The sequence below is a fragment of the Strongylocentrotus purpuratus genome, unplaced genomic scaffold (genome assembly GCF_000002235.5).
Source record: "Strongylocentrotus purpuratus isolate Spur 01 unplaced genomic scaffold, Spur_5.0 spur5_contig_866, whole genome shotgun sequence".
NCBI classification, from domain to species: Eukaryota; Metazoa; Echinodermata; class Echinoidea; order Camarodonta; family Strongylocentrotidae; genus Strongylocentrotus; species Strongylocentrotus purpuratus.
Genome location: NW_022145575.1, coordinates 3032323 through 3167879, shown reverse-complemented (window position 1 = coordinate 3167879; position 135557 = coordinate 3032323). Strand labels below are relative to the sequence as shown.

Sequence of the window (135557 nt, the reverse complement as noted above, 5' to 3'; positions counted from 1 at the left end):
TGAATTCTTTGGAATAGTTTACAACTGTAGTCCCACCTGCATAAATTAATGTGTGGATTTGATGCATGCTGTAAACCCGAATTTCCGAAGTAACAATTTTGGGCATTGATCTTGGCCTTGCATGGCCATCTGTTTTTGTTTTTGTTTGTGAAGCAAACGGTAATGATGGTGATGATGATGATGATGATGATGTCTGATGCTGTCTGATGCTGTATGATGATGTATGGAGGAGGAGGAGGAGGAGGAGGAGGAGGAATGATGATGATGACGAATTAGAAGAAGGATCTAGAAGTAGAAGAGGAGGAAGGTGAAGTGGACACAGAAGGCAAAGAAGAAGAAAAAGATGAAAGGGGGAGGAGCTAGAAGAAACAGATGATGGATTTTTTAGAAATAAATTAAGGAGAGAAAAAAAATGCTCTGTAAGAAGTTAAAGGGCAAGTCCACTCCAAACAATTAACTTACTTTCAATAGAAGCTGAAAAATCAGACGAACCAACAACAAAAAAGGTTTAAGCAAAATCTGATAACATTAAACTAATTAAAAAGTTATAAGTTTTTGATAACATGAAAAACTTTGAAAATCACAAGACAAATTGGCAATTCACTCATGAGTCTGTGACGTCATTGCCTCACTATCCACTACCGGGTAATTATTTTCTTTATATAGACTCTATAGCTAATATAAATTTCCTATTCCCCCCCCCCCCCCTAAGAATCTTATTTCTTCACATCAGCATCCAAGTTAGATTGATAGTAATGTTTTTGTGTGGATGCATTAAATATAAAGAAATTTGTTTCAGTTAAATCATGAAAACTATTTTTTTTTAGTGCCCACTATCACCCCTGTAAATATTGAGGACATACTGTAACGTCACAAACTGATAACCAAATTGGTAATTTGTGTAGTGATTTCCATTTTCCATGGTTTTACATACTTCAAAAATTCATAACGTTCTTTTTAGTTATCTTTTTGATTGGTTTGTCTGTCTGATTTTACTGCTTCTATTGTAAGTACAATGTAAGTTATTTTTGGAGTAGACTGGCCCTTTAAGAAGTGACTCTGACACTGACTAGAAGAAATACACGTACACATATGTACATGTATTGTTCTTTGTTATAACTTGTTATTATGTATGACTATGATAACAATAAACAAACTTTAATAACACACACAATTTGTATTTTTGTGAAATATTGTGTTTCAAAACTAACCTGATATAAACATGATTATTTTTTAGATTGAATAATGACAATCCTGTTCTCCAATTCAATTTACTTGTATGTAGCTGCCAATGCAGTCTTGGACTACCTGAATCGCCTGAACAGACCATACAGTGCTAATGATATTTTCATGAACCTCCACAAGGAGTTTGGCAAAACTGTGAGTATGCAAAAACAATTTCATTTTTATCACATAAAAACTTCTGATGTACATGTTGGAGGAAGGAGTTCTTTGTTTGTTTTTGAGGAATTATATAGTAACATGTTCATTGGATATTAAAGCAGGTGAATTAGATTTTGAAATTACATATGAATTTACAAAGAAGGACATTTCGAAAGAACTACAAAGGATCTATCTTTTCAAATTCAAACTTAAATTTAGATAGTTAATGTTAAAGATTAAAGAATAAACAGTTATGTAGTGAAGAATAAAGAATATTGACATCAATTAAATGTTGTACATGATACATGTACAGTGTGTCTCTAAAAAAAGTAAACCCAACTTCAACGGCAAATTTTCAGAAAACTATAAAATATTTACACATTATTTTTTCATGGTTAGATAGTCCAATAAGTCCTCTGTCCAATTATATCACTTAGGTTATCTGACGCTCATGCATGACTGAGCATGATTCAACTTAGTGAACTGGTGTCAAATCATCACTGTGGCAAGTTATTTCTTGCTATTGTCATGCATTCAGGGCCTATTTGAAGTTAAATCTTTGTCACATGTTAGGCCTATGATTACATAACAACTTCAGCAAAGGTTGTTCCTAACACAGGCACACTTCACATGCTTTCCAAACATGGTACAGTTGACAATTGAGCAGAGAGTATTCCTGGTAACTCGATACCAGGAAACAAGAAGTTTCGTGGAAGTTCAAGATGCTTTTCGGGTGCAGTTCCCCGAGAGGCAGCCTCCAACAAAAGGAGCCATCTGGTACAATGTGAGAAAGTATGCTGATCACGGAACCAGTTTGAACAGGAATAAAGGACACTCTGGCCACAGACGAACTGGGAGGTCTGCTGAAAACATCCAAGTGGTAAGAGAGGCCATCCAAGCCAACCCACGCATAAGCACCAGGAGAAATGATACTGGAATACCACGCGCAACTTTTAACAGAATAGCAAGACTGGATTTGCATCTCCATCCATATCATGTTCATGTTCAGCACCAACTTCTACCAGCTGATTTTCCCAGACGACTTCAATTTTCACAATGGTTTGTGAACCGGTGCAACCGAGATCGACAGTTCCTCCAGTTTTTTACCATCGGGGATGAAGCAACGTTTTCCATGGATGGAATGTAGGGCTGTGCACAACAGTGTAATGAGGTACCCGAGTACACTCCCAGGCTCACAGGCGAATACTCCAGTATTCGGACGCCATGTTTTTTTATAATTTTTTTGAATTTTTTTGAATTTTTTTGAATTTTTTTGAATTTTTTTGATTTTTTTTGAATTTTTGGATTTTTGGATTTTTTTCCTTTTTTTTCTTTTTTGCCACTACCATACCACTCGGCAGTTTCTCAGGTCCCTCGCGCAGCTCGCTGAAAACGCATGCAACTTTACTTTGAGTTGCAGTTGAAGGCGCCGATTTAATAAGAATAATAACAGTAAACAATGCTGTTTTAAAAACCAAAGATGGCAGAATAATCCATTTTCCTCCAAGTCCAAACAGAAATCTGGACATTTGGTCCCAGTTTCTGAAAGGTGAGTTTGACAGTGCTTGAGTTTGGAAACATTTTTACTGACGGTACCATGCCAGCGGATGCTGCTCTCCCTGGCACGGGTAAGCGTGGGCCTGGACATTTTTTTTTTTTTTTTTTTTTTTTTTTTAAATTTTTTTTTTTTTTTGCGGCCGAATATTCGGGTACAAGAAATCGTACCCGAGTAGTTGTCAACCGTGCGGGTACTCGAGCATTCGACTACCCGTCGCAGCCTTAATGGAATGGTAAACACCCACAATGAGCACGAGTATGCTGAACTCCATCATCCACCGGGATATGCTTTTAATAAGAACATGAGCAGGGAGAAAGTGAGTGTCTGGATTGGTCTTTGTGGCAATGGTTCATTGGTGGGACCTTACTTTTTTGAAGGCAACATCAATGGCAGGGCGTACCTTGACATGCTGAACAATTTTATTGTGCCTGAGATGGAACAGATCTTCCCCCGACAACGACGTGGAGCATTCCGCAGGGCCTGGTGGGCTCAGGATGGGGCCCCAGCCCACAGACTTATTGCTGTGAGGAATCGTTTGACTGAACTCTTTGGCAATCGCATCATTGCTCTTCATTTCCCAGTTGAGTGGCCGGCACGTTCACCAGATCTGACACCATGCGATTTCTTTCTTTGGGGGTATCTTAAAGGAAAAGTGTTCCAAACCCCACCGGCCACAATTCAGGAGCTGAGGCAACAGATAACAGGTGAAGTGAACCGATTACGACAAGATCAGGGAATGATCAGGCGTGCTGTCAGGGACATGAGGAGGCGTTGCGAGCTTTGCATGGAAAGGAATGGCGGTCATGTCGAGGGTACACATCCCTAAGCTATGCTTTTAAGAAATCAGACATTTCCTATGTCATTTGATTGATGAACTTCCAGTGCAATTCTAACTTGCCACAGTGATGATTTCACACCCATTCACTAAGTTGAATCATGCTCAGTCATGCATGAGAGTTACATAACCTACGTGGTATCATTGGACAGAGGACTTATTGGACTATCTAACCATAAAAAATAATGTGTAAATATTTTATAGTTTTCTGAAAATTTGCCGTTGAAGTTGGGTTTACTTTTTTTAGAGACACACTGTACATTAAATAATTATATTGTATTTATAGCACAGGTACATTGCAGATTGTTATAAATTATGTGTTCTCAAATCTTATTTGTTTGAAATGTGCATTCAAGTTAATTTCACATTCATTTTTCATTTTTATATATTTGTTTTCATATTCATTTTCCCAATGCTTCAATTTGAGCAAATTGATTACCGTATTTGGAATTCTATTTGTATGAATATTAACCTACATGTAGCTCTATATTCCAAGACATCTAGTCTACTGCTTTTATATCTGTTTTCATCTGGGAGCTTTGCTGAAGTCTTCCCAATGTTGAACTGACTAATATTTGATTGCTGCCCTCACTGCTGTGAAGTTCACAACATGTTGAAAAGCATTGCTTAATTTACCTAATTTGGAATTATTACTGTTGAATATGATTCTCCAAATAATACTCTAGAACACATGTTAATAATTGCCTTTCATTTTTTGTGGTTGTTGTTTATGTTTGTTCAGAAATCATAGTGTATAGTATTCAAGTTGTAAATTGAGGATTTTTTTGTATAAATCATCTCTTTTAGGGTATACACTGTATATATACTGGACATAAACTTTGTAAACTTTCTGTACATCTGAATTCTGAATGAACTGAAATATGAATGATTTATGGATTGTTTATTTAAAATATCCAATTGCACTGTTAAGTGCAATTTTTAATGGAAAATGGACCCTTCTGAAGTAATTCACTTTTGTGAATTGTTAAGTTAAGGATTCTTTTGTAGTATGCACATGGTATGAGTAAGCATCAGCCATTCTCAAGAAGTATGCATACATGTTCATGAACATGTACATGTATGTAACATCTAATATTAGATTAATGATCTGTATTCTGTTGTTACATATTACATTATCAGATTAATTGTAATAATGCATCAGATTGCAATTGGTATTGAATCATGTATCTGGAGACTCTAGTATTAAATCAACATTGTTGCAGTATAGTGAGCTGTATATATGTCCAAATTATACCAGGATGAAGTTTTAAAATCTTCCTAAATATTCCTTGATAACGGGAATGACAATTTTCAAACAAACTTGAAATAAGGAATTTTAAAAAGGTATGCGTTTGTTAGTGTTTTTTCCTAGAATTGCCATTTTTGGAGACCCCTTTGACCTCCTTACAGACAAATTAACACAATTTTAAACAAACGAATCCCTAAACCAATTATATTCCAATCTATTTAGATGTACAGAGAAAACTAAATTTGTGATAAGTACAAAAGTAACACAGTACCAAAAAAGGGCTAATTTGTAGAGGAAATTCCCCCAATTTGTAAATGAGGGCAGGAGGTAGCTCAACCACATGTTAGTTGTAAATTTCAAAGCTTAATTTCCATGAACTAAATATTTTTGCCCTCAGAATTCAATTCAATCAAATTACACTGATATGAAACATCCTGCCCCTGCCCCATTGATACGAAAATAGTCAAATAATTGATTGTATATCTGTCATTTACCCTGATTTATAACACAAAGTGCAATCCTAAAGCCGCGGTCACAAATGCCATTACGAACTGCTACAAACACCGTACAAACGATTTCCAGACAATGGAAATTTGGGAAGACAATGGAATATATGGAAAAACAGGGAGATTCGTACGAACCTTTGTCACTGTAGCTTAAAATACAGGTATATGTCAAACTTTATCAAGAGAGAAATTTTGTAATTCGCTTTCTATTTCTGGTTTAATTTTTTAAATAAATTATTAGTAGGAGTTTTCTTTGAGAAGATGTGAGATTTTGTTGGGGAATTTAACAGAATGCCTGTTTCTATTTCAGAGCTCTATCTTTTTGTAGCTACCGCCTACTTTTGATTGTTGATTTTTTTTTCTCTTCGCAATTATTTTTTACCATATTAAGCAGTTACCGGAGAAATTTATCCGATTGGATAATTTTATATTTTTCATAATGATATTCCCAAAAATTCAAATAAACCCAGCTCTACTTTAATATCATGGTAGTTTTGATCAGGTTAAAGATATGATGAGGCATCAGGATACAAGCATTGCAGTTCTACCTTTGTAAAATACTAACACTGCAGTGACAACACTTGTACTGCTCTCTCATACACCTACACTCATCATTGTAGTTGCATTTATGACATATAGGGTGATAAAGGGGGATCAATTTGTATGAGGTCATCCAGTTGGATCAATGCTATATCAAAGAGATTTTCTCTTGAAATTTCATTCATGTACTGTAACCATCTCCTGTCACTCAATTACAGGATGAAAGAAAAGATTGTTATATATTTTAATTTGAGGCCCCTTCGCTTCTATTTTTTATTCTTGAAGGGAAGTGCATGTCCTTTATAATTCATTTGCGCTTCCGAAAATATACAACACAGTAGCTCTTAATCATCCTCATTATCTTAGTATTGTTTCACGTACAAATGACGTCATTGAGGTGATCGAGGTCATATATCGGTATTATCCCTAATCTGATGGGATGAAAATGCCAGTTTTGACAGATTTTGTCCTGACATTTCTATCGTTTTCTCACGTCACTCAATTATCGGAAGACAAATGATGGTCAAGTTTGAGGTCTTGTCAATTCTTTTTTTTGTGACCTTCATGTTCAACGAGGGAAGGGCATGTCCAGCGTTATTTGTAGTTCTGCTTCTGAAAAACAAATGAACAAAACACAACAGCTCTCAATCATTTTCTTTGTAATATTGGTGTTGTACAGTACTTACAAATAACCTCAATAGTGTGATCAATTAAGTATGAGGTCATTTATTATCCTTTAATCATGATTGATGAGGATTTATTTATATTTAACAGCTTTTTCTTTTTCTTCTGAATTTCTCTCATATTTTTCCAGTCATTCATTTTACTGGAAGCTAGACAAAGGATGGGGGCATTTGAGTTCATGTCATTTTTGTTTTGTTTAGGGGAGGGGATGGAGATCACTTGAAAAGGAAAGTGTATGTTCTATGTTTTTTTAGTTAAGCTTTTGAAAAACAAATGAACATAACACAACAGCTCTCAATCCTTGTTGTATTGACGTACATGCAGTTATGAAGGATGTCACCAGGAGTGACGAGTGAATGAGGTCATCTGTCATGCTTAATCCAATGAGATACGAGGATACTATATTTACCAGATTTCTCTGAAGTTGCTGAACTGTCTCCCGGCACTCATCGTTACTGAAAAAAACAAAGGATGTCTTTGTTTTTAATAGCCTTGGGGTCCTCTCCCTTCTTTTCTTAGACTGCTCTTGAACTTCAGCTTTGAGAGAGGAAGTGCATTGTCCCTTGTAATTCAGTTCCACTTTGAAAATGAATTACGACACCTTTTGATTTTGCTCATCACCGTTTTATCGTCACAGTTACCAATGACGTCATTGAGGGAGATCTATTTACATGTATGTGGTGAAGTCATGTATCATCCTTGATCCCGAGGGTGGAGATTCTATATTTAACCGTTTGACTCCTGAATTGTTTGATAATGTAATTCACATAGGCTTAATACAGAAGCCAATGGGTTAACAGAATAGAAAAGAATTTTAAAAAACCCAACTTTCTCCTGTCGTGCAATTATGGGACAACAAAGGATGTTTAAATTTTGGGTCTTGTCAAGTCTCTTGTTATACGATTTTTGTGATTTTCCTTTTCTAACAGGGGAAGATCATATTCAGATCCATTGACTTAAACAAAATACAATAATACTACAACACTAGTAGTACACGGTCATCTTAAATTGTACTCGTCTATCATCATTGTATTCTTTTAGTTATATAAACTGAATTTCCATTTCTTTCCTGACATTTTTCTCTCCTTCTGCTGGCCTTTAGTTTACTTGAGAGTTGAGAACGAGGGATGGTTACGTTAGAGGTCATGTCTAAGTTTTTGTTCTAGATCTCCATTTTTTGAGAAGGGAATTAAGACACATTTCATTCATAATTCAGTTCTGCCTCTGATATTGTTTGCTATTTACATGCATAGAGGGCTATAAGTAGTGCAGTGGGGCTTTAAGTTATGATTATTAATAATTTATTCAATTAATTTTTAAATCTCAGAAGGGACTTAGTTTCCTTATTTTTAGAATTTCATGTTATTTAACCTTTTCAAAAATCTTGACAGGACCTAGCTATTCCTGATTTCGTGCAGGAGTCAGGAGTCACAGATTTCCTTGCCTTCCAGGTTGACGTATTTAGAATCTTGATTTCTTCCTATATGCCCCAGAGTCATTATCCTTGTGCTGTTATTTTATAATCCCAAGTTTACGGGACCTTGTGAATCTCCTGTAATTGAAGTACTTCCCCCGTTAAAGACAGCCGACACTCTGAGCAAACAGTTTTGCCGGGAGGGGTGAAGTCCAAATTTGTTGCGCAATTGATGATTGAAGCCATCCTCCTTCTCCCAATATACCTTGTAATAGGTCAGGAGTCGGATTCAGTGAAACCTGTCTATAAAGACCACTCAAGGGAAACATGAAAAGTGGTCTATACAGGCAGGTGGTCTTTATGTACAGTGGACAGGTTGTCAGGTTCCTTTAGTACAAGTTCCAATGAGAAACCATATTCAAGGAAACAAAAGAAATGTGGTCTTTATAAACAGGTGGTTGCTAAAGCAGGTTTGACTGCTATATCACTTTTTAAATGAATGCCTTTGTAATGTATTCATTTCATAATTCATATCTTGTCTTAGGAAATTGTTAAAAGCCAAGTGGTGTTTGGGGGGGGGGGGGGTCTAAAAATGTATGTTAGAAATGGAGAGAGGAAAAGTGAAACAGGACTTTTATATCGAAAATAATATCGCTAGTGATATTCGTTTGTCTCGCAATGTGGTCAATAAGGAATCTAAAAGATCACGACGTTTCGTGCGCTATCTGCAACACTTCGTCAGGTGATAAGAACTAATGTAAAGCAAGGGTCTTTTATACTTTATGGAAGGACCGGCGGAGCGGTCTATAATTCGATCGATAATTGGAACAATAACGCACAATGCCTATAGGTCGAAGCACACGGTGATCGACCAATCACCAGGCCGCTGGTTCGGCCGCTGGTTCGGCTAATGCACCAGGCCTATTGACCGACGCATACGGTGCTCAACCATTCAGGACTTTTATAGTTTCTGTTCAGGTATTGAGGCCAAAATAATTAACCCTTTACATGTGCATCGATGGTTATATCATAATTAAAACCATTTCCCCCCACACAAATACATAATATTGCAGACAAGAATGCAGACATTAGAAAGTGGCTGAATATTAACTTTGCAATTGCACAATCAATGCCAGGTGCTGGAATGGAAAAACATGCTTAGCGAATTTCCAAAACAATCTTGATTTTAAATAGTATGGTGTGTTGACTTTTAATCCAGCCTTTATTCATTTCTATTTTGGGTGTAGCCTATTAAGAATTAAGTCACTTATTTAAGGGACGAACATGTTCTGAATTTAGCCTTTCCTGTTGGATAGTCTTTTGTCTTGTGCTGGGCACTGTATCTGATTGTTTTTCTCCTATTACCAATGTCATCATCTTGCAGTTCACAGTCATACAATATTTGAATAAAAACAGTAAATATACATGTTTTTGGATTAGAAGATCATGCAGAGATATTGTTATTGTTCTTTCAACCAAATTCTAAGATTTATTTTAATTAATTTATTTTATTTATTTAATGATAAGTGTGCATTACCCCATAGTAGTTAGGTGTAGGTGTCACTTGTTGATTTTGTTTTTCATTAAATCAATTTTATAAAACTTGATATTTTTATAAAGTGTGAAAGAGTGGAAGATTCTTGTGCCAATTTGAGGAGGAATAATATAGCTGCTATAACTAGACCTTCAGCAAACTCTGAACTGCTATTGGCTAAACACTTTTTTGCTGCCGAAAAAAATTCAAAGTCGGTGCGTCTTATACACGGTACAAAAAATAAAAAATAAAATAAAGTTTAGATTTATGCCTGGCAATGTCTCCCAGCTCAGTAATCGGTGTGTTGACTCACCGCTCGGAAACTAGAACAACACTCAAATTTGTCTGTCATCTTGGTTTGAAAGTAATCTTTCTGATAGATCTCAATATGTAGTTTATAATAATAATTCCTCCAATTTTTCTTCTATTACACAGCGTACCACAAGGTTCTATCCTACATGTAGGTCCTCGTTTTTTAAGGGCGAAAAAGAGGGGTGCGGTTAATACACAAGGGTGGTTTATACACCGTTAATTATGGTATTTGTTTGTGGAAAATGGGATCATGTAATGATCCTTTGATTCCAAAGCTGAAACAAATAAGGAACTGAAATAGTCTCTCCTTTATCTTGACCGATGGAATACTGTTATCTTAGTTAGATGTTGAATTGTACAGACCTGTTACACAAGAAAAAAGACTGGGTTCAAATGCTACAAGTGAAACTGCATGTGTGTGGATATGTGTGAGATGGGGGGGGGGGGGGGGGGGGGTTTCGTGCATGGGTCTAATGAATGCCTAATGAAATGGCCTAGATCAGAAGTCAACATTGGGCTCTCATGGGCACCATTTTGGTGTTAATTTACTCAATAATAGGTGTTGTCAATCACCTATTATCACCTGGATTAACCTTACATGTATGTAATGCTTTGCATCCCCCCCCCTCACCCCCTCTCTGAGAGACTGGGGGTATTTCTTGATTGGACTATGGATTTGCTGTGTGTGAGACTTGTACACCCATCAATGGCATTTCCACCAAGTCTGGTGTTGACCAGCGAATTATGACCTTCTGCAAATGGAAACTGATGACTATATCTCCTTTTAAAGCCCCACTGTCCTACTTGTAGCTACTTGCTCCCTCTACATAGAAAACTTCCCCAATCGGTGCCTGTTGGTCCCCCATGATCCTCTATTTCTTATGTTATTTGAGAGCTGAGTTGATGAGATAGCCACCTGTCAGTGACCTCGCTGTGTGGTCTAATCCCTCCTAGCCATACTAGTGTTGATAAGCTTTAAGATAGATCAACATCAAGTGTATGATTCAACCAACTCTGTTCTGTTACACCTGCCACTTGTAGAAAGTGTAAAGACATTCCATGACCTGTCTATTGGTGTCATGGGGCAATAGGCCTGTCATCATCAGCTCTAGTTTGCCAAATAACCCGCTATCTTAACTACCCCGATTGCAAATTATCCAGCTAATTTGCGTCTTCATTAGCCTGCAGTTGCAATTAGCGGGGTATTTGATTGAGATAAAATCCAGAGAAATCTTGGTCTTATTTCCAAAATATCCCGCAATTTGGGGGAAAAGGGGGCCGTCCGAGCTAGTTTGTGATGAGCATATTGGTCTCGTGAAGGCGCAATTTCGAGCTTCGGGTAATATCCATAGTCTGAAAATAGTGGGTTATTTGGCAAACTCAAGCTGATGAAAACAGGCCTACATGCACTGACACATTGTTTTTAAAGATGAGAAATTTCTCAACTCAGTCTGCCATTCCTAGCACGGTCGACTCGTGTGCTTTTACCAGGCCAGGATGTATCAATTTAGGTATGGTGCTGCAAGTTCACAGCAGCTTTCAACGCGAGAAGAAAGTGTGAAGAGTTGGGAGGGAGGTGGGAGTTATGTGTTTGAAGTTGTGAAGAATAAAGATGATTAGATATTTTTTTGTAGTGTGCTAAAAACTGTTTTGGGGGCTGGGACATCACAACTAGTGGAACAGATTTGTCACTTGTCACCTTTGATATATATCGGTATACCGTGTGAGTCTAAAAAAAGTTTACACTCAGAAAACTGTCATTTATTTTAAAAGTCAGCTATGCATTAAAGGTTATCATACATGTTTTGAAAGAGTGTTATATCCCGAATCGTTTATCATAATTTCTGTGTGGTACATGTATGTGTTCATGCTTGGATGAACAGGAGGCATTGTTTGCAGAGTGCAGAAAATTGACTTGCGCAAAAGTATTAAAGCGAGAGAGTGAATTTAATGTATCAAATGAGAATGCATTGCAGAAGTCGAACTATACCTTGTTTGGTATCCCGTATAGTGTGAACACATCTGTTTATTTCTCATTCTCGATATATGTAATTTAGAATTGGCAAGCAGCTATGACTGTGTACTTTTTCCTTTTTTCGCGAGAGGTATTATCAATTAGCGTTTCCCTGCTCCACATAAAGTACTCCCGCTGAATTTGTCCAGATGGTGGATAAATTGAGTTATTTTTCTGGAACTGTTGGAAATGATTTGCAGAACTAAAAATGGGTTGTACGGTGCTTAAATTGTCCATTTGTCCTGGTTGACCAATGTATTGTCTCCCGAGGATCATGAGGGCAATAACTCATATCCCCAACGTTGAGTCGACGCCCTTCTGTTTCCCAGCTGATGATAGCGGATATGGCAATATATAGGCTTTTAAGCGTATGGTTACAACAAATACAGGCTCCCAAAACATTACAGTCTGACCAGTAACTGCTTTTCTTTTGAAATTCAACGTAAAAAATTCAGATTCCCAAAAGACCGAAATGTAATTGGGACTTGAAGATTGACTTGAATGCCTAGTCACCAAATCCAACTTATGATTTTTTTTGTAACACCCTGTAGGAATTGTCAATATTTATTCTGCCATATATGACAAGTAAAATTGGCATACAACCAAGGAAAGTTTTAGTCTGATGGTATTTTTGAAGCATTTTGAAAATGATGTCATAGTTTCTTGACACAGATTTTTAATGAGAGAATATATACAACATGTACTGTAATATTGCATGTGCAAAATATGCACTGATACATTATGAAACATCTACAATTCCCCTTACATCACTCAGGCTCACTCACTTACACTTTACCAGTGTAGGAGAAATAAAGTTGCTGGAGTGAACTTCAGTGAAGGGTTGAAGAGGTACATGTACGTTAAATCTTTACCTAGAGGAAATGTTTTTGAACCTCAAGTTAGATACTTCAATTTCATACAATTTATTACAAGTTCTTCCACTTTTCTACGTTTAGTTCTCTCTTTTCATAGAGAGAAAAGATTATCTGATGTACAATGTTCACATGTTCAGTTAACAACTAAATTATTCATACCCTTACCTCATTTTCTGATTTTTAATGTACCGGTATGTCAAAAATTGATTTGTCTCGATTTTTGTTTCTAAATATATTCAACAAAGGAACTAATCCTTCTAGTCCACCATGCATTGTTCAGGTAAGAAAAACACAAAAACTTTAGATTTACAAGGGCTATAAATTATGTAGTTATTACTGTACATATTCAATGTATGTAGAATGTTGATGTATAATATGACTCATTAAAATGGTGTGATGTAATAGAGTAAGTAATCTCCTTAACAATTTGAATGTCAATGCCTTTTATATCTTATGGAAGAAAAAAAAGAATGATGTGTTATTACTCATATCCTTCAATCTTGGGTGTCAGAAGAGATGCTTACACACATATGGGCTCCTGAACTATTGCTCTATCATTCTTGCTATTCCCAAAACTTGGTAACATTCTTTAAAAGTTGGGACATGTTTCAGTTAACCATCACAAGATAATTCTCATGAGTACCATTGTTATTGATTCTGGAGTAGTTTTTTTTAAAGAGTTTGCTTACATACTTTTATACATGTAGTCGATCGTAATGAAATCCTGAAACAGTCAACCTGAACCCTGATGAAATAGTGTTTGTATACTGTACATTCTTTATTCACAATTATAACCAATAAACTCTTTGAAAAGTAAATAAATATTGATTAAAACGGTTAGAAAGGAAATAGACAGGATTGTACTCTTTACTGCTCCTACATGTACAATGGTATCATTCTTGTTAAGAGAACAAGATCAAGAATTATTCTCGATCTGAACAAGATCAAGAATTATTCTTGATTCTGACCAAGATCAAGAATTATTCTTGATTCTGACCAAGATCAAGAATTATTCTCGATTCTGAACAAGATCAAGAATTATTCTCGATTCCGAACAAGATCAAGAATTATTCTCGATTCTGAACAAGATCAAGAATTATTCTCGATTCTGAACAAGATCAAGAATTATTCTTGATTCTGACCAAGATCAAGAATTATTCTCGATTCTGAACAAGATCAAGAATGCTGCAAAACAATTCAATAAAACCTGAAAATAAAAAGCCACGAATAGTTGATTAGAGATTACCTCTACTCTTAGTCTTGGGATACAGCACTGCTCTGAACCCACCCACAGCCATGATGGACTAGCATGTGGTTGAAACCACCAGAAATGATGATTTGTCATTCTGTAAAATATAAAAAGAAATCTGCAGCCTACAGACAACAGCTGCACATGAAGACTCAACCATCAACGGCAAAGAATTAAAAAAGTGAACCAACTTTTTGTTTAGTTTTAGGGTCATTTAGGCAGGGATGACGACGACTTCACACAGTTATACATGATTAAATTAGATCCCAGAGTCTGACATGTTTTATATATTACTTTATTCACACTTATTGTATAACCAATAAACTCTTTGAAAAGTACATAAATATACAAATTACAGTGGGAATACATGAGAAAAATTGTAATCATTGATAATCATGGTATGGTCTGATTATTAATCGTTAAAATTTAGCAATAAGAAATAAAGAAAATATGCATTGAGCTGCAATTATCTACTGATTGCCCTTTTGGATACACCAAACCGACATCCCTTTGTATGAGAGGCATGCATGTGGTTGAAACCACTAGGAATTATGGTTTGTCATTCTACAAATACATTTCTTTAAAAGTCTGTCTGCACTAGTTTGGCCAGGAGGGATTAGACCTCCCTGTATGGTTACTGAACAGGTGGTTATATCATCAAATCAACTCTTAATTAACATAACAAAAGGGGACCATGGGAGACCAATAGTCACTGTTAGGCATTAATTGTTTGCTATATAGAGGGCGCAAGTAGCTACATTGTATATGTAGTGCAGTGGGGCTTTAAAATTTTGCAATATTCCTGCACCAAAATAACACAAAACATGAAATAAAAAACTGCTCTGGGCTGCAATTATTTACCAATTGCCCTTTTGGATACACCAAACCGACATTCATGATGAGAGGCATGTGGTTGAAACCACTAGGAATGATGATTTGTCATTCTACAAATACATTTTTAAAAAAAATCTCTGCAACCCCCAGACAACAGGTGCAGATGAAGACTTTTAAAACCAAGTACTATCTGGAACATTAAAAATGATATGATTCCAATTTCAGCCTAAGTTTTAAGCAAGATGACTTTGAAAACATCTGACCCGGCCCCCGCAACTTCAAACTTCAAAGGCATGCATGGCAAGAGATCGTAACAAATCATTGCTACATGTTGTTAAGATGGTGTGCAAAGGAGCAAGAGGAATAGAGAGGAAAGTGGAACTTATGGAAGGAAAAAAGAAAACACATGCAGACTTGTAAAAGTCAGCATCATCACAGCAACGCATCAACCAACAAAGCCGTCTTACATATTTGCTTTTAAACAATAATGTGTAAATATCCAACCTAGATGATACCGTATTAATAATGCCAGGAAAAGTATACTGTAATACATGTAGATATGAAATCTACATCATACTTGATTTCTCGACCTTTCTCATTTCATGATAAATATATCAATTACGAGGCATATTGTCTGGGATATTACTCCCAAGTGCAACCTTTACAAAAGATGAACATACATGTAGCTCTTTTCCTTCATTTATATGACAATACAATTTTTTGAATTCACCCATTGGATTTGATTTGATTTGATTTCTATTTATATCACACAAATAATACATGTTTTTTGCTCGTGCATTAGTGATGCACTGCACTTGGTTAAGTCACAATGAGACGGACAATGAACTCGACAAGATTTGTTCATTATCCTACTGTGATGTAAACTGCAAGCAGTGCATATTCACTATTACATGCACTCGCAAACATGTATTATTTTTATACTAACGCACATTGTATGACAAGTAGGATATTAGTGCTAAGTCAGAGGATCAAATGTTCTTGGAAGTTATTCCTCTAAAAGCCCTCATATGTTACATTACTTGGAATTACATTTGGAAATCCCAATTCCCCTTGAAAAATATTTTGCCTGTGTGCCTCCGATTGTAGGACATTATGAAATCATTTATAAATTATAACCTTCACCTTGTCACATAAAGTCAGGCAAGGGGAGAAAATAAAGATGACTCATAACCTTGAAAAAAAGGGAAAACTTAACTTCTAAATAATTTTCATTGTATATCCATGTATGTAACACCATATAATAGTAATAAAAATAAAGCAGAGCGTATAAAGCGCTTTCCACTGAAGTCTGTAAGCGCTAGAACAAACAAAATAGAAAGATAAACAATTACATTTTAAACAAAACAAAAAATTACAAATGAGTATCATTTTACCTGATTGTTCACAAATGTTCATAATCTTATCCAGAAACTAAAATGATCAGGTTTGGGATTTTATTAATTATAAAATGCACATTACCTTAGAATTGCCTAGTAGTAGGTTGACAAAATTGGTGGTTTATAAGTTCACCAAAAAAAAGCATATTCCTTATAATCTGAAGGAGTTTATAGAAGTGTCATACATGTATTTTTGAATGTAGTCGAAAGCTCACCACAACAGATAAATTTGAAAGCTCATGGGTTTCACTCGTATTTCAAAGTATCAACAACAACAAGTTTCAGTCCATCATACTGAAAACGTACATGTAATGATATACTGCACTTGCTTCTCTCCACCCAGGTGTTAAATGGGTACCTGGTAGGATGTGACCGTCATTGTTGTTCAAACAGTTTTTGAGCGTCGAGTAACGCCTGGCTGGAATGCTCCCCAGGGAGTGGAGGTTGTGCACACAGCGTGTGCGGGCAAGCACTGAATCCAATGACCGGGGTAATAGTATATTTGTAAAGCGCTTAGAGACATTGTATTAAGCGTTATATATAAAAGCTAAATATTAAATATTACTGAACCTAATGGTCAATGATTGTTTAATCAAGTATTTTAGGATCATATTAATGATGAAAAATGCAAGCCTTCCACAATTTGCTAGACTGCCACCTATTTGCAAGCAAATTGTCCTCTTCTGGTTAAATTACCCGATGCAAGAACAGACAAGTTGAAAGACAGAGTAGAGTACTCGAACAGAAAATGCAACTTGATACAAATATTATATACATCATGTCTCAAATCAAGATTCACACCACATTGACAAGTTCAGAGTCAATCCATTGCTCCTTCTTTCCAGAAAGTTTCTTGTCAGTAAATTTCTTGTCAGTAAGAAGGTTTCCTTGGAGGTGGACTAGGTGGTTTCATGGCCTTTTTTGATCTGTCGATCACGGCATGAGGCATCGTCGATGTCGTTGATGTTGTCGTTGGCACATGGTAATGCTGCGTGTCTCGAAACTCCTGACTGATCAAGGATGGGTACCCTAGTTGTTCCCTGGTGGCATAGGGATTCCCATTGGCCAGGGGTTTGTAGGGTTGGTGATTGATCTGTGGCTGATGATTGCTGTACTGTTGTTGGTAATGCTCATCGTTCGCTGCATGACTGTTGATATTCGATGAGATCTTACAACCATTCAGAGCTGGCATACTACAGCTGAGACTGTTGGGCATTTCAATTTTCACCCGGACATTTGCCTCCATCGGTTGATTGTTTTCATCTTGGAAGGATGTTGTCCCACCAAGGAACTGTCCCTTCTTGGCCATGTATGCCTCAATGTTCTCATATTCACAGTCCCTGCTGAATCGGTAGGTGAAGGAATCTGAGAAGCGCCTGGATGATCGGCTGTTCCTGTTTGAAGGCCTACTGACAGATCTCATAGTAACTGATTTCTGAGGATCCATGGAAGGAGATATTTGGTGAGTCAGTCTGAACTGATGCTTTGCAGAAGATGTCTTACGTTTCGTGACGCAGAGCGCAAATATGACTGCAAGGAGAAACAGAATAATTACACCAAGGGCAGGCCCAATCAAGATACTTATATTCTTTAGGGCTGGATTGCTAGATTTTGATGGGCTGAGCGATTCATCTGGTGACACAGGTTGTGGCTGTATCACATTTGGCTTCTCGCCTATCTCGCCTATCTCGCCTATCTCGCCTGTCTCAACTTTCTCACCTTTTGCAATGGCATTCACGACAGGCGTTGTGATCATCTTATGCAAAAAGGCTATAGTAGCTGTTGCATTGGCTGTTACATTCCATTCTGTCGTAACCTGGCAAACAATATTCAGCATTTCGCCCCAATTTCCTTTGATACCCTTCAGAATAATAGTTCTTCCATTCCTCACAAATTGGATACCCGCAACCTCAAGCTCTACAGGGATATCCCAAGTGTAATCAATGGCAACAGCAATATCTTCATGACTGCAAGTGAAGTTAACAGTGTCTCCATTGGAGACGTCGATGATGGGCGGTGTTATGGTGGCTTTCGTTGATGTAGCACGTGGGATCAGTGCGCATCTGTTGGGAAATTGTTGAAGCATTGAACTGTTTACAGCACAGTAAACGGTTTCTTGGTTCTCCATTGTCGATGATTCAGACAAGAGTGTTGTCTTGTTCTGCAGGAAGAACGCGTGGAGGACGTGTCTGCTTGCTGTCCAGCTGTGGTAAACAGTTTCATTGGTGGCAACGTTGGAACTGACACTTCTCCAGAAGGAATCTGTTGACTTGGGACACCTGAGAGCTCTGTCCCCTTGAGGACTAAGAATGATGTTGGATTGGGTGAACATGGTGCAAGGCTTGTACCCATGTGTCGGAGGAGTTAGGACAGTCAAGCTGGCGTTGTCTGATGCTTCCTGTGGGCCATTCCTAGACTGCTTCAAGAGACACTGATACAGGCCTCCATCACCTTCCGAAACATTCCTGATCACAAGTGAATATACTCCCCTGTACTTGTCCAGAAGTACACTATAGCGATCGCTTTCAGGATCAGGAGCAGTGATCATCAGGTTCTTGCTGAGGACCACGTTCCTGTCCACCCTGTACCACCAGAACTTGTGTTCTCCAGGATTGCTGATGTTACGTCCATTCACAAAACAGTTCAGCATTACAAGGTTACCTCGAAGGGCAATAATTTCACCCGGTTTCATACGCCACATCAACTTTCCAGATGCATTCTGACAGAAGTATACCAGAACAAGGAGCAAGAGAGATGTCAATAGCTTCATCTTGATTTGTGGGGTCAAAAATGTTATTGTAAAAACTCTTCAGGCTCCTAAAAATGTTAAAGTCATCAGTAAACAGCTTCACAATCTGAATTCGGTGATGGTGAAGCGAGGTTTTTAATCAAAAGTAGAATAACAAACTGTTGCACAAGTTTACAACCACCGCTTCGTGAAGTTCAACATGAACTTTGTAAAATCAACACGTGGATTCATATGTCTTTATGAGAAAAAGTTTCAAAACAGCCAGTCACTGTTCATTAAATAAGAAGTAATCCTGAATAAGATTGGCAGTAGTCATCATCACATTCAGGTGATCCAAAGTTCAAACATCCCATTCAAATGCTTGCACTGAAGTAAACTTCTGTGATATCTTCTTTTACAATATGCTTCAGGAGTGTTTCCACAAATCTATTATCGTCAGCTGAGGCCTAGTTGCATTTCCTGACGCAATGTAGACCCCCTTGCGAGAATACCAGACTGTAACTAAAAGAGCAGACGTTTCTCTCTGGGTAGCGTGTCCCAGTCGCTTGTAGCTCTTCCTGTACTTCTGATCAAGTCTACAACTTGTCAAAGGGCAGGGTTTGTGCCGAGCGAGCTCATTCATTTGTCGGTGAAGTTGGAAAGGGGGCTGGCCGAGCTATCAGGGGGAGGGGTCTGTGTGATCAACAAACTGAGCTTGAGTGAGTAGGCCAACAGACAGTTTTTCACTGGCCAGTCATAGATGGATGGATATTACAATTGATATTGGGTCAATTGGACATAAGCTCCTTGCTTCGTTTCATGGTCTTTTTTAACCCTTCGGATACTATCATTACAATTTATATTACAAAGTCTCATAGAGAGATATATACATGTATGTTGTATTGAATTAATTCAACTACTGTAGTTTATTATAAATCATTTTTTATAAGTTAACTTTCAAGTGTCCTTAAAGTTACCTTCTTGAAATATAGCATTTTTTAATGATAGTGATTTAAGTTTTCTTTTTCTTGTCTAGTTATTTATGTTATACATGTATGTGTTTATCAACAGAACTATGATGTACATTTGTATTGTTTTTTTTAAATAATTCTAGTCAGAATTTTACTTCTACTTTTCTACAATTCTACTATTTATTTCCATATAAATTTGTAGTCATTTGTCAATTTCTTGTCCATCTCGCTCATTTGGAATTACATCTTTCGTGGATATAATACTTTCCCATTGAACATAAGTTATGATCCATTTGATTCTCATAATCTCATTGTAGTTTTGTGCAATGCCAATTATGGAAACTACATTAATAACTGCATGAGCAGGTTCAATATTAAAATTGCATATATTCTGCTAAGAGCAAAAAAGACATTAACATATGTATTTATACATAGAGCTGACACCCTTCTGGGTCTCAACAGACGATATGTTGACTATGAACCCATTGCCTACAGGAACCGGGCGGTCCCTGTATTAAGCCTATGGGAACTAGAAAATTCAGCAGTCAACAGGTTAACAGTAGATATACTAAAGTGCAAACTTGTCCTTGATGATGAAGCATCCCAGCTTCCCAGGAAACGCAACAAGCAATGGAAGTGGCCTCACCATGCTTGGGGGACCGGCTGAGAGTTTGCTGGTGTGTCATGCACGTCGCAACCGAAGTGCAATGAACAATGCTGTCGTGATTAGAAAAGGAAGCGTCCAATTACAACCGATCGCTGATCACCCTAGACCTACTCTGCAAGTTTACAATTGCTTTTATTGGTTGTGGGCTTCCTCGCCAGAAGGTGTTGAATTATTGCCATGGCCAAAAATCCAGGAAAACTTAGCAAAGACAATTAAGGATAATTTTCTCACTAAATTGGGCACAGACCAAGCTTGTTAAGTGGTTAATTCCCCTAAACACACGGCTATTGGCATATTAACCCTAATGAAATTAGTTACGTCAAAACTTTTCTTTAGTTCAGGAAGTCCAACCCTCTGGGTTCTTTTACTTCTTTCATTCATTATTTTTTAGTGATTTATAACCAATTAACCAGTGTCAAACACTTTTTGTTTTTGAGAATTGCCTCGTTCTCAGAGGTGATTTACCTTTTTTTTTTTTACGACTGATTCTATATCATGTCTAAAGTAAAATTGCATGTGAACTAAATGTAGTAGATGAGAGTGTGCGTGAGTGTTCATTTATAATCAAAGTACAAGACTAAGAAAGATGGATCATGGTCATATGGAAGAAATAAAGAATTTAACATAGAATGACAAAAAGACAATGTTTTTAAATGATAAATGATACACAAGCATGAGTTGCTTTTTTATTATGCCCTTGAAACTACTTTTTCAGGACATTCTGAGATTCCTTTGAATTTTACGACTTATTGTGTGGCAGGATGTGAGAGCATTTCTGGGAATGAGTCGGCATGAAACGGTCAGGAGTAAAATGAGTTTGTAGGGTATGATTGTAGTCACTTTAGGTTCATGTGGCAGTCTGTAAACTTAAAGTTAAGTCATGCATGGTTTTAAACTTTGAGGTTATCGTCTTGTTATGGACCATGTACACTGTAGACGCACTCTTGGTTAGGAATCTCAAAGTTTACTTGAAGTTGAAATGTACGAGCGATCTTTAGGCTAGCGTGATGGAAAGTACGTGCAGACGCACTCAACTTAGAGATAATATCAGCTTGTAGTTCAAATGACCACTTGACCAGCTTTTAGTTTAGTTGATCACTTTGAATACTTGTTTTTGATCCTGTTTGAATTCTTGTAGTTGTTAATGGAGCTTAGTTTATTTATAATAACTTTGAGGTTTCACAAACTTTGAAAGTTTAAAAACTATGATGGTCCCGTTTGAACATATACCTAATTGTGTCTCTATAAATGTAGGTGGATCATATGAATGGCCTGCAGACATTAGCTGGATGTTTGATACATGTGTGATAGATGAAATGCTTCCTTTAATGATGCCATGGCTTGGGATTCAGAGCCATATGACTGAGCTGTGAATTTCATTTATACATGTACATGTTTCTAACTTTCTAATCTTAACCTCAGGCTCCACACTAACTTTGTTTTGGAAGGGGGTCCAGATATATCTTATTAGAGAATGCATGCACTTGGCCTATTGTACAGTATGTAAATTATTTGAAATTTGGGGGGGGGGGGTGGCGGATTTAGATTGTGGGTGCCCATACATGTATGTCCAAGGTGCCTGTTTAGTGTAGAGCCCTGCAGGGCTAATCCCTGGTTACCAGCCATTATTTGAACCTGCTATGAATAATTTGTTGATCAGATTTTTCATATTGACTTATCTTTGTTGATATGTGATCATGAATTAATATCACTAATGGTATTACAAATTCAAAATGTAAAGGTCACCCTTAAAATATCTCAAGGCGTGAATTACCAGAATGACCCAAATTTGGTCAGTTCTAAATGTGTCATCATTGTATAGACAATTAATCTGTCATTGTTAACCCCTTTTTGACAATGATAGTATGACAGATGTAGCACTTGACTATATATTCTCTATGAGGCTGTTCACACCGCAATGAGATAGCGCGGTCTATCGTAGCACCCCCTTTTTTCTAGCGCGCGCTAGCCCGCGCTATCTCTCGTGGACCACCCCCAAGAGGTGCTCCAGTGTTGGCTCGCCGTGGCTCGCTGTTGGGCGGACCGAAACGACGTTGTACCTTCCAAACCGCAGAGATAGCGCGGTCTAGCGCGCGCTATCTCTGCCGGTGTGAACAGCCTCTATGATTCAGTTGTAAGGGAGCCAGAATTACTCATCCTTCTCTATATGACATTGGCAAATTCAGGGGGTTAATGATCTTAATCTGGGCACAATTAAGGGCGATGTTGTACCCTCTCGTTGTAAAGTTCCTAACATTTAATGATAACCAATTATTCTCCAGTGAAAATGTTATACTCAATTATATACCTGACCGTGCCTACCACATGTACTTAAAGAGTCTGGCAGGGCTGGGGCAAGATTTTCAAATATTTTGTTGTGGTGCCCCTACCCCCCCCCCCTCTCAAACCAAGGAATTACTAGCACTTGCTCAAACTCAAACTAAAAAATAGTCTAAATCTGCCACTGGCTGGTCGATACCCCGGGAGAGATACTGTCTCCTGACAGTCACACGTTACTGAAATTGACCTAAAACAACAACAACAACGACAAAATTGAGATTATGATCTAAAAAGTAAAAACTGACTGCTTAATAGTACCTCCAAAACAGTGCCATGTGGAGTACAGCTGATACTTTCATTCGTCTATAGACTTCCTTCCCTTTGAACTCTGTGGCAGCACTGAATCTGATGAAATCCTTTAGATTTGGAGCTGATGTCGGATGTGATTTACCATTACGCATGAAAGTATCTTGAGGTGGTTGATGATGTCACTTTGTTTTGATGAGAAGTCTTATGATGGGCTTCTCATTAGGGTAGAGATGTAGAATCCCATGGTTTGTTGTAAGGTCCCTTCTATGGAAGTACAGTCTACGTAGCAAAATGAGTATTGGTTAGAGTTAAATACAAGAACATTGCTCATGGACATTGGCCAGCTGTGTGAAATTAATTCTTTTGCCATTTCCCTGCCATATGAAAAGAGAAATTCATACTAAAATAACTACCTACCATAATGATGACTTGTAAAATTAATTATTTTGCTATCTTTCTGCTATATCAAAAAAAGAAATTCATCCTAAATAAATTATTTCTATTATGATGACTAGTAATAAATCTGAACTAAATGGAAAATAGATTAAAAACACTTCTAACTTGTAAACTAGTAAAAGTAGCTATCGCTGTCTTTCTCTCTATCTTTTCACTCTATAATATAATGACCATACAATTAATTTTCATCAATCAATTGTAGCCTAGAAAACATGTGCTACATGTAGTATCCTTATTGCTAGAAATTGAGTGTTAATATGATGAAAATCTGATTTAAGGCTTTATTCCTTTAATTGATTTATCTTAGATGAACTTGCTAGTGATTGTTACCTTAAACCGACTGCTAGAACCTGCAAAACAGTGTCATGTGGAGTATAGCTGATACTTTCATTCGTCTGTAGACTTCCTTCCCTTTGAACCCTGTGGCAGCACTGAATCTGATGAAATCCTTTAGATTTGGAGCTGATGTCGGATGTGATTTACCATTACGCATGAAGTTATCTTGAGGTGGTGGATGATGTCACTTTGGTTTGAAGAGAGGTCTTATGATGGGCTTCTCATTAGGGTAGAGATATAGAATTCCATGGCTTGTATAAGGTCCTTTTTTTTTAAATGTAAGTATAGTATTGGAGGAGCATTGGTTAAATTCTTTCTCCATTTTCCTGCCATAGGATATAGAGAAATTCATCCTAAAATAACTTATTACAATTATGATGTTTTACATCAAGATTGCTAAATATAGAACTTCATTTGCTATTTGCCAGTGTGTTTTAAAACCAACCTATAACTTTGATACTTTCTACTTTTAGACATGAGAGGGTCAAATTGATTTATGAGTGATAACATCATGTTAAAGATAATTGAAAAAAGGTACAAGCTATTGAACAAGTGCAGTGGCTGTACTTGTTTACCAAATTGAGTTATTTTGTTTTTCTCTGAAAATCTATTTTGCACATTTCCATCTGGAACTGATTTGAAAAAAAAATCTAGCAAAGAACTTGGTGCTTTAATTAATATATGCTTTCTAAACTACATCGAGTACAAACTAAATATAGTTTTCTCAGTTTGTCCATGTTTGTATCTACACAGGTTTTAATTTCATGAAGTACACATTTTTGGGGTCAGGTTGTTCTTTGTCACAGAATTATATAGCTATTAACAAAATGCTATATTGATTTAATTCCTTTGTGTTTTTGTATGATATACAAGTGTGATCACTTCATGTAGGCTAAGACTCAATGAAAAATCTTCATTTATCGAGTACTATTTTTGTAATCTCATGATTTATATTAAAAAAAAAGTTTTTGATAGATTTATTACATGTACAGACAAAAATCATATTCAGGGCAATTAAATTGTTGATTAAAAAAATGAAATAAAATACCTCACACCCTTGATAGATTATTATATTAATGAACATATCGTATGTTTGGCGCTAGAAGGGCATTAAGACATATCATTTCACACAGAGTTCTTGCCCTTCTTTCTCTAAACAGACGTTTATTTTTACAGATCCATTTTCCGAAATAGACCTTTTCCGTCATCAACCATACACCTCCCCTTTAAAGTGCATTGTCCCTTAGAGTGGCCATTAATAGCAATTAACACTCTATTTCTGTTTGCTCACTCACATTGAATTCCTGCTTGTATTAATTAGACATGTAATTGATTGGTCATGGGATCAATGTAGCTTATGATGATCACCATGCGTGAGGATTAGAGGATATTTGAGGATATTTGAGGATGAAGTGACAATTCTAATGGTTGTGATTATAGCAACTGGACTGAATTGTTGTCTTAACTCTTTCCAAAGATGTATTTTCCCTTTTCCCCTTATTTTGACTTATACTCTGTCTCTACAATTATATCTGTGAATCTTGATATTTTTACAGTCAAACTTTAGCTTTAAATTATTTTGATGCGACCACATTGTTCCGTATTAGATGTGTAATGCTTGTTGGCAGAATTTCTTGAGAAACACTTACCGGTACCACTTGGAAAGTACTGCATTATAAAATATTTCCCAAAGCTCAAGATCTCTTGAGCATTTGATTTTGTTGTTATGAAAAGTGACTGTACTCTCTACTTTGGGACGCTAACAGGTTGTTCCATCCCTAGATACAAAGACAATGGAATATTAATCACCGATCTACCGCTTAGTGGTTGCCATGGTGACAGGATCTTCAGAGATCACGCAAGATTAAAACAGTTGTTCATGACTCTTGTTGTAAGAGGGTGATTCATTTTGAAAGAAAAACAGAAATGGATGATGAGGCTGTAAATATTACAAGAGAGGTCGAGTAAGGTGTTCACATAATTGTTGCCTGTGAGATATTTTAAATCACCATTTCGGAGCCAGAAGAGCATTAACTCTGTGCTAAAGTATATTATATACCTCACTTAAGAAATCCAGCCATCTGATTGGTCGAATTGCATTCATAAACTTCAACTGTTCCTGTAAAATTCCCGGTAACCATGCTTAAAACATTTCAATATTTTTAATAACCATGGTTATTAAAAAAATAGGTCAGTCTCCATGGTTACCCCATAGGTTTACATGTTAAAAAATGGTTTGAGCGATGGAGGATACCATACGTGTGCGAAAAATTGGTCGGCAATTTCAATACAATTGAATCTCGATCGATCTTACCGACAATTTTATCTTGTATTGTTGACATGAAGACGAAAATTAACTCTCAAAAACAAAAAAACAACATCTGCCGATAGATCTTGATCTAAGTTCGTGCCAATATGCATTGCAAAAGTAAAAGAAGGGTCCGTTTCATGGAGCTTTTGCGAAGCATCCCTCATGCGGAGCCGTTTTCAATCCATTTTAATGTATATATTGGAGAAAACTGCCAAGCATGTTAACGGCGCTCGATAGCCGAGTGGTCTAAGCGTTGTTTTTCGATACACCTCTTGTTGTACGCAAGAGTTCGAATCCCGTCTTCGACAAAAATGTAAATTATTTTTTATTTTTTATTTTTTAGTCTATTTTTTTTCGGCATATAAAAGTATTAATGACTGCTTTAATATTTGAGAAATAGTTGTTTTCATACGCTCTCGGGAAGGTTACAATTGGGCTATTCCCCTCGGCAAGCCTCGGGGAATAGCACAATTCTAACCTTCCCTTGAGCGTAATAAAACAACTATTTCTCTCAAAGCAGTCATTAATACTATACTAATGCCCTTCTAGCTCAAAACAGATGAAATGTATACTTTATTTTCATGATATTTTAAATGGTAACTTTAAAAAAAGTCTTTAATAATTACCATTCTTTGAAAGTCAATTCACCATGAAAGCAATAATGATAAGAAGGATTCTGCATTAATTCTCGCTACCCTAAATAGGTACGAAAATCTCGAAATTCGCGAGACGAGGTAATTTTCACTCTCTCGGGTCGTCACTACAACTTCCGGTATAGAGTCCCATCCCGCTGGCGCTAGCGCCTGTGTTCGCTGTGCAGAGTTTTCACGCACGCTAAAATCGATGCCAATCAGTGTAATTTGTACAGATTATAATATGCAATGGAAAGCTTCGGGCAGAATTAGTGACTTTAGCACAAAAGGCCGTTAAACTCTACCGTGAAAGAGAGGGTTGTGATCACGAACGCCTGCACAGGAAGCTGTAATGTCGAAAAGCTATCCCATAATGCAATGCACGTTTTCAGGATTTTCCCCGGATCTCGGCAGAATCGCTATTTGGGGTAGCGAGAATTAGGAAAGATTGACATTTTGGAAAGCTACTTGTAATGTATGTTCCTGCCTATATTAAAGAGGATAATCATTTCAAAGTAAAATGTACTATCAGAATGCCATACAAGTCACTTTGACAGTTTGAGTAACTTGTCTTTTGGTGAAGAAATAAATGGAAATTAGAGTCATATGTTCTCTTTTTCCTACATACAACATAACAATTTTCTAATTATATCATTTTCAAATTGAAAAGCTCTAATCTCATTGGCATCTGACTACAGTTTCTTTCCGGCATCACCATGTAATTAACACAAATTAATGTTTCCTCAGTCGCCTGTTTAGTTAATTAAGTACCTTTTAATTTGTGTACAGTTTGAGAACCTTTGTTAAATATACACCATGTACATATAATTGTGTGTTTTATAGCAGTATGAATTTATTAAATCTGGATCGAATTTGCTGCATTCTCTGGAAATGAACCTAAATACAAGTAATTTGCTTCCTGAGATCAAGAAGGGCATTAAATCAGTGTTATGTTATTTGTATAAATGTCCTTCTGGCCCTCACTGTCTCAAAAGATGAATTTAATTGTTACATAATATACAGACGCATGGTGACCATATGTCTGACCTTCATGAAGCAAACCCGCCCATATCCTTCCATTTTATTATTTATTGTAAAGTCTTTATTACATGCATCTTTGTCTAGGGCTTGATTGCGAAATATTAGGATAGGTTATGATTGGCATTGTCTGAGAACTATTAACAGAGTAATTGGCCTGTAATGATACAATGACGGTGACAGTGTGATGTTTATAATGCCTAACTGACCGTGGTACATGTACATGTAAACAAACTTTTAATGGTTAATTCTTTGAAATATCAGGATCTATAGGGTATGTTAGGTATTGTCTGAAAATTATCCAAGGGGTCCAAGTAATTGACTTATGATTACATTTATTAGAATGGTGACAGTCTGAAAATAAGATTATTCTGAATGACCTTCTTGTGTCTGTAAATGAGCTTCCCCCTTTCCCTTCCCTTTACAATATAATTTTACCTGTAAAAAACATTAGGTACCATTTTTCTCTAAAGGTTTGTTCAGATATGTCGCGGTAGACAGCCACAGAAAAGCCACTGCATTTCCTAAACATGTAAATTTGCATCATAAAATTGCACTGCATTTGATGTATGAAATATTGTTGATTAAAACTAAGTTGGACTATGAAGAATCTATAAATCTATGTCACTGTTCAGTACACATGTACACACAATATTTACCAATTTTTTTCCCCTCAGTTTGTATGTCAGAGTTCAAGTTCAAATTCCATCAATCAAGCTGGACACATTTCCCTTCAAATCCTCGTCAATTATTTGACATTCTCTCTGTCACCATCACTATTCTCCACTTCCTGTTCGAAAAAATACAATTCAGGAAATAAAGAGTGTGAAATTCTCGTGGCCCCCAGGACTGCGAATTTGATGGCATTTATGGGATTATGATTTTCTCCTATTTTTACAAAGTGCTAACAAATTGTTATCGGATCCACAAAGTTTGTTTCCTTCCCGTGCAAACCCTCTGATTTTGATGCTGGTATATCGTGTGTCAGTGTTGATAGAGTTAATATTTTTGCCAGAGGTTGACAGAGAAAGGGACAGAAAAGGCAAATAGAGGCAGGTTTCCACTAGAGGAATGAGATTTTGGAAGTCTGTTTGAAGAGCTATTTTAAATGTTGATTTAATTATTGCTGTAAGTTGGGACATTGTCATTGGAAGCATTATTCTTTTCAAAGCTATGTATGACCAGAAATGAAAATAAAGGAAAACAATTTTATTTATTTGAGTACTCAAACATGATTCTTTTTCCCCTTCACATTATCAGTACAGCATCAACTATTTGATATTCATAGAGTATACTTTCAAGATGAAATATTCAATGAATTTGAACTTTAAATCTTTAATGATCTCATAACGTAACTTCATATACTACAAACACACATAGAAAGCAAAACAGAAAATATAACTGTCAAAATTTTCCTTTTTAACACTTTTTAACAAATATTGTCTGCAATTCTGCAAATGAATTTTCCCAAAACATATTTTGTAAAGCAGTTTAAGATAAACTAACTCTATCGTTGAATTATTCAGCTAATTGTAATAAACCGGCCCATCCTTAAATGTATAGTTATTATTATTAATTTTGGTGAGGTTGGAGTGGGCCTTCATTGATGCTGTCCTAAAGGAACAACAGCAATAATCATCAAATTTAGACCACGCCTGGTTATTGATACCGTACGTACGTTGGGGAGGGGCAAAAAATAGTGTTAGGGTCAAGGATACTAATTGTCAGACAAAACAGGTGAGAAAGGACTTGAATTGCTGTAGTCAAATTAGAACAGAGGTCTTTGCCCTTAATTTATTTCTGTCTGACTAATTGTCTCTCTGTCTGTCTCATTCTCTTTTGCTTTGTCTATCTGTCTCTTACCATTACATTCTCTTTTGGTTGTGCAAAGCTGCAAAAGTATGTGAGTGTGGGTGTGAGTGTGTGCCTCTTTCATTCTATCTTTGTTGTGCGAAGGCATGTCATGTGTGGGTGTGTGTTATATTTGTGTGTGTCTCTTTCAGTCTCTCTTTTGGTTGTAAAGGTGTGGGTGGGTGGGTGGGTGTGAGTGTGTTATATTTGTGTGTACCTCTTTACAGTCTCTCTTATGGTTGTAAAGGTGTGGGTGGGTGGGTGGGTGTGAGTGTGTTATATTTGTGCGTGTCTCTCTCAGTCTCCCTTTTGGTTGTAAAGGTGTGGGTGGGTGGGTGGGTGTGAGTGTGTTATATTTGTGTGTGTCTCTTTACAGTCTCTCTTATGGTTGTAAAGGTGTGGGTGGGTGGGTGGGTGTGAGTGTGTTATATTTGTGCGTGTCTCTCTCAGTCTCCCTTTTGGTTGTAAAGGTGTGGGTGGGTGGGTGGGTGTGAGTGTGTTATATTTGTGCGTGTCTCTCTCAGTCTCTCTTTTGGTTGTAAAGGTGTGGGTGGGTGGGTGGGTGTGAGTGTGTTATATTTGTGCGTGTCTCTCTCAGTCTCTCTTTTGGTTGTAAAGGTGTGGGTGGGTGGGTGGGTGGGTGTGAGTGTGTTATATTTGTGCGTGTCTCTCTCAGTCTCCCTTTTGGTTGTAAAGGTGTGGGTGGGTGGGTGTGAGTGTACTATATTTGTGTGTACCTCTTTCATTCTCTCTTATGGTTTTAAAGGTGTGGGTGGGTGGGTGAGAGTGTGTTATATTTGTGTATGTCTCTTTCAGTCTCTCTTTTGGTTGTAAAGGTGTAGGTGGGTGGGTGGATGTGAGTGTGTTATATGTGTGTGTGTCTCTTTCAGTCTCCCTTAGGTGTGGGTGGGTGGGTGGGTGTGAATGTACTATATTTGTGTGTACCTCTTTCATTCTCTCTTATGGTTGTAAAGATGTGGGTGGGTGGGTGTGAGTGTGTTATATTTGTGTGTGTCTCTTTCAGTCTCTCTTTTGGTTGTATAGGTGTGGGTGGGTGGGTGGGTGTGAATGTACTATATTTGTGTGTACCTCTTTCATTCTCTCTTATGGTTTTAAAGGTGTGGGTGGGTGGGTGTGAGTGTGTTATATTTGTGTGTGTCTCTTTCAGTCTCTCTTTTGGTTGTATAGGTGTGGGTGGGTGGGTGGGTGTGAATGTACTATATTTGTGTGTACCTCTTTCATTCTCTCTTATGGTTGTAAAGGTGTGGGTGGGTGGGTGTGAGTGTGTTATATTTGTGTGTGCTAAGCCGTGTGCCTTTTTCATTCTCTCTTATGGTTGTAAAGGTGTGGGTGGGTGGGTGTGAGTGTGTTATATTTGTGTGTGCCTTTTTCATTCTCTCTTATGGTAGTAAAGGTGTGGGTGGGTGGGTATGAGTGTGTTATATTTGTGTGTGCCTTTTTCATTCTCTCTTATGGTTGTAAAGGTGTGAGTGGGTGGGTGTGAGTGTGTTATAATTATTTTAATTTAAAGTGTATTTTCCTGTCCTATATTCAAGTAAAGGCTCGTCTGGCTGAAAATATAAATGATTATGCTAATATTTTTGTTCCCACTTGGACTAAAGAGTGGCCCTGCTTTTAGCAAACCAACAAAATTTGACAAGAATTATCTTGTTCTTTAATAATTGGGAATCTAAATGGTCTCGGCACCTGCTGCCTCACCACTTATTACTACAGTCCATTTATGAAAGACACGTTGTGGTCTGTGATTGTATATCCTCAATAGTTTGCACATTAATGTCCTTTGACTGAACTGACATGTGATCAGTGCCTGTGACGTTAACTGTCGTTTAATGTTCGTACCCAGGAGGAATATAGAGAACATGACTAGCACATTCTGCGAAACACGAATGTCCTTAATTAGATGAACTTGCAACATTTCAGAACAATTTTCGTGCAATACCTGTGGTTTTATAATGAATTCTAGTAGGAATTCAGGTCCTGTGATCTTTGTGAACGTATTTGCATGACAATTAGAGCATATCCTGCACATCGTGTCCTTGGAATGAACTTACATTACATGTAGGTCAATACTTGATATAGTGACGTACCTGTGGGTTTATGTTCAAACCCAGGAGGAATTTATATTGCAACGCATGATGAGCATATTCTGCACATATGTCCTTTAAATGAACTTGCAATTAGAATAATGCAGTGCTTTATGTGTTTTTTAAAAGCATTATTATAAAGAGCATCATACATAAAGAATAAGTTTAAATTTACTATATGATATCATCCAACACACTATTTAATATATGCATAATTATTAGTGGGTATTTAAAGAAATGGATGATCTTTTTGTTTAAAGATCACAGCTACTTTGTGAAAAGTTATAACAATAAATAATTTGTCTGTTTGGAGCCAGAAGTACATTAACTCTTATACTGTAGCACAGAATTAGAGCCCTTTCTGGCTCTGACCAGCTGATTTGCTAACTTATATTTCTGAAAGTCTCTTTGCACAACATCTTTAAGAGTTCCTATAGAGGTTTGGATAGTTATGAATAAGAAACAGAGACATCTGTAACCAAACGTGATAGAAAAAAACCTGAAAAGAATACCATTGCAAATGTCATTTCCTTGAAAGATGGTGATCAATGTGATGACATCTTTTATTTTTTAATTTTTTAATTTTTTAAAGTGGTTTAATAAAGTGAGGGAGAAAGACCTTGGACTTGCCTAGATGTGCATTTAAAATGAATGAATGCATCTATCGATCATGGAACACTTCATAAATTACATGTAAACGTAAACCTGGTATCACGCCTCACAGGTTTCAGGGCCTACTCTTATAATATCATTACAAGTTGTACAACTAAGGGCGGAACGAAAAACCAGCTCTACATGACAAGGCAGAATATATACTCCCAGTCAGAACTTCTCATCTGCTTGGACTGTCGCCATTGATCAGACCAAAATACTTCCATGCTTTTGTAGCTGACGGCTTTCCATCAGGTTGCGGCTGTATTTGGGTGCTGATTCATGTGGACTAGCTTACAGCTGAAGTCGGCTGTGCCAGAAACTGAGCGTCACAGAGACATGATTGGCGTTTGTTTTCGCTTTGAAATTGATCGTGACATGGTGTTTTTTCAAGAGGAAGTTTTAATATAAAGAACAGCACACTGTACTAACAGATGATTTTATTGTATTTCATTTTGTTGTATGACGTAGGGTACTTAACTACTTTTTATACTGAATTATTACCTTTTTTAACAAAGCCATATCAGCTGTTTGTTTCCCTCTCTCTCATTCCCCCTTTTGTTATCCCTGTCCTCACTCTGTCTCTCTTTTACTCCTCTTTCTTCATCCCCTTACATTGTAATTCTAAATGTCTTTACTCTCTCTCTCTCTCCCTCACTCTCTCTCTCTCTCTCTCTCTCTCTCTCTCTCTCTCTCTCTCTCTATCTCTCTCTCTCTATCTATCTCTCACTCTCACTCTCTCTTACAAATTTAGGTCTATTATTTACTTTAACCTCGTATATCCTTACTTTAAACCAAATGAGTGATATCGCTAAAATTCTATTCATGTCCTCTAGAAATCTTGGATTGAATGTCCTTTGTCCTATTTTAACGTTTGGACTGTTGCCATATCCCATCAAAATATTGTAAGCCACAAGCACAAGCCATAAGCCTACAAGTCAAGATGCCCTTCAACTTCTGAAATGACAGAACTCCCACATACTGCAATACTGCATCATATTGTTCATCAAGGGAATGTCTATGAGTTCCTTTCGTGGTGTAGCCATCTGAGCTAGGGAGGATGTCAAGATGATGGAGAGAGAGAGAGAGAGAGAGAGAAAGAGAGAGAAAGAGAGAAGGAGGGAGAGAGAGAGAGAGAGATAGAGAAAGAAGGAAAGAAAACAAGAAAAGAGAAGGGGAATGGGAATGTGAAAAGATGATGATATGACCCTTTTATAAAAAAGCTCTTTATTTAATAGAATTGGCTCCCCAAATGATGCCTGGTGCCCCATCATTATCCGAACCCATGCGACACCAATGAGGCTAGCCCTACAATTCTGCAGTGAAACATGGACCTGCTGGTATCATCATTAAAGCAGGGCTCCCACTTAGCCGAGGTGGAGCCTAGTGTTGTGGTGAGCTTATGGCAAGCCGTTTTATCATTAATACATATTTCTTGATATCAAGGATTCAATTCTTGATATCACGAAATCAAATTCTTGATATCACCAATTCAATTCTTGATATCAAGAATTACCATTGCTTTACAAAGTAAAATTATTTCTTGATATCAACAATTGATTTCTAGATATCAAGAAAAATGTATTAATAATAACACGGCTTGCCATAAGCTCGCGCCAGCTCGCCATAACTCGAGGCTCCAACTCGGCTAAGTGGGAGCCCTGGTTTAGATGGAGAGCAGTTGGTTAAGAGCAAAGCTCTCAAACAAATCAAGAAAAAGATATGATAATCTAGAAATTCAAAATACTAAACAATATGGATCTTGCATTTAGATAACATTTGAATTAAAATGAATCCCAATGTGTCTAAACATTTTTCTTTGACTAGAGCATTTAAAACAAAATGTTTATTTTTAGGACAATATTCACTAATATGAAGCTTGTCTTCTCTCTTATCAAACAAGTTCATAAAACTAAAAATACCAGAGGTGCTTAATATATAATCAGCTAAATATACTTTCAAGGAAGTCCTCTATCTACAGCCTATTAAATGAATAGGCTCCTCAGGGATGTCAAAGCCAATGTAATGTTGTAGCATGCCCTTCCTAAATAATTACAAGCTTGTGGATGCACATTAGTTCAAAAAGTTCACGTCTTGAAGCAGTGCTTTCATTTCTTTAAAGATAAAGTTGAGTACTGGTCATGCGATTGCATTGTGAAAGAAACGGTGTGGAATTGATCAGAAAAGGTTGATCATTTAGCATATAAGTATTGGTGTGTACTGCAAGGTTCTGGAATCATCAAAATGATAAGAAATGTGGCCCAGTCTTGGTAAAGTTGCAAACACTATACACAGAAAGATGTATATGGGACTACACAAATGGTGTCGGGTTAGTACACCTTGATTTCCTTTTCTTTCTATGCTCATTACTCAGCCAGTATACATTTTCTACCAAAATTGTTTGGCAAATGACATTTATTTGTAATCTTGAACTTTCAGTGTAAGTTTTGTTTGATTATGTGAGAATTCATTTTCTTTTTGTTACCAGAACTCAATTTTATCTTTAATATTCCACACGAGGAGGATAAAACTTCATAGTTTCTTAGAATTCCTAGTGTCTTGCTATTATTAAAAAGTGAAGATTTTTTTTTGGAGGTCTTACCAAAACTATACATGACCTTTAAGCAGGCCTCCATGTGCTATTCTAGGTGTATTTAGATCCTTGTTGCTAATTGTAATTAGTTAATTTCCTGATCAGGCGATTGCCTGGTGATCAAGTTCAATCACATGGGAAACCGTCATTGAGGAAAGGTGTTGCTTTGTGGTCAGTTCCTGTAAGTAGGGGAGGAGTTCTGGCTTATTTTTGATATCTTATTGGGGGTTGCTATGTAAACATAGTCATAATAAATAAAGATTTTTCTATTTATATGAAACTGAACCATACTGCTTTTCTTTTCATGTTTATCTACAGTTCATATGATATAGCTCTTTATGACCTCCTTCCCAAGACATTATCTTTGTCCATGTCATGTTTTTTTCTTTTAATGATAATTACAATAATAATAATAATAATAATGATAATAAAAATGATAATAAAAACAATAATAATTTTTAAAAAAACAATAATGGTAATATTAATAATAATAATAATTATAATGATGATAAATAATGAATAATAATAATGATCAAAATTTTGCTTTCTTGTTTAGTGCATATCACATTATAATGTCCCTGTGCGCTTCCAAAAAGTTTTGAAAATTATAACTTTGGCTTTAGCTTCAGAAGCCGTTATTAGCACACAGTACATTTTAAGGAATAATCCTGCCAGGTACCCATTTACCTCACATGGGTGGAGTGTGGCAAATGTAAATTAATGCCTTGCCAAAGGACGTTAGTTGTTGTGGCAGGGATTCGAACCCTGTACCTTGTTGTTCACAGTCCAGACTCCAGAGACTTGTCCATTGGACCACAACACATTTACATTTCTATCTGTAAGGATGTAAAAACTTCTATCTATGCCGAAAGCAGAATTTCTATGTAGCTGTTCAGGTCTTCATATCCTAAACCCAGAGCTTATTTAATAACCCCCTTTCTCACTTCCATCCCTTCTTTCTCCTACCAGCTCATTGTAAGATGCCTTGAAGACCTAGCCAAAGATGGCAAGATTATAGAGAAGGTGTATGGAAAGCAAAAGATTTATTTTGCTGATCAGGTAAATTATCTGACTATAATCTTGAGTTGAGAATTGTTTCATACAATGTTGCTATTCTATGTAAATTTATTGGAGATAGAAACACCCCTGCTCAATATTTTGCTTTTTTTTTAAATAGAAAAGTTGCATTGCTTCAAGTATACAAAAAACTATTGAATGGGTGAATATTTAGAGTTAGAATTATATGAACAGACTACTTGATCCTTATTGGTCAATGAAGTTGCAATATTAGGGACTTTTAGATTTGCTTGGACTGATACATGTGACGTCCATTCAAGACAGTGCATTAAAAGGACGTTGATCGTAGCAATCCACATTGTCTTCGTGCAAATCTAAAAGTCCCTATTTTAGAAAGTTGGCTTCTGATTGGTTGGTTTGAGAAGAGTTGATAGCTAAGTTAAAGCAGAAAGCTCCGTCCTTATTGGCTAAACTTATAAAGATGGCAAGTATACATGGTTCTGAAATGATATTTAGTTATAAAACCTCCAAAAAGGCTCTCAATTTAAATTAATTGAATACGGACATTTATTGCAGCCAGATGACTAAAATTTGCTGAGTGGCCCACAGCTGTTCAGAATCATGAATATTGAATAACAAATTGTTGCTTGCCTGCAAGTGGGATTAATATCTGATTTTTGCAAGTAATATAGAGATGTTTTGTTGTTGAGGCCTCTGATAAATTTGGATGTATTTGCATATTTCATTTTTGTGTTCTTGATTAGAGCCAATTTCCAAGTGTAGATGAGAAAGAATTGAAAGACATGGACACCAAGATCACTGGGTTGACAGCAAGTTTAGAGACTTCCAGGACAAAATGCAAACAAATGGAGAAAGGTAATAACAATACAGGCATGATGGCTCAGTGGTAGAGCAGTGGTCTCTTAACCGGGAGGTCCCGGGTTCAAAACCAAGTCAATTATAACGTCTATTCATATGATTATGACTTCTTAAGAGAAGGAATTAATTTTAGACAGGGATTAAATTTAATTAATTAATTAAACTACAAAGGTCACAAGGGATACAGTGAGGATCAGCTAGATTGCTGTGATGATCATGTTAAAAAAAACTGTGATGGTCATTATTTGGAATCTAGCTTGAATGTGTAATTATGTGAAATCATTGAATGGTCTAATACCTTAGTCACACCACTGAACTAACTCCACACCGAATTAAAACCGACAAATTTTAGACTGTTTGTGGTAATGTTATTGTTTGTTGGGCCTGCTGTTGGTCTGGTGTTGGTTTTGTTGGTATGACTGAGGTGTAATCGTCTTTACCATAATTTTTTTTCTGTTTCTCTTCCGTTCAGAAATCGCAATGTTGAATAGTTCCTTGACCAATGATGAAGCCAAGCAGAGGATACAAGAACTCACAGCTATGGTAGGTTTCTATACATTCAGTGGCGTAGCTGCAAGGAGGAGGGTCAGGGAGGGGGGGGGGGGGGGGGGGGGGTTGCTGAAAATGTGTGTTTCTGGAAGCTTCAGAGCACTAGTGTACTCTAGTGGGAATCAAACCTAATCTTACACTTGCAATGTAGTGGTAACAGAGAGAGTGAAAATCAAACCCTGTGTTTCATTTGCTGGGAAAAGGTTATCCCATTCTCTATCTTGGTCACATTATTTTCTTTTCTATATAATTATATCTCTGTCTCTGTCTGTACGTCAACCTGCCTCTCTCTCTCTCTCTCTTTCTCTCTCTCTCTCTCTCTTCTCTCTCTCTCTCTCTCTGTCTCTCTCTCTCTCTCTCTCTCTCTCTCTCTCTCTCTCTCTATATATATATATATATCCATCTCTCACTCTATATTTTTGTATCACTTAACGTAGTTCTTCCTTTACCCATTTACCTTTGGGGTTTGTGTTTTACCATCTAGGCTCAGTCTCCTTTGCTCCTTTTAGAAACCCTCATTTGTCATTTAATAATCACTTCTCTTTAAGCATCTAAAGTTAGACGTTTCTTTATTCATAGTTAATGCTCCAGGGCTGTATTATTAAAGAATCATGTCTATTTTGGTCATAATCTTATGAACATCTAGCAGAAAGAAACCCAATGACCTTTGCAATGTTTATTTATGTATTGCAGTTTGATAAAGCTGTGATTCATGTGTTTCAGATGTCTAATATCAGACACGCATCGATACCAAGGCTTTGTTCCCACTTGAAGATCCTTTGTGATTAACTATCTCCTAGGGAAAATATTTAAATGGGTAAACCTCGTGTACATCATAGAGATTTCCAAGATTATTCTGTTCGTGAAGATGTACAGGCTGCCTGAAGGCATTCTGTTTTTTTATATTGTACATATTGAATTAATGAAATTTTGTGAGAAACAGAAACAGTTTTAAGAATGTTGAATGCTGTGTTTAAGAAAACAAGTGCGGAACGTATTTGTGTTGTTTGTGGAAAGTGTGAGAATAATGAAATTGTGCAGAAGATTGGTTATTCCTATTGTGCTTTGGCATTTTCGACAATCATTTATGCTCAAATGGGACAAACCCTTCTTGATAAGAGATCAATGATTTCTAAATTGATTACCAAATTTGGTTTTAAAATGTTATTTGCAGCATCAAAATCAGTCAGTTTTTCCCCATTGAAGTCCCAAAATGTAATAAGTTGCAGTCATAATATTGTACATTATCTCAAAGTCAAATTAAGTTCAAAGTTGCAATGCCTCTGTAAATTATATTTGCAAAGCAAAACTGTAAGTCAGGGCCCCGTCTTTTGAAGAGTTGCAATTGATCGGAATCAATCAAACGTCCTCTAATCAATAGCAAGTTTGCAGTCTCTTATTTCTTATGTTCATTCTTGCGATTAATATCAACTCTTTATAAGGCATGGCCCAGGTCTGCAGATATAACATTCTAGTATTAAATGCATCCCAAATTGAATGATACCTGAAAAGTGGGATTTAAAAAAAAAAAATATTTATTTATTTATTTATTTATTTATTTATTTATTTATTTATTTATTTATTTATTTATTTATTTATTTTTTATTTTTTTTATTTATTTATTTATTTATTATTTTTTTTTTTGGGGGGGGGTTGGGTTCGTTTCCTGGCAGAATTGTGAGTTGAACTATGCTCTGCACCCTAAAAGTCTCAACTTGATTTCAGAGGTAACAGGAAATTATCTATCTAATGGCCTCGTGGGGCAACTAAGAAGCAAAAGAGTCATGTGAATGTTGGTATAAGATTGCTAACAGTGGCATATCCAGTACTCTTTGACCCAGGGGGATGAGGTTAATGACATTTTGTAATTTTTTGCAACTTTGTATTGTTGATTTTCATTATTAAAATTCATGGTACATTTTATAAGGTGAGCTCATAGGACACATGGTTATGAGATTACTGACAGTGGCAGATCCAGGACTGTCTGTCCAGAGCTGGAGGGGTTGGGGGGGGGGGGGGGGGACACACAAGCAACAACAAAAAGGGGGAGGGGGCATAGTACTTACTAAAGGGGGCACATGTATTTCATTTAAACATAAAGGAAAAAGGAAAATTTTTACATTTTACTCTTGGTGTGTATCAAAGGTGTATGAAAAAAAAAGTTATATCTTTGTTTACCTTTCTGTTGGAAATGAAAAAAAAATATGAATATGAAAAAGGTACATGTATGGCAGATGGGGAGGGGGGGGAGGGGGGACACAACCATTAATAAAAAGATTTTACATATTTAGTGGATATTGTGCGACTTGTACATTTCGAAATACAGTATTATAAATTAGCGCAGATTGAGGAGGCACAAAGGGCACATCCCCGCCCCCATGGATATGCCATTGCCTGATTGATTAGCTGAGGTTAGGATTCAAGTGCAGAAAATAGCATGTGGATAATTGCATGACTGAATGGAAGCTGAAGGTGGCTGTACTCTAGGGACTGAGTTGCAGACAGCGGTAAATGAGATGAAATGATAGATCCCATATGATCTTCAAGCTAGCTACAGGAATGTTATGGTTTCTTCTTCTTCCATCCTGTGATGAAGATTGATGCTTCAATATAATGGAGGGCCATTCAGAAAACACAATCTTGCTTCTCCCATGCTCCCTATCTCCCTCTCTCTCTCTCTCTCTCTCTCTCTCTCTATTTCTCTGTCTCTCTCTCTCTCTCTGTATATGCTTCCTTCTTTCCCCTGTGTGTGTTATTGTCTGTCTCTTTCTCTCTCTGTCTCTCATCCTCTACATTTATGCCCTGTCTCTGTCCTCTTTCCTCTGTCTCTGACTCTGCCTTCCATTCTCCCTCTCTCCATCTCTCTTTCTCTCTCTCTCTCTCTCTCTCTCTCCCCCTCTCTCTCCCTCTCTCTCTCTCTCCCCCTCTCCCCCTCTCTCTCTCTCCTCCCCTCCCTACCACTCTTCATTTCCCTTCCTCTCCATCTAACACTTTATGCCTCACGTTCCCTCTACACCTCTCCTTTCTCTCTGTGTCCCTCTTCCCCCTCTCTCTGTCTTTGTTTCTCTCTGTCTCCGTCTACACGTATCTCTTCTGTCCCTCTACACCTCTCTGTCGTTCTCCTATCTGTATGTCTCTCCCTCTCATCCCTTTCTACTCTTCCACCTTCCCCCTCCCCTCTCTCTCTCTCTCTTTGCTGTTTCTCTCCTAATTCGTTACTTTGAATTTTCACACAGTACTTAATATGAAGAGGATATCTACTGATCTTTTGTTTTTCATTTATTTATTCCCGTTTATCCATATTTTTTTCTCTCTCTCCTTTCCCCTGCCCTCCACCCCTCTCTCTCCATCCCCCCTCCCCCTCCCCCCTCCCCCAAAATAAAGAATTTTTCTCTCCCTCTACCTGGTGCTCTGTCTGGATGGCAAAAATGAGTACGATGAGGGGTGTACGTAGGTAGGGATTCTAGGGAAGGTGTAAAACACACCCCTCTCTGTTCAGGTCAAGCCCTTGCAGACTAAGCTTCAAGCTCTAGAGCAGGAAATCAGTCTTGATAGGTCGATGATTTGGAGTGAATCATTGGGGATTGGGAGGAGGGAGGGGTGAAGGGGCGGAGTCCATAACATGTGATTGTGGTCATCGCTTTTAATCTTGATCGACAGATTAGGTTCATGTTATGGTTCATTCTAAATGATCAAAAACACAGCGGCAGTAAAAAGCCAGTTGCAAGATATCGTCGTCGATGTGCATAGGTTATAGTGAATTTATGGGGAAATTACAATGCACTTTTTGTAATTCAAACATCAAGTTCTGTGTTGAAATAGTAAAAACCACACCTTAAACTTGATATTTTGTAAATACTTATGAGCAATCCTTTATTTATTCAAGGGCAGAAAAAATCATGGCACTATATATGAGAAGTATATCCGAAAGCTCTTGGAGACAGCTTCAATGTATTGAGTGCTATATAAATGCAAACTATTATTATTATTATTCAATTTGTTTCTGTTATATATAAGCAACAAACACAAATTAAGCTCCAGGCACCTTCAGACTTAATTGTCTTATCCATGTAAGACCAATATATCTGAGGATTATTTATTTCTCATCCAAGGTTTATTTAATCAATGAAAATATCAGAAGGATAAATAAAGCATTGCCCAATAAAGGGGCATTATTAAATTCAACATATGAACCCCTCTCTCTCTCCACACACAAAAAAAAGAAATAAATAAAAAAAAAAAAGTTATGACTCACACACATATCCATCTACTGTCTATTCTTTTTCAAGTGTATTCATTTACAAATCATTAATATTCATTAGCATTTATCATCAATTATCATCCCAATTTAGAAACAATTCTTTTTTCCAAATGTATTACAACATAACCTTAATGTAAGCTCTGTAATATTCCTCTTAAGTAGCTTAATTTGTATTTCACAGTAATGGCCCTTTTAAGGAGAAATTATCGAGGGAACACTTATTGTTGCAAAGACTTGTCATTCATTGTCAATGAAGGCAAGAGGAAGCTAGCTCATCGTTTCTCCGTCTTATTCTCGGCAAGAAATTCTCATCAGCTGTTACGGAATGACATTGTCGGGACGTGACAGCCCTCTAGGGTTACATCTCATCCGTCGGCAGGGGGTATAGAGAATCATTAACCCCGACAATACCAAGCCCTTAATCCCTGTACACAAATATACTGTGCTCTCTCAAACCTGGGCTGTGAAGGCTTAAGCTTGCTCCTGTTTATGGCTTTCTAGAGTTTCAAGCCGGCTAAATCAACCGATAACTTTATACCGAAATTGTAAGAAATATCTTCCAGATTTACAATGTAGGTCGCTGAAATGGAGATTATCTCAATTTAGGTCAGGTGGGATATATTTTCAACAGAATCAAGGGTTGTACTAGTAACTTCCTTATGCTTTTATTTAGCTATACCTAATGTTTTATTGTTCAAGTTTTATCTTGTGAGCTACTTAAAGTCAGAAATATAGAATTTCTTTGATCAGATTTACATACCTTAAATTATTGGTAACAAACTAGGATCTAAAATGCAAAAAAACAAATAAATATGCTAAGAAGGGTAATACCAAACAGATGTAAATACCTTTGAATATGCTGAAGCATGGTACTTCTTTTTACCATTTTTAGGCTTCTTCTTCCCCCTTTGTATGCACCTGTTCTACATATGCATACATGTGTCATTCAAAGAGAGCCTGAAGGGTAATAACTTTGTATGCAAACTTGTGATTTAAGTTCCTCCTGGACTTTGTTGTTTAATTCATCAAAAAAAGATTCATTTTGCTTAACATTCTAGCTTTATAGTACATACCTGGAGCTTCTTTTTCTATTCATTCGTATGGTCTAGCTGTACACTACCACCTTTTCAATGAATAATTTTTGTAAAATGAATATTTGTTTTAATACCTGTTTCTACCAATTTTGTTTAAAGGTTGTATTAAACAGTATTACTCTTTAAAACATGGAATGAAGAGAGACTTATGTAAAGACCACCTGCCTAAAAAGACCACTTTATTGTCACGTCTTCTTTGATTTGGAAGTCTATCTATAAAAACAGGTTGCATTAATTGTAGTTTTGTTTTGTTTATAGTGTGCCAAAAAGCAAAGCAGAGTCACTCAGGTTAAATCCGCAGGTAGCCATGTTAGTGTGGAGCAGAAGAAAGCCATCTATGAAAACCACCAGACTAACATCAAGGCTTGGAAGAAACGGAAGAGAATGGTAAGCATTTATCAGGATATTGATAAAGATAGTTTAGTTTGGATGCTGGTGGGAGTGATGGAAATAGAGGAGGGGGGGGGGTAGTTTCTCAGGTCAATTCAACTGGTAGCCATGTTAGTGTGGTGCTTAAGAAAGCCATCTATGAAAACCACCAGACTAACATCAAGGCGTGGAAGAAACGAAAGAGAATGGTAAGCATTCATCAGGATATTGATAAAGATAGTCCAGTTTGGATGCTTCTGGGTTAAGGGTAGGTGGGAGTGATGGAAAAGGAAAGTGATAATATAGCAAGAAAGGGAGAGAGAGAGAGAGAGAGAGAGGGGGGGGGGGGGGGGGGGAGAAATAGAGATGAATAAGAAAGTTTGTCACATGGGTGATTATGTGATGGAGCGAAATTCCATTTTTTATTGGACACATGATGGCGCTGTTGCAAGTTAATGTATTCTTTTTGCTGACATTTTCTGTCCCGGTCTCTGCAGCTAATTTGGAAAGCTGATGTTTATATGCATATTGCTTGATAATGGGTGTAGTTTACAAACTAAAAGAATGAAGATGAATGAGTTTCGATATCTTTTTTCTTTTTTTTTTTTTTTTTTTTTTACTTGTCATCTCTTTCTTTAGAAGTGATTTGAAATCAACTACACTTCTAAATAAGTTACAAAGAAAATATGTGGAAAAATTTGGAATAAAAATGTTATCAAACTGGGAGTAAATAGGTATGATTTTATTAAGTGCAGTGTGATTTTTGTAAATTTTGTTGGATAGAGATGAATTGATGTTGGTGTATATATTGATTTAAAACTAATTTATTTGTTAATTTATTATTATTAATTTGTTTAATTTATTACAGGCAATGGACATTCTTGATGCTATTCTAGAGGGGTATCCTAAAAGCAAGAAACAGTTGGTGGTAAGAATATCACACTGTCTTTCTATTTCATATATTTCTCTATTTTTCTTTTCTAAATTTTCATGTAAATGTCATTCATCTTTCTGTCTCTCTTTCTACATTTCTCTTACATACTTTTCCTCTTTGGGGACTCTTCATGCCCCCTCCCTTCTTTCTCTCTCTCTCTCTCTCTCTCTCTCTCTTTCTCTCTTTCTCTCTTCCTGACACACTCTTTCTATCATCATACTTCTTCCTCACTAGCTGATTCTTTACATATTAATTTTGTCATTATCTGTTTCTTCCCCCACCTCTCTGTTTCTTCTTCTTCTGCCATTATGTTGACAGATGGCTGTGAACAATGAATTGAATGATTTTAAAGCTACATAGTAGTCAGTATCCATATGCATTGCATCGTAATTCGCTGACACCAAATTTGGTTGAATTACCAATTCTCGCTACCCTAAATAGGTACGAAAATCTCGAAATTCGCGAGACGAGGTAATTTTCACTCTCTCGGGTCGTCACTACAACTTCCGGTATAGAGTCCCATCCCGCTGGCGCTAGCGCCTGTGTTCGCTGTGCAGAGTTTTCACGCACGCTAAAATCGATGCCAATCAGTGTAATTTGTACAGATTATAATATGCAATGGAAAGCTTCGGGCAGAATTAGTGACTTTAGCACAAAAGGCCGTTAAACTCTACCGTGAAAGAGAGGGTTGTGATCACGAACGCCTGCACAGGAAGCTGTAATGTCGAAAAGCTATCCCATAATGCAATGCGCTTTTCAGGATTTTCCCCGGATCTCGGCAGAATCGCTATTTGGGGTAGCGAGAATTAATGTGTGCACAGGTCTCTCAGGCAGCAAAACTCGTTGTCCCACTAGAAAATACTCCAGCTTGCCTTCGATCACATCTCAGAGCTGAGTGAAATTTAGTAGGATTGGAATTCCTTATGATTGTAGATTCGGGGCACAGTGCATTATACAAGACCTGTCGTTCATAAAAGTGAAGTCCACTCTGTGATTGACAACACCTATGAACACCCAAATGGTGTTGAATTCCCCATGACAACCCAACTGAGCTTTTAAACCTGTTTGAAATCTTTTCACTTATGTGTTTATCATTGGTACATGTCATCTTCTCTCTATCTTCCTTATTTTACTTTCAATATAATATTTGTTTCATCTTTTTTTATGTTATCCTTTTTTCTTCTTTTTGTTTTGACAGGAGGAAGTGGGCGTAGAGACAGACGAGGAATGCAATGTTAAGATACCACAGACGTAGTCCAACATGGAACTGCAAAGACTTTCAATCAACTCCATCTGATGAGCACAGACTGATCGAGCCCTCTGTCTCATGTACTCTAAAATTGTGGCCTACAACTGCTCCCACAATGCAACAGTGATGTCATTCAGATCATGCTTTTTTTTTCTTTTTTTTTCTCTTCCTGCTGTGTGTTATATCTTAGCCAGCTAATGTACTTTGTCTCAGTGTAGGATCCCTTTAGAGTCCAAGCACTAATTAAAGAATATTAAAAGATGAACTTGTACATGTATATGACATGTGTAAGATTCAGAAATGGGAAATGTATTACAATTTACGTAATTATATTTTTAAAAACAGCGGTTCACCATGGCAAATCTGAATCAAAGAGTGCACTAGCAGGAAATAACTTTAGTCCAGGGCCAAATAAAACACAAAGCCTAGCAATTGGTTGTACGATTGATTGATCGATCATACATCATGGTCAATTGCTAATAGCTCTGTGATTTGAGGAGCACCAGATTTTAACCTCTTCATCTTGTCAAATTATTTGTAACTGAATAAGCAAAAATTTATTGTCATGGAATCAATTTCTAATTTTCATGTCACGACTGGATTCTATGTGTTTTGAGCCCAACACTTGGCACTCCATACATTAGTGTACTTAGGTTAAACCAGTTTTTAATTAATGTATAATAAGCAAATAACTACCGTTGGTGAAGGTGATGGGACAAACTATCACTTCCGAGGCGATCTGGATGTAGCTATCTTTCCGAGGCAAAGCTGAGGAAAGATAGCGTATACATTCTGATCGACGAGGAAGTGATAGTTTGCCATCGCCTGAAACTAAAAGGTGATTATTTGCTTTATATTCCACATCTAAAACAATTTAACTTCAAAAAGAAAGGATGTGTGTGCACCTACATAAAAGACACCAGGCCCAAATTCACACCAAAAAAGTTAAAAGTTTAACCCAACCCCTTGAAGGTACGGTGCGCGCATATGTTTTCTTTAATTGCGCTCATTGGTAATGCGCGCTTAATTACGCCTGTTTTAGTGCCCTTTTAGATAATTTTCAGTGAAAGTGCGTTGCCCTGTTTAGATAGTACCTCTATCTTCAGTAAAAGTGCGTTGCATTGTGTAGATAGTAGTACTATCTACACAGTGTAACAAACTTTTTACTTCTCCCATCAATAATGGGCGAACTATCTTTCATCACGTGATTTACTTTTGACCAATCGTAGAGCAAGATTCTTAGTATGTGGAATATAAAACAATATATTTGTGTGCAGATATTTTGCAGATCAAGGGTTCAAGGACTATAATTGAGAGATGTTAAATTCATGTGAAGCCACAACCAAAACAACCAAAACAAGTTACTTATATATACTTTTCAATAATTCTCATTCCGTTTCTTTGGATCATGAATACTGAGTATCACAATCCCAATGTAAGAAATATTGGAGAAATTTAAAAAAAAATCTATTGAAGTGCCCCGTTACTATCAGTTTGGTCTCAAACTTCCCCGCATGACCCAGTGGATAGTGTATAGACATTGTGCGAGACATGCAACACAGCTATTTTAGTGATTTGGACAGCGACATTACACGCTGGAAATATTTTTGAGTGTTGTTGGATTCGCCATTAACGAGTGTGTTGCCAATACTTTGCGAAAATAAAAACCCAGGAAAATAACTTAAACATTAGTCTACCATATGATGGCTTTTTTTTCAGCTCTGTTTTTCGATAGTCACCGGTAGGATACATTACACATTTATTCTTTATGAAAAGAATTATCAGTGAACAATGCATAGTGCTACATGTTACATGTAAAATGATCATTTATTTACTTGCATGATATAGACTTGCACTGATTTGTACATAGTTGTAATTAAAGAATTTTTACAATTTATCTTACTTTTGAGTGTAAAGTTTGTTGTTATTATTTTAAAGCATTATCTGTTAGTGACTTGGATAATGTGCTTTAAATTTTGAAGCAGGCATGACTGTATACAGTAAAACAGTGTGTCCCAAAAAAGTTTACAGCAGGAAAAAGTCTCCCCAAATCAACGGTTCAAATTGTTTTGAAGATTTTTTTGAGATGCACTGTAGAATTATAAACAGTACATGAAACAATAGTTTCCGAGGGTGATGTAACTTTTTGAAGCCATATAATCATTAGGGTGTATGATAGAGATTGGATTCTGTAACTTTTACTTTCTTCTTTCTCAACTTCACTGTCATTTTGGTTCCAAGTGTCTAGAATCTCACTGAATGAATCCATATATTTTATATATAAGAACAGCTACTTTACAAACAAAAAAAGGTGACAGTTGTTGTTCCGTGAACTGCTGGCATGCTGCACAGGAAGAATAAATCTCACTATCACTCTCTATGGTTGGTACACCAATAATTATATGGCTTAAAAAATGAGCAATCAATTTGGCAGAATAGGTCTCTCTCTCTCTCTCTCTCTCTTCTCCTCTCTCTCTCTTTCATCTCTCTTTCATCTCTCTATCTTTCTCTCTTTCAGTCAATATATAAAGTTAACTCTGCAAAAGTCAAGTCTGTTGGGACTGCCATTTTTGGGGTATTTGATCAAATTCTGACTTAGCCTTGGTCACAAATGCCATTATGAACTGCCGTACGAACGATTTTCAGACAATGGAAATTCGGGAAGACTATGGAAAAATGGAGATTTGTACGAAATTATCGTTCATACAAACCTTTGTGACCGTAGCATTACATGTAGGAAGGGTAGATAACAAATGTTTTGCAAAGTTTGGTTGACAAAATTATTTGACTTGGGCTATGCAGAGTTGATCTTCAATTAATTTCAATGATTATAATACAATCACTCCTCACTATAACATCCAGTAACAACAGCAAAATATAAAAATTACACAAAATAAATCACAAATGCCTTTGTGTTGAATTGCACCATAATCTTTAATTTGAAATGTGGTCCTAGTTCACTTAATGGACCAATGAGCTACATACAATCTTAACATTCAAACATTATTTTTTTTTGTGTGTGGTAAACTTCTTCACTTTTCTTCAAAAAAAACAACCGAAGAAGCTTCTTGTGGATTTGTTTTTTGTGTGTGGACAGTGTAATAATAATATACTCATCATAATCATATAATTCGACACATTCAAAATGTTACCATTTATATTAAACTGCATGGAAATATCTGTACATGGAGGGGGTATCTACACTTCAAAGCTGCGTAACTCGACCCCTCTCCTACCCCTTTCTATCTCCCCCATTGCCCTTAACCCGACGACTACTGAATTTTCAAATTCCCATAGGCTTACTACAGAGACCTCCTGATTCCGACAGGCAATGGTTTAACTCTATAGGTGAATTTCTTTTGTGGGAATGAATGTAAAGCTAAGAGTATAGTTTTTTTATGCATTCTTTCTTTTGGTGAGCACAATTTGATTTCTAAAATTGAAACCTTATCAGAATGGATAATTACTTTTTTTTATCAATGATCATAACCAGTTTAATTTCACACATTTTTTTTGAGCCAACGTCTCCATTGAATAACATCTTGTGAAAAGTCAGTGTCATCATGGGGAATAATCTCAGTCCCATGTATTGATTTTCTTGTCGGGTTTTGAAGGGGTAGGAGGGGGTAATTACACTGCTTTGAAGGTTAACATGTTATAAAAATTCAAAAATTCTTTTTGCAAATGTTTACAAGTACACATACATTTTTTTAAAGCACATAACTTTACTTTACCGGGAGCATTAGTTTTTTTGTGGATTTTATAATATATTTTTTTGCATAATAATATAAGAAACAAATATTCATCTCTTTTCATAAGAATGTTACACGATTAGGATATTGTTATACATAAACAACGTACATATTCAGCATATTCAATGCAAATTTAATTGTGAAATGTGAACAACTTTGGTGCATGTACAAAAAAATTGTGCACCTCGTACATATACAAGCATGTCAAATTTTATCAAATGCCAACGTTCCATAGACGCACAAAAAGATGGCTTAAAGAGCGTTTCAATGCGAAATAAATCACAATGAACAAGAAGTGCCTTCCCACTTTCGTAGTACGTCCCGAAAACTCCTTACAAGAAATATCATAATTTCAACAACAAATAATGAAAAAGGACATTAAACAATTTAATACTGTGTTTGAACAACTACATGTACTACACATAGTGGCTTACAACTTTTTTTTTTGTCAGAATAGAAATATTGATATAGATATGAAATGAAAGAAGCTTGCAAATTACATGTACATCATACAGGGCTTTTAATGCAGCATGCTTTTAATATAAAGTGTTCATTATTTAAAGCAAAAGCCATCAATCTTTTCTACAATACATACCTTTTCATCCAAGAGAGTGTTATGTCATTTACCGTAAATGGGAAAACACACTAATAATAGATAATGATGGGGGGGGGGGGGGATTCTCTTTCATGAACCATTTTCTAACCAGTATTCATACTTCTTGCTATCGTAGAGGGAATTTACATGGCGTTTTGCATGTATTTGCTGTTGCTATATAGGATACGCCTCTGGCAAAAATGTAGTATTTTGAAGCTGAATCGTAATTACCCTGATGTTACCAACACACTTGAACAAATAAGAAGTGAAAGAAAGAAAAAAAAATGCTGTCCCAAAATTGTCTTCAATATCATATATGTCCATGTATCAAAATACTTGTACATATCTTTTGAGAGTAACCAATAAGTTTGAAGTGTTAGAGCTGAAATTTTGCAAATAACATGTGTCAATAGCATAAACTACTTTTTTCCCCTAAAGTTTACAAATTCAGTTACAGAACTGCCTACTTGATTTCCATTATTCATAATTAAAACAACAAAGTTAAAGGCATGCTCTTGCATCAAACGAGAACACAAAAACTGGACCCTTAAACTTCTCAGGTAAAAAAAAAATTGTTCTAGAAGTTTGACAAAATCAATAAAAAGTTAAACGCAAAGCTGCTGCAAAAGATACAATGATGAATAGTCTGTGAAATTAGCTAATTTTAATAATAGCAAAACAAATGGTGAGTTTTCTCAACAATCAAAAACAAAATAAAACTTGTTTCATCATTCATCAAAAAATAAGTCTTCACATATTTGTTCTGCAGTAGATCTACATTTGATAAGCAATTTGTTGTAAAGCAAGCATTCAATATCAAGAAATTACAAATACAACAACATGTAAAATTGTAGATTGGAACATTCACATCGACATGGATATATTTTGCTGTATTTCTATGAGAAGCAACATATAATCAAATATCTAGATTCACACGTAGTATTACAGTATAGATCTACCTTCCATGAGGCCAACTCGCCTATTCTTTTTCAATTTAATCACACTGAATGCCATTAGATAATCCAAGGATTGTAATTCTTGTCAAATACATATTATGGTATTAAATCAGGTCAATTGTACATAAAGAAAGATGGGGGGGGGGGGGGTAAATCAGTTTTTACCTTGGGTAGATACAGGTTTGTGTAGAAAGATCTTTTACAAGCCTTATCTTCTTGACTCAGTTTTCTGATTTAAGGATTTTAAAACTTATTTTCCTTTTTTTAAATTTCAAGCATCAAATGCAGTATAGTCACAAAACAAAAATGGTTGCCGTATGTGCAGCACATTTTGCCCTTTCTACTTGTGTATCTGGTATATTTTTTAGGGCTCTGAATCGAAAGGTATTGTGGAATAACTTCAACAGAAGGGTTAAAATCAACCTCATGTTAATTCTTACATCAAAATACAGCAACTTCTCTTTGCCCTTTGGTCCTGTTTTGTGATTAGAAGCTAACCATTTGGTCCATTTCACATCCTAAATAAAAACCAGAAGTTTTGCAAGCACACATCTTACCCTACATCTCATGAAAACGTGAGAGAAAGCCAAACTGCCTAATACTATAACAAATAATGCCTACATCTATATGGTACATATTTTTATGGGCTTCTTTTTTAAACTTAAAAAATATCTTTCTGATTTTTAAAGTTAAGTAGGAGGGACTAATGAATTTGAATAAGATCCTTAAATTCTTCTCTGTAGCTCAAACAATGCATCCATATGACACTCTAAGCAAGAAAAGAGAACTTGTCTCATTGTATTCTTACATGTAGTCATACATGCAAAGAACTTTGACTACAAGATCTATTATCAATATTGAGCTGTGCATAGCTTAAAAACAGAGTGCCTCCGCTTGAAGGTATAACACTGGACTTCCACCTTAAAAAAACAGAAGACAAATATAACATTGGAGGAAGTTGATATCTTGCATTATCAAGCCCATTCCCTCTTTCTGTTTAAATCATGTCCAGAATTGAGAAAGGGCTAAATAACCCCATGTCCCTCGGATAGGACCTAGAGCCATTGGTGGATGACAAATATTCACGGTTTCTATACTATCCCACAAAAAATAAACAACCTCGTTTCTTACACTGCTAAATACACATGGGTCCAATTAAAATAAACACATTTATAGCACCACAACACTCACTTTATATCAACATTTCAATGGACATTGCAGGGTTCAGGTGCTATATTTTCTTATATCAATGTAGTTGGTATCACATATTTATAGACAGAGAAATATATTACAAATGATACAAAATGACCAAATAAATGACTTGCCACATAAGTCCCTGCGTTCACTTGATGTGTTTTTGTCCTTCATAGGAACATTAGGGGGCGACAAAATATCTTTCTCTTCATGCGAGTATCTTCACGTACCTTGGGAAGTTTATCAAAGCTATTTTAATTACCATGAGACATGATAGAACAACGGTGATAGGACTACAAGAGTTTGCAATACCAATGGCCTGTGAAAGACCACACGGTGCCCTTGTATTTTGTGTATTGACAAAGAGTTCACATACCTGGGGGGGGGGGGGGGGGGGGGTGTTTCACAAAGACTCCAAGTCAAACTTAACTCTAAGTTGGACTTAAACATTATGGAGAGCCATTTGTAGCCTTCAAATAAAATATATCCAAATGCAAAAATTCAAGTAATGCAAGTAATTAAAACTTTTCATAAATTCCACATCAAGAACATGGAATCTCCTTGATAATAGAAAATATGAATAATTTGAATCAACATTTTAAGCATTTTAAAATAAGTTACACAAAATATTTTCAAAGACGTAACGGCTTTCCAGAAAGTCCAACTTAGGATCTTTGTGAAACACCCCCTAGGATTATATTCTGAAAACTTCCATGTTGTGGAAAACAAAGTTAATTGTCAAAACTGACTGAAATTGTGCAGAATTAACACTAATCATCAGTGCGTGCACAGATGTCCCTTTGAAATTTATGCGAATCCAGCCTTCTTTGTGCAGATATTAACCACACACAATAATCATTGTTTTCAGAATACCACTCAATTCCAACTATGTACGCAAGAGATAGGAGACTGTAAACTTGCGATTGATTGGAGGACTTAAGATTAATTTGGATCAATCGCAACTCAATGTAAGGCAGGGCCTAGGGTGAAAGTAAAGATGGATAATTACCCTTTTTGGGGGGAGTAACGCCATGTACAACACAGGGTGCTAAAGTTAAAAAGAAGCACATCACACAAGTTCACTTGGTGATATCTCTAATATCTACCTTTCAACTGACATTTACTGTGATATCCCAATAACGTGAGAACCATTACACCGACACTGAGTGATGCAGCTGGAGTGATCCCAGTGAACAAAGATAGTTGATACAAAACAATGCGTTACGACACAAAGGTCCTCCACACTTACGCAAACAAAGCAAACATAACTCTGGACAAGCCCCCGAAAGGATACACCCATCAACATTTGATATTAAATAAGCTTTGATAAATTTCTCAACTTATATTTGGATACACCCATAGAAATATGATATTAAATAAGCTTTCATAAATTTCTCAACTTATATTTTTTTTCTTTCGTAATCCAAGTTCTATACACCCTTCAACCCTACCTGACCAACAAAGTGCATTCACATTTACACTGGTTTGCTCCGGGCCCAAAGCAAGAAGTGCGTTATTCCAAACAAACCGATGGCACGTCCCCATGGACACCTTGTTTGTAAAACCGGACGGCTCCCCTGTGTAGACAGACCCTGTCGTGTTTTTTCTTGGTCACAAAATGTCTTTCAATCAAGACGTGGGTTTAGGAAAGAGTCTCAGACTGACTGTGTCCGTCTTGGTTTGTGGGTTGTTCTTCATTCCATGACTTTGGAGATGAAGTCTAAGAACCTCTTTGCATACTGTTCAGGTTTGACGGAGGATATTTCAGCACCAGCCTACCAAGGAAAAAGAGAGGGAAGAACCAAGGGTACATTCAATGAAAAATATAAATCTATTATGCAGTGTAATTCAATGAGACAGGGCAAACAAAGAAATAGTATACAAATAATACACAGCAGTGAGGGCTTTAGTAAGAATTACCTACACAAGGTACCTACAGTCCAACATGCTCGAAGAGACGGCACTAGATGATGATGATGAGTCAATAAAAAGGAAACACATATTCAAGCCGCAATATCTAAGGAACCATATAAAATTCCTGAAATATATTATAATGGTTTGATGGGTGATGGTGCTCATACTTACTGTTCATCAAAATGCCATCATGGATGAGTAAGCATTGGCCACTTTTTGAAAAGTATGTCAAAATCACTTTTGTCCAAGATAAGGACGAATCGGAATGGTGTTCAGGAGTTCTTTTAATTTTGTGAGAAGACATTTGATTACAATGGAGATTTTGCAACCAAACTTGAGGTAACTCGATAGATCTGGGTGTCGGAATTAAAGGCAATGTGATGGGATTATAAATGTGAATTTCTTTGACATGTTTGAATTGAATTGAATTTGGACCCCTTTTATAAAACTCTATAACAAGTGTCACATTTCTATCACAAATTTGCTCTCAGCCAATCAAAACCAACAATGTCAGTAGCTTACAACAGTTACTGCAAGTTCCAATGATTCGTATCTGCATGGAACACCTTGGAACAACCTTAACAGTTTAAAAGTGATTCCCGGCAACTTATTGTGGTTTTTAGTGTCACATATATTTTGTATTCCAATAATTCATACTATAACCGAGGTAGTACTCACTCCATGTTTGACTGTCTTCGCAGCCTGTGCAGCCTTCTTCTTAGCACCCCAGTGGGTGAGGATATCAATTAGCGCCATGAAATAGATCAATTTCCTAGGGCATCCTGTAAAAAAAAAAGGAGAGGAAAATTGGTGTGCTGAATATTTCATTGTATGTATGATAGAATAATGACATTGCTTTGGCCTTGTCTGTACCAGAAGAATATACAAATTACAAAATACGATGAAAAAATCCAACATAAATAAAAACATATGGAGCAAAATTGTGCTAATAGTGATTCGAATATGAGCTTGCATTATGCTCATTTGTCCAAGCAACTCACAAAATCCAGGTTTACTGCAAAAAGAATAGCCCTCAATGCCTACTGCAGAATGATTCACACTGTATCTTTATCTGAAGTGAGTATATTTTTGTTAAGGGCTCCACTTCAAATGATCAAGTAAGTAAAATATTCTTTAAAGCATAGACTTACTCTCATATCCTTTCACAGCATAGACATCAATGCTGGGGTCGTACTCCTCGATCATGACATGCCTTGTCCTGGGCGTGAGGACGGGGCTATCGGGAGGGGTGAGGCACTCGCCGCTGCCAGAGTCTTCCCCTTCCTCTTCGATGACTGCATCCCCGTTCTCCTGGCTGGCCGTCTCTGCATCGTCCTCCTCCCTGTCCTGCTCGTACTTGTCCATGTCATGGATGCCCACCAGGAGACTGTAGTCCATGATCTTCTGCTCTGACAGGAACTGCAGGAAAGAAACAGAATGATTTATTTAATTTATTTCATTTAATGGAATTGAAATGAACTATATGGATGCCCACTAAGAGACTGTAGTCCATAATCTTCTGCTCTGACAGGAACTGCAGTCAACAAACAGAATCATTTATTTCTATTTTCTATTTAAAGAGAAAGTTGAGTTCTGGGAAGAGGTAAAAAATAATTTGTGAGCATTATCATTTTATTATGCAAGTGTGGAAGTACATCGGATAAAAAAATGTTCCATAAAAAGCATGGCTCTTCAAATGCCTTAATGCTCGAAATATGGCATATAACATCATATAAATCGGGACAAATTTTTACGCCACATGTTCTTGTAGTCCCATATACATCTTTCTGCTTACAGTGCTTGTAACTTGACCAAGACTGGGCCAAATTTCTCATCATTTTGATGATTCCAGAACCTTGCAGTACACACCAATGCTTATGCTAGATGACCAACCTTTTCTGATCGATTCCACAACATTTTGGTCACAATGCAATCGCATGACCAGACCACAACTTTATCTTTAAAGAGGGACTGCACTACTTGTAGCTTCTTGCGTCCTCTATACAGCAAACAATGCCTAAGCGGTGACCGTCGATCCCCATGTTCCTCTTTTTCTTATGTTAATTGAGAGCTGATTTGATGAAATAACCACCTGCCAGTGACCATGCAGGGAGGTCTCACCCCTTCTGGCCAAACTAGTGCAGATAGGCTTTAATGGAATTTAAATGAACTTTACTTCCATCACCATCACATTATATACAAAGATAAAAATTACATGCAACTGACATAAACCATCAAAAATCAAAGAAAATATAAAGAAAGTATGAACCATGACACAAATGGAAAATGGTGAATCTGTAGAAGCCAAGAAGGCTTGACAATTGCATTCTGAATTTTAAATGTAAAATGCTACAAATCATGTTCCTGAGCAGGATGGGCAAATCTTTATGTACAATCCAAGAGTCCAAGTCTCTTGCAGAAGTGAATGCAGTTCATTAAGGAGAAATTTGTAGCAAAGGCTGACATTAAACTTACACACTGGCAATACACAATCACATTCACAATCCTTTTCATAAAGGTGGCAGGGACTTTTATATATATGCTTCCTAATGATACTTCAATTGTCTTATATGCTCAATTTCATGGCTGACATATTATTGCAAACTAGAAATAAGTTTTGTTTTAGTTGTCTATGTTTCTGTTCCTCGATTGATCAGCATTTTTTTAAATTCCCAAATGAGAAAAGGTCCTGTGCAAATATTAAAATTTTCTCAAAAAGTGGCATATAAAAGCCTTGGATGTTTAGAATGCTTGATTCAAGCTCTAAACGTTGAGTTCTTGGTGGAGTAACAGGGGATTGAAAAGACTGTTTGTTACAAAAAGGTGCCAACAGCACAGCAAGAATTCATCTAGAATGACAGATCAAACATTTATGATCATATTTACATCTGTATGATCTGACTAGTTTGCTAAGGATTTCATCCTTGTTCTGTTGTCATACAATTATCACAATATTTTCACTAAGGAATCTCATTTTACCGTCATTGTCCTTGATTGATTCCTTTAATCATTTATGGCAACCATGGGTTGGATTCCATACAAAGAGTCTATAAATCCCTTCATACTTACATCCGTGTCTGACTTGAGTTTGTTAAGGATTTTATCCTTGGTCTGTTGTCCTACGATTATCACAATATAATCACGCAGGAATCTCATATTACCTTCATTGTCTTTGATTTATTTATTTAATCATTTATGGCAACCATTGCTTGGTGTGGCTGCCTTCAAAAATCTTTATATGAAGGAGTTTCGTCTACCAATACAATGCCCAACTGTTGATATTCACAAGGTCGATGAACATTAACACTGGAAACAATTTGCTAAAGTCCAACAAATTTCTATTTCTTCATTACATCCTGATGCAGTGACAGTTGGATTCCATACAAAGAGTGTATAAATCCCTTGATACTTACATCCGTGTCTGACTTGAGTTTGATAAGGATTTGATCCTTGGTCTGTTGTCCTACGATTATCCTTCTGTTGCCACTCAGGAAGTCAATGTCCTTGTAGGTGGGAAGATCTTTGGCCTGTCAGGAAGGAATACAAACAGGATGTCACACAATACCGTTTGATCTTAAAGAGAAGCTCCACAACTAGACAGGCAAAATTAGTTGTGTCAAGCGATTGATAGAGGGTTGATTTGTGAGGATAGAAGCCCTTTTGCAGGTTCAAAGTATGCCCTGACATATATACAGTTAAAAAATCTGCATTGCTCAAAATGGCAAAAGTAGGATTTTCCCTAGGTCCACTACCGGTATGCAGAATGTGTATTATTTACGCTTCCTAAGTCTAATTTTGCATAAGTCAAACTATTTGTTGTGGTCTCAACAGATTCGACTTATGCAGGTTTAACTGTATTAACCCTGTTTGGAACCCTTGTCGAATGAGAATTTACCCTTGGTGCATAGTTTTTCTGAAATCAGCCGACCCTTGATACCGGCTTGGACCATGGTTGTACATTATTATCCCTCAAGGCAATCCAGGCTTAGCAGAAATGAAATTTGTGATTTTAGAAAGTTTTGATTGTGTTAGAATGAATTAATGCATACTTCCCAGAAATCACATCATGATATAAGCCAGTGTCTTTCCAGTGTCATTCCACAGAATATATATGAGTAAATGAAATTTGTGACTTTAAAATGTTTTGATTGTGTTCGTCGGAAGGAATGCATACTTAAAAGATTTCACATCATGATATAGGTCAGTGTAATATTTTGGAGTCATAAAAAGTGTAGTAAGCAAAATGTTTACAATCTTTCAATGATTTTCTCAAAGAGATTAATTGCAACTCGTCACATGTTTTGATACGTACCTTTTCTTTGTCGCTGGCTTGCCTGTCGATGAGGGAGCCCTTCAAGTCGTATTTTCTGTGGATGGGTAGCGTGTGACCGAATATACTCCTCATGATGACCATGTACGTCTCGGCTCCGTCTACCGTTAACCTGTACATGCCCAAGTACTGTGGTAACAACGTCTCGCCATGCTTCTCAACTATGTACTGTGATGGATAGCGAAGAGAAAATACATTTAAATTTAAAGGGAGTGTAGCTTGGTGAATACTGGTTAACGCCGTCTACGTCTTCTTTTGCACGTATAGTAAACGAATGGTCTTGATTAATGGTAGTCAGCGACTTAATCTCTACATGGTCAGCTTTGGCGAAACAGACGATTGGCCCTAAGTCAGGCCACAGGAAAGGCATGTAGTCTTGTCAGGCTACACTCCCTTTCAGTAAATAGTGTTCCATTGGTAATGAATACAAAATGGCTTGTGATTGATGATTGTGGCATAGATTGCATATTATAAAATAAAGTGAATAGGAACAGAAATGCTCTGTCCTGATTGTTTAATCTCATAGAATTATGAAGGCCGTTTTTGTTTCCTTTATTCATGTTCATCTAAACGTAAAAGGTTCTATTTATTTCTGTGGTAAACATGTTGAACCCTCTTGTTCCTCTTCAACCATTGCTCTAAAGGTAGGATATCTGTTCATTTTAACGAATGAAACAGGTTTTGATTCGTATTCTTCTTCCTTCTTTTTTATATATGCCATTTTGAGCTTATTTGACATTGATTAAGCAAATCTTGATATCACTAGAAAACATAATCTGGGTCTTGTTATATAAAGAGTTGCAGTTGATCCAAACCAGTCGCAAGTGTACATAGTTGCTATTGATATCAATCACAAATAAGTTATGATTACGGCAAGTTCTTGTTTAGGTTGTTACTGAATTACTGTATGTAAATGTACAATTTATGACTTTATTTCATTTATTTTCTTGTATTTTACTATAAATATGACATTAATCTCCAGACTTTTGCCATGTTTTTTTTTTAATATAATAAAACTGAAATTTAATTGAATTGAAAAAGAAGAAAAACATGTTTCAAACCTGGTGGTATGGTGGCAGAATGTTATGCATGAGTTCAACCTCTTCTTTGGATATCGTCTTGACGACAAACTTGCCTTCGCTGGACCGGAGAAACTTTGCACCGCTCTTACCCGCAGAGTCATCGTAGATCGGCGATGAACATACAAAGGAATTCTGTGATTGTGATAAAACAAAGGTTTTATGATATACAGAAATCAAGAAATAAAGGTAGAATACTGTGACAGTGTTTCTTAAAGCTACCTTTTTTTCAGGAAGAATTTTCTTATGTACAGTTAACAGCTAGATTATTCAATAATAGTTATGCAAAAACCAAAACAATATTTATTTGGAATTTGCATTTTTTGCAAACTACGCCTTCTTCCTGTCTGGTGTACAATTCCATAATTTTCATGCTCAAAACACCATTTCCTCTGGTATTTCCTGTCTTCACTGTAAACAGTCGTGTACAGAAACAACAAGCTTCAAAACAACAAGGAAGTCCAAAACTTACGATCCTCTTTGTCTATTGGACATGGCAAAAAAAATTCTAGAACCATCTCCTTGAATTCCATTTGTGTCTATTTCTCACATGAGGCTAGTGCATGTAATAAAAACAATGACTGAAAACAAAAGCTTAGTTTCTATGATAGCCATGTCTCATCTTTCATACTGTTTGTTACATGTAGATCCTCTTGAAAGAAAACAAAGAAAGATGAGAGATGTTTTGATATTGCCCACATGCATATATTTAATACACACTTGTATCTTGTCTGTATGAAGCCAGAGGAGCATTAAAGGGAGTGTAGCATGACAAGACTTTGTGTCTTTCCTGTGGCCTGACTCGGGGGCAATCAGGTATAATAGGACTACGGACAACGCGACCGCAGTATTCACGTGCGTGCAACATCGCGAATGCTAGCGCGTTGACCGTTAATCAAGTCCATTCGTTTACGTGCAGTTGTCCAAAAGAAGTCGTATTTAGCCAGTATTTGCCATGCTACAACCCCTTTAACTTTAATTTTCCTCCATCAAACATAACATATTATTGAAAAGTTTCCATACCAGATATTCATGGTCTGTGATACTGAAGAGAGTTCTGAGATTTCTGAAGACCTGCGGGCAGTACTCCTTGAACTTGAAATGACTTGGCAAATTTTCCCTGTCAAAAAAGCAAAGAGATGAAAGTGAAGGAAAGATACAGGTAGAAAATTCCAGGAAATTTGATTCATTGAATATTTATGTTCTATTTTTACCTGACTGCTAAGAGTAAGAGGCATACAGTACAGTCCTTGTAAATAAGCAAATACACGACCGCTGGCTGGGCGGTGGGGGTGGGGGGGTCTACTTCCCAGGTGCCCTTGTGGTCTAAAACCTGAGAGAGATGGGGGGGGGGGGCACAGAACATAATAATTCAAATGTAGAGGTGTCGTGGTCTAGTGGATAACTCAGTGGACTGTGGATCACATGGTTTGCTGTTCCAAGCCTGCCATGACACTAATGTCCTTTGGCAAGATATTAAACCTACATTTGTCACACGTGACCCAGGTGAGGTAAATAGGTACTTGGCAGGAATTCACTCCTTGGAACGCTAGAGCATCATAACGACAGCCGTGCTAAAGCCGGAGTATTAATTGTGGAGCGCCAGGAGTGTAAAATCTGACAGACCGAGCGCAATACAAGAACCCACAATTATTATTATTAATATGGCTCATGGGGGTGAACAGAACTACAAACATGTTCATGTACAGTAAATGTATGCCATATCATAATTAAAAGGGTGACAAGGGCCAGGTGCCCCCCCCCCACCCGTCCCCCGTCCCCCTCCCCCAACATGTACAATACATGTATCTACCATTGCCCTTGTACCATGTAGTACGTGAATGTACCATAAGCAGTAGGCTCCATCAAGAAGAGGATGTACAGGTACCGTAAATCTTTTTTTTTTTCTTTCCCGGCCCCCAAAACAGGGGTGCGTCTTATACGCAGAGATTTACGGTACATTTACTCACTTGTTGAAGAGATGGTTGTCAATCTTGATCTTGCCGTTGGCTTTGAAGTCATCTGGCATCAACATGACAGGAATGCTTACATGGCTCAGCTCACTGATCTACATTGGATAAATCAAAGAAATAAGAAGAGACATTTTAGAAAAGAAAAAGAAAAACTTCTAGAGGCAGTCAAGAAGAATGTAAAAACAATCAACATTGTTTTGTACTCAAGAAAATGTTGAATTGCCATTCTAAATATTATGCTTTTTTTCTCTGCTCGGTGCAGGTGTATGTGCTTGCAAATGTGACATGTCTACTTTCATATATACTGTATAATCGTGTACAATTACACCTTTTGAAGAAGCACCTACAGTTGTATAACATTAAACTTTACTATTATTATTGCTGTAACTGTCACTATCTACATGTATGAGTCACTATAATAAATATCAACTTGTTATATTTTCATGAGTGAAAAGTTTGTTCAATGTTTTATGTCCCATAGAGAACAACAATCACACAGATACCCAGTACACTTTGCAAAATTACAATATGTACATGTAGGTGATACCATCATTTACATGTAAAAGAAAAAGAACAATATTTGTAGCACTAAAAGAATAACATAAATTGCTATTATTTTGAAGAAGAAAGCTGATTCTTTTAACACTTTGCAATAATCTATTTTGTTGATCAGGAACAACATCATGACGATTCTTTGTCTTCCATACTTCGATACAACACCATTAAACCAGGAAATAAGCAACACAGGAGGATGTTGGAGCCTTGGAGGCACCTAGGTCTTTTCCTGTTTATACCCCGGATTGGTGTTTCAAAATATCAAATCCTTTTGATTCTTTACTGGTCTTTGAAAACATGAAACCTTTTCCCCTTCTTCTACATGTAGTGTTTAGTAAAAAATGGAACCTTTCACTTCTTTATAGTTTGTATACGGTATACTTTACATACATGTAAGTTAAAAGAAATGTGAAAGGTTTCACAGTTCACCCACAGTTGGTCTTTAAAATACATGTACACTGTACCAAAACCTTTATCTTTTTTTCTTACACACAAGTCTTCTTCTCCCTTCTTTTACTGGTCTTTAAAATACAAAACCTTTCTCTTTTCTTCTTAATTGGTCTTTGAAGTACATGTATGAAACCTTTCCCTTTTTTATTCAACATTATGAAACCTCTTCACCCCTCTTCTACAATAGTCTTCTAACTTATGAAACCTTTCTCTTCTCTTCTTAACAGGTCTTTCAAAATATGAAACCTTTTCTATTTTTTTTCTTCTCTCCTCTCGTACATGTACCCTGGGCTTTCTAAATGAGTAAATATGAAAGCTTTGAACTCTTCTCATCTCCTCTTACTGTAGTCTTTGAAATCATGAAACCTTTCTCCTCTCTTCAAACGCCCGAACCTCCTCCCTTGTAACTGCTCTTTAGAAATATGCCACTCTTCTCTTCTTTTCTTTTCAAACACATGAATTATATCAAATCTTTTTTTTCTCTCCTAACACACTGGTCATTAAAAAGAATCAAACCCTTTATATTCTCTTGTCATCAACACACGACTCTTCAACATATGAAATATTTCTCTCTGCCCTAGCACACTGGTCTTTCAAATACAAAACGTTTTCTTTTCATCGACCAGATCTTTTGAGACAACTCTCTTTACTCTTTTGTATCAGTGACATAGAGGAGAAGAAGATAATGATTTCAATTTCAGTAGTCAACATGTTTACGAGTATGATAGGTTATAATGAAAATGAAACCATTTAAAACTCTTTGTGACTATAATACTGGATCTCATTATATCATGAACACAAATGTATCTATAGCTCGTAGGTTTCATTACGTTTCTTTTGACACTTACTGCATAGCCCTTTCACTATCATAACTGCTCAAGGTAAATCATACTCTTTGTATACCAGTAATGTCTTCAAGTGCAAATAAAACTCTTTGAATTACAGGCCTATAAATCTTTGACCCCTTGAAATGAACCTACACTGTATGGAAGTTAAAACGTAATTGGTTATTTGAAAGCAAATAACAATTCCGCAACTGTCTATTTATACAACAGGCTTGTGGTTAATAATTTATATTATAATTTATTTTTGCAATAAATTTTGCTGTGGATTACATGTATGACGTGGATATTAGTAATACACATATACATGTAAATGTACATGTAAGTCAAAATATTATTGGTACAAATACAATGCATGTGTATGCCTACATGCCTATGCCATCAGGCAAAGATACACAATGTACATTGTACATGTACATGTATATTGTACACCCCCCCCCCAAAAAAAAAAGGATACAAATACATGTACATTTTGTAGAAATGTACACATGCAGATTTTGTTTGTTTGTTAAATAAAATAATCCTGATATTGTCCTAGAATGATGTACAGTACATGTACATATACATGTACACATGTAGGTCACTCAATCTGATTTGCCGTCAATCTTAATTAAGAGGTTGGGAGCTGACATGTCAATCAAGTATACAGCTTTGAGGTTTGTTAATCAGTGAAACCAATGCATTCCAAAGCAGTGACTCTTTGACACATCATTCCTGTAAATGCTATTGAATTAAATGTACATGTATGTAAATGTATATCATGCATGTTTAGTTGTTGACAGGAGACATTAAGTCAATGACAATGTATCAAATTTCCCTATTAAATCCATGTGTAACAGCACCATTTTTACACCAAGTTTACATTTGTATTGACTTCATGGTTTCTTAACATTTAAAGTGTACATGTACACACATCACATGTAAATACTGTTGGCATGAATATATGTACAATGTACATGTACACGTAAATACAGTTCAAAACATGCACAGCGCATCTCAACATTTACTCGTTATTTGACACCTTGAAAAAATAATTGTTCACTGCTCTCTTAATCTTTGTTCTCACTGCTTTATAATTAATATATACCGGTACATGTACATGTACATGTATGCAGGCCTACTATACATCTGTAGTGCTGTATACGGTAAATCTAATAATATGGATGGCAGGGTCATCATGAAGGCTGGCCTACATGGTCTCTGTGAGATTAACTCCATAATGTAAATGGCCCTCAACAAAAGAGATGAACAGTTTAATACATGTAAATCAAATTCATACCCCTTGTAAATTTGATGTTTTTGTTTGTTTTTTGTATTAACTCAAGAATAGGAAGGTACATGTAGACTACATGTAGTTGAATTAGGGCATTTGTTGAATACCGGTATTTTCAGATGTAGATGTAGATGTACATGTACATGTATATTATGTCACATTCTCAAGAAACATAAATCGGGACAACTCAATTTTTCACTATTAAACTTAATTTTTTAAACAAAATTTGGTAAGGGCATGAATAATTTAGTTACTAACTGTATGATACAGCATATGCATATACTGTATGTTTCTTCCTAGAATTAGTTGTGAACTGTGGTGCAGAATTGTACTATGTAGGCCTGCATTGTATTTTACATGTACATGTATGTGTACGTACACTCTATGATGGGAGGGGGGGGGGGGGGGGGGGGCTTTCAAATATAAATAAAGCTGCCACTTTTTGGTTTTGATGTAACAAACAATACTAATAATGTTGTTCAACAGCACAGTAAATGTAAAAATTTATGATATACTTGTAAACTTTTTGAAATTACTGTTTGAAGTCAATTGTCTGGACTACTAATTACCTGTTCGAACACATGACATGTACATGTACATCATACATTCACATGTTTGTATAAGGTATTGCATAGAAGAGGTGGTCATTTACTGCAGCTGTACATAAATCTAATAATAGATACCATACTGTGGGTTCGCTCCTACTCATCGTGTATCATCGGAATCATCCCTGTAGCATGGCCTACATGTACAATGTACAAGTAGACGAACACCCACCTTCTTCGCTTGATTCACATATTTAACAGATGAGTGGTTCACACTAATAATAACAGCTCTCTAGCCAGACAAAAAGATGTGCTTCACTGATGCCTTATGCTTGCAACACATGTGTAGTCTCAATCTAGAAACTTCATCACTACAATGTAGTTCACATTGTCAGTACACATTCTACATTTGTACATGTACACAATAAGGCTGCGAGGGGTAGTCGAATGCTCGAGTACCCGCACGGTTGACAACTACTCGGGTACGATTTCTCGTACCCGAATATTCGGCCGCAAAAAAAAAAAATAAATAAATAAATTTTAAAAAAAATGTCCAGGCCCACGCTTACCCGTGCCAAGGAGAGCGGCGGTTGCTGGCATGGTACCGTCGGTAAAAATGTTTCCCAACTCAAGTACTGTCAAACTCACCTTTCAGAAACTGGGCCCAAATGTTCAGATTTCTGTTTGGACTTGGAGGAAAATGGATTATTCTGCCATCTTTGGTTTTTAAAACAGCATTGTTTACTATTATTATTCTTATAAATCGGCACCTTCTACTGCAACTCAAAGTAAAATTGCATGCGTTTTCGGCGAGGGACCTGGGAAACTGCCGAGTGGTATGGTAGTGGCAAAAAAAACTCAAAAAAACTCAAAAATTTAAAAAAAAATTAAAAAATTAAAAAAAACTCAAAAAAATTATAAAAAAACATGGCGTCCGAATATTTGAGTATTCGCTTGTGAGCCTGGGAGTGTACTCGGGTACCTCATTACACTGTTGTGCACAGCCTTAGTACACAATATACAAATGTACATGTACATGTATGTACTGATAACTACTGTACATGTACATAAACATGTACACACGTTATTGTACAGTGAGAAAGATATATGTTTAGTATTATAATTTCTTTCTTTTTTACATGGTTACGAAGTACATGTACATGTACATTTACACTGTATACAATGACATGATACAAAATGTAATAAAAACATCAATGAGATTTTAAAAATAAATATTGTTTATGTGCATCAAAAGATACAATGTACATGTACATGTACATGTAACTGCTTTTCAATGAAAACAATAAGAATTCTACAAACAAAATAACGAATCATTAAAATAGAGAGATACTGGTACACGTATGTACATGTGTACATGTAACTTTTGGAGGAAGAACAACAACATACACGTGCATGTACATTTGTACATGTACGTATATACATGTACCAGTGTCACCACTGGCCAATACAATCTTGGTTCCCATAACCTTTTTGATCTGATGATTCTGCAAATATTTTCAAAGGTACAATGTGAAAAAGAATTCCTGAAATCAACAAAAATGTTGCTATCTAATGTAATATCATCAATACTGCTTGGTGCTTACTTGTTTACAACCAGAGTCCACAAAAGTCTGAAATTTGAGACTACAATGGATGTATAATCTGCCATTCATTTATTGATGATATTTCATAATCTGGAAAAGTGATTAAGACCTTGGCATTTTTGTTCCCTGAATCCACTCCACTTCTCATTATCTCACATCACTGTGCAATTATCAAGAGGTCGGTTATACAATGTACAACTGTACGTGTACAGTACTGTATGTACAGTTCATAATATAACTCACATACACATACAATGTACATGTACATGTACAGTGTATACATGTACAAATGTACAATTGTATGCATCTATACATTCAAAAATTCAAATTCATGTTCATAGGAATTTTTGTTTTGTTTTTCTTTCTCAATAGGTTATTTATCACTTTCCATGTCCCTGACATGTTACCATTCAAATTTTTTGTTCATGTAGCACCAAGAATGCTCAGTGAAGTAAACAATGTAGCCCAGCAACTTGTTCCCCGACTGCTCATATTGTAAACAACTCGCATTCTTTTTTCTGTAAACCTATACATGAAAGTGCTTAAAATGAGCAGTCGGGGAACAAGTACATGTAGGCTGGGCTACATTGTTTACTTCACTGAGCATTCTTGGTGCTACATGAACAAATGTACAATTGTATGCATATATATGTACAAATGTACAATTGTATGTACAGGTTTCTATACAGTGTACATTTGCATGTACATGTTGAGACTTAATCATCTTTTTTCGTACATCATGTACCGGTATATGCATGTGAGGATTTACATGTAACTAGTTTTTTGTCAAGAAAGTTGACATACCAGGTATTATTAGTATTCTATATTCTTCTACTTGCCCTTGCCCCTCCCACATCCAAGCATCCTATTATCAAGTATGTTTCATACTCTCACATGCTACTATGCTCACATACTACATGCTCTCATATTTTGTTCTTTTCTTAGTTTTATACTTCACGGTTTCAGTTTAACTCCTAGACATTTTATGCAATAGTTTTTAAGCCAGACTGAGTACTGGTAATGCGATTGCATCGTGAAAGAAAAGGTGTGGAATGGATCAGAAAAGTTGATCATATAGCATGCAAGTAATGGTGTGTAATGCAAGGTTCTGGAGTCATCAAAATCATCATAAATTTGGCAGAGTCTTGGTAAAGGTAACAATCACTTACACAGAAAGATGTATATGGGACAACACACACGGTGTCGGGGCTAGTACTACCCTTATTTCCTTATCTTTCTATTCTCATTACTCAGCCAGTATACATTTTCTTCCAAAATTGTTTGGCACATGACATTTATTTGTAATCTTGAACATTGAGTGTAAGTTTCGTTAGATTCTGTGAGAATTCATTTTCTTTTTTTACCAGAACTCAAGTTTATCTTTAATTCCTCATGCTAATGTTCAGTATCGTGTCATGACCTAGTGTCATCATAGATATTAATATGCTTTCCTCCTTGTGATTTGTTTTTGTTAGCTGGTTTGTTTATGAAATGTTATACATTTTAATTACCTTCATGCTATATTTTGCAGGTCTTCTGGGTGCACCAGTTGGTCGGGAAGAGGGACCATTACGGTTACAGTGATTTAGTTTGCTTTCCTCTTCCCCGGCAGGCGGCAGCCGACTGATGCACTCAGAGGACCTCCAGGAAGATTGTGTATTTATAATTGACATTCTCTTAATGTTTGTTTACCTACATTTACATTGTTATATTTTTTGTGAATTGCTGAATAAATAATAATAAAATAATAAATAATTAATGTTTAACAATATTTTCAAATGTTCTTTTATGATCCACTCATGAAAATCGTGATAAATCGCTGTGATTACTGTCAGAAAAAAAGGTTCGTTGAGTTTGGACTTTGGAAATGATGGTGTTCTTAAAATTGGTAAATGAAATTATAGAGGAAAATCAGGAAATAAGGAAGAACATTGATGAAGGAAGTGATAGATATATTTGGAAAATGAATTTATTTTTATATTTTCTATGCTTTTCTATTGTAAATCACATGTACACACTGTAAGCTATTATGATCAGGAACAAAAAGAAGGGAAGCAAATAGCTATCACTCCAGTATCAATTTTTTTATGAGAAGAAAGGAGAGTCCACTAGCAAACTCTGAAGCCAGGGTGCAAGGTTTATTGGGTGCAAGAAGGAGTGAATCCGAACACATTTAAAGCTTTGTTTACGTTTTTAAAGAAAACAACACTGTACAAAAATCACCAGAATTCATTAAAAAATTAGCACTTCAGTGACAACTTATAATACCTAAATAGCAACAATAACAATCAACTCAACTCACACATGTTGGACAAAATTTGAAAATTTAAATCTAAAATTTATTTTCATTCTTGGCGACGAGTCGCTTCGTATTTGATTGAATCGGAAGATCGGAGCGACACCCTTGCACCTGTGATCGGTATCGGCAAAAATAATCGGCGAAAAAAGTCGGCAGAATTTTTTTTTTTTTAAATGATGAAAATGTTCAAGTTTTTGGTTATCAAATGCCAAAAAAATTCATGGCTGGGATTATTTTGTCATTTGGAGTTGTTGTAGACCATGTTTGTTGATATTTAGGACCTTTTTCATGACTTTGAAATCAATAATATTGTTCTAAGAGAAGAGGCAAAACATGCGGGCCGCCATCTTGGATTAATCAGTTTTTTCTAACTCCACTGTAAATATCTAGTAATCTACGTTCAAACTGTAAATGCGTTGTTTTGCCTGTTTAGACTTTTGGCCTGTTTTGACTTTTGGATTTTATAATGAACGAAGCCAGGAATTTCAGGGCATGCCGATTGCAGCTATTTCAGTGTCTGATTCAAGTTCTATGGATTTTATATTTACTCAAGGCAAGTGGAATCCCGTGGAGTTTTTGGTAAGTATAGCAAGCCTGCAAGGTCTTAGAATCTAACTCTTATCTTTCATACTTGTGTCGCTAGGCCTATTTTATAAAACAAATAACGCACTTGACCAGGAATCGGTAATGTGTATGTGATGCAGTGACGGATTATCTGCCAATAACTTTTCCATTAGTTCTAACACGCAAAATAACTAAAATTTAAATTTGTCAAAAATGTATGAGTTTGACTCGTGATGGTCTTTTCGTTTTAGAGGCCCTGTAATAATAAACTTTCCAATCTCTATAATATATTTTGTGCCCATGAAGAGTAAAGACACGTCACTAGGGAGAAAAAACAGACATAACAGAACGGGAGAGTATCCGTCTCTAAGTCACAATCCACTATCAAAATTGCCAATTTGAGATTCACATAAAATATATTCATGTAGCTGTTGTGATTTCATAGAGTCATATTTCAAAAATTCAGTAGACTACTTTCTTAAATTCTTATTATTCAATTATTGGTCCAATTTAATTCAAACTTTCCCCATTTTGGTTTTTCTGCGGTCATACAAATTGACTTATTACCAGTGAGCATCGTCCGCATAAACAAGGATATCCTCGTAAGTGCGAACAAATCGCATCGCATCGTGGGTTTCAAGTTCCCGATCCGCGCGCTGGCAATGCAAAAAAACGAATTCCGCATAATAAAATACCCCCCAGTTCACCGTCTACTTTTATGGGTTGTCCGTCTTCCTGAGGATTTATTGCTCAAATGTGAAAGTCTCAGTACAAAGTCAATATGAAATGCATCAAGAAAATCATAGCGGAATCCGTTTTTCGCATTTCCAACGTTCGGATCGGAAATCATTTTTACTGATGCGTCTGTTCACGTTTATGAAGACGATACTCGTTTCTGCGGACAACCATTATTCTTTGACCAGCACCCCTACTGATTACAAGGGTTGAATACAGGATAGCCCTTAAATTTAAGACTACAGTGTGGAGCGAATTGTGGTTTCCTATTTCAGGTTAATGCAGAGCTACCAATAGGGTGTCTGATCGCCCACCTGATGTTGTGTGCTAAAATCCTTCCCATAGAGATTGCACGCATCCCTACATGTATGCAATCTACATGTACATGTATGCAATCTACATGCATTGCGCGATCATGCAAAATTGGTCAATGATCATTTTATGAACAAATTGAAATTCAAACCTTTATTACTCGTGATCCTGAAGGTGAAACTCAATGAGGTGTCATATGAAAGAGCAGGTTTTTCTCCATATTCCCCAAAGGGGCGCACCCCCAAAATTCTAAAAATATCTTGGTCAAAACAGCGATTTAAATGTTGTTTGCATCCTAGCTTCAAAACTTGCCACTTTCCTGAACCGCGCCCCCCCCCCCCCCAGTCTTATGTCCAGCTACCGCTAGACATAAGGAAAATATCTATGCACTTATTTTTTCGCTAGCCCCAAGAGATCACTCGCCCCAACAGTTTAAAAATACCCTTCCCCCTATTTGTTGGATCAGCTAATGAGGGAGGCATGCACTCCGCTCAGTCCACACCATAGTTACATCGCGTAATAACTGCACATAAATATGCATTCAGACCGCGTATGAATGAAACCGGAAGTCAATGCACGTTAGTGAATGAAGGTATGGCTAGCAGATTGCGCTCTGGTGAAAAATGGTGAAAAACGATCCCAAATTGAAGATTGACAAATCGTCCAGACACCTTTACAGTAATACCAAGTGTCACACATTTCGAGAGTCTGAAAACGCTCTCACACATGACGCGCACGCGCGATTTAAAAAAAACGCTTATTAACGATATGTACGTGTGTTATACCCTAGCCTGCGCGCTGAGTAATGGAAATGTCACGCATAGCTGATCTTTGAACTTGGCGTCTCTTCTCTGGTTAATGCAGAGAGGGTTTTTAATATCACCCTTCTCAGATTTACAAACTTAGATACGGAAATCACACAACCATTTATAATAATCATCATAAGTCCTGACCATAGCTCATGCAATCACGCTCATCATGATGACAACAGTCAACACTCCTCAGGAAAAAAAATACACAGGGGCTCAGGGCGAATTAGTCCCCGAAATGCCCAAAAAGGCAAAAGGCAAAAAAAAAACCCGAAAGTCATAAAAGAGCCCCCCAAAAAATTGCATAGGGGTCTAGAGTTCATTGCAAAACAAATAAAGAGTGTTATTTTTATACAAGCAAGCTTGAAAAGAAGCCCCCAAAAGTATTTTTTCCCCCTGACACTCACTGACTCAGTCCTGGGCTGGAGGCTGGAGTTTTGAGAGCGAAACCTGACCTCCGTCTCCGAGAGCTGATGCTCAGCTCAGCTCTGCAAACTACAAAATATTTTTGGTAGATCTGGTAGATCTAGTGCAGTGTGATGTGTTATTGTGTTTCAACAACACAAAGTGAACTTTCAACATCATCTAAAATGGTAACGTTAATTTATAAAGATGCTGATTTTCTCACCGAATGGTTAATCCCCCACATCAATACACTGAGGAGTGGCTCACTCGCCCGAAATAGCTTCACTTTCTGCGAAACGGCCTTTATATGCTTCGTTTTCATGTTCTTTCCCGACGGTTGATGGGACGACATTCTGAATGATCTCCTCCGACTGACACCCTGAAGAAGAATAATGAGAGTCCTGGATACTCGTAAATCTTAAAATTATGATGTTAGGCTTTCATTTTCAGGTTCAACGCCCACAGAGAAATACATCGTCGCACAGGATTTGCTCGCTCTAAAAAGTAATAGGGCCTACACACATTTGGTACGCGTTTACCGTGTACAGAAATGAATCCGATACACAAAATCCGTAAAATGGGTACTTCGTGAATGTTTACATTTTCTACAGCAGCTTGTGGAGATCAAGATTGTATGGCCTCATATCTTCTGACGACGTATAAGTGGAATAGATACGGGGCAATGGTTAAGGGGCAATGGATCCACCCCCCTCCCCCCCCCCCAAAAGAAAAATGTTTAAAAATGGGGAAAATGTAATAATGCTTTTCGGAGTTGTTGTATGTCAGTAGAAATGCTATTGGATGGTACTAACACAAAGTCGTGGCCATGCCGACAATAATAGTGAGAGAAAAACAAAATTGTGGCACAGATGTTCAAAGGTGTCACCCCCTTATTTTGCCCGATTGCATTTCTTATTCTAAACTAGCATAATATATTCGAATGTCTTGAATTACTTGAATGCCGTGAGTGCCGAAATCGGCTGCCTAGCAGAGCCGGTGTAATCATATTGGAGCGCCTTTCAAGAGCACTATGCACTATTATGTGCGCATATAAATATCCAATATTATTATTATTATTATTGTCCTTATTGAAGAATTGCTCGCTCACTTTGCTCGTTCGCATCACAAAAATATTCTAGGGCAAGCCGAGGCTATACCAACAGCATCCTAACCGCAAAGATGATTAGAGAAGAAGGAAAAAAAATCATTTGTAGGCCTAGGCCTAACCGTCAGGCCATCCCAAATTTTGAGAAATGCAACAGTTTATTGAGCAAATAATAAATGCTGAAACATGTGGTTGTTTGTGTTTTAAAATACAGTTTCAGCATTCAAAATAAAACAATTTTTTGCTCGGTCGCTACGCTCCCTCGTTTTAGGATCGAGCTAGTTGCCCCAATATAATATTATTGAATTACTCGGATTTCTAAATGGTAGATTACATAAGCAAATATTTGCATGTGTTTTTACAAGTGTTAAAACTCACAAATAATACATATTACTGGTCAGCAAAAAGGGGGGAGGGTATCCCTGAAAATATTCACGAATGTTGCCCCCTTCCCTTCAGTCCACAGCGGCACTTTAGAAAAATTGATCTTTTAGTTTAACCGGTGCTTCAATGTTACAGATGTACATGATTAAGATCAGAATTTGAATCGGAAGTGCTCTAAAATCAAAGTTCAAAGTTGCAAATATTATCTCGCTCGATCGCTATGCGCCTCGCAAAATCACCATTTACCGAGAAAGTCGCTAGCCTAATCCAAGCTTTTTAAACTTTGAAAATTATAATATTCTTATTCGGCGGCCACAGATACCCCCCCCCCCCGCGTTCTGCCATGGCTGACATTTTTAAATTGTGGATGTATGCAGTGAATTCAACTAGTTTGAATATTCATATCCTTATACAACTTGGATATGAGTTGGTTGCCTTCAATATACTGAATCAAAAGGCTACGCCACTGTAAGACATTAATCGTCATAACAAAGTCCCTCGGAGAGCACTAATTTTTTTTCTTCATGATATAATATTTAGCGGCGATATCATCCAGGGAATGTTCAAAGGTAGAATTTTCGAGGGCAAAAAAAAAGGGGAAAAAAGGTAGTGCTTACTACCCCCCCCCCTCCCGAGCGAATTTATCGGCCGGCGTGACTATCAAATTATTGGGGCAAAAACAACAACAGTGCTCCTTACCCCCTCTCCCCCTCCCCCCGTTTATTCACCGACTGGCTGTTTCGCCGATAAATATTTTCTCACGAACTGGGCCCCCTCTTTGGTCAAGAAAAAAAATCGCCGCCCCTGGTTTGTTGTATAACAGGTGGTCAACTTTGGAAAAGTTACATACCACGACACAAGGGGAATGAGATCTGGAGGATTTTTAGGGTGGAACTTTTAAAATCTATAAAACACATTTAGAAGTTAACATAATTTATCGAAATATGAGGTGTATGGAGAACTAAACACCAACAGCAATAAACTTGTATTTGGATGACAGGAGCCTTTTAAGTACCATCAAAATATACCAAACTGCAGTTTGGTATATTTTTATGGTACTTAAGGGGGGGAGGGGGTAAGGAGCACTGTTTTTTTTGGGGGCCCCGATAATTTGAAAGTCGCGCCGGCCGATAATTCGCTCAGGAGGGGGGGGGGGGGGGGGGGGGGTATTGAGCACTATTTATTTGTTTGCCCTCGAAAATTTGAAAATCGCACCCACCGGGGGGGGGGGGAACCAACGAAATGCGAGGGGAAAATCTGTATTCCGTTGGTATCACGGTGGTACTGACGGAATACAGATTTTCTACAATTATTACATTTACTTGTATATTTTGAAGGATATATATGCGAGGGAGCGTAGCGACCGATCGAGAAGATTTTTGCATTTGTATTAGTCTAGACGCTACATTCTTGGGCCCTCCAGAGCTTAAAATTGTGTTGTAGTCTTTAGTCAGTATTTGCTATATATACCGGTATATTATGTTTGTGTGCATTTTTTTAACTTTACGGGGGGGGGGGGGGGACGATCCCCCCTTAAAACAAATTAAGAGGGGAGCATGTTCCCCCGGGTCACCGCCCCTGCAACAAAAAATAGCAACAAATAAGTTGCTATGTCAGACATGTCAGACTAAACATTTGGCTAAACAAATATTATACAATAGCCAATGGTATATAATTTTACCCAGCTCAGCACTCGATCATAACAGAATTGCGTACATGCATGCTTCCATACGTCATATACAATACATCATCATTGCCTTTGTCTTCCTGGTGATGCTACAGCATGTCTGACATAGCAACTTTTATGTTGCTATTGTATCACGTAAGGTAAAATTGTGAATACCATCTTTTTTCCCAACTTTTTTTTTGGTCAGGGGTTGGGTTCCCCTGGGCAGGCGCGGATCAAGGATTTCTTAGGGGGGGGGGGGGCCCAAATTTGAAAATAATGCGAGCCAAATATTGGTACGTAATGGTGACCAGCATTGACGTAATGGAGAGGGGTGCAGGGACGGGCGATTTCCCCCTCCCTCTTTCGCAAAGCGCCGAAGCTTTGATGTTTAGAGATTATTAGAGAAAGAAGACGATTCGTTGTACCGAAAAAAAATTATCCTCGTCTGAATACTGTTTTTCCCCTCCCGCGCAAAGCGCCGAAGCTTTGGCATTTCATTTAATTATTAGAGAAATAAGACGATTCGTTGTACCGTTCTCGACTCTTAATCCTTGTCTCAATTCAGTCCCCCCCCCCCTCCTGCGCGAAGCGCAGAAGCTTTGACGTTTCATTAAATTATTAGAGAGAGAAGACAATTCGTTGTACCGTTTTCGACTCTTAATCCTTGTCTCAATTCAGCCCCCCCCCCTCCTGCGCGAAGCGCAGAAGCTTTGATGTTTCATTAAATTATTAGAGAGAGAAGACAATTCGTTGTACCGTTCTCGACTCTTAATCCTTGTCTGAATTTCAAAAATGTTTTTCGTCTGCTCCTTGTTCTTCTTACGTCCTTTTCCTTTTCTCTCCTCTTTTTTTGGCCGGCGGTTTTTTTTTTTGGGGGGGGGGGGTGGGGGGGGGGGGGGGAGGCAAGGTCCTTTCGAACCCCACCCTTCTCCACACGTTGTTGGCGGGATTAACCGCGAATGATCTATTCCCCCTTCTTTTCACTTTTTTTTTTCCTTCTTCCTCTTTTTCTGTCCCTTTTAGCTCTCTCTTTTTCCTTTTCCTTCCTTCTCTCTCTTTTTTAACGGGGGGGGGGGGGGGAGGCAAGGGCCTTTTGCCCCACCCCACCCCGATCCACAACTTGTTGGCGGGAAAATTGCAACTCTTTCCCTTCTTTTCCTTCTCTCTCTCTCTCTCTCTCTCTCTCTCTCTTTGCGGGGGGGGGGGGGGGGCGGAAATTGGAAAAATTACGTCGTCAGATATTTCGTTCAGTGGCTTGGGGGGGGGGGGGAGGGGGTGGGAGAACACATTCTCCCCCCCCCCAAAAAAAAAAAAGAAAACCAAAAAAAATCTTTTCCCTTGTTTTCCTTCTTCCCCCCTTTCCCCCCTTCTTTTTTTTGTCCTTCTTTTTTCCGGGGGGGGGGGGGCGGGCCCCGACCCCCTGGATCCGCCACTGCCCCTGGGTTCGCCACTGTGACTACAACTAGAAATAGTGGGTTCTTAATAGAGCGTTCATGTCTGTCAGGCTTGACAATCCCGGCGCCCCCCGATCCATTAAGCACATCGATTGCTAACGTACTCCTCTTTTATCAAAAATGATGACGGATCTGTGTTCGATCTCAATATACAACGTCCAGGAAAAAATTGGGGCATAACTATCGAACAAACAAAAAGAGAACGTTAAGAATCTTCATATTGCGTGATTTAATTTCAGATAGGCCTATGCATGGGGCATTTTCTTTGGATAGTCCAAACATACAAAAATAATCTCATGTGTTTTTGCATCCTGATTCAACAGATTATGAAATTAACCATCACAATGTAACCCAGTGCCTTTAAGAAATTGAACTATCTGATTATTCAGTTTGTGTCGGATTCAGGAAATCATTAAAATCAGAAGATTGGAAAATGGAAAGGGAAGGGAAAAAGCAGGGAGATGTGAGTTTAAACTCACATCTCCCTGGAAGAAGATAACTCGAAAAAGAAACTTTTAAGAGGGCCCAAGAGAGAGAAAGAGTGAGAAAGAGGGAGAGAGAGAGAGAGAGAGAGGGGGGGGGGGCAGGGAGGGAGAGAGAGAGAGAGAGAGAGAGAGAGAGAGAGAGAGAGAGAGGGGGGGGGGGAGGGAGAAAGAGAAGATAGGGATGCCTAAATCCGCCGCTAAATGATTCTTTTTTAATTTTGTTCGGGCGCAAATTTGTCTCTGTTCATAATTTTATCAGAACTGGCCGAAGTTACATATTGCAACACGCTCATTTATTTACGCTTAAAAAAAAAGGATACTAGTAATAAAAGCTTTAAGTGCAATAATATATAAGTGGGTACTGAACTATACACATCTGAATTTGGGCTGTGGTACACCACTTTGGATTTTGCACTTAAAGTTGCGCATATTTCTTTCCCACACTAGTTCATGGACCTCGAGACTGGTAAATACCCTGCTATCAAAAACGTTTGAGACTAGCCTCTGGCTTTTGAAATCATGCGGTTTTAGAGGATGCGAGGCTTTGGAAGGGATGGCAGTGGTTGCACGGACCCAGGGGCGGCGATTTCTCTTCATGACCGGGGGGGGGGGGGGAATATTTTTTTAGGCATTTAATAACGGTCAGATGAGCATCTAGGGGCCCGCTTTAGGGGCCCTTGTTACTTTTCAGGGGGCGGAGCCCCCGGAAGCTCAGGGTTTTAAGCATTTAATAACGGTCAGATGAGTATCCAGGGCCTGCTTAAGGGCGGAGCCCCCGGAAGCTCAGGTTTTTAGGCATTTAATTATGGTCTGATGAGCAACCAGGGGCCCGCCATAGGGCCCTTGGTGGGGTACAGGGGAGAGAGCCCCCGGAAGCTCAGGAATAGACCATGACATTTCAGCAACATTTGTAAATCACTGGTATCGAAATAGAAATAAACCACGGAAACTGCCACCATCCCCCCCCCCCCCCCGTCATTACGCCAGTGCGAGGGAGCATAGTGAACGAGAGGGATGAAGGTAACGTAAGTGACTACCCCTTACAGGTTTTTGAAGTTTTGTTGTATTAAAAAATTACATTCCTTAGCAAAACAATAGTATAAAAACAAGCAATATACCTTTTTCACACTTCACTTTTCTACAATATTTACTTGTACAGTTTGAAGAATATTTTGCGAGGGAGCGTAGCTCCCGAGCGAGAAGATTTTTGCACTTTTATTCGTCTAAACGCTGCACTCATGGGCCGTCCAGAGCCTTACAGTTTATTGCAGTCTTTAGTCAGTATTTGCTATACACTTTTTTTGGGCACTTTTCCAAATTTTGAGGGGGGGGGGGGGGGGACGATCCCCCCTAAAAAAAATTGAGGGGGGACGTGTCCCCCCGTCCCCCGGGATCACCGCCCCTGCACGGACACACTTCAGTTGTGGGGCGGGGGGGGGGGGGGGAGGTGGGCGTCCTGACAAGATTCGCCGTATATTATATAAACAAAATAATGATTTGTTGAAATGTTGATATTTGGGCCTACTTGTCTTAAGACACATTTATTCAAAATTGATTTTGATGATTAACTTACTCTGCTCTGTTCACATTGATGTATATTTCATATGTATTGTAATTAGTAGGTTTATGTGCATTTTCTTTTTGTTTTGTTTAATATGTAATTGTTTATCTTTGTATTTTGTTTGTTATAGCGCTTAGAGACTTCGGTGGTAAGTGCTTTATAAGCACCGTTTTTATATTAATCCAAATAATCCCATGATAATTTGGTTATTTTTTCCAGACAATTTCTGCTCCCTCGCTATAGGCAGTGGTAGCTCTGGTGATGACATGACTGTTACAAACATCAGGGGGTGAATAATTTCCCAAAACTTTATTGTTTATCTAACCCGTTCTCCAATAACATGATTTTGGAAACCGGCCCACCTATAGCCGATTACTGATTACTGTCAAGTCGTTTTGCCCCGCCCCCTTCCCTAGCGATACCACGTGATGCTCTGCTGCACGATTTCTATTGTGTCAGGTGACCACCGGCGATCACATGAAGCTAGCTGGCTGTGCAGTGCAGTGCTCTTCCCTTTTTCGTGAAAACAAAGACAAAAAGAAGCAAATAGCCTGCTAATACTACTAAACTATGTGAGTACAAGCATTTATTATTTATTATGTTATGTTTTTATTATACTTTCATTATCGAATCGATCTAATCTTTGTGCATTTCAGCTTCCCTTTTCCCCAAGTTGTTAACATTACATCTTTAATTTATCTAAATCATGATGCATGATCATGATGTTTGTTTCCTTTTAGTACGTGCTTTGGCATAATCATCATAAAGAAATAGGAAACATGAAATGAAGTGGAAGTAGGGCGATTTAATGTAACTAAGTGCTTCTTTTTCTAACAAAGATCATACTTACATTAATTGGGCCGTCCTAAAGAATTATGAAACATAATGGCAGATTAACCTTCCAAGATCGAGCTATCTTAAATAATTATCATGATGAACTAATAAGATCTACATGTAAATGAAATGGAAAATACTGTCACAGTAGGAATTGCCATATTAAACAGTACACATAATGGTATTGCCACTTGTAAATTAAATTTTAGAAGGTATCCTTTATCCAATTTCCAGTCTTGCCAGGGCCGGCAGGGTAGCAGAAAAAGTAATCGTAAATTTTCCAGGACGGTTCTGGTCAAGACTCTTCTCTCCAAGTCCTAGTACTACTAGTGGATATCATTTTTAGTTGTAATGCTATTCATTATCAATAATCCTATCATATTTTACGGTCCCCCTCTCGTCCATTCTAATTCACTTTCCTCCCATCTATTTACCAAGATGACTCTCCAAATTATAACCATTTGTTTTTGTCTTTTGGCCAAACACCATCCGGCAGGAAGTTGTTGACGGGGAAATAGAGATCATACTTCCTCAAACTAATGATTTATCAAGATTTAATTTCTTTTCCTAAATCTTAGTGTAACCCATATTTTACGATCCCCCTCTCATCCATTCTAATTCACTTTCTTCCCATCTATTACCAATTCTTCCTCAACAGAATGGCTACTTCTTATCCGAAGACCATCTTTCTTGGGACCATGGCAATGTTGGCAATTGTGTCACTACCCTTGGTTTCCAGCAGGGGTGCTTTTAGGGCGATGTTCCACCCCAACCCACCGGCTTATGCCAGACAGTCAAAGGTCGATCCCGGGCAGCCTCTTTTTTAACACCATACATCGAGTCTGGGCAAATAGCTGAAGGTATGGTTCGTTTGGTTCCTCTCCTCATTTGGTTTCTAACGGGACGTTGAGGAGTATACCAAAGAAGAAGAGGAAGAAGAGGAAGAAGAAGAAGTTTAATGATGTCATAATTGGCAAAGAATTGTGTTAATCCCTTTAATCCAGTAGTAGGCAAAATTGAGGTTAATGGAGTTTCCATACAAAAAATCCTGTTAAGCATATTTACTGTTAACAGTGTTTTGTTACTAGCAACAAATGAGTAGCACAGTATATTTTTTTCTTCATTTTTCCTCCTATCGATTAGGCTATGTTAAAATGATACCTTGGTTCTCATCCAGATTTTTTTTCCAGAATGAGGGGGAGGAGGGGTGTATGTGTGTGTGTGTGGGGGGGGGGGGGGGTGTCTTTGTTCTTAGATACCAGTATTGGATATATATGGCTGTACTATGTAAATGCTATGACATTTCATTCAGCACATGTTCCCCAAATAAAAGATATATGTAATTCATTATGTCAATGGAGATTCTGTAGATAGAATAAAGTGATCTTTTGGATTTAACTTTGTTTAATATTTATATTCTCTTTGTTCATATTCTTTAATTCAGGTCAGAAACTAAGTCGAGTTGGACCCCTTGATGGCACTACAGTAGAAAGTTATTCAGGTAAAGAAGAATGGAGTAATCATATGGCTACCGCATACAGCTAAAGATAATATTTCAGACCTACAGCTGTGAAAAGTATCTTTAGATGTTTGGTTATCTTGACATTCTCTCTGTGGTAGTGGATCCATATCTGAAGAAACCCAAACTGTTTCCAAACTGTCATGTTGGTTTGTTAGAAAGACTTAAGAAGTTGACTATCAAGGGAAGTTATTGGAGTTTGCATTTCTATCATTTCAAAATGTGTCGAGTATTATAATTATTAGAGCGTTAATAAAAAAAAATTAGTTGCTTGTGTTAGTAACAGAAAAGGTTACAATTATCAATAATTTATGATTAAAAAAAAGAAGTTCACTATGTGAGTTTGTTTTCTTTGTTATCAAGCCATTCCTGAGATTTTTCTTTGATTTTGTGTCATAGCTTCCACATTTTTGACTGGGACCATTGCATTGAAAAATGTTACATTTGCAAACAATGCATTGTGAATGTGATCATTTCAGTGAAAATACCGCTTGAAGGCTATCTGGACTAGTTTGGCCAGGAGGGATTAGACCTCCCAGCGTGGTCACGAACGGGTGGTTATCTCATCAAATCAGCTCTCAATTAACATAAGAAAAAGAGGATCATGGGGGACCAATGGGTACCGCTTAGGCATTGTTTGCTATATGGAGGGCGCAAGTAGCTACAATTAGTGCAGTCCTGCCCAAGATAAAGAAATATCCCTTCATCAGAATATTTCATTGTTTGTGTCCTTTATTTGCATTCAGGATTTCTGACTGTCAACAGCACCTACAATAGTTCAATGTTCTTCTGGTTCTTCCCGGCCCAGGTTTGTAATTCTTCAACTTTTCAAAATTTGTTTTTTTTATCTCTGAGATTACTTAAAGTAGTAGAAAACCTGCAACTAAAATGATAGTAAATCATCAGTTAATGCCCAATTTATATTAACAGGAAATTACATAACTAGTAGATCAAATGAATATAGCCCAAAATGTTATTACTGTATGGAAATTGAAGAAGAAAAAAAAAAAAACGGATGATGAGACCATATGAATCATAAACAAAGGTAGTTAAATTCATAACCGGTTTGATACTTAGGTAGTAATGTATAAGCAAGAAAAACACATCTGGAACAAAAAATGCATAGTTTATTAGAGATGTTTCTTAATTTAAAGTTCTTTTTCGATCTATCTCGATGATATCTTAGGTAACATTAAGCCTATATTGAGATACTACATGTACACGTATTTACCAGCTCCATAACCTAACGATGTGATGATATTATGAATTAAAAAAATTATGCATTTTTGCTTTCTGGATGCATCTTGGTGTGATAAGCCAATTTTTCAACTCGCAGGTCGACATCAGTGCAAAACGCTAGCCAACAATCAAACTGTGTATATTCATTTTGTTGACTTTTCCCCATAATGCATCAAGTAAATTCGACCAAACGCTTATGTCGCTAGATGGCGCTATGGATTGTGCATCAACTGTATTTGTATCTATAATTATGTAGGCTAGCTATTATTTTGTAGAATTTCCAGACAAAAGATTCAAAATCCATCCCCTTTTGTCTCTTTCTCTCCTATCCAGAACAATGACCCATCAGCTCCTGTGTTGCTATGGTTACAAGGAGGTCCAGGAGGCTCCTCCCTCTTTGGACTATTTGCTGAGAATGGTCCCTTTCTTGTCACAAAAGATCTAAAATGTAGGTTTCTTGGTATTCTTGCATTTTGTTCATTGATATGCAATGATAGAAATAATGATTCACTTATAGCAATTTACCAGTATGTTAAAGTTTAGTGAGGGGGGATGGCTCAGTGGTAAATCAGTGGTCTTGTAACCGGGAGGGCTTGGGTTAGAAAAACATTCCGATACGCTAGTGCCCTTTTGTAAGGCATTAATCTTCATTACCAAGTCCCTTGGAGAGGACTTAAAGCTGTCGGTCCCTGGTTGTTTACTTACAAGCATGCACACATGCTTTCTTAGCAGTCAGGTAAGACAAAGAAAAGAAACCAACCAAACCAAAGAGATGATCTTTAATTCTAGTAATGACAAAGTAAAAGAAGAAAAAATTCACAGTCACACCAAACTTAGCCTGACTGTTCAATACTTCATCTACTGGACAGTTTTGTTAGATAATGTATGTACATGTAATAGCTGAATAATTAAATTTTCTTTGGCCACCATCCAGCAGAAAGTTGTTGACGAGGAAATAGAAATCATAATTCCTCAAACTGATGATTTATCAAGATTTTATTTCCTTTCTTATATCTTAGTGCAACCCAGGAAATGGGCATGGACTCAGAAGTATTCTATGCTGTATATAGATAACCCAGTAAGTACAATAATACATTTTGAAATATGCAATGAGTCTTTATTTGTACACATGACCAATTCAGCCGTTGGGCTGCGACACTTGTTTTTGATAAACCTTGAATTGAATTGAATTTATATGGATGTAACAAAAAATAATTAGGTCCTTTTCCATACTTTTTAAATTTTTTTTATTTGTTATATTCAGATGCTGGATAAAATAATGACTGGTATTCAATTCTTCATAGTTTTATGAACAGTCACAGTAAGAATGGTGTACTGTTCATGGTAGCACATTACCAAATTAAATTGAATTTTACACAATGCATGTAACTGAGAAAGTGGTAACATTCTCTACAAACTGGAACTCTTCTGGAGTACTCTACTGCCTACTCTCATTTGAATTCATACACAGTGTATTGAATGTAACAAAGAAATATAACAAAGAGTGAAATGTTCCCTTTCCCTCCAAAAAATATATACCGGTATACATGATTTAAAACACTTTGTGCATTTACTAAAATGAGAGTAGAAAACAATTGTAAATAAAAAGTAACTCCCGGCCTCCAGAGATATCATATTTCATGAAATTGACAAGATATTTTTTGAAGGTTTTCATGCACAATTCACTCTCGCTAATTTTCACGTACTGAATAAAGCCGTCAACTGCCTTATTTGCATTGAAAGTTAATTTTTTATGTGAATGCATGATTGAAAACTGATGAATGATGATGATGTCATTTCCTCTTTCTTTGTGTTAGGTTGGGACTGGTTTTAGTTTCACTCAGAATGATGCTGGGTACGCAAACAACGAGGAGGATGTAGCAGTCAACCTGTACAGGTATGAGAGATAAGCAATCTTTACACTTAAATCCCCACTGTACTACTTATAGCTACTTGTGCCGTCTATATAGCAAACAATGCCTAATCGGTGTCTGTTGGTCCCCCATGATCCCTTTTTTCTTATGTTAATTGATATCTGATTTGATGAGAACCACCTGTCAGTGACATTGCAGGGAGGTCTAATCCCCCTGGCCAAACTGGTGCAGACAGGCTTTAAGTTATCCTATTTTCATGCTTCCCTTTTGGCAATATTTGACACTAGAGTCGGACTTGTCTTAATTAGCAGCCACCTCCCTGTAAAGGCCACCCGTCTGTAGCGGTCACGTATATTGCCTCCCTCTTGGTAGAAACGTGTTGTAGAACCTGTCTAGAAAGGCCACATGTCTATGGTGGTCATCTACCTTGTCTCCGTTCAGAAAGAGACATGTCTTGTAGAACCTGTCTAGAAAGGCCACATGTCTATAGTGGTCATCTACCTTGTCTCCGTTCAGAAAGAGACATGTCTTGTAGAACCTGTCTAGAAAGGCCACATGTCTATAGTGGTCATCTACCTTGTCTCCGTTCAGAAAGAGACATGTCTTGTAGAACCTGTCTAGAAAGGCCGCCTGTCTATAGTGGTCATCTACCTTGTCTCCGTTCAGAAAGAGACATGTCTTGTAGAACCTGTCTTGAAAGGCCACATGTCTATAGTGGTCATCTACCTTGTCTCCGTTCAGAAAGAGACATGTCTTGTAGAACCTGTCTTGAAAGGCCGCCTGTCTATAGTGGTCATCTACCTTGTCTCCGTTCAGAAAGAGACATGTCTTGTAGAACCTGTCTAGAAAGGCCACATGTCTATAGTGGTCATCTACCTTGTCTCCGTTCAGAAAGAGACATGTCTTGTAGAACCTGTCTAGAAAGGCCACCTGTCTACAGTGGCCAGTTCTGCCATGTTTTCATAGGATGGCCATAATAAACAACAAGTTTCACTGTACATCTTCATTTTTTTGCCATGAGATTGTAGTTTGAGGGAAACTTGCTAAAATCATCTTTTGTTTATGATATAGAAGCAAAATTATTTGGACCAGAAAGTATCCGCAAAACATCAACAAATTGGACAGGTATATATTGTTCTGAAAAGCAGAACACAAATGAGACCACTTGTTATTCACATTGATCAGTCTTTCCCCCCAAATATTCCAGTGATTTGAACTCTGAAAACAAAGGAATACCAAGGAGGCTAATTGATCCTGTAATATGCTTTTCTATTTTAAAATGAAAGAATTCAGTAACGCTATGTGGGTGCCTTATTGAAAAGACTCTGTTACCACAAGAATGTGCATATTGCATCTAAAGAGAGATGGAGGAAAAGTATAAGTAAGAAAAGGGAAAAAAAAAGAAAGAACAAAAATGATCATGAAATTAATTCAGATTATGCACTGAGACAAGAGTTTTCTAAAAAATGTTTTATTGTTTGTACAACAACAAATAAGGTGGATCTGAGCTTTACTTTGTAGGTATAATCTCTCGATGAAAACTGATATTGAGAATTTAATAAATTCCATCTCCTAAAACTTCTGTTAATCACAAAACTCCCATTTGCAAAGATTGAGAATGATTTGTTTTCTTTTTTGTAGTGCTTTGACACAGTTCTTCCAGCTGTTTCCTAAACATCAGAAGAATGAATTCTATGCGACAGGAGAGGTGAGATATTTTGTAATCACTTGTAAAAAAAAACAAGAAAAATGATTTGATTAAAATGTTATAAACATTGCTGTGTGATGTTACCATTGTTATTTTGCTATATTGCTTTTGTATTTTGATGTTTGTACTGTATTGTAAATATCTGATTACTTTGTAAAACAGACAACATCAGCCTTGAGCTTGATGTCATGTTGTTTTTTAATATAAAGCCAATTTAATTACCTTGACCTACCTTGACCTAAGCCATTCACAACATCTGGGAGATGTGTGGTGGTTTCTGCTACATGACCTCAAGCCAGATCTTCCTATCTTGTGATGTTCTGGTTGCTTTAAGGGATCCTAGACATCTGGTAGCACAATCAGCCTTCACACAATCTAACCATTTCTTGACTGGTTAATTTCAATCAATCAATTATTATTTGACATGAATAACATGGAATATCAATCTAAACTGCTGTACATATATGTTGACTATAACTTTAGATTACAAACACTTCTTAACCCTCAATTTCTCATCCTTTTGCTCTCGCCTTCAGTCGTATGCGGGAAAGTACGTACCAGCTATCTGTTATAAGATCCATACCGAGAACCCGACGGCTAAGGTCCACATCAATCTGCAAGGAATGGCCATCGGGGATGGTCTTGTTGACCCCTACTCGGTAGGTCAGAGGTCATGATTATGGACTGTGTAAGCCGACTCCTGGGACACGTTAGATATACTTTTATGTAATCACAATTTTAGAAACTAAAGTTGTAAAAAAATTATAGCTCTTTTCTAAAGGTAAAGAAAAGAACTATTTATGTACAGGTTTCACTGTATTTTCATTATTAAGGTATCGTTTAACAATGTTAAATCTGAGATGCATGGCTCTACGTGTTATCAGTGTCTGTGATATGGTGTAATATTGAAGATTGAAAATTGGGCTTCAAAATGACCATGAAGTTTGAGATCAAAGTTTGACTTTGAGTGACCGGTTTTATCATACTCATTTTCCCCAATAGACTGTCATGTTGAAAAAAACCATTAGGAAAACGGTTTTTGAAATTTCGATTTCCGATCACAAATATCTTGATAATCAGACAGGCAATTGGCTTGTTAAAGTCATGGGATTCCTGACTGACCTAAAGGTTTATAATTATCATTGCAGCATGAGCTAAATGCAGGACTTGCTATAGAATCTGAGGCAAAGATACAATCCCTTTAATGAAGATTCATATTAGTTGGTACATTGTTTTAAAATACACTAACATCTCTCCTACTGTTGCAGATGTTTCAAGGGTATGGCGACCTGATGTATCAGACGAGTCAGGTGGACCTGAAGCAGAAGAAAGTTGTGGATCAATACACCGCCAAGGGAACCGACTTCATTAATCAGGGAAAATGGCTGGAATGTTTTGAGGTGAGAGAAGCTTTTAGAGCCTTCACTTTTATCCTGCGATGTGACCCCTATAGTCACCAATACAATAACGCTTTGTAGCCAATGTTAAAGACGCATAGTAGTGGGCTCTCATGGGGAATTTGACACCATTCAGGTGTTTACCAAATAACGGGTGTTGTCAATCACCAGGATTAGCCTTCAGTTTTATGACCAACAGGACTTAATAAAGGCATCGTTTAACAATTTTGAATTTGAGATGCATGGCCCTACGACTAATTCAGTGTTTGTCGGATATGGTGTAATATTGAAGCCCTAAAAAAATGCGCTTCAAAATGATCATGAAGTTCCTCAAAAAAGTTAAAATCTTTGAGTGACCGGTTTTACCATACTCATTTTCCCCAATAGACTAATGCTATAAAAACTGTTAGGAAAACGCAAAATTTGATTTTGATTTCCAATCATAGATATCTTGATAATCAGACAGGCGATCGGCTTGTAAATGTCATGGGATTCATGTATGCCCTAAAGGTTTATAATTATGATTGCAGCATGAGCTAAATCAAGGTTTTTTAGGATCCGAGACAAAGTTATACCCAATCCCTTTAAATAGTTAGCATGGTGTCCTTCTCTTTTTCAACTCATATCGGTTTCTGAGTTTGTCTTTTGCAACTAAATTTAATATAATGGATTCTCTCTCTCTCTCTCTCTCTCTTTATCTTCCATAGCAATTTGACATAGTGCTGAATGGAGACCTGTTTCCATATCCTACTTTCTACTTCAATGCAACAGGATCCAATAACTACTACAACTTCATGATGACAACTGTAAGTTTCCCTCTTTTTCTTTGATTTAGTAATTTATGATCAATTATATTGAAGCTATTTCAATATATATTTTATTCAAAATTGTGGCATGTTTTTCCTTGTTTTCTTTTGTTTATAACAGTATGTTTTCAATGTTGTTTATAAACAAAATTCATATAAGATAAAAATATATCAATCCTACCTATGTCTCCCACTGACTTTTATAATCTGGGAGGATCCCTTGGAAACAAAATTTCCTTGCCCTGCCTTTCTGACAATTCTATATCTGTCCTCGGTGCTCCTAATTTAGAGAAGACAAACTTATTGTTCAGCCCTTTTAAATTAAAAAAAAAAAAATCCACAAATACTAGGTTTTTAAAGATATTGGAGGCTGTCCACTCTCTTAATTCAACATAAATTTTGTTTACCTTGTTACCCCCCCCCCCCCCATGTTCAACTTTCAACAGACACTACAGGGAATAATTTCCAGCCAAAAATTTGCATAGCAAATCTGCTACACAAAATAATTTTTGCATAGCAGTTGGATGAACTTGTATAGCAATTTTTTTTTCATGTTATAAATTACAGTGCAAAAACAATGACGTCACAACATCTGGTCATGAATGCATACTTACTACATTTTATGTACATTGATTCTGGTGTAATCTCCCAGCACTTTCTTCATACTCGATCCATTCCCTTTTCTGGTCTAAATCCTTAATCCAACCTTCCACAGTAACTACACATATTGACACCATGTTTTGAAAATGACAAAAATATCGGTCCAACAATAAATCCAGAGACGAGTCGAGTCTTAAATCCAAATAAATCCAGTAACTTTGAATCGTATCGAGGGTATACAACAACACGTAGTATTAGCTCGCACATCGAGCGCGATTGAGCCTGCCCTGGATATATAATTAGTTCACCACGTGCGTGCATTGTTGTCTGCATCGCAACAACACTCACGGCTAAAAGGTGACCGTAGACACTCATCGCCGATAGTGCGCTATGTAGGTGTGTGTAGCTTCACGGTTAGAAAGTGACTGTAGTACGCTTAGCGCTCAGTGCTGGCCAGCCTGGCCTAGCCAAGCCTGCCTGGGATATATGGATTGGATATCGGAGCGTCGAGGGTGTATGTAGTTTGTGGATTGGCGGTCTGTGTATATGAATGTACGTTTCGCTTGCATCGCAGCAATTGCGATTCATGAAAAAAGATGCGTCGCAAATGGCTGAAAATACATCGCGAATTGCGATGCGATACCGGGAAAATTATTCCCTGCACTAACAACTGCAATCATTACCTAGCTCAACCTGTTGTGCGACAAACCATCTAATTTTTGTCATCCAAATAAAGAATGTTCTTTTGTATTTTATATTTATTTATTTATTCCAATTGTGGTATGGAACACCCTTTTCAACATCAGTACTGTTTTTCATAATACTGCCAGTTCTCTTCATCTGTTATCTTTGAGAAGACACAGCTATATGTCCATTCTTTTCATTTGACATAAAGTCTGTTTTCCTTGAACCCACCCCTTCTGGGGGGAGGGGGTGTTTCACAAAGATCTTAAGTTGAACTTATCTCTAAGTCGGACTTCACAATTATGGAAAGCGCGTTAGCATCTATGAAAATATTTTAGTAAAAGTTACTTCAAAAGGCATAAAATGCTGATTCAAATCATTCATATTTTCTATTATCAAGGAGGTTTCATGTTCTTGATGTTAAATATATAAAAAGTCTATAATATTTTAATTTTTGCTTTTTAATATATATTTTATTTTAAGGCTACAAATTGCTCTCTATAATTTTTAAGTCCAACTTTGAGATAACTTGACTTAGGATCTTTGTGAAACACCCCCCTGCTCTGTTTAGCTTCCAGCAGACACAAACTACTACAACAACTACCTGGCTTTTCCCGAGGTGAGACGAGCCATCCATGTTGGCAACCTCACCTACAACGACGGCAGCAAGGTGGAGGACCACCTTAGGGAAGATATCTGCAAGAGCGTCAAAGACTGGACTGTGGTGCTGGCTGATAACTACAGGGTGAGTTGTGTAATATAGTTGTGGTGTAGAATTTGGGAGTTGACCCCCATCCCCTTCCCTTCCCTATCCCTTTTACAAAATCCTGGAGCTTGCCCCGGATGGTGCAAGACAGATTGTTGTAGAACTAAGTAATAAAGCCAAAGTAATGAACGTATCACCTCTTTATCAAACAACAGTCAAATCTATATCATGTCACCCATTTCATTGGATTCTAAAGAGTACTGGTCAGCATAAAATATGGGCTTTCCAGAATTACTCACCTTCTCATCCTTTCTTTTCTGATATCATAACAGTGCATGTTCTACAGCGGTCAGCTTGACATCATAGTCGGAGCAGCCCTCACCGAGAACTTCCTTCAAGGCTTAGCATGGGCTGGGCAAGACGGCTACCTCAACTCCAATAAAACAATCTGGAAAGTCGACCCAAGTGACACAGAAGTTGCAGGCTTTGTCAGGCAATACAAAGAGTTCTACCAGGTAAGAACTGTTTTTAAGTCATCATTTTTATGCATTAAATCAGTTAACCTGTTGACTTCTGAATTGTATAGGTCCCATAGGCTTAACACAGAGACCACCAGGTTCCAGTAAGCAAACGGTTAATAGACTCCGCAAAAAAAAGATAGTGGACACTCTCCATTGTTCTAAATTTTTGTATAAACCGTCCTTAAAATTCAATAAAATATATATCAAACTAAAGGAAAGTTAATACCCTACCAAAATCAATGAATATCAAGTTTTTGAACTTTCATGCTATCTAAAGGCATATTCATTTAACCATTAGATGGTCTGATTAAGAATATATGCATCTGTGAGACACTTTGGTTCAACAATGAAAACAAAGTATGGGAAACATCTAATCCACTGAACACAATATATGGGTAGAAATCAGAATCACTCATTTAGATATTAAGTATTGATAAGGAAAAAAAGGGGGGGGGGGGGGGTGTAGGGAGATGTGAGTTGGTCTAGTGGTTTTGTCCGCGGTACGGTCAGCTCTCCGTCTTCACTTACAAACTGACTTGGCAGACCTCGGTTCGAGACTGAGACACGTCTTTCGGATGGTGACGGTAAAGGTTGGTCCCCAGACGTAAATAATCATACCTGATTGATTGATAAAACCCAAATTGCATTAATAAATCGTGATAGGCCTACCTCTTATTCACATTCTAATTCCTGTGTCTCTGCTTACTTGTTGATTCCAGGTGACTGTACGAGGAGGCGGGCACCTTTTGCCTCATGACCAACCAGAGAGGAGCTTTGATATGATTGACAGGTTCATCACTAAACAATCGTTTGACAAGTAAAGTCTCCCTCAGATATGATGTGGTAGACCTCTGTGTTTTTTTTTAGGATGATGTAACTGTAATACTCTTCACATTTCTTTATCTTATAACAGAGAGCTCAATTTCCATTGCTATACATCATGCACAAATATATGCACAAAAGAAATGGTGAATAGATCACAATAGAAAAATATGAAATTGCCAATTTTGTGTAAAACTGTTATAAACATTTAGAAATGTCTTATCCCTTAAAAACTATTCTTTTAACCCTTTCTGACCAATTTCTCTTATTTTTCTGCTTTGGGGACTTTTCCTTTGATGTTTGAATCCTGTTTGCTGTTGCTTTCATTCTATAACTGGACCCCTCATGAAACTTCTTATTCATCAAATGTTTCAATATTTTCTACTTGACTGTATAAGTTACTTGTGTCATTGCATGTGATTATCTATGAGCATATTTGTTATAGTAATATGACACTTGTTATTGATAATTTGTTTAATGGAACAGGACCATGATTTTCCACAATACAACATCGGGACATTTTGAAATATGAAAGTTGTTGCTATGTCAGGCATGTCCTATCATTTGCTTCCTGTATTTTTTAAAATAGGGCTTTTAAACAGTAGTATCCACCTTTATGTAACCTCTTCCTCAAGTGCCTTACACTGGTCCTCAGAATAAGGGGGGGGGGGGGGGGGGTTCAGGGGGCTCAAGCCCCCCTGACATTTTAACCAAAATTATACTGCATTGTGGGGACTTTACTCATCTTTGACCGACCTTACTTTTAATATTTATGCATCGATTCTCTGCATAAAAACATGGATGTAGAAATGACACAATCATTTTTTTTCTTCACGTAGTGTTTGTTGTGTTTGAAAATACATTTGTATAACAAAAATTATGATCAAAGGAAAATATGAAGTGAGTCTGGGAATTGAGACTACATCTGAACATGTGCAAAACTATTTATGTGCAGAGAGAGGATGTGCCTCGAGATTCTTGATGAGGCTGAGCATGTCATTAACTGAAATCACATTTCCTGAAAATATTTTTGTTGTACTTTATGCCATATGGGATTTCCAGCAGTTAAAAGAAATGGCTCTTTTTTTTGACAATCAGTCACACATTGCCATGGAATATTCCTCCAGAATTTAATCACTTGGAAGGTCTTAAACCTTAAAATGTTTTTGAAAATTTGTATTAAATACATTTATACAAAGAAGAAAAAATATTCTGCCTATGAATTTAGAAATCCTGTATAATTGGTGCCAAAGGAAATGGGATAATAATGGTAGTACAGCTTAAATTCAAGTTCCCCATTGCTGTCCTCCGTTTTTGAAATTTTTTCAAAGGTTAAAAAAAAATGTAACTCATGAATTGAACCTGGGCTCCTAGCTTAGAACGCCAGTGCCTTAAACCACTAGGCCATGGAGATTAGGTTAGTTCTAGTGGCAAGTTTCCACTGAACCATTATTCTTTTATTTCATTTTGCACTGTATGTATTTCTACAAGTTGCCAATTGCATGTGTTGTATACAAGTTATAGTACACTCATTTACATGTTTGTATACCGGTACTCATATATATTTTGGTTTATTTACAATGTATACAAAAGTGTTCAAGTCATACTCTAAAAGATTGTATTTGTGATGTACCATGCTAGTCCTTATTTTAAGCCCACAACACGCTGTAAGATCCGACTGCGATCCAATTTTTGAAGAATTTTCAATAGCATTTGATATGAACATTCAAACATCTTAAATCTTTAATGACCAAGGATCTGAATAGTCTTCTGATTAAGAAAATCTAAATGTCAAGGGATTTTAATGCTTCCATTGAAGAGGAAAAGCGAACTCAGCTCAGAATCGTAGTTAGGTAAGACCAGCAGTGGGATTGTCTACAATGCAGCTTTTGTTCTGACTAGAAGAGTACAATTCACAAAAATTCTGTTTTCAGTATCCTTAACATTATTTAGAAGCTAAATCAGGAAGTTGATGTTTTTTTAGATTTCCACACCTAATATGATTGGAATTTCCCTGAAAATAGGATCACAGGAGGATCGTAAAGTGTGCTGTTTTTTTTAGAAATGCAATTACCCTCATTTCAGTGCAGAGGCTGAGACACATACATCTGGATGGATGTGTGTACAGGCATATGTTTGAAAATGAAGCGGATATAGGTAGGCCAACGTAATTGAGATTGTCAAGTACTATATACTTCAACCAAGGACAACACATAGAAGAGATGACCTTAGATACCAGTATTTGTTTGATTTTTATTTGATATTCGGTTACACATCGCCTATAAAGAATATTGCTTTCGATATAATCACTTGGAATGCACCAACTTTCAAATCTTTATTTCAAATTTGTATTCAGTGCATTTATCAGAGAAAAATGTTGATGTGAATGATCAGAAAATCCTGTATAATTAGAATCATGCACAAAAATATTTATATATGTAGTTACGTATACACGATGTATTTTTATGTGCAAGATTGCTTTTTGGACACACAGGGCAAGTTCCATATTTACTGTATATGCTCATCCTAATTTTGAAGACATATTATGTACCTGTCTTTCTGCTCAAGGCTCAGGTATACATACAGGTATGTACAGGAATATAATGGAGATGACACTGGGTACAATAGAACTTTGGGATTCCAGCCTTTCAAGTACTCACTTTGATTTTAGATATATACATAGGTCTTTCATGTTTATACAAACAAGTACATTGCACATGCTACTTATTATTTCCTTCTTGGGGGAAGGCTTGGAGAAGGGACATTAAAGGGAAAGCCCTCCCTGACGTTTTAGTTGGTTTCAATAAAAGCAGACAAAATGGGAGAAACAGATTAGTGAAAGTTTGAGCCAATTCCCATCTAAACGAAATAAAAAAGTTCAGAATGTAGGAAATCTTTGATGTATCTTTTGAAGTCCTCAGCCAATTTGCCCTCTATGTATTAAATTTCCTTTTTAGGACAACTTATTGATAAAGGAATAGATTTGTTTCAATAAAAGGTTGTGTAAGAACATATTTGAGTGAATATATTAACAATACATGTATGATTGATGACTTTCATTAGAGAAAATTAAATATTGTGTCGTTGTTTTTTAGTACAGAGTAAATGGAGAAGACTTTGCAAGATACGCAAAGAATTGCCGATTTGCATTTGATGGATTGCAACTTCAAAATTAATATATTTGGTTTTTTTTTTTCAAATTAGATTTAGTGCAAACTTTCACTCAACTGCTTCTCTATTTTGTTTCTGCTTCTATTAAAACCAACTTAATATCGGGGTGGACTTCCCCTTTTAGAAAATAAATGCATCATGGCATGAAAACATGGATATTAAATGATGATGGTGATGATGATGATAAAGATATTATCATTAATGGTACAGGATAATTTCTGATTCATGCAATTAAATATATGTTTATATTTCAAGAATGTAAGAAATTTGAAAAAGAAATATGTACAGTGGATCTGTATCTCGATTTTAACTGTTACTCTGGTATTTTGAATAAATAAATCTGACCATATTTTTGAGTTATGTAGTTTATTTTGAAAGATGCTGTGAAGTGCTGAGAGATAGAATATGTGTGTGTGTGTGTGTGTGTGTGCTTGGAGAGAATTTTATACAACAGTTTTGTAAATTCGTTGTGAATGTAATAATATACAAAAGAAACAAAAAGGCATGCATTCTACTAATTCTGTTAAACTAGACCCTGCATGAAAGATCATGTTTAAAAAAGAAAAATATTTAGACCTCCAACGAACTTCCTTAATTTGTTAACCCGATTTGAACAAAGGGTTAAGGTCCACCGTGTTTTGTAGTCATTGTATTTGTTGTTCTTTAGAATGGATTATGTGCAAATCAGAAAGTAAAAAAGAAGAAACTGACAGAGTATTGCAATGTATTGTTAGTTCGCTCATTTATTTTAATTTCCAGTTATAAAAATAAAGTTAAATACCATGTAATACATACAAATAAAGACATCATTTGCTCACACAAAAGAGTTGTAGATATCGAAATAACTGTGGCACAATGAATTCATAATAACTTAGGTAACATGAGAAGAAAAATGATATAACAAATACAAATAAAATATTGCAACATTTAAAATACTTTCCACCCTATGGAAGACGCAACTACCCTGAATAGTAAGATATAAGTAAAGTAATTTTAAAATTTGATAGGTTACAAATTAAATGAAGGATTCAGACCTTACGTCTGTTTTTAAGTTTTCTTGAACATTCTCAATTAATTTCGTTTTTTGGATGTTTGAAAAAGAAAGAGTGACACTTATCAAGAGAGGTTAGTTCAGACACATGAACTAATGAACAGAACGTATTAAGTTACATAACCTGATAAGATATTTTGGTGAAACGTAAGAATGTCAAATGATATATATATTTCAGTGTATTTACTTATGAATGGGGTAACCATGTACAAGCAAATTTATCAAATAATTCTACAAACACAAATATTACATAGTTCATACACATTATAACATACGAAGTTGCCATCATGTAATTTTTTTCTACCAACAGGTCCAGATTTTCTTACTGGCGGTAAAAACGTCACAGTCAAAAGCATTTTCGAATTGTATGTAATCTAAAATAGTGCAATCAATTCCTAAGGCCTGCTTGAATTCATTTACATATACATGTAGACATATCACTTTTGTATTTTTTTTTGCATATCCAGCAATTGATATATAGGGAAGGAAACGGAGCGGAACCCCTTTACAAGCAGTGTGGTTGGTGCAATGAAACCAATAACAAGTTTAATTGACCCCCATCCCCTTCAGAACAAGGGGTGGGTGACACACACACAATCACAGAGTCACATGGGTAATTTCATAAATTAGGGGCCCACTTTGTGACATTTTTGGAGTCCCTCTTAAATAAGGAGCCCACACGTTGTTGTGTCTCTGGAGATAGATTGTAAAGTGATTTCCAAGCATAATATTGCATCCTCATACCTAAAATCACTTAACAATCTCACTCCACTATTTAAGTCTTTACTCAGAGCTACAAATGCGTCTGGGTTCCTTATTATAGTGGGACACCAAAAATGTCAGAAAAGTGGGTCCCTTATTTATGGAATTACCCATATTGTTCTGTGGATGACCTTATTAGCGGAATAATAGGAAAGGAGGGGGCAATGTCCCCTTGTGTCCGGCCCCAACATCATCATGGGTATGCCTCTGCATTTTAACCCTTTTTTGTCTAACCGTGAAATCTTCCTAAGAAGTTTACATCTCTTCTTCAAATTCTGACTATTGCAAAATGCGAGATCTGTCACAATATTGATATATCATAGACATCACAAATATGTCCCTTTGCGGTGTTCTGGAGAGATGGGAAAAAAGGATAGAGTTAGATACGCTTTCCATTCTTCATTAAATCATCAGTTAACATTCGAAATGTTTTTTTTAAGTCTCTTTATCAGTGGAATCTGTCTATAGCCTCTTTAAAAAAAAAAAACCCTCGAGAAAGAAATGTGTGCTATAGAACCTGTCTAGAAAGGCCACCTGTCTGCAGTACCGCTTTCTCTGTTTCCCTTGGTGGCTTTTATAGACGGGCCTGACTCTAGAATTTTCCATCATGGATTTGTAAATACATAAATGTATATCTATCAATTAATCAACATTGCCATACATATTATGATTTCGTTTCTCAGTAAAAGTAAATATTACTATTAACAGCTGACTGTGATGTTTCTATGTATTTATTCAATATATATATATATATATATATATATATTTGTCCAACGTTATTCAAATTGGATATTTGGTCTGCTCACATGTAAACATTTCTAGTATCACTACTTTTTACTAAGTTACTTAAGGCGTCATGCAAATAATTTTCTGTAGATTTCTGAGAAATTTTATACACATTTTAGATGCATCGAAACCAACAATAAAATTGATTACAAAAATATACACGCACACACACGCACACACGCATACAAAACCCCCGCAAAACAAAACGACACACGCCCACATACCCATACCCACACACACGCACACACACATACGCACACATACACACACTCATATCTATATTTCATATAATTCAGTAAGTCAATCTCAGTGCCGGAAAAGGCTAATGTCATGGGGAGGAGGAAGAGCAGAATGAGGGGTCATGTTACTTTGGGGGTCATCTCCCTCAGACACGTTCTTTATTCCCCCTCTCCTTTTATATCTCTCTTTAGTTATCTCTCTACCTCACTCTCTTTTCGAACGCAAGATGAAAACAATCAACATAATATATTTCCTCCTGTTCTACAACAATTGGTCTCAGTCAGAACTCATCGGGTCTGACGTCATAATGATCATAGACTATAATATTGGGAAAGCGGATAACAGGAAGAAAGAGAGAGAGAAAGAGATAGATAGAGAAAGTGAGAGAGAGAGAGAGAGAGAAGAAGGAAGCGAGGGAAAGATGGAGAAAGAAAAAGAGAGAGAGAGAGGGAGGGCGAACAGAATTTTGATACTCTTCAAAGGAAAGCTATAGTTTGGAATTCAGGCTTTGTTCTCAATATAGAATTTGTGTGGATTTCTAGAATGATTCGAATCGAGGAATATTACAGAATGAACACATCTCCATATCATTATGATTATGACTGCATAGAGCTCCAAATGGTAACCGCCCATCTGCGTCTCATCAGACTGAACAGACACAAACTAAAACAGATACGACGTTGAGGTAACATAGCGTCTGTCCAAGGTTCCACACTGTAGACTATCTTTTAAGGACACAGCCAATGAAACATTTGGTTAGACTTCATTCAAAGCACGTTGCTTGTTCGTTTTAAGAACCCGATGAGAGTCTTGACCTGCATACTAAGTAATCTATCATTTCATTTTAAATCCTGGTCATGGAGATAAACGTTCTTCTTCACCTTCTTCTTTTTTCTTCTTTCGAATATAACATCCTGTTCCGGCCAATCATCCATATCTCGCATCACAAGACCACAAATTGCACATGCGAATATAAGAACCATGACGCCTGCATAGCACATTACGCACATAACAGCAAACCAGTTATCACTTGTCTTTCGATTGTGAATGCGACATTCTTTGAATTTGTGATTCCAGTCTGTTTTGACCACATCAACGCTTATTTTGGTATATAATGTGGAGAGAGAAAAATTGGCGGAATTTTCATAACGGATCTGTGAAAGTCCATCGGTTTTCATCCGGATAATTGCATGGGCAGCAAGACAGTGTCTGTAGAGAGATTGGGAGAGAGAGAGAGAGAGAGAGTTATTTTTCACTCACTTATTTATTAATCTATGCATTATCTATATGGTCAAGATAAATTGAATTTCACCATTAAAAATAAAAACACATCTGGTGAATAGAGCCAAAAAAAGGATACAGCTATTCAATGTTGACTTCGTTCAATATACTTTTTTACAATCAGGATAATCATGGGATTATAAAGAATAAATTTTCATTTGCTCGATTGTGGAAACGTTTCTGTTGTAAGATAACTCAGTCTTCAATTTCAAACAAGATTAAAAATGAACAGTTAAAATTATGGTATGGATAAGAGTTAAAACTATGATTAGTACAAGAGTTAAAATTATGATCAGGATAAGAGTTAAAATTATTGTCAGGTTAAGAGTTAAAATCATGATCAGGAATCAGGATAAAAGTTTCAATTATGATCAAGGTAAGAGTTAAAATCATGGTCAGGATAAGAGTAAAATGTGTGGTGAGGATAAGAGTTAAAATTATGGTGAGGATAAGAGTTAAAAGTATGTTCAGGATAAGAGCTGAAATTATGTTCAGGATAAGAGTGACAAATTATTGGTAGGATAAAATTACAAAAGTATGATCAGATTAAGAGTTAAAATTATGGTCAGGATAAGAGTTAAAATTATGGTCAGGATAAGAGTTAAAATTATGGTCAGGATAAGAGTTAAAATTATGGTCAGGATAAGAGATACAAATTTTGATTAGGATAAGAGTTAAAATTATGGTCAGGATAAGAGTTAAAATTGCGGTCAGGATAAGGGTTAAAAGTATGGTAAGAATAAGAGTTAATTCATTGTTATTAATATTAATATTATTATCATTATCTCTTTATTATTATATATTATTTTCATAATAATAATCATTATTACTGTTTTTATCAATATTGTTATTTTAATCTGTATCATTATCATTACTATTATTAATATCATTAGTATTATCATCATCGTTATTATCAACCGTGGAAAGAAGCCACAAATCAGATTAAGAATTAAATCTAGGGCTGGATTAATGATTAAAAATAGAATTGGTCAGGAATTAATATTTACTTGAATTAGCATTAGAGTATGGTTAAAAGCAAAATATAAACAAAAGAAGTGATAATTTGTGCAAGACTGTAGCAAACGTTTTGATAAAATTAACACGAGTGTAATTTCCATAGCCTAGTTCGTCACCTTTCAAATAGGGACTTTTAGATTGAGTGGACGAGAACACGACGAACGCCGACTGATCATGCGTGTCAACGTACTTAACCGCCCATGTTGACTACAATTAGAAATCTTTTAGATTGCACTCGACGATATACATGCATGCTTAAGTAACACTATGAACATCACGGACAAAGAAAGAGGACAAAATATACAGTTCCTCATTCTACCCTCAACAAAAGAACATCCCTTCACTGCTGTTATGTAAAAATGTGTAGAACAGGTGAATATGCATGTGACACCTGTTCTACACATTGTTACATAATAGCAGGGATGTTCCTTTGTCTACTTGAGGAACTGTATATTTTATGCGCACGCGGCATAATAGTACCTTGAACATGTAAAGGCGCTATATAAATACCAATATGTTTGTGTATGTAATAGATTTAGGAAAATCAAGGTTGACGCATTCTCGATCGCCGACTGAGACGACGTAACGCATGCGCGGTGCCTTAAAATGACGTCACACGTTGCAGTCAAAGCTGTCGACGTGCAAATCTAAAAGTTCCTATTTACGGACATTACAACGACGTAGTATTAAATAATCCTAACATGTGTTACATAATCTGAACATGATTACTTAAGGCAATTAGGGTGTTCAGACTTGATTTCTTAAAAGTCTTTGCGATCATAATTCTATTGAAATTTGAATGATTGATGCTTTTCATCTGCAAGTTTTGCTTCTGCGAATGATAAGGACAATAACGATAATGGCGACTTAATTTATCTACGGCGCCCATGTACATTATTATTTCTATGGGCACATTCGACTGGCCAAACATTAAGCGCACTGGCATATCGAGTACGCGCTTACACTTGCGTGGAAAGAGGCCAATGTGAATTAATATCTTGCCAAAGGACGTAGCGCCGAGCTGGTATTCGAACCCTCAACCTTCAATTTAGCGACACCACTATACCACGGCACCTCTACAAACTGCAATGGGCTTACCTTTGTACACATTTTTCTCTCCTTGTTTTCTTCTTATGTGGTAGATCACGGTAATATCCATCAGTTGCTGTAGTGATGTTTAACTTGCTGAATTTTACCCTCCTATAAAAATCGCTATCTTCGCCGCCCCATCCCCAGTACATGTTGGAGTAGCCGTTAATCTCATCCATTTGCACCCCAGTTAATCCCACGACGCCTCCAAAATCTTGCATGTAGGGGTTGCTATAAAGAATACGAACAAATGATAGGAAATTAATGCTACAGCATTGCAGGATCCATGATAGTAATTACCACAATACTATTGTAAAAGAGGATCATTAAACCATTTAAAATAAAACAGTTGAATTTACCCTGATACAGTGAGGGGTTACAGTATACAGTGCGTTTCAAGAAAAAGGATCACACTTTGAAAATATCCCTTTTAATTGTTATTTAATGAAAAAACAATAATGATGATATCAAATTTTATTTATCCATTTTGGAGGCTTTTTCAGAATTGTGTATTTTTGGGGTAAACATACTGGCGAATAATCTAATCCCCCCCAACGGAGCAAAATGTCAAATTTTCAAATTTCGATACCCCCCCCCCAAAAAAAGTGTCCTCTTACCCCACCCCCCCCCGCTTATTCAGCGGCTGGCTGAGTCGTTGCGAAATTTTCGGCCGATTTATAAATGTTAAAACCCCCCCCCCCCTTGAAAAAATCCTGCGTACGCGCCTGCTGTAGTGTCATACAAAAGCCGTTGGGAAAACGGTTTTTGAAATTTCGAATTTCAATCATGAATATCTTGATGATTGCAGAATGAGCTAAATCCGGGATTTTGTTTAGAATCAGAGGCAAAGTTACCTAATACCTTTAATTTTTGTGAAAGACTGTTTATAATAACGGTTCACAAAATCAACGTAACACTGAACCTATAAACAAATAGCAGTTCTTGGTGTTCGGAATTATTTCTCTCCATATTTGACAAAAGGAACTACATCATCTTAATCCGTTCGAAATTAATGTTACTTCATTTCTATAAATCCTTACTCATATTTGAATTCTTCAAGCTTGGTGGCATAATGTTTGGGGTAGTCATCACAACCGTAGTAGTTCGTCGAATTAATGGGAACATAGTCGACGTCATGAAACACGTAGCAGTCCCAGAGCGTTCCACTCAACTTCGCCATCTGATAGCCTACATTCTTCATTAGACCTCGGTTCATTACTTCAGTGGAACCCTGAATATTCATGATGGTAAAAAGAAATAGCGATCATTAAACGTCATGGCAGTAACGATACACTCTCAAAGGTTATGTCAAAAGAAAAAAATTGCGCGTTAGTTTGGTAACATTTTTACCCTATATTGGGTACATTTTTTCCACTTTGGGGTACATTTCACTCCATATGAAGTTGAATTTGTCCAACAAACGTTTTTATCCAATGTTGAGGAAGATTTTACCAAACCTAGTTAATACACTAATAATTGTGGTTTGCATGACGGGAGATTTTGGTGATGGTATTAGCGGATTTTGATGTTGAAGTTACCGAACTAAACACAATTTAATACTCGACTCTGGAGTCAACAAAATTTTGTACTGCTGGATACAACCAATTATCTTTAGAGCCATAATCTTATAGTTTGGAGATGCCGTCACTTATCAGCCCCCTTTTACGTCGATTTAACACTTGTGCTGATAGACAAAAAAGAAAGTCCATTTAATCAGCTTACGTGATTCAGATATCTGAGTATCTTGTACAGTTATGACACTTATGAGAACAATTTTTTTATCATTTGAATAATTTATCTTTGAATGTACAGTTATGACACCTATGAAAATGATTTTTACATTTGAATAATTTATCTTTAGATGTACCTGTTCCGCGATAAAGATTCCAAACTCCAACTCTTGACTCCTTAAGAAGGGTATTAAGTTCCGCAGAAGAATATTGAGGTTATAACTCCGATCCCGGTAAGGAATGATCAATGCTACCTGTTGATTAAACCAAATCATTAAAAAGAAAATCATTACAAAGTATGATGTTATTGACACCGATGCACTTTATGGCTGAAACATGAAACGAGAAGGTTGTGTTGGCACTTCCTAATTCACGTTTAATGCATTTAGAAAAGGAATTAATATACAGAAATACGTGGTTCCCTTTTCAGGAACTAATGAGGAACGTCATGACTGAAAATTCCTAATGTGTTTAGGAAATTATTATATTATGAGCCATTCTATCACTTCCTACCACTTCCTTCCTCTTTCATATTTAGATCAACGGTTAAATAGTACAGGAAAATGTCCGAATTTGAAAAGACAGTTTCACATGAATAATGGTTAGACTCTAATTATTTCTGGTTTTTTTAATACAACAAAGATCAGCTTTCAAAATCATGATGATTTAACAAAGAGTCTGATTAGGTGTAAGTACTAGTTTTTTCCTGAATAAAAAACTATTTCTCAATGTATATTAGTGTTTCGAGTTGGGTTTGAACTTGATATACGAAATCGTTTCAAGGCGAAAATGATCATGAACAATAATAATGATAATCATAATAAAAATAAGTATGCGTTTTGAGAAGAGAATACAGAAGGAGTTGAAAGGGTGCACTGGGTTCATAATAAGATCCAATATAATATTCTTTAGATTATGTTTACTCTGTAAACTATATATATATATAGTCTGTATACTCTGTACATTTAGGGCTTATGACGCATCATAATATTTGGTAAAATAACCCATTCTTCTATCTTCAATGAAGGTTGTTTACAATCTTTTCCTCCGTACAACCGAACCTTAATATTTCACACTACCTCAATGGTAATACTATTTTCAAAGTAACGTCCGTTCAGTATTATGGGGTTTTCACAGATCAATCAAGATAGGTATAAACATTATTGGTGTTTTTCTATATCAAATTCTGGTTAACAGGACTACTACGAATGAAAATGATCAAACAAATAATATTAAACACTGTCTACATTAGCTACGTTTTGGACGACTCGTCTGACTTGATGCCATTTTTGGATTCACTAAAACGCAGATTTTCCGGTGTAACCAATCCTTTAAAGAGTACAAACCTTCCATTTGGCTCTGCAGTTCAGTGGGACCCAGTGCCCTCCAGGAAAGTACATATAAGACCCAAGCTTTATCCCCATTTCGTTTTGTACAGCCTTTCCCAGATCTGCTGCACGCTTCCGATTGTAAAAATTCTTGTTGGGGTCCATTCCGCGAACCTTCAGGATCTGTTTCAATTGCTCATCGGCTTGGCGCGTTAATTTTCGGGCCTTCTCTGCAAGGTTCTGAAAAACTGTCTTCTCTGTCGTTAGGAAATCGGATCCCGTGATATTGGCGATGTAGTCGGTAGCTGAGACAAGGGAATTGATAGATTAAGAGGAAAAATGATTTAAAGACACGTAATGTTTGGTAAGTGTGTCCATAACTTAAAAAACAAAAACAACCAAGATTCAGAATCGAGTTCAGACGGGGGCGCAAAAAGAACCTTAGCAGTTTCAGATAGAGTAGCCATGATGCATGTATTGAGACAAGGGAATTAGTAGATTAAGTTGGAAAATAGTGTAAAGACAAATAATATTTTGGAAGTGTATCCATAAGTTTAAAAAAAAAATGAGTCAGAGTCGAGTTCAGACCGGGACTAAAAAGAACCTTAGGCCACTTAAAAAAATAAACATGTTTAGCGTCCCCGCCCACTTCCTTTTTGGGGGCCGCCTCCTATCTATTTTTTTGATTTTTTTTTTGAATTTTTTTGAATTTTTGTTGATTTTTGTTGTTGATTTTTTTTGATTTTTTTTTAAAGATAAAAAACATGAAAAACACTGCTAAAATGGATCTATTTCTGATTAAAAAAAAAAAAAATATCGGCGGCCATCTTGATAAAATGGCCCTAATGTCAGGGAAAATGTACCGAGCGGCCATTTTGAAGGAAAAAAAAAGGGCCTCCTCCTTCCTATATTTCGAAAAAACAGGACGCTAAACATGTTTTTTTTTAAATTTGGCCTTAGCAGGAGGAGCCTTTACGGCGGCTATATCCTAAACGGGATAGGTCACTGATCTTATCATTTCTTATCAAAACATGTGATTGATTAACATTGATTGCAACTGCTGACATTAGAAACCGGGACATCCCAATAGACCGACAGACCACGAGACCAGCAATATCGGTCATGGGAACCCTTAGAACAGTTATTGGAAGGCCTTGTTGGCTGTTGGTCTCGCTGGGTTGTAGCCCGTGTAACTCTGCGATTCATTGTAGGTCATGCAATTATTTCGGACCAATAATGGCCCATAATTCGCATCTTTGTAAAAAAGAAAGACAGACAGAGAGAGAGAGAGAGAGAGACAGAGAGGGGGGCTATATATATACAGACACACACAAACACACACACACGCACGCACACACGCACACACGCACGCACGCACACACACGCACACACACCCACGCACACACACACACACATTCAGATGAAACAACGGATAGGTATAGAGAGAGAGAGAGAGAGAATAATAAAGACACAGATAAAGATAAAGAGAGACAGGAGTAGAGATATACACACAGAGAAGCAGAAAAATACTAGGTTACGTTTTCTATTCTTACCACTTGAACTTTCGTTGGTTAGGAACGTGCACTGTTTACTTTCTGATGAATAGAAGAGGTAAAAAGATGAATAGAACAGGATTATAATGCGTTATATTCTTTGATTCCCGTTTGCCTATAATAAAAGCAGCCATATTCTTCCTTTTACACAATATATACCTTTCACTCTCTCCTGAACATTATACTCTTTCGAAAAGAGACCCAAAACCTTACAAGACTGGCATTCAAGGTTTTCTGCGTAATTATGTGGATCAATGTCTTTCCGAAAGACGTTAGTGCCGGGCTTCGATTCGAACCCTCAACCCTTGAACTAAGAATCAAGTGAATGAACCCCTATACCACGACACCTCTACAAGTGTAGAGATTCTCTTGATTATTCTGGACTGCACCGTGATATTTAGGAAAGCTGCGAAGAACCATTTAGTACAAATTAAAGTTGGGTTGTAAATTCTGGACAAGGCCTGGAGCCAATGATGGTTCTAATCTGCAACATTTTTGCTAAAAAGTAGTACGTACTTTTTTCTTCTTCTGTGTTCTAATTTTTTTTAAACAAATAGAGATAGTAATATTACTGTGAGGAACACTTCCTCTTGAGTTCTAGGACGAGTAGTTTCACAGGGAAATATTAATTTTATTTTCAGATAGGAACTGAAAGTTGTTGGGATGATTCCTGGCTATTTATGGACATGATGGAATCTTGTGACTCGTATCATGAGCTGAATTGACCCTTGGACAGCGCTCTTTCTTTTCTACATGTCTCATTGATTTTAAACCATAACTTCTCATTAACCTTTAAAGCCCCACTGCACTAGTTTTGCCAGGAGGGATTAGACCTCCCAGCATGGTCACTGACAGATGGTTATCTCATCAAATCAGCTCTCAATTAACATAAGATAAAGGGGATCATGGGGGACCAATAGTCACCGATTAGGCATTCTTTGCTATATATACAGGGCGCAAGTAGCTACAAGTAGTGCAGTGGGGATTTAAACCACACAATTTTTATTAATTCTTCAACGGTTACCTTACGTTCTCATTGATATTTAAACAATAATCCCGAGACATGACTTAAATTTGAAAGATGAAGGGCGGTGTAGATACAATTTCCTCGAGGACAACACAAATTGTGTAGGCTTAAAGCATTATTGTTTCTATGTTACTGAGATTAGGATATTAACTGTCCTGTACAAGTGCACTGTCAGTTTGATTTGCGTATACTTTGTATGGGTATACTTGATGTGTGGTCAAACTACACGTTTATGTGTTTTGAGAACTGAAACAAAAGAAGCAGATAATAATGATCTTCTGGATAATAACCGACCTGGACACGAGTGTGTCGGTCCTTACTTTGAATAAACTTTGTCTCATTTAACTTCAAGTGTGTTAATATCAGGTTTTAATATGTTTTGATAAATGAAACAAGTGAATTAGATCGTGAAACTGATATTATGAAACTAGAATCTCGAGGACGCTGTACGTTGATATCGATGGATTCACAATTATATGGCAATCAGTCAAAGTTGACTAAGATCACCAATATTTCATTTTCTTTTTTAGTACGAAATTTTATTATACAAAATTAATTCACCTTTTTCTTTCATCATATTTTCCTTTTGGGTGTCCCTGTATTTTTGTCAGCGTTTTTATTGATGTTTGTATGGTATCAATCCAGGTTACCAAATCCTGTCCTTTCTTTTTCGGCATCATCCTGACAAACCTACCCGTATAATATCGAATCACTATATGTCGCTTTGGGATACTTTTATCTGATAATCAAAGGAAAAGATCTTGGGTGTGAAATAAAAGTAGACCCTCTCCGAGAAAATTAGTTGCACTGGTTGCATTGTCTTACAGGATGTTGTTGTCGTTTGGGCTTAAAGGCATTTCAGTCATGAATGAGTATTTATTCAGGAGACCCGGGCCCCGTCTTTGATTTGAATCAATCGCAACTCTTTATAAGACTAATAAGTAATACATACCATGATTGGATATAATGTACATGTCTCTTATATGTAGAAGAGAATGGAGGTTTGGGATGACGTTCTGTGGGAGAGCTCGTTCTTCCTTCAGTCGACGTTGCTCTGACTCTGCAAGTAAGAAAATTAAAATGTAGTTACACAAAATAATAAAATAATAATGATGAAGATGGTAGTGGTGGTGACGGGGTTAATGATAATGATGATGATGATAAGGAGAATGATTGGAATAAAAATAAAAAATAAAAATAGTTTCATTATTCATTATCAATAATTCTCTCAATAGTGCCTGACAGTAACCTCAAAAGCAGAAATTGAAGTCGACTTCGAGGTCTGCAAGTTCGAAGCACAGTGCACAGGTCCATGTACACGGTACACGCCAACATGCAGGGCTTTCAAAAAGCCCGTCAAATACTACCCCTCGGAGCCCGCCACGGAGCCCCGGCCAGCGCAACCGGCACCCTGCCGAAGGTCCCAGAGGCAGCCGTCGTTTCACCTGCTGACCATGAAGAAGTAGTTACTCCAGCCTCACCATCCCCAGATGCAGGGCTTCAACAGACGGAAGAAACAGATATTCGTCTTCGACGAGAAAATGTGGCGGAGTACTTCGAAAAAGCAACGCAGAACTTCGAAGCGATGATCCGTTCGACGATGGATACATTCCTGTCCAAGTTGCATGATGTTGAAGCCAACATGGCCACCTCCATTGAGTTCGAACGCGAAGGTATCAACGATCTCCAAGATAATCAGGATCGCATGGAGAAGAAAATTCCCGACATGGAGAATGAGATAACCCATCTGAAGTCGTAGGTAGAAATCCACACCATTGCAGCAAATAAAAATGAAAGGTTCTCACGTAGAAATAACGTGAGATTGATTGGAATTCCCGAACCACAGGAAGGCCAGCGTGAGGATTGCATCCAGATCACCGAAGACATCCTCAAAACCAAGTTTGGAATCCAGAGCAAAGTTGAAAGAGCCCACCGAGATGGAAGAAAGAACGATCAAGGAAAATCACGTCACATCCTTATCAAATTCCTCTCGTACAGAGATAAGGTCGAAGTGATGCGCAACACCAGAAATATTCTCACAGGTGAACGTTATTTCATCACCGATGATCTAACACCACTTGACCTGAAAGAAAAACAGAAATGGGTAAAGCAAGCTCAAGAGCTGTACCAATCTGGGGTCAAGCTCAGATTTTATGCTGGAAAATGGCGACAGCTCGGTGGTACTCTATACAAATTTGACTGAGTTAATTTTGACAACGGTTAATGCATGATAAACAAACAAAAAAACACAAACACGATACAGTAACTTTTCGATTGTTTAATATGTTTATCTTGCATAAGGCCAAACTATTCACCACAACATTCATGGTTCAATATTTGATTGATGATGAACTTTTTTCGGTATACTCTTGTGGTCTAAACTTTAAATAATTACATTTATTGTATTTTATATGAAAAATATTAACTACATCCGAAACAACATTTACTTTATTAGCACATAATTATTATGACTGTATGTATGTGTATTAGAAATCTTTTGTTTTGTTACTCTCTATACGTCCAATAATGAAATATGATATTTGAAAAGTCTACTGGTAACCATTGTGGTAACCATGTGAGCATTTTGTTTGAATTCTGACGTATCTATTGATGACAACATGTGTTCATATTTTATTTTGGTACTGTATTTGAATTGAATAGATGCTCGACACAAGTCCTCATATAGTTATGATAAAAAATAAAATTATAACAAGTGTTGATTTGTAATATGGACCTATCAATGATATGCTCTATATGTATGTGTGTCGCAATGTCACTATGGTGTGAATATAATTAGTAATTATATAATTACATACAAAGTTAATGACAATTTGAAATGAAAGTGTATTTAATGACACATTTGATGTGGAGCCATCATGGAACTGGTCGATAAAATTGGTCGACTATTGATATCATATTTATAAAATGATGGATAAGCCGTGATAACGATTAGCTTTATAAAACAAGGCTAACGTGATAGATTTTGATATCATGCATATCACTTTTTGTCACGTTACTGAATATATTATTGGTTTGCATTTGTATTTGCACACTGATTATAATGTACCGGTGTGTTTGATTTTAAACACATGAATGTTTATATTATATTATATAATTTACCATTTTATGCGTATGGTATACACTCATTATGTCCATACACATATACTTGTTAAGTGTATAAGTCTGATTGTCAATAAACATGATTTTTAGTATTCATGAAATATTTGATGAATCGAACCACACACACTGTAATATAAATATTATTTTACACTTGTAGGGTTATCGGAATCACTGAAAATGCACATAAATGGAATTGTTGACGTAATTTTGTGCTAATGCACATGACCAATTTCTTGTAATTTTGTTTGAACTTAGACACACGACTTACCTGTTAATGAATTCAACTAGCTTTATTGTTGTAAACACGGCTCACTGGTCATTTCTTCTTGTCCATGTCTGTAAAGTTATCGTTGTTTTTTTTATTGTCCCAGACACGGACGTACGGACTGCAAGCATGAAGACGATTAAACTGTAGAATTGCATTATATTACACTGCGACAGCTGTTGGTATTGATGAACCCTCAATGTTAGAGACTGCATGGGTAGACACAATGGGGTTCGTCTTCGTGCTTGCAAAACCGTGCGCATACATTCTACCTCTTTATTTTTACGCTACCTTGATTATATGCCTTTTACCCTGCTTTCATAAAACTCTTGTGATATTCAGTTATGTGTAATATCACTCCATGATGTATTCAAATTCAAATTATATGACTTGTGTTTGAACAACTGTACACATTTATATTATTCATCTTGTTGTAATTTGTATTGAACTTAGTTACTGGCGTTCATGTACTTACTTATACGAACTATGATAACATAATTTGTGTGGGTGGGTGCATGAATGCTTGTTATTGTCAACACGGTTCACTGATTTTGTTTGTGTTTTATACCTACACTGTACACATTATGTATGCATGCATGCATGCAAGGCACACGTTGGGTTGCACACATGATATAACCGTTCAAGTCCAATATATTCCAAGGCCATTGCTCCATTACCTCTTTTGGAGACCTGATAGGAACGATCCTGATGATCTTCATGTGTGCAACCCGACGCGTTTAGAGTTTTTGTTTGTTTTTTTGTTTGTTTTTCTACTTTTTTTTCTTTTATTGTTGCTGTTATTTCAATATTTTCGATGCTACTCTTTACATTTAATTTTGACAATGCTTTTGAAAAAGTTACAATAAGTTTAAATGTAAATTACTATCATAGTATTATTATATATATATATATATATATATATATATATATATATATATATATGTTTAAATATATATATATACTTGGTTATTGCAAAAAAACAATATTACGATTATGTAAATCGCGTAAATCACGTGAATTTATTGTTTATATAGACTTGAAAAAAAAGATGTTTGTTTTGTTTAAAAAATATATATCTTCTTAGTAACACGCATTTTGTTTTTAAATAATTGTAGTGAGGTTCAAACCCGCTCATTGACTCGATCGCTCACCCATGTAAATCACTTTATGATGTAAAACTATAAGCCATATGCTCGTATTGTTCAGTTAATATAATATTTTGTCCTTAATTGTTTACTTTTGGATAAAATGCAAGAGACTTGTAAGATTTGTTTTGTTTATTTTGGCGCTAAATATGTTGAAGAATTTATTCTTTCCTTTTTCTCTTCCCCTTCACTATTCTTCTTTCTATTGCACTCTACTAACTTGCACTCCGCGCAAAAGCCTCTCTCTTTCAAACATCATATTAGGTTCACATTTAAATGAATTATCATGATTTGTTATATGACCAGTCTCTAATTGAACACGATAGTGACTATTTTACTATTGATGAATTTATTGCGAAAATTAAGATTACACTAAACCAATTTAATCATGAATTGAATAAAGGTAGTAATAATGATATTGATAATTTCAGTTTAATTCACTTTAATGCTCGTAGTTTGAATAGAAGTTATGATGATTTAAACACACTTTTTTCTGTAATTCCTGAGTTTAATTTTTCTGTAATAGGTGTCACTGAAACGTGGCTTAACGCAAACTCCCCTCCTGTATTTAATCTTGATAATTATACTATGGTCCGTGCTGACCGCAAAGAAGGTAGAGGTGGCGGTCTAGCTATTTATTTACGTAATCAGTTAAATATTCGAATACGACATGATATTCATATAGAAGGTGCAAAGGACATTTTTGTTGAAATTATAAATGATTTTGGTAAAAATATTTTAATAGGTGTAGCTTATAGACCTCCTAATAATCAGATAGAGATATTTTTAGATAATTTAGATGAATCTCTTCATACAATTATTGGTGAAAATAAAGATGTTTATTTAATGGGAGATTATAACATAAACATTTTACCTCCTCTTCAAAATAATAGTTTGAAATTAAATAACATTCTATTATCTTACTCGTTGCATCCTCATATTGATAAACCCACACGGATTTCGAAAACATCATCAACCTTAATTAATAATATATTCTCAAATAATGTTAATAAAAAATGTTTAAATGGTATTTTGTATTATGATATATCTGACCACTTGCCTATTTTTAGTATTATTAAGCAGACAATTAATGTTCATAGATTATTGAACAATACACTAAAAATGCATAAAAAAGAAAATTCTTCTAATATTGATTCTTTAAATATTGATTTATGTCAAGAGCAATGGCTCGATGTATTTGAGGAAAATGATGTTGATAAGGCTTACGAAAAATTTAATCATAAGCTACAAAAGTATTATGATAAAAATATTCCACTTGTTCGAACAAAATATAAGAAAGTTAAAAATCCATGGATCACTAAAGGAATTTTAAAGTCGATAAAAACTACAAATAAACTTTATAAGAAAAGTCTTAAAAAGGTGAGTGATGAGAATTGTAGGAAGTATAAAATTTATAGAAATAAATTAACTTCAATAATTCGACTTTCACGTAAATTACATTATTCAAATAAAATAGACATGAATAAGACAAGTAATGCTTCAATATGGCAAATTGTTAAAGATATGATTGGTTCTAAAAATAATACTCCTAAATCATTTTTTAAAGATGGTCAGGAAATAAATAATCCAGTAAAAATTGCAATATGTTTAATTCATATTTTAATGATATAGGTCCAAATTTAGCATCAGAATTTAATATTGATCAAAATAGCTATGAACAATATTTGGATGAACCATTTTATAAATCTTTATTTTTACGACCAACATCCTCTCACGAAACTATTAAAGTTGTACAGTCTTTAAAATCCACTAAATCTACTGGTTATGATGGGATAAGTGTGAATCTTTTGAAAAATAATATTTATAATATAATCCAATAACATATATTTTTAATTTATCGATCACACTTGGTGTTTGTCCAAATATATTGAAAATTTCTAAAATATTCCCAATATATAAAAAAGATGATTCTTCATTAGTAAATAATTATCGTCCTATTTTCCTTTTACCGGCTATCTCAAAAATTCTTGAAAAAATTATTTATGAACGACTTTATGATTTTTTAAATAGTAATGCTTTACTTGTTCCTATTCAGTTTAGTTTTAGAAAGCATCATTCGACAGATCATGCAATTATTCAACTTTATGATAAAATTATTACATCATTGGCTAATAAGGAACACAGTGTAGGCATTTTTATGGACCTGAGTAAGGCCTTTGATACTATTGATCATAAAATATTGATTGATAAATTACACTTTTATGGAGTAAGGGGTATTGCTTTATCATGGTTTAAAAATTATTTGTTAAATAGAGAACAGTATGTATACTTTCAATCTAAAGAGTCGAGTAGATTACCTATAACCTGTGGCGTCCCTCAGGGATCGATTCTAGGTCCTTTATTATTTTTGATATACGTCAATGATATTGTAAAATCATCTAAACTTTTCACATTTATATTGTATGCAGACGACACTAATGTATTTTATTCTCATACAAATTTAGACACACTTACGTCAATCTTAAATGTTGAATTATCTAAAATATATGTTTGGTTTAAGTCTAATAAGTTATCTTTAAATGTTTGGTTTAAGTCTAATAAGTTATCTTTAAATTTTACTAAAACAAACTCTATATACTTTAGAAATGTTCATTCACCAAAAATAAATTGTAGATTATATATTAATGATATTTTGCTTTTAGAAAAAAATTCTGTCAAATTTTTGGGGATAATCATTGATTCTAATTTAACTTGGTCCAATCATACACATAATATATTGAACACTGTTTCTAGGAACATTGGAATATTATATAAATTGAAATTATTACTAACTCCCAAATCTCTTTTTATGATTTATAATGCTTTTGTACTTTCGCATATTAATTATTGTAATATCGTATGGGGAAACTGTTGTAAAACTAAAATTAATTCACTTGAACTTTTACAAAAGAAAGCCTTACGAATTTGTACACAATCTGATTATTTAGCACACACTACACCTATTTTTAAAACATTGAAAACTCTCAAAGTAACTGATATGCACATTTTTCAAACAGCTATTTTTATGTATAAATATGTCTCCAACTTACTTCCTAAGTCCTTTCATGATTTTTATATTCATAATGTTAATGTACATTCGTACCCCACGAGGCACTCTATGGATTTTCATTTAACTAACCCCAAAATTGTTTTGGCACAAAAATCAATAAGACACAATGGACCCGATGTGTGGAACTCCTTGCTTATAACATTAAAATTATGTACAACACTTGTTTCCTTTAAAATGAAGATGAAAGAATATGTATTGATAAGGTATGAAAAATTAGATTCTGGTCATAATATACTACATGTACTTTGTTTTAATATAAATATTCATTGTTTATTTGTATATAAAAAGGAAATTATTTGATAGATTGAGGAGCTCGCGCAGTGCACTCTTCACTTTGCACAGCACTCTCTTCACCCGCTCTTTCTTCCTGTCTCCTCTCCTCCTTTTGTAAGGCCGGTATCATTTCAAGCTCTGCTTACGATATCGGTCTTCTGCATTCTCCCCCTTTTCTTTCTTTTCAAATACGATTAATTGTACTATTGATTATTTATATTTATTTATTTGTGAATTACTACTTGTATTACTTATCATTATATTGCTGAAATATATTCATTGCTATTTTTGTTATTGTTTATGGAAAATGCAGAAATAAAACTTGAAACTGAAAACTGAACTGAAAGTCTAGAAAGTAAACGGGTTTTCTTGCATAATTTGAATATTAGGACATATTCGATAGCCGGATTGTGTCTCGTCCAACTGTTACCAATCATATATGAATGCTCCCAAGGGGCACCTCTGACCCAATTTTTGTTGCGCGTTTCTTTGATAGGAACAGCCATACGTCATCATGTTCATAGCTCATCAACGCACATTATATAACGACGATGACGATTAAGAGATTAAACTAGATCGATTCGAATCAGATCAAATAAATAAAAATCATATACTTACCGTTTGATACTGAGCGTGTTTCTTCGATGGGAACATGTGTCATGTCATCATAGTCATAGCTCATCATCGAGTAGTACAAAGCGACGATTACAAGAAGGAAGACGAATAGCTTCTTATATTTGCTGATCATCTTTATAGGTAACCCTATATTCATAATCCTCTATTGTAGCTATTGTATCAGCAAAGAAGGAGAGAGTCCTGCAAGATATTGATAACCAAAATAAAGCGAGAGCTTAGTTTTCAAAATGAAGAGTGAACGGGTTCAGGAAGATGAAGGGCGGGAACGGGTCCAGGGAGAATAGTAAATGAGGTAGAAAAGTTCAAAAAGAGTTTCACTTCGTTTTGACATCCTTCTCATCGAGGTAAATAATCTGTTTTTTTTCAGGCCAGATTGACAATAATGGAAATAACTGGACGATAATCATGCTTACACCCCCCCCCAAAGACAAATAAATAGATAAATAATAAAATAAATGATTAGGTGAAATAGTACCAATGAATACAGAATATAAAACAAAAAAAAACAACAATCGCTATGCAAAAATGTGCATTGGAATTTAATGCGATACGTATGAACAAGATAAAAAGTCCCCCCCCCCCCAGTGTTTGCCGCAAGAAGCCGGAACGGTTTAATATGCGCCCGAATATATAAACACCAAACCCTTTTTTTTTTATCTGGAAAAATTCTTTCGATTATAACAGTACACTGCTACCATGATACAAAATAATAAAATGGCGCACATTGACTTTGTTGGGGTTCCTCTTTTTACTATCAAATGTGACTTCTTCAAATATTAAAAGTAGTCATTGTAATTCCAAAGTATCGTCTTAAGCTTACACAGAGCGTCACATTGCATGCTAAATTGAATATCTTCTGACAACTGTGAATGCATTTGTAACTAACTCACAGTGACATACTTGAATACAAGAGTTTTGTTTGGACTTGGAAATGTACTTAACTTTAATAAGGTCGTCGAAAGAGAATAGAACAAGTAATTAATGACGGTGTCCTTGAGTGTTGAGTCTGTTTTTTTTAGTTTCGCTTTCTGTTATTTTTTTCAGTGTTAGCAGCATGGTTGTAGCCAGGGGCGGCGATTTCTTTGCAGGACCGAGGGGGGGGGGGGGGGCGACGAAATGCGATGGACGACATATAGTGTAAACTGTGCTGACGAGATACCAACGGAATACAGATTTTCTACAGTATTTGCTTATACATTTTGAAGGATATTATGTGAGGGAGCGTAGCGGCCGAGCGAGAAGATTTTCACATTTTTATTAGTCTAAACGCTGCACTCTTGGGCCCTCCAGTGCCTAAAAGTGTGTTGCAGGCTTTAGTCCGTATTTGATATACATTTATTTTTTGCACTTTTTCAAATTTTCCGGGGGGGGGGGGGGGGTGGGATCCCCCCTAAAAAAAAAAATCGAGGGGGGGGGGGACGCGTCCCTACGTCGCCCGGGATCGCCGCCTCTGGTTGTAGCCTGTGGCTTATCATAAATGTGATAAATATGAAATATTTCCGGGTTGTCTAATTAACGGCATAAATCACGTAAATTTATGTGTAGACCCAACCAAATAAAGCGGTATTTTGTGAAAAAGTAAAATGATTTTCACTTTAAGTGACCCTGGTAATAAGTGAAAAGAAAATAATCAACGTCATAGCAAACAAGTTTGTTTGTTCTTCACCCAATAATATATATAGGTATCTTTTTAACTTCGGATATGCCGAAAAGAAGAGTGTATTAAAGCAAAATGTAAAAGTCACACAATTTTCTCTCCATTTTTGTTCCATTTTAGTTTTAGTTTGTTTTTAATATTTTATACAGGCGTATGCGACACAAGCTTATACTTAATTTGATTGATGTATTCATCCTTTTATTACCATACTCTTGACAATATGTATATGTTAGTCTGTATAAATTAAGTTATATAGGCCTACGCATTTTACAAAATATAAACATCTTTTCTGAAGAAATGTATTAAAAATCTACAATTTTTTTCAGGAATCATAGATTTTGTGATAAAAATTTAAAATAGTGAATTTTAATTTTTTTTTTCTTCTTCAACTTTCCCTACACAATCCTCCTAGCGAAGTCTCCTATGCATGCTACATGTGAAATCGAACTTTGTAACTACGTCAGAGATTTCCAACTGTCTGCTATACCGTATAAGAACAGACTTAACAAATATTTCTCATCACATAATTTGTTAATGTTTTCTTATCTTGTTAGACAGGAAACTACGACTGAAATTAAATTGCGCTACATGATTGTGACTCTAAGATAATTAAAACATGTGGCTACTTCCTTATTTAATAATCTACGTTTTGTTTAAACATGTACATGACATTATTTCGTCAGGTTTTTAAAGCGTTTTGAAAACCCATTTGGAGTTTACAGTATGCAACAAATTAAAGAATTATCTTAAAGTTGGAAAATTACTTTAAAGAAGAGGAAGTATGTGGTGATGGCATAACATCAATTGTCAAAAATTTATTGCATTTTCCCCCGACCCCCAACAGGAAAAATTCCTCTGTGTGGCCATGCCTTGAACCATAATGCATGGCCCTACAGAGGAATTTTTTCTGTTGGGGGCCGGGGGAAAATGCAATGAATTTTTGACAATTTATTGCATTTTCGTCTTTTTGGGGGATTTGTGGAAGGGGCTGCGTACCCTAGCTAACACTGCAGTCATGATTCAGGGGCTAAGCAATGGCCTTGTTACGGTGATGCCCCAGGATAAAAATCGTGTCGATCAGCTATATATTAGTGCCCTTTTGTGAGACATTAATCCTCATTACTGTCAATTATGACTTAAGGACGTAGGTCCCATAGCTGATAAGCATAGTAGCACACATATGATTAAGCAGTCACGCAAAACAAACACTCTCGAATAAATATTCAATAAAATCTGAAAATGTATGCCATTATCTAGATCTATTAGAAATAAATAATTTTTTTAAATCCTTCCCTAAAGTGGGGTAAAAATAAATATTCCACCATTATGACCAACAGTGTACATAATGAGGCAGGGAAGATCTCGAATTTGCAAAAGAAGGGACAGGAGAGGACGATCCGCAAAATTCACAAGAAAATACCTTTATGCATTTATTGTGTGTGTGTGTGTGTGTGTGTGCGTGCGCGTGTGTGTGTGTATTTAAAGTGCGCCAACTTTTATTTAAAAGGCGGCGCGGGACGGATGTGTCCCATTAAAACCGCCACTCGAGTAGGAACTATAAATATCTTGTTCTTGGCATAATCATGTCTAACCAGTCTAAATTTCCTGCTTATTTTCCCAGATCAATATATACCACGCTTCATCTTAAACCTCATATTCAAAACATGAATTTTCAATTTTGAAATCTAGTTTATCAGCAAGAAACTTAACAAACAAAAACTTGGTAATGAAGAAAACTTACCATTAATGTCATGAATAATGACTTGATTCTCATTATTTTCTAAAACTTTTTGTTAATGTTATATCTGTTGTCAGGGTTATTCAATTGTCGTTACTTTCCTAAATTGGAGATTTATTAATTTGTAACTTGGATGACATGTTCGTGATTATTTATGTATAATTCATGTCGTGCCAAGGATGCCTCTTTCAGGCAGAATTGTGGGGCCTATTAGTATAGAATTATTATTATTGTTGTTATTATTACTAAAATTGCTATTATTATTGGTACTAAAACTATTTTATTATCTTTTTGTGTGTGAGCTTTGCTGTAACATTACTTTTCTTTCCAATGTTCTAGACCACTCGAGCACAAATGGGCCCTTTTCAAGGCTAACTAAGTAACCCTGTTGCAGAAAGAATACGTGGTGTAACCACAAACCTTGCTCAAATCTATCATCACCATGGAAGCCTTTTAAGATTATATTTTTCATCATTGTTATTCATATCGTTATTGTAATTACTATCATCATCTTAATCTTATTATCATCGTGTCTTTTATTGATGTTATTATTATACATCATCATCATCATCAGCACCAGCAATGATTACTATTACTTTCATTTTGCATTGACGGAAAATCGATTTTCTTACCATACATGATGCCTGATGAATATCATTGTAAACCAAAAATGTATGGCCTATCACCCCACTTGCTACCCCCTTTTTGCCCTTAGTTTTTTGTTGCTCGTCAGAAAATTTGGGAGTCAAATAATGTGTCGACTCCACGCTTTAAGAGTGATCGGTGTCTGTCCATGCTTGTAAACAATACAAATGATTGAACAAGAATGCATTCATGCATTAATTAAAATTAGATTAAATGTTTGGATAATGACATACGGTAATTCATATAATATATCTTGTGTCGATTAGTCCCGTGATTAGTTAACTGCTTGTGTATTGCGTTTATGACGGGAAATGATATATAAGTAAATCTGATAGTAATAATTATAACGGAAACAGGTACAGTTTGACTAGTCAGAAATTCATTATCTGATTGTTGCTATAATTCATCTTATGTACCGGCCTATTAATATCAGAAGGTTGAGGATGAAATGGTTTCAAAATATATTGTATTGTGATGATGACCCCATCAAAAGTCTCATCCTTTCATGGAATTTTGCCTCCTTTCTACATGTATGTAAATGTAAATGTTGTATATAAGATGGCAACTAGTGGCTTTTGAATCCGAATCTTTTCTACATAAAATAGGGTATGTGTAGCCCTCACTTTCCCTTTCTGCCCTAAAAATCGTTGATTATTTATTGTTCATGGTTCACAACTTGTTTTGCTCCGATTATGTCTTCTGTTTAATGTATTTTTTTCCTGTAATGCGGCTGACCTAGATGTAAGCCACCGTACTATATTGGTTCTCTATTTACACCAATCCACAGAGATTATTTACCACATTTTATCATGTTTCCATTTTGTTAGTACAATGATTTGCCCTATAACGATTTAAAAAAAAAAAAAATCTTTGTGAAGCACTGTTATTTAGGAAGTCGAAAAGAATAGGTGAAATGTTAATTATCATATTTATTAATGAAATATTGAATCACCTCTCATAATAGAATAATCAAATATAACGATGAACAAATTAACACTTGCTTTACACCATGCATCAAACACTAGATAGGCACGGATTGTACTTGACGTATATATGGATTATAATTAAATAAATTTCTCTGCAATGCGAATACAAATGATCAATACAATTTCGTCTCTTCGTAAGTGATTACACATACACACTGATTACAAATTCATGACCATATGTCATTGGGACTTTGGTCGCGGTTTTATTGAAATCGATTATGCAAATTGCCGATTGAATAAAAAAGGAAAAGAGAAATTGCTAGACTGAGTGGGTTCTGGTGTTAGTCTAAAGAATATTTCGCCGATTCGTCCACCGCGGTAAAGAGAGCATCCTTGAATCAAGATATACAATACACATACAATACACCTACCCACACATTTGCACAAGTAACTGCCCTACCAGACAGACGCACGTGTGCACACACAATTTGATATGTTTTTGTTTTTAAAGCATATAATTATCTTTTGACCATGAATATGACACCCTTTTCCTCCCCTCCCACTGGTTGTTTTTATGTAGCATAGTTTAACACGGATGTGCCTTAGAAATCAATTTAATGTACAAATATTACAGAGAGCAGATAAATAATTAGTAAATGACTAATTATAAAAACTAATTATAAAAACACGAGAGTGTACGAAAAACTTAACTAAGAAAATATACATAATGAGAAATAAACACAGCGAAAACAAAATGTATTTGATATTTCATACAAATAATGCAACTAGGACAAATTGATTTCCTGAAGTGCAGGAAATGGAATATGCTATCGTGTACCCTTCTAATATTCAGTTACAATGGGAAAAGGGGCCAATGTTGTTCCCAGCCATTTACCGGATTCAACAATACGTGTATGCATTCTTGTGCCCACCAGTATATATTTTGTCCCCTTTTAATTCTTTGAACTATATTCAATTCAATTCCGATGGATTCAATCAAACATGACTGGTAGTCACACACTGAATTGTACTTATGGTTTACAGTGCAGCACTGTAAAATATAATATATATACAAATTGCAACAATAAGAGAATATGCACAACGGAATGTAAGAGATACAGAAATTAGATTACATTTATAAAATTGTACTTGTAAAGCATATACATGACTGTTGTTAAAAGCATTATCATTGCATACAATTACTTCACTGTTCTGAATGAAAACAAAATATTGCACGATAAAAGGTCAAGGAAAGGGAACGTGTTTCTGTGTGTTTCCCTTGGGCGGTCGCCAAAGACAGGTTTGACTGTATACATATATATATATATACATATATATATATATATATATATATATATATATATACTAGTGTGAGTCAGCATAATTCAACATAAGTCTACTCCCGTTTCTCACATCAAATCTTCTGTCTGTCTTGTTTAGTTTTTGTCTGTGTTTCAGTCCTGTTGCTCGTAGTATATTCCTGTTCCTGTTGTTTATAGCCATTATTTAGTAGTCAGTAGATTTTATTGTACTTATTTATGTTTAATGTTTTCTAAGTTGTTTAGTTAGTTTAGTTTTGTAAGCATTTAAATGTACGCATTATTTTTTTGTTTGATGAGTTTTGTTCTTTTAGGACATACTCTTAAACTACTCATGAGGGACCTTAAATCCACAAGCCTTGCTTTCAACCAAGGTCACCTCATCTTTCTATTGTGACGCCATATTCTGTTCACTCCTTTATATTCATGTCATATTTATAATGTGTGTTATGAAAGAAAGATAAATAAACTTGAAACTTGAAACTTGAAACTTGAAAAAAAAGTTTACACCTAGAAAATTACTAATTATTTTATAAATCATCTATGAAAAGTAAAATATTATGCATCTTATGAAAAAGTGTTATATCCCGAATCGTTTAGTATCATTTTGTTGATTATGTGATGTTTGAATAAAACAATTGGGATTCAGGTATTAAATCGGTGTTTGCAGATCCAAATATCATCCCTAACAAAATTAATCATGCCACACATATCAAATATCGAATAGCAGATATCACATTTGAGCGTGCTTGTATGTGTTGTGTATGACTTTGCTTCTTCAAAAAGCATGTGCAATGCATTGCATTTGATACATTCAATTCATTCTCTCACTCCACTAATCCTAACATAATACATACTGTAGACATCACTTTGGCGCAAGTCGATTTTTGCACTCTCGCAAACAATGCCTCCTGTTCATCCAAGCGTGAACACATACCACACAAAAATGATACCAAATGATTTGGGATAAAACACTCTTTCATATGATGTATAATAATTTACTGTTCATAGATGATTTTAAAAATAATTAGCAACTTTCTAGGTGTAAACTTTTTTTTGACCACACGGTATAGTGCCAGTAAATAATGTAGTATACTTTAGAATACAGTGTGCCGCTATTCATTATTGGTTGTGAGATTTTATACTTCCGGATATGGCCTTGTTCAGAACTTCTCTGGTTTCAATTTAATGTAAATGATTTCTGAATAGCTCTTTCGTAGCATTAATAATTACGACTGATCAAAATTCTGATTGCTTCAGCTTTAAATTTCGCCGAATGCAAAAGAAGACTTTGTATTCATGAGGTAAAAGAATTATGTTCCTCGATAAATGTTCATAATATCAATAGTTCACAACCATTGTATATTTGAACTTCTATCCAGGCCCTGATCCTGGATTATCAAAAAAATAGCTATTGTGAACATTAAACATTTCCCAAGAAATAATGTTTAAGGATAACCTTGACGACCATCTCAAGTTTAAAATAAAATATTGGGGGAATTTTTTAAAGGAACATAACAATCGTTAGCCATTAATATTCATGTCCCAGTGAGAGGATGTTGTCGCTTCTGTCAAACTAGTATTATTCCATGTATATTTGATAAATTTGTCACATAAATCTTGAGAAAACACAACATCTACAGGAACATACCTTACTTATTGCTTATTGCCCACTCAAATTCTTTGTCCACAACATTAAGGAGTAGAGCCTTCGATTCGGTAAAAAAGAAAAAACATGGAGTTCTTCTTTGCTTGATTACTATAGAAAAGGATCGTATGACACATATAATAAATCACTAGGGTCGACCTTCGTCAATAGCAATATGGCGCGAAAATTGTTAAAAGGGAAATTATAAAAGCAGTGCGTCTAGGGCGAGAATGGCATTATCTCATGTATTTCCCCACATACCTTATACACCTTTTTGGCTCTAAACTTCTTGATTTTGTGTAGTTTTCCCCTTTTATTTATTGCCTCTTTTGGATGGTTTTTGTTTCACATTCTCTGTCTAACCCTGCATTTCTGTATACGACCGGCCTTTCTCTCATTTTCTTTGTCCCCCTGTCTCGCCCTTTCTCTCTGACTCGCTCCCCCTCTCTCTCTTTCTCTCTCTGTTTGAAAGATAATGCGTTATGATAATATGGCTATTCCCGAGTCTCTATATTTAACCACATCTACTTGTCTGTCTAGCTCTGTCTCGATCCCTCTCGTTCACGTTTCCGTCTGACTCTCTCTCTCTCTCTCTCCCTTTCTAATATTAATGATCACTTAACAGGTTAATAGACAAACACAATTCACTGTTTGAAAGCTAATGCCATGTAATATACAATATAGCTACACATGAGGAGGAAGCCTTATGAGAGAAATAAATACAAGCTAGATCGATAATTACACCGTGTGTCTGTCTACGATTGAATGGCTAACGATATGATTAATAAGGTCAATCTTTGTGTGGGTATTTTAACGCACTTAGACTACGTTCTTGTAACTGATATGCTTTAGAGTAAAAGAGTTACCACTGTTAATACCATTGATTATTATGACTGCTATCATACCATTTTTACCACTGCTGCTGCTACTACTACTGCATTATACTACTACTACTACTACTCTTACTATATTATTAGTAGTACCACTACTACTACTACAACTGCTACCAATACTATCATTATTACTACTACTACTACTACTACTACTACTACTACTACTACTACTACTACTACTCCTTTAATCTACTAATATTACTATACTATTGCTATACTATATTTTGCCATTTGCTGCAGAAAACTATAAAACATACAAACATACGAACACATACATACACACTTTTAGTTATATAGATAGGTTGACGTTCTGCCCGGATTATACAAAAATAGATCAAGTGCACTTGATAAGGATTCGGATCTGGATATTTGACTCATAGCAAAAGGGTTTATAATTATAAATAAATAATTACTTGAAAAAGCTCTGTGATCTAAAATTCATAAGTCCCTCGATCTTAACAGAATTATACATGCTCGGGTCGCCACATGCATAGTGCTTGACTATCTCCATGCAAAAAATGACTCAAAATCTTCGTTATTTTCTTTTAATTCCACTCATTGAATTTCATTTGTCATCCATTCTTTTTCATAACAATTCTAACAATGAAAAGAATACACGTTGGCAGGATAACTAAAAACCGCCAAGCTTCTTTCTATTAGGTGAATAGGGTAAGATGATAAGAATGTCTGAATTCAAATATTAAATTGCAGAACACTAATTTTTGTTTGTCGCTACGGAATTTTAGCACTAAGAGAATTACAAACATTGACTTACCTTATGTATCATGTGTATGCTTATCCGAAAAAAAATGTCAGTTCTGCTTTATAACCGCGTGTCGTGCATTGCGATATGCCATCGGTTGATATTGAGTGTTCCCAAAACATCGAATTAAAGATAAATGCAAATGCAGCAAGCTCCCTTTGCGTGGTACGGAATCAACTTAATTTGTTGTCTGCATCATTCATCAGCGTTGGTTCACTGCCGACTCTACAGCCAATATGATTACTCCAATGTACTATGCCTCTGACAATGTTGAGCACAAAATAAGAAATGTTTCTCTTTCGAAATCATTCTTCAACGTGTATAACTAACTGTGAGTGAATGGTTATATCGGCCTGTGTGAGGAACAAACCGCTAGAATTGTGTAATGTACGCATGTATACCAGCGCCTGTTGTAATAGCCATAAATTACTGACTATACCGTGATATCTTCATTGAATTCTTACTTTGTCGCCCTCGCAGTGTTCTCTGAAGCATGGTAGTGAATTTTTCCCTTCTTTATTATCATCTTTGCCGGTAGCTATTCATCAATTACGAGACGTGGTTATTCAAGGACATACAACCAAAAATATTATTGTGCTCTATTAAAGAAAAGGTTGAGTTCTGGGAAGAAGTGAAAATAATTTGTGAGCGTTTTCATTCTTATTATGCAAGTGTGGAAGAACATCAGATAAGACATGTTCCCTAAAAAGCATGGCTCTTCAAATGCCTTCATATTCTAAATATGTCATGTAACATCGTAAAACTCGGGGGTAGGATTTTTACGCCACGTGTTCGTTTAGTCCCATATACATCTTTCTGTGTACAGTGTTTGTAATTTTACCAAGACTTGGCCAAATTTCTTATCATTTTGATGATTCCAGAACCTTGCAATACACACAAATTCTTATATGCTAGATGATCAACCTTTTCTGGTCGATTCCACACCGTTTCTTTCACAATGCAATCGCATGACCAGAACTCAACTTCATCTTTAAGGGGGTATCTCACTGAGCGGCGAATGTTTGCAAACGTAGCGAATTTGGGGTTTCGCCAGGGTTATTCTTGTGCTTTTTTTGTTGGGGGCGGGGGGAGGGGGCTACACGCCTGTCAAGAGGGATCCCATATTATGCACACTGCAAAATTGCGTTCCCCCCCCCATCGCCTCTTTCCGGTCAATATTTTTCGCTTTACTGCCTAGCAGTCAGTAGCGCATTTCATGCCAGTAGTTTTGACCGATCAGAGGCTAAGACTCTTCATATGCGGTATCTCATTTTGTAGAACTATCTTATTAATATGATCAATTTTTATATCGTAAGGATCGCTGTAAAATATGAAATACTTGTTTGAAGCGACTCAACTGAGTACGATATAATCCATCAACTTATCGATTCCACTTACTGTTCTACTATATATTCATTTTTTCATCCAAAATGTGTTACCTCATAGATGTGAAATCTAAACGATTTTTTCGACGAAAGGTCTTGCAATATAAATTAAAGCTCTAAAGGGCCTATCTCACTGAGCAGCGAATGCTTGCGAACGTTGCAAATTTGGATTCGCCAACATTTCTGACGAATGTTGGCGAAAATCAGCGACATTAAGTGACGTTTAGCGACAATTAGCAACATTTGAGCGAATGTCTCCGAAAGTGTTTGCGAAAGGCAGTTGGCGACTATTAGCGACTGTAAACAAAATGTTTAATGTTAGCGACAACTTTTGCGAAGATTAGCAACTATTTGCCAATCCTTTGCCACTATTTGTGAACGTTTGAGACCTTTTGCTAACTACTGGTACTCAATGGGTCGATTTTATAAAGGAACCATATGGTAACGTGGTCGCTAGCTTTGGCGGAACACAGAGAACTGACGAAAACAAAGAGCAAAACCGTTTAACAACCGTTTGCAAAGGCTTACGACTGTTTTGCAAACGCTAACGACTGTTTTGCAAACGCCTGTAACTGTTTGCGGAAAAATAAATTCGCAAAGAAATTTTGAACATGTTCAAAATTTCTTTGCGACAAGAAAAACTGTTTACAACAAAGAAAACTGTTTGCGATCTTTCTTGCAAACTTTTACAACATTTTACAAACTCTGGCGAAACCCCAAATTCGCTACGTTCGCAAGCATTCGCCGCTCAGTGAGATAGTAAGAAGGGAGAATATTTATAATCTTGCTTTATCCGATCCGTATATCCTTCTCTCTCGCGCACCTAAATAAACATACGGCCGCAAGCCTATGCATCCCTTCCCTACTTTATACTACCCCGATACTACCTCTTAGATGTGTAATCTAAATGATTTTTTTTGGACGAAAAACATTGCAATATTTCTTATTTTCATCATGGATTACGCAGTTGGGCATTTCCAAAGCCAAATTAAAGCTCAAAGTGAAGTGAGAAGGGATATTATTTGTAATCTTACTTGATCCGTAGATCCCTCTGTCACGCACCTAAATACACATAAGATCACACGTACTTATACATCCCCTCCCTCTAGGTGTGTGTGTGTTTTCGCTTTCTCTCTCTCTCTCTCACTCTCTCGCTCTAATTGTATATATATATATATATATATCTTTTTCTCAACTCTCTGTCTCTTTCTATTTCGCCCTCTCTTGCTCCCTTTCTTTCTTTTTCTCTTTCTCTCCCTCTTTCACTCCTTCTCCCCCTCTCTCTCTCTCTTTCTATCTCTCCCTTTTTAATTTTGTTTCCCTATATGTATGTATCTCTCTTTTATACTCTTCATCTTGTTGGCGCTTCCCGATTCTCTAGAAACTGTATATGTTTTCTGCAATTAAACTCCTTAATATAGTTGTTTGCAGTTGCATTATTGTGGCTAGCAGGAAATTGATGATACATTGTATTTGAATTTTTGATTTTTTAATTTTGCTTCGAAAGAGTCGACAGAAAGACTTGTCTTTCTGACTTCGGTGCGGGAAGCAGCAAACAGAGTTGAAAAAAGACTTAACTCCGTTTCGTTGACGATAAGCCATGCATCAAGTCTTTCGTCTTCTTTGTGCATGGCTGTTCGTCAACAAAACAGAGTTAAGTCTTTTGTCAACTATGTTTGTTGCTACGGCAGGCAGCCAGTGAAAATGAACTCGTTCAATCAAATTATGGAAATGCAAGCATTACTTTAAACAAACAGAACTTTGTTTGTCCTGGCTCATTTATCCTGATTGAGGTGTCATATGAAAGGGCAGAAATTGAACTTTCTAGAAATCTGATTTTCTTTTTGAAATTCAGATACCGCCCGCCAAATGACTTTTTGGTTTCCTCTCTTCAAATTGTTTTAATCGCTCATCGCTCATGCGTGAAATATGCATCATATGAGTTGCACCAAATGAAAGAGGAGGATCTAAGCTTTACAAATATGTGTCATTTATTAATTATAATTGTGATAAAGTTATGATAAAACATTGATAATTCTTGGTTTCGATCTTTCTGGGACGCACTGTATATTTATATATAGATTATAAATCTTGCCAAAGAATGGAACTGGGCTCGATTAGCACTTGTGCTAACCTTTAGTTACTATTTACAACTTCTCATACAGATAAGTGACTCACATACTTACGCGTATATCTTTTGTACATTCAAAAGTATGCAAATCTATGTATAAATATCGTTTTAAAACCACTACTGTTCAATCAACATTACTCTTCTGTTTTATCTACATATCAGTATTATTTTTTGCATTGTAAGATTGTTCATATACAGTCATTATTGTGACGTGTGGTTGTTGATAACTTAAAAATTAAAATTCAATTTCAAATATTTGTATTAGAGAAGTAAATTGGTTCTGGAATGAAAGCTGAAAATTCGGTCAATGCATTTACACTTACACTGTTGCTGCTTTCTACATTACTCGTTATATCACGTGACAATACTTCATCTTACTTTAGGAACGGTTATGATCAGTCATCTTAACAAATAATGTACGAAACAAGTAATTCCGACCATAACTGCGATTACAGTGCCATCAGCTGACTGGTGGCAGCTCTTTGCATCTCCCAATGCCAAACCGGTCAGGTTTTCCGTCGTACCAATATCATCAGTATTTTCAGAGGTCGACTGAAAGATCTTGCTGCTGCCATCTTTCACACTCGGGTAACACTGAACCGACAGGTCAGAGTATTCGCCTGTCTCGTCGCCGTTGATGAGCTCGATATGGACGAGGACAGTGATGTCAAGCGTTTCCCCTTCACTGATGGCGCGACAAGTTAGAGAAATAGTGATCTCTTCTTCATCAACGTAAAGACGCCTGGAATCCAATTTTAGCCACAGTGATCCCGCTACTATTTCTATATCCGCCATCGAATGGTCCACTGACAGAGTCTCGTTGAAATCAACACCAGATTCTGCAGGAACCCAGGAAATTTCGGGAAAGGGATAAGATGCGGCGGGACACTAAACTAAAATCTCCGAGGTGTTCGATATTGCACAGGCTTGCTCTTCCAACACAGACAACGGACAAGGGAAACCATCTTTCAGTAGGTCCGACAGACGTTTGCCAGCATGTCCCTCTGGTGCAGAGCACTTGGTATTAACAAAGCTGATACTGTCCTCCACTTTCACTAACCAACGCTGGTGGTAGTCACAGATTAGTGTGCTGTCTCCCGCACTTACGAATGTCCTGAAAGGCGCTTGATCGGAGGAGGACCTAGGGATGATTTCACGTTCCAAATATGATAGCCTGTTGTCATCCAGGTTCAGTGTTGAGAGATTTGTCAGGATCTTGTAACCATTTCCACACCTCCAGGCAGAGAACAACCAAAGGTTGTTGCCTTTGAGGATCAGGACCTTCAGAGGATGTGATACGCCGCTCACATCGCAACTGGAGAGAACCCTGATGCGATTGTTTGAGAGATCAAGGGTATATAACCTAGGATATAGCTTGGTTAAGTCCTTCAGTTTAAGTTCTTCCAACAGATTGCCAGAGACATCCAAGCTGATCATCAAGGGAGCAAAGACTTGAGGAAGTTCAACAAGACCGGACTTTTGATAGTGAAGATATCTCAACTGTGTGTGGTACACTCTGTTCCTGTTACCATTGTATTCTTCTACAATCGATATGTTGATAAAGTATACCGCTACCGTGGTCTGGGTGAGGGAAGTATAGAACGAAGATGGACTAATAACTACATTTTTAAGCTCCAATGAGTTTAGCGTGTTTAGTGATAAAGGTGGACACGTATCGGCCACATCCTGAATCATCCCCCCATGGATTAGGACAAACTGAGCATGGTGTCCGCAAAGAACTCTAACAGAAACATTCAGTAAAGACGACCCGTACACAGCAAAATGAAAACTGTCCGTCAAGACATCATGCATTCCATTAGAAGTGAACTCTGTATGCCTTGATCCGATTGAAAGATTTTGTAATGAAATATTCTTTGTTGTATTCGTATCATAGTATGATATACGGTTTCCATCCATTGATAAATGGATAAGATTGTTAAAAATGGTAAAGGCGTCGAGTTCAAACCTATCGATGCTGTTGTTCGACAGATAAAGAGACCTTAGATTTGGGAAATTATTAGATATCTGACGTGGGATTCTTTTAAGATGGTTTCCACTCAGGATAATTGAATGCATTTCAGGGAACACTCCGTGCACTATTGGAAAAGCCAGCAAGTGTGTGTTTTTTAGAGACAGTGTGAAGAGATGAGGAAGGGACTGCAATATGTTGGGCGAAATAAAATTGAGTGGATTGTCATCCAAAATCAGGGTTTCCAAGCTGGGAAGATAAGCAATACCAAATATTTCGGATATCAGGTTGCTAGTCAGGTCGAAAAAGCACAAAGACTGCAATCCTCTGAATGAGTCGCTATCTACTCTTGTTAGTTTTGCGTAGCTTAACTGGAGATTCGTCAGTGGTCGGATAAATTCGATTTGATTCTTGTTCTTCATTGGGTTGTAGCTTATAGTGATATCAAGTATTCTACGCAGATTGGAAAAAGCTAGAGCTGAAATACTATGAATTTTATTTTTCGACAGGTTGATCGATTGAAGATTTTGAGCATCGAACCGTCCTGATATAAATGCTATTTCATTGCTTGACAAACTAATTGTTTCCAAACTAGGTAAATTTGCAAGATCGGAAGCTGATATTTTGACAATTAGATTCTTGTTTAAATCAACATTTACCAGGTTACTTAATCCAGAAATACGGGAAATGGATGTCATCAGGTTATCGTTTGCTGATATGGAGGACAGCATAGGTAGTAGGGTTAAATTGTGGATATCCTTTATAGAGCACGAGTTGAAGTTTACAACGCGAAGGTGTGTATGGCTTTTCATAGTAACTTCATCCATTTCCCCTTCGACAACTGAAAGAATCTGCAGCCTAGGCATCTTGGTCAGTATCCTTGCTATCCCATCGGAAAGATCGGGAGAACTTTCCACAGTAATTGTCAGTTCTGTGAGATTTTCGAGAAGTGGGATTTCCTGCAGTTTGATGACCTCACTCTGATACGAGACAAACAAACCTTTTAATGAAGGGATGCCGCTGATGTTACCAAGTTCAGAAAGTATGTTGTTGTTGAGATATATGTTGTCAAGCTCTGGATTGAAGGCATCCCTGAAGATTTCACGGATCCTGTTCTCATTTAGGATCACAGTTTCTAAACCAGGCAACAAGAAAGAACCGCTCGATATCTGCGAGATCAGGTTACTTGTAAGATCTACTCTCTTTAACTGCAGGAGACCCGAGAGTGAGCCCCTGTCGATGGACGTAATTCTGTTAAAGCTCAGGCCGAGGGTTCGTAGTTTCTCTGGAAACTGATCGCCTTGGATAAACGTGATCTTGTTGTGATCCAGCATAAGCCCATTTAGTTTTGGAGCATGGGCCTTCAGGTTACTACCAATGCTGCGAATATTGTTGAACCTCAAGTAGAGTTCTTGTAGTGACGTGAGATTGTGAAACACGGGAATGGCCGTGAGGGCGTTGTGGGATAGAGTAAGGTATTTCACCTGGCGGAGGATCGTAAACAGCCAATCATCGATAAACTTGAAACCGTTTTCCCTTAAATCGAGATAGATGATGCCTGTCCGATTCTGGAAAAGATCAGGTGATAATTTCGAATGTGGTATATTAAGATCGAGGCCACGGAAGGCTACATCTTCAAAAGTGTGTTTTAGCTGAGCCCCTACCCGGAACACCCCTTTGCAGGATACGTGTTGTAATGCACCAAAACATGAGCAGTCTCTGCAGATATCAATGTTTTCAGGAGCAGCGAAGTAGAGCATAGCAATCAGCATGAACAAAACAAAACATGGTTGACCAGTATGTTCCTGTCGTTTAGGTGCCATCGTTCCGTCTTTGGTAATGAAAGAACCTGGGAGTGTAATAACAAAGACAGTGCAATGACGGACGTATTTCCGAATGTTCAATATTCCGATAGTTCTTGATTTCGAAGGTTAACCATTCCAAACTCAAAAACTTTCCTTATAAGGAGCATTATTGCTCAGTATTTAAAGGTGACTTCCAACCAGATATAACGTTGATTTTAATAGAACCAGAAAATGAGAGAAACAGGTGCGTAAAGGTTTTAGCAGCGTAACTGTTTGAAAATAAGAAAGGTATGAATATTTGAAGTTGTGATTAATCAAACACAAATTGGCAACTATGCGACGTATCTTGCGAGCTCCCGTCCCATTTCCCACGTATTAAAAAAACTTCAGAAATTCATATTTTCTCTAAAGAAAATGGTTATATATACATTTACCGTAGACGTCTTAATATCGAGACTTTAATCTACATTCAATTGCCACACTCCACCCAGGTGAGGTAAATGGGTACTCAGTAGAAAGATATTCCCACAATGCTGCAAAGATACGTCAAAGTGTTGCCACTTTGTATTTCAGTGATGACAACTAAGAATATTAATAACTTTTCAATGTTATATATATACCGGATATTGCTAAAATTTATCTAATTCGTTTCTTTCTTTTTCTACTTTTTATTAAAGCAAGTTGATATCAGGGTAGACTTCCCTTGTAAAGTTACTCGGTTACATTATTAAAGATTGATGAAAAAATGCAAAGTTTTCATAAGAAATATTACTTATTATGTTCCTTCTACTGTACTAACATGCCAAAAATCCTGAAAAAAATTCCCAAACCCCAAATATATTTATGGTTTTCTTTGAAGGCGTCACTGTGCGACACCTTCTTACAGTAAATTCTCCAAACCGTTTTTCCATGAAAATAAGACATAAGACAGGCTTTTAATACTAAATATTATTATTATCATTATTAATATTTAAATGTCTGGAATGGTATATGGAGTCAATGCATTGCTTTGTGATGATTTTCGTTCACCAAAAATGTAATTAAATTGTAATAATATAGTTGGGAGAATTAAGGAATCGATCAGTTCATTTTTCCCCAATTCTTATCATTAATCATGATCTGTTTTTACTCAAACGTTCAGATTGTCTTTAATTATACTTCTATCATTGAGGTCACTACCTTTAATGACACTATTTTCTCTTATCTGAACAATGTTACCAAGTCCCTCTTATGGTGTAAATTCCTCACTTTTGGTGCGTTGCTCTAAAATATTACAGTACGTCACACCCTATACGATCCTCCAACGATCCAATTTTCGAAGAAATGGCAATTGTATTTGATATTAAATCTAGCTAAACAAACATCATCGTCCGTGTATATTTCCTAAATAATGAAATGAATTCCAACAATCGGAATTTTTTAGTGCATTTGAGCCTTCTACTCAGAATCAGCTTAAAATTGTAAACGATCGCACTACCTGTCTGACGTCCGACTTCGATTCTGAGCCGATATATCTTTTCCTTTCCAAAATGAAGCTCGATATCCTTTGAACTTTACTTGGTTTAAGGTAATCCCTGAAGCAGCTTTTCCAGGCTATTTTGGGATGGGATGTGTTGTGACAGCAGGTGAAGGTGCACGCAAGAAAGTTGTAACATTTCTATACAGTGCGTCCCGGAAAAAACGAAACCGAGAATTATCGATGTTTTTATCATAACTTAATCACAATCATAATTAATAAATGACACATGTTTGAAAAGCTTAGATCCTCTTTCATTTGATGCAACTCATATGATTCATATTTCACACATGAGTGATTAAAAACAATTTGAAGAGAGGGTACCGAAAAGTCATTTGTTGGGCGGTATCTGAGTAATCTGGTAATGAGCCAGTGTTTTCTGTACCCTTTCCAGACCTTCGGCAACACCAGAAGGTGTGTGGGTTCCAGGCTTCAGCGCCATACTAATCATTCTACTATTTAGATCCTTAATCATTAAGTTTTTTACAAGTTCGGATGTTCACATTAAATGCCATTGTAAATTCTCCCAAAATCGGATCGTAGTCAGAACGTAAAGTTTGCGGTGGGCTTAATAGAAAATAACTTTTGATTAAAATGCAGCCCAATTAAGAACGTTGAGCTGTGAGACATTGAAGTGCAAGCGTTGTGAGTGCCCATTAGAGGCGCTAGATACAAGAAGTCATCACTATTATCACCATTTAACAATTTACAGGCCTTACACAAAAGGTTTATGATTTGGAAATTGATAAATCGTGATTCCAAAAAGAAAGTATTTCCTATTCTATTTGCTGAATTAGGAAACCTAAAAATTATGGTTCGTATTTCACTATCGAAACTATGAAAACTGTTTCATTTTCCGAAATTCCAAAGCTTTATACTTCCCATAATTCACCTCTTTATATTATGAATATTTGGAATAACTTGCGAATCTTAGTTGAAACGGACTTTTGGATTAACACCATAAATACCAATGAAAATGTATATTTGATATATTTGAGAAATCAATTTACTAAAATGTCGATACAATAATAACTATAAATACCATCACTAAATGTTATGACAAATACAGATCTACACATTTCTTTTCTTTCAGGCGCCATTCTGTCACGACTTCCAGCCTTTTGCAGCATTAAGATTTCAGAATGTATAACAGTGTGCTCATTGATTAAAGTGTTTTTTTTTATTGTGAAATAAAGTTTTGAACCATGAAAAGAGTAATTCTAAATTTAAAAATGTGATTTACATTAATCGAAGTGAAATGCATTTTACTATAATATATTTTGAATTCATAGTTTAAAAGTTTCTGCTAAAGAATTGTTTATGGTTTCTCCATGTTACGTAAAAATGTTAACGTGAAATTAAGTTTAGAATGACGAAAAGAGTAATTTCCAATTTATAAGGTCATCCAGACTAATCAGAGAAACTTAATAATTGACTAACAATCAAATACACTCCAACAATTCTCTTCTAACAGCACTATGGTTTAATTTTAATTCTCGTTGAAACTATGTTGAAGGCAAGACAACAAAAATTAACTTACCAAAGAAAAAATAAATCCGGACCCGGAGAACAACTGTACTAATAACTATCTACGATCAGGCAGAAAAACACATTTTCGTTGTTTCATCCGAAATAGCGAATATAATGATCCTATCGGAAGCTTATCTCAGCTACGAGAGGTGTTCTGCAAGTGGACATAATTGAGCTCACACGCGTGCTCATATGCATTCCATATAACTTGCGATTACAATTATCCTAGCCATGATGTGATTTACCTTTGTAAACTCAATGTGCGGATTAGCAATTCAATCCAATGACCGGTGTAATAACGATTATTACATCCTGCATCAAAATAGTATTGGTTTTTGATTGGTTAAAAATGTGTCACATGATCCAAAATAAACACTTTCTAGCAAAAAGTACTATTAACCTGAAATAGGCGGTGCATAATTCTTTACAAATAATAAAGTAATGGCAATTTTATGTCGATATTCGTTATTTCGACCCTTTATGCAAAAAGTCCGGGATCCCTCTCGTGCATCTCTTGCTAACCAACACTCTTGTAGTGATACTTAAGACCCATTTTTTTACTCTTTAAAGGCCACACATGTAAACTTCCTGTGCCACTTCGTATTCATCATTAGATAAAAATACCAAAGGTTTCAAGATTTTTCAACTGTTTCTATTGCAAGATTAATGTATATCAGTATTGAAAGGACTTTCATGGAGCTTATGACGACCAGAAATGGGTAATTTTGCAAAGCCATTTTGTTGCACAAAGCAATCCTTCATTCAGCCGGTGCTCATATAGTGTGAGTCAAAAAAAGTTTACACCTAGCAAATTGCTAATTGTTTTAAAAATCATCTATGAACAGTAAATTAGTATGCATCTTGTGAAAG

The 135557-nt window shown here is 36.4% G+C and overlaps 7 protein-coding genes and 1 long non-coding RNA gene across 8 annotated transcripts; 4 read left to right on the top strand and 4 right to left on the bottom strand.

The window, feature by feature from the left end:
- The first annotated feature begins 3170 nt into the window (after positions 1 to 3170).
- Positions 3171 to 3767, top strand: LOC115919775. The gene has a single exon (XM_030973947.1). It carries the CDS (start codon positions 3171 to 3173, stop codon positions 3765 to 3767), a length of 597 nt encoding a protein of 198 aa, XP_030829807.1.
- Positions 3768 to 17216: 13449 nt separating this feature from the next.
- LOC115919938 lies at positions 17217 to 19346 on the bottom strand. The gene has a single exon (XM_030974667.1). The coding sequence runs from the start codon at positions 19152 to 19154 to the stop codon at positions 17256 to 17258; it is 1899 nt and encodes a 632-aa protein (XP_030830527.1). The 5' UTR covers positions 19155 to 19346; the 3' UTR covers positions 17217 to 17255.
- A 16935-nt stretch (positions 19347 to 36281) lies between these two features.
- On the top strand, positions 36282 to 37752 carry LOC115919935. Its single transcript, XR_004062070.1, has 3 exons — positions 36282 to 36371; positions 37094 to 37205; positions 37681 to 37752. It is a non-coding gene; the product is annotated as an uncharacterized LOC115919935 (long non-coding RNA).
- Positions 37753 to 42343: 4591 nt separating this feature from the next.
- LOC580532 (homologous-pairing protein 2 homolog) lies at positions 42344 to 45730 on the top strand. The gene is made up of 4 exons (XM_780584.5): positions 42344 to 42400; positions 43371 to 43499; positions 44350 to 44409; positions 45614 to 45730. Exons 1-4 carry the CDS (start codon positions 42344 to 42346, stop codon positions 45668 to 45670), a joined length of 303 nt encoding a protein of 100 aa, XP_785677.3. The 3' UTR covers positions 45671 to 45730.
- A 7850-nt stretch (positions 45731 to 53580) lies between these two features.
- On the bottom strand, positions 53581 to 72383 carry LOC115919933 (phosphatidylinositol 5-phosphate 4-kinase type-2 alpha-like). Its single transcript, XM_030974653.1, has 9 exons — positions 72074 to 72383; positions 61455 to 61552; positions 60508 to 60604; positions 59467 to 59619; positions 58388 to 58573; positions 57489 to 57602; positions 55227 to 55494; positions 54754 to 54857; positions 53581 to 53936 (listed from the first exon to the last, which is right to left on the bottom strand). Exons 1-9 carry the CDS (start codon positions 72200 to 72202, stop codon positions 53856 to 53858), a joined length of 1230 nt encoding a protein of 409 aa, XP_030830513.1. The 5' UTR covers positions 72203 to 72383; the 3' UTR covers positions 53581 to 53855.
- Positions 72384 to 78982: 6599 nt separating this feature from the next.
- On the top strand, positions 78983 to 94738 carry LOC580043 (probable serine carboxypeptidase CPVL). The gene is given in 15 exon segments (XM_030974643.1): positions 78983 to 79080; positions 80001 to 80161; positions 80164 to 80202; positions 80787 to 80843; positions 81608 to 81669; positions 82434 to 82548; positions 83120 to 83178; positions 83918 to 83997; positions 85616 to 85682; positions 86219 to 86341; positions 86951 to 87082; positions 87787 to 87885; positions 89741 to 89914; positions 90208 to 90390; positions 91116 to 94738. Coding segments are annotated over 14 exon segments (1452 nt in total). The 5' UTR covers positions 78983 to 79080; position 80001; the 3' UTR covers positions 91218 to 94738.
- Positions 94739 to 97462: 2724 nt separating this feature from the next.
- On the bottom strand, positions 97463 to 124731 carry LOC585604 (beta-1,4-galactosyltransferase 5). Its single transcript, XM_030974635.1, has 9 exons — positions 124364 to 124731; positions 114745 to 114942; positions 107206 to 107313; positions 105227 to 105268; positions 103692 to 103978; positions 102483 to 102599; positions 101656 to 101846; positions 100625 to 100846; positions 97463 to 98437 (listed from the first exon to the last, which is right to left on the bottom strand). The coding sequence occupies exons 2-9, from the start codon at positions 114896 to 114898 to the stop codon at positions 98068 to 98070; spliced, it is 1491 nt and encodes a 496-aa protein (XP_030830495.1). The 5' UTR covers positions 114899 to 114942; positions 124364 to 124731; the 3' UTR covers positions 97463 to 98067.
- A 4024-nt stretch (positions 124732 to 128755) lies between these two features.
- Positions 128756 to 131659, bottom strand: LOC100892069 (leucine-rich repeat protein soc-2 homolog). The gene is made up of 2 exons (XM_003729965.1): positions 130655 to 131659; positions 128756 to 129448 (listed from the first exon to the last, which is right to left on the bottom strand). The coding sequence occupies exons 1-2, from the start codon at positions 131657 to 131659 to the stop codon at positions 128756 to 128758; spliced, it is 1698 nt and encodes a 565-aa protein (XP_003730013.1).
- Positions 131660 to 135557: the final 3898 nt, after the last annotated feature.

Bases quoted from the DNA above. Each gene is read 5' to 3' on its own strand.
- LOC115919775 (XM_030973947.1), top strand. From the start codon at position 3,171: ATGGTAAACACCCACAATGAGCACGAGTATGCTGAACTCCATCATCCA.
- LOC115919938 (XM_030974667.1), bottom strand. From the start codon at position 19,154: ATGAAGCTATTGACATCTCTCTTGCTCCTTGTTCTGGTATACTTCTGT.
- LOC580532 (XM_780584.5), top strand. From the start codon at position 42,344: ATGACATTGTCGGGACGTGACAGCCCTCTAGGGTTACATCTCATCCGT. The intron at 43,500-44,349 runs GTAAGCATTTAT...AATTTATTACAG, and splicing joins GGAAGAAACGGAAGAGAATG to GCAATGGACATTCTTGATGC. The intron at 44,410-45,613 runs GTAAGAATATCA...TTGTTTTGACAG, and splicing joins AAAGCAAGAAACAGTTGGTG to GAGGAAGTGGGCGTAGAGAC.
- LOC115919933 (XM_030974653.1), bottom strand. From the start codon at position 72,202: ATGTCGTCCCATCAACCGTCGGGAAAGAACATGAAAACGAAGCATATA. The intron at 61,553-72,073 runs GTGAGAAAATCA...TATCCAATGTAG, and splicing joins TGTGGGGGATTAACCATTCG to ATCAGTGAGCTGAGCCATGT. The intron at 53,937-54,753 runs GTGAGTACTACC...TTTCCTTGGTAG, and splicing joins CGAAGACAGTCAAACATGGA to GCTGGTGCTGAAATATCCTC.
- LOC585604 (XM_030974635.1), bottom strand. From the start codon at position 114,898: ATGAATATAGGGTTACCTATAAAGATGATCAGCAAATATAAGAAGCTA. The intron at 103,979-105,226 runs GTAAGAATAGAA...CCCTTGTCTCAG, and splicing joins AACCAACGAAAGTTCAAGTG to CTACCGACTACATCGCCAAT. The intron at 100,847-101,655 runs GTAAGGATTTAT...TATTCTTTATAG, and splicing joins CTTGAAGAATTCAAATATGA to CAACCCCTACATGCAAGATT.
- LOC100892069 (XM_003729965.1), bottom strand. From the start codon at position 131,659: ATGGCACCTAAACGACAGGAACATACTGGTCAACCATGTTTTGTTTTG. The intron at 129,449-130,654 runs GTTACTATGAAA...TCCCTCACCCAG, and splicing joins TCGAAGGGGAAATGGATGAA to ACCACGGTAGCGGTATACTT.